Source organism: Dermacentor silvarum, chromosome 2 (assembly GCF_013339745.2).
Source record: "Dermacentor silvarum isolate Dsil-2018 chromosome 2, BIME_Dsil_1.4, whole genome shotgun sequence".
NCBI lineage: Eukaryota > Metazoa > Arthropoda > Arachnida > Ixodida > Ixodidae > Dermacentor > Dermacentor silvarum.
The window spans coordinates 209,210,989-209,355,167 of record NC_051155.1 but is presented as its reverse complement, the minus strand read 5'-3'; the positions used below and the strand labels follow the sequence as shown (position 1 = coordinate 209,355,167).

The 144,179-nt window shown below is 45.9% G+C and overlaps 3 protein-coding genes and 1 long non-coding RNA gene across 5 annotated transcripts in view; 2 read left to right on the top strand and 2 right to left on the bottom strand.

Annotated features, from left to right (window-relative positions):
- Positions 1 to 49,496: 49,496 nt before the first annotated feature.
- On the top strand, positions 49,497 to 72,118 carry LOC125943579 (uncharacterized). The gene is made up of 5 exons (XM_049663012.1): positions 49,497 to 49,638; positions 50,373 to 50,620; positions 55,590 to 55,912; positions 69,695 to 69,990; positions 71,856 to 72,118. Exons 1-5 carry the CDS (start codon positions 49,497 to 49,499, stop codon positions 72,116 to 72,118), a joined length of 1,272 nt encoding a protein of 423 aa, XP_049518969.1.
- Positions 72,119 to 77,979: 5,861 nt separating this feature from the next.
- LOC119442511 (chitotriosidase-1) lies at positions 77,980 to 119,448 on the top strand. Of its 2 annotated transcripts, XM_037707414.2 has the most exons (10): positions 77,980 to 78,115; positions 96,745 to 96,824; positions 105,895 to 106,046; positions 108,637 to 108,922; positions 109,690 to 109,801; positions 110,853 to 110,965; positions 113,460 to 113,589; positions 114,966 to 115,136; positions 116,620 to 116,739; positions 117,654 to 119,448. In XM_037707414.2, the coding sequence occupies exons 3-10, from the start codon at positions 105,956 to 105,958 to the stop codon at positions 117,816 to 117,818; spliced, it is 1,188 nt and encodes a 395-aa protein (XP_037563342.1). In that variant the 5' UTR covers positions 77,980 to 78,115; positions 96,745 to 96,824; positions 105,895 to 105,955; the 3' UTR covers positions 117,819 to 119,448. The 2 variants fall into 2 exon arrangements, with proteins under 2 accessions (XP_037563342.1, XP_049518169.1); XM_049662212.1 differs by lacking the exons at positions 77,980 to 78,115; positions 96,745 to 96,824 and having other exon boundaries at positions 105,357 to 106,046.
- Positions 119,449 to 133,866: 14,418 nt separating this feature from the next.
- Positions 133,867 to 139,846, bottom strand: LOC119442510 (uncharacterized). Its single transcript, XR_005190096.2, has 10 exons — positions 139,766 to 139,846; positions 139,271 to 139,342; positions 138,627 to 138,707; positions 138,392 to 138,432; positions 137,329 to 137,400; positions 137,022 to 137,108; positions 136,811 to 136,847; positions 136,568 to 136,615; positions 136,377 to 136,455; positions 133,867 to 134,154 (listed from the first exon to the last, which is right to left on the bottom strand). It is a non-coding gene; the product is annotated as an uncharacterized LOC119442510 (long non-coding RNA).
- A 3,133-nt stretch (positions 139,847 to 142,979) lies between these two features.
- The window catches only part of LOC119442509 (5-formyltetrahydrofolate cyclo-ligase), a 1,925-nt gene continuing 725 nt past the window's right edge, over positions 142,980 to 144,179 (bottom strand). The window contains exon 4 of the mRNA XM_037707412.2: positions 142,980 to 143,298. Within this exon, the coding sequence (XP_037563340.1) occupies positions 143,081 to 143,298 (218 nt within the window). The 3' untranslated portion in view covers positions 142,980 to 143,080. The remainder of the gene's footprint in view (positions 143,299 to 144,179) is intronic.

Genomic DNA, 144,179 nt, shown 5'->3' with positions numbered 1-144,179 from the left:
CTCTCTCTATTATTTTCTCAGAGACGTCCGGCTTCTAACGTCATCGAGTAAATGCGGCCAGAACGGTCATTTAGAAAATATCAAGTAAGGGCTCCGGTTCCCTCAGCAGAGTCCCCGGACAATCCCGCTAAACCTTAGACATCTATTACTACTCGTATTGGGTATATAGCTTTCGAAATACCGGATGCAATGTTAGCGCACAATGTTTCGCCACAGCTTACAAAAACAACACAGGTCGGGTACTATATATTACGCGCACGCGCTGTGCCTCAGACACTGCGCCTTGGGTAGGTAAATGTGCGTTAATTTTCACGTACGACTTGTGCACCATTTTCCCTTTTTAATTTCCCTATACCGACAAGTTAGTTGGACAAGAACTTGGCCGAGCATTCACTAAACGCATAACGTGATGAATATTCGAGGCGCCTGAATCTGCCTGAATAATTCAGGTTGTCTGCGAAACAGTCTTCGAACATCTCGATGCCTTCAAAACGAAGAAACGAATTGCGTCACACTCTGTTATTATCCTTTTCTTTTTCTTCGCCTTGCTCGCTTGCCTGGGCCCAATATACTGGCACCATTTCTGAGCGCGCTGTTAATATTACGGACGCGTGCATACGTGTCCTTGATAAAATTACGGTTAACTCGCTCTTCGGGGAAAAACCAGTATGCAGGCGTGCAGGTGTACGCAAAATGCCACTTTTCGCCACAGTTTTACGCGCGAGAGAAAGGATAAGACTGCATGCAGTTCGTAAAGCGATATGACCCTATAGGCGTCACACGACCAGTATATGTATAGGACCGCGCTATAGATGGGTATCTTTACGCGCCCGTTAAACTATACCGACGTGCTTGCCCAGTCGATATCTCTTATGCACTTTTCTCTTTGCGCAAGTGCGAAAGTGCTGGCCAGATTCTCTAGTCGAGGTCGTTAAAGCAGCCGCCTTGCGAGGTACGGGGTCGTAGCTGCATATCTATTGCTTTTCGCGGAGGTGAAACTGCCCCTCCTTGGAAAGCCCGGCTAAGAGCATATCACCTTTTCCCGAACTCTTATCTCCTGTATCTTCATTTTTTTGTTAGCTCTCGAATTGCCAGCAGTTTCACATGTAAGTGTTACGGGTCGGCTGTTCTTCTGAATAGCTCGGGGTATAGAGGAAAAGGCACGCAGGATGACAGAGGATACGAAGACACAGCGCTCTGTCTCCTCTGTCATTATACATCAAGTTATAGGCAGTACCAACTAACTCCACCAGGCTGTTGTACTGAGTTCATTTTATTCATTTATCAGTGTAGTAACTATCGCCTGACAACGCGTTTACAACGAACTTGAGTGGCGCTTCTACGTTACCGAGTTCACATGAGAAGATTTGCGCGTCCATATTTGAATCAATCTATCAGAGCGACACTACTTGATAGGGAAAATCAGGCTGGATATCGCTCCCTGTAAAATTACTATATAGTGCAGTTTTATCCGAGACGTTCAGTGCATTCGATGGTCCTTATGTAAGGCATTCAGCAAAAAATTCTGTTCTTTTTGCACTCAGCGCACGGCCGGCGAAGCAACCCCGCTTTTTGAACGTTGCACTCTCTGCTACAGCCTTTGAGCGATGTGCGAAATCGCGTGTGCGATACGCCGAGCGACCTTCCTCGGCATTGTATTGCTGCCCGTTTTCCGTGGCTGCGGTCAGTGCTGAAAGTTCTGTGCAGCAAAGCGTGACCTGAGGCAAAGCCATGCATGGTCCATTCGAAAGAGCGCGCACCGTGGTATACCACCAATGTTTCCTCGTGTCGGGGCGAGTGTCATAGCACATAACTAAAGAAGGTTGTAGCCCTCAAAATAGCCAAGCGTGCTAATATTCGGAGAATCGTGGTAACCAAAGAGTATATACAATAATGCTTACTTTAGAAATATTCTGACGAGTATCACCACATACAGCTCTGAGTTAGCACAGGGCCGGTGAAGCTATTCCAATTCCTCTGATAGCTGAACGAGAACTACGCACCGTAAATCGTTTCTCCTTATATATCCACTCACTTCGCCATACATACACGAAGCACGAGGAGAAAGTGAGCACAGTGTAGCCAGTCCGCGTCGTCCTGTATACCCGAAAAAAGTTAACGGAGTTAACGACCAACATCCGACAAAATATCAACAACCCGCGGTTGAAGGAAGAAAACAGTTGCTCCTGCGGTTGAATAAACATACACGACTTCTATTTTGAATAAGAACGCCATAACGGTAAAAACGCAACGAAAATTTGTTACCAAAACAGCCCAATTTTGATATGAACAGCCAAATGCTCTCACGACAATGACTATCACGCCACGGTTACTACGCATAGAAAAGGAGTTAAAGCCAAACTACCTATACTGTGCAACAGTAGATGGCGTGTTCGCAGACATTACTAGTCTTTGTTTATTACTGCCTATTATGCCGTTGGCGATACGCTATGTGTCTAAATCCTAAGTCCCTGTGGTTCTCTCAAGGAAATCGGTTATGCATTAATTCTTCGGTTACATCGAAGCTCTGCATTCCTTATTTCTGTTCTCGTACGGGAAAAATGGGAAAGGCCAGAATTTTTCACTGCGAATTATCAATTGAAAGAGAACGCCACCCTTGTTGCTTATCCTTATTAGCTACAGAGAGAAAGAGAACTAAACAATTTGTTCCATGCGTCCTTCTTCAATATCGTTTCCCAGTTGGCCACCTCGAAACCGCTCCTCCTAAGCATTCAGCCGGTTAGTAGTCTCATCAACACTCCCTGTCTATATATATATATATATATATATATATATATATATATATATATATATATATATATATATATATATATATATATATATATTGCAGCATTGTTTTAAGAGCTTCTTTTCAAATAGCACGCCCTTTCAACGTAGGCGCACGGGCGTTTCACCGCAATACGTGACGCAACACGATGCATGCGTTACGCTCTTTTAAACCATCGTGTTAAAACAACCGCTGCCCCAGTGTATGTAACAACTGCGCGTTGGGGACAACAGCGTGCCTTCGCACGTTGTTCGCGCTCGCAGCAACACTGCACCTAATTAACGGCGAAGCCGGCGTGCACGGACAATTCGAAAGCGGAACCGACCGCGAACCAACCGAGCGTGCAACAAGAGGCGGAGGAAATTTCGCACTTCGCGGGAGCCGCGCTCGCTCGCTCACCTGTGGCGTCACGCAATTACGTCACGTAGCGTTGCGCAGCCAGCGAAACGGAACGCTTCTACTTTTTTTTCTTTTCTCTCTCTCTCTCTCCCTTGAACTGCGTCGTGTGTGTTTGTCAACTGTAGTCTTGTGTGCACGCGCCCGCCCTGGCTGTCCGTCTCGCCTTTCACCCGTCGCCGAACTATGTACACATACAAAGGGAGAGTAGCGGCGGCCGAGTAAACTGGGCTAATGTGGACACTCTTGTACGCATAAGCGACTGCCTTTACTGCAACTCGGCAATTGGGTTTGTCCTGTCAGTCCCGTCGCTTCTGTTGTGCCGACAACAGGCCACCTTAATCGCCCTCAGTTTAATCTTCAATATACGGCGAAAAGAACAGAAAACGAAACTATGCACACTGCAACCACTGAAGATCAACCTCGCGCTACGGAATTTGTAGTCCGACCCGAGGACCATTGAGATATCACGCAACATTCTATAGCTTGGGAATTGGGGCGAAATTTTGTGCTGCATGCAGACTCTGCGTGTATTTGGGAAGGCACAGGAAGCAGTACTGTAGCATAATAAGACGCCGTGAGTATCGCAAATAAGGTACTTTTGTTGAGAAGATAGCGGTGTGGGCTGTGACCAGCCGCTGCACGCTATCGCGCTAAACGAGTGCAGAGACGAATCAATCTCTTAAATGTACTTCGTTTATCAGTACTAGTTATAAAGAGACGCTGAAGAGTGACACTATATTAGTTCAGAACTCGTTTAAAATATTCCTTCAAGAGCCAATACGCATTTATTTGGTGGTAAAGCGTTTATTATTTTGTGAGGAAACTCAAGGCCCAGACTTCAACCTTTCGAATTTCGCGCGCGAAGCGCTGCGCCAGTACAACAGCGTGTCGTCACGGATTTAGAACCATTTTCTTGTATTTGGGACGTCCTGAAAAAGTTGTTAAGTTGAGTGTGTTGGGCCTACGTAATGTATATTGTAATCCTTCTTTGTTGGTAAGCATTTAACTAGTGCCAGGCAGACGCTTCCAATGTCTATGACGTCACGGGGAGCTCTTGCGCAAACTTTAAGGTGACGTCACCAGCTAACTTTTTTTTTTCTGTATTATTATTGCTTACCAAGCCACCCGGTAAGGGTGACTACTATTGCTAATCTGTTAACCTAATTCAACACTCGAGCGTAACTTGACGTTCTCCTCTATTGGCCCTCTATACGCAGTCCTGTACAGTTGTTGGTGTTGCTGAAACAAATAGGAAATAAACGCGAACTGTGTTACGAGTTTACGAGTGAAACGCGAAATTATCCGAACCCACAGAGATAAAGCGAAGCTTTTCCACGCGAACGGGGAATTGAGAGCTCTTTCTTCTGTTCGGACCTTCTTTCTCGGTCTCGCCGTGATTTCCTCGCGAGATAAAATCTCTGCGCATATCGCGTTCACACATCGTGGCCCCTTTTCTGGGAAAGCTGTCACGACGCTTTGTGGATTTCCTCTGGGCGATGACTATCGAAAGTCTGTTGAATTTGATCTTCCGAAGGTTTCGCAGAAAGTACGCGGGAGAGAAAAATAAGCGGACTGTTGTAATACACGCCTCCCAGCCTGGTTCCGGTTACTTCCCATATCACGATGTTATACGCTGCATTCTGCGCAGTGTACTAGCACGTTATCCACGCAGGACGAGCTAGAAAACGTGCAGCGATAATTTGCAAACTGTCAGTGTGCTCAACAAAGTGTATCGGGGCTAATTAGCTTGCACGTTCAATTACGTTGGCTAGACGCGGGCATCATATATTCGACAGTTGGTTTGTCGAAGAAATGAAAAGCCAGGAGCTGATCGACGAGCGGGAAATTATAATGTGACTCCAATTAATTATGCTCGTTTCACTTGAGGACAACATTGACAAAGTTACTAAGTAATGAAGAATATGCATTATGAGAGCGCGCTGATAACTTCAAGTACCTCAGCAATATGTCATCGTGGATTACAGTCGCAGAATGGCTGGCAGAAAAAAAAATTGCTCTGATTATTGCGCTCACGTCATTCTGCTAGATGACGTGAGCGCCTCGTGGTCACATGTAAAACCAATGGCCATATAGGAACCGATAGCTTATCTGAGGCGTAGACAAGCCGACAGCTAAAAGAAAGCTGCTAGGAATAGGGACTGCTTTTTTAACGATGCTTAGCTCGATCTTACGATGCGCAAGCAATTAACTTGACTGACGATCATGCCAGCGAAACAATGTGATTGCCCATGCGTTATGAGACGCTGATTACAGTAACTCTAAGCAACATATGTTCTGGCGTATAGCCCTGGGGAGCATGCTTAAATGTTAATATTTAGGGTAATGTATACTATACCCTTGTCAGCAGGTTATGCAGAATTTAATTCTACATAGCTTGCTGCACATGAACCTCTTCAGTTTTCAACAAGTCTTTTCCTCGAAACTTTTGCGAAAAGCAAGGGCTATAGGTATATGGCTTTAAAAGAAAAAAAAACATTAACGATCAGAATCAGTTCCACAAAAATCGTGGCGTTGGGCAAACACCACTTCGGCCGAATGTCATCTCTTCGTACTATACATCAGGTGCCGAGTAACTAGGAAGTCTTCCTCTTCGTCCAAACTCTGCCACCGAGAGAACTGTGCCTGCAAAAATACGGTATCTTAAAGTACAACGGACGCCACAGTCCGAGAACGGTTTAGATTACGGCAGCGTAGCACGTCAAACCAAGCCAGGTAACTATAGGATATCCTCTCTGCAAGGCCAGTCACGACGAAATTAAAAACGACGAGCAACAACAAACTGACCTCAATGCAGCGCCGACCTGTCACCAGGCGTGATGAACCCATCACTCGCGACGGCCTGTAAATGATCTTTCCAAGACCGCTTCTTGTCAGCCTCTGTAGGTGTTGTCTTAATTGCGCAGATTTCAGGTTTCCAGCTACATTAACATCTTCGCGAGCGCCAAGTTCCTGTCATTTGAGGCGTATACACTACGAAAGCAAGGAGAAAAAAAAAAAGGTAGTCTTACAAATGAAACAACAAAGATATCACAGTAGTATCAGTGAGAAAGGGAAAATGCAGACGCAATTCCAGGTACCGGGCATAGAGCCGAAGAAACTGTTCATCGGGCGGGCACTTGAGCAAACATGCATCCCCTCCTTCTTTCGTATACGGTCCCCGACCTCTACGGTGTCGTCTGCTACAAGAGCCACTGCAGAAGACTCCGCGCAAATATGTACAAAATGGCGCGCCAAAAAGAATCAACGTGCCCGAAAAGAGCGGGCAGTTAAACAAGAAGAAGAATGAGAAGAAAAAGACGCCCTAGCTATCCCAGACGACGGCCGCCTCACTTCTCTCTTCGCAGTTATTCAAATCACGCGCGCCCACCTTCAGCGGCATGCAGTCAGACGGGCTAGTGCCCCAAGATGGCTGCCGCCCTCCCTACAGCCGTCTTGCTCAGAGCGAGCATGTACTCTCTTTCTCTCTCATCCGACCCGTCGCATTTTTCTACTGCACCACCCCCCTCGTAGAAGCGCTTGTTCATTTTTTTATACATACAGCACTGTTACGCTCCTTGACTGCTTGTGTTTTCCCGCGCTCTTATCTTTCAGTTGGTTGTTCTTTTTTTTTTTTTCATTCGTCTGTCACGTGATTATCTACAGAGTTCCTAATGCTTTAATGCCTCCTGCTCCTTTCTCATTTATTTAGCTTTATCGGCGCGGTTTCCCGCGCTAAGAGACAGAAGTGGGAAGGCTCTCGATTTTTACCCGGCTGTTCTGTCTTTTCTTTCTTTCTCTTTTAAACGCGTCTTTCGATTTGCGTGCAATCAGTTTGCCCAGGTACCCCCCATCAGTCGCTCTGTTAAGTCGTGGTGATTCTGCTGAGCGCCAGATAAATCGTTTGTTGGCGCACCGTGCGCGGGGAGAACAGTTTACCGGTCTCGGAGTCGAACAACGTATCCCTATAGACAGATTCGCAGCAGCCCTCCAATGAGCGCTCCGTACATCGTCCTTCGTTGCCTTGGCCAGTAGTACATTATTTTTTCCCCTCCGTTTTTAAACGCTCGCAACGCACGACGACTTTTAACCTGGGTCACCGTTAGGCATGCAAGAAGAGAATCACGTGAGCTTCCACGGTATGCACTCAAGACAGGCGACATTATCAATCTGTGAGTCGCGCGAGTTCTCGAAAATTCCCCTTGAAGCCTGGTGTACAGGGTAGTTGAACTCTTGTCATATCTCCTGCATTTGCGTTCTGTTAACTTTTCTTTTTCTTTCCCCCCTCCCCCCCCTTTTTTTTTTCATTCTAATTTTTTTGCTGCGGTGTGAAATAGTCAACGCTATAATTGTCATCAAGATGTTCATGTTATTTGCTTAATTGTCGGGATATGCTTGTCCAATAATTATCGTTCTGAGTATGACGCACAAAATATGCGCAGCGGGCTATGTGGGATGCCTTGAGTGAGGTTTCTAGGTCATCTTTCACCATATGGAGTTCATTGACGTACACACACAACCCCCCCCCCCCCCCCCCCATTCTTTATTCATTCCATCCATGTATTCAAGATTATCGTGGTAGTCTGCTGTCGATTTCGCGAACTACGCCAGATATTCTAGCAACTGCCTGGTGACAAATAATGAACCCAATATTTCCATATTTTAATCGTTGTTTTCATATCATCTTCGTAACAGAATTTGAGCGTAGCTTGTTTAAGTAGTCAGGTCAGTGCGCACCGATTTGTATGAAATGCACAGTAAGGTAAAATCTAATTATCCTGACTGATGATTAAAATGTTTTATTTAGGATCTCAAATCATTTACATACATGACAAGATTGCAAAATTTTGGAAATATTAGAATGTCGAATTAACGGCTGCATAACTGCACAGTAAAAGTGAATATCGCAGTTATGCGAACAGCTCCTAACGCAGTATTTAATCCGGAACGAGTTTGGGACATAATTTAACGTGGCTGGCACATTGTGAATGTAGCGGTTGTCCCCGCTCACGAAAGTGAGGGAGCTAGTGCTAGTAGGTCGCAATGCAAAATGCTTCTTTAGTCTGGTTTAAACTCTCTGCCAGTAGCATTTAAGAGAACACTGATTGTTATTTTTGTTCTAGAGTTTTAAATTTAAAAACTTGACGTTCCATCTTATTTCTTGAAATTCTACGGGCTTTGTTAAGTTTTTTGAAATAATGCAAATTATGAAAGGTCCACAGATACACAAAAATTGCGTGAGGCTGCCTGTCGCTACAACTTATCATTTGTATTTGCGTGTGTGTGTGTGTGCGTGCAGGATTTCATTCGAATCAGTTCAGCGGTCTTGTAATGAGAGTTTCTTTTTCATTTTTTGCGGTTTACGTGCCTCCTAACAGACGGGATCTTCGCCAAAGCTTTCTTGCGGATTAGTAACCATGTTGTCATGGAATAAATATAGTGTAGCTATGACACTCATGGCTCTAAAAGCCTGTTGATCACTACGCGAAACTGCACTTCTTGGCCTTTTTCCATAGCCGTCAGGCTGTCAGCGTGTCACTTTGTCTTGGTTGCAGATGTAAACGTCGTGTTACAGCTGATTAAATACACCGAAATAAACTTCCCTCAGATTAACAATCAGGTTATACATCGAGGTGTTGTACATGCTTGCGATGTTCCTTTTTGAAGTATTGAGTCCTGAGCTGTTCAAGCTACGCTAGAGTGAATACCTGTGTATTTTATCTACGAAGTTCCTGCATGCGTAAGCCTTTATGCTTACGATAAGCTCTCCGATCACTTCGCCCATTATTACTTTTCAATTTTTCTCGCGGTCTCGAAGCCTAAATTATTTCGAGGCGCTCACGACGAATTGCTGCAGCCTTTTTGGTTTCCCCGCTTTCTTCCAACGCCCCCGATCGCTCCAATGTCTGCGATAGATGAATAAATACAACACGTGCATCTAACGAAGCTGAACGTTACGCCAGCGAACTCATATAAACTTGGGAGTCTCACGAATGACACCTTGCGAAAAACATTTCTTCGAGGCGAAAAGCCGCGTACGTACGAAGCGCCCGTGTGGAAGATCTTGTGCAGACACGTGACTCGGCAGTTGTAGCGTAAGGTCGCTGAACAGGCTCAACTGAATGATCAGCAGCGCGCGCATGCGCGGAATGCTCTACAGAGCTTTCCTAATTGCGCGGCGTCTCCTAAATTTTCTGTCCGCGTGCTCATGACAATGAGTCGATGACGCTAGTCCCACATTTCGAGAAAACTTTGGTAACAAGTTCGAACATTTTAAAAATGCTTACCAATCTTCATAATTACTAAGCGTTATCATATCACTTGCGATAACCGTGTAATGTAGTCCCTACAACTTCGAAAAGAATATGTGTCGTCGGTACTTAACATTCCTCTCTCAATGTCCCGTTAAAACTGCCTTTTTGTTTGCTACGCACGCGTTTAGATAAATAAAAGATAAACGCGTCTGTGACGGCCACGTTCTCTGGCGTAGAGAAGGATGGGGGGAAACAATGAATACCAGCGACGACGTACAACTCGCGTTCCACAATGGCTTACGTACACCACCGCAGTGGGTGAACGCATTGTGCGGTGGGCATTGTGTGTCGGTATCCCGCGCCACGGGAAAGCCTACGCCATTGTCAGCGGTGAGGCAGCAGGTTGCGACAACTTACTACACATCTCACTCGACAAAGGTCTCTCTCCTGGGAAGAATATATATATATATATATATATATATATATATATATATATATATATATATATATATATATATATACAACGAAGATATGGCGGGGTTGAAGTAGCGAAAGAGGGGGCGTGGTCTGACGTCACGAATAGGTTGCACACGCGCATTGGTTCCGCTAGAGTAACTATACTATCAACGCAGGAGCGCGTAGCGTTGCCTCAACAAAACCAGCGCTGATGTTTGCACTGTACGAGAGTCCAAATAGGTAAACGTGAAACGGAAGCTCGTTACATGCAACGTGCACTTTGTAAATGTCAAGGCGTTAAAATTTTGTGGCTAGACGTTTGTACTGGTGATCTTCAGCTGCTGCACAAAGTACGAACTTAATTAACTTGCGTAACACGAGCGTTGCGAAGAAACACGAGATTTGTCCACAGCCTGCGCGAGCGGCCCTAAGGGTCCAGAAGTGTAAAGTTTCGCGTGCAAAGGTACCATGTAGTGCACTGGTCATGTTCCGGTAGTACATATTGAACACGACTATCATTATAGTTCATTTTTTTTAATCCCCTCGGCTCAATTCGTCCGCAAACATTTGTTCAGTGTATCCCTGGATTAAGCTTCACCTGCAAACAATGAATTACAGGGCTGGAAGCGACCTTGATAATCGCAATTAAAGTTTCGTTAGCGCTACATTGCTACTGTCTTATACATCCGAAAGTGAAAAGAAAAGCGTAGTTACCTGCGTATACGATGCGAAAAAGAGGTTTAATAATGACAGGTCGCGTGACAACGACTGCGAGCGGCCAGCTTTGTGGCTAGATGCAGCAAAAAGCGCGCATTTAAGTCTGAAAATGAAACAATGAAGCCTCGCGAAAAGTGCTTAACAAAGCTCATAGCGTCGTAGTGCGTACGCCGTACCACAAGAAACCAGTACACACACGGCCACAGCCGCGTACGTAACGCCGAATAACGACGTGCCGTGCTTCCTTACTTTTTTCTCGCGTCCCTCGAATGAAAGGACAACAACGAGCAAAAAAGAAAACGAAAGCCGAGGAGGAAGAGTCCAGAACGGCGACAACGTTTCTAATTAGGTGCATTGTTCTTCACGAGTGACCGCGTGCGTGGACCGACCTACCGTCCGAGCAGCGGCGGAGAGGAGATGCGCGTCGACGTGATTACCCCGAGAAACCTCCCGTGAAAAACAAAAATACAAAAAAGTCATGCGCCGAGGAAGCGACAACAGAGAGCGAGGGCCTTTGGCGGAAAATGAAAGCGCTAAACAATGCAGAAAACAAAAAAAGCCAAACGTAAACGCAACGGTAAAAGCAATGCAAGAAAAGAACCGACTAGCTGCTAAACGGAAGGATTGGGAGATCTTCCTAGCCACGCAACGTTGCTCTAAGAGCTAGCTGCTGCTGCTCCTACGAAGAGACCGCGTAGCAGGAAGCGACGAAGAAAGCTGCTGTGCCGGCAAAATAGTCACGACGGTAAAGAAGGAAACTAAAATAAAAAATAAATAAGAGAGCGAGACAATGGAACGTGACTTCCAGTAGCGGGCTAAAGTTTTCGCGGCTATTAAATGCCTTCGACAGGCCCTTTCCCTTCACCCCTCCCTTACCTCCCGAGCAGAAAAGTTTTTTTTTTTTTTTTTTTCTGATTCTAGAAACGCCACGTATTCTGCCTTCGACCATGTGGTAAGCCGAGCCGCGGACTCCTCTCCTGTTCCCATGCATGGCGGCATATTGCTTTCGGACGCACGCTTTTCGTGCATCGTTACGCAGACCTCCACCGCGTGTCCTTTTACTAATGCCGAGCCGAATCGAATTACACGCCTTCCTTTTTTTTTTTTTTTTCGTCTTTGCCTTTCTTTCATTCTACCTATCTCTCTCTCCCTCTTCTCTCTACTGTCACGGTATCATTACCGCGAAGAGCTCGCCTTCCGAGCCGCAAAATGTCCCTCGCTAGTAACGGCCGGAAAGAAAGAAATAAACAAGGACGTTTGCCGGAATTCGCGACAGCGAGTTTTGGTTGACTGCACTTGATACGCGCTATGAACGCTGCTATCGCGGACTAATGAGGCCTGAACCGGAAAATAATGCAAGTTGAAAGATACTGTTCAGACAACAGGCATGTACGCGTCCTCGGCTAGGACTTCAACGTGCTGGACATCGTTATTTGTAGAAATAAGAAACGAAAGAGGAACCGATTTCATCCTCATGTGAAATTGATCAGCGAAATCCCTCCATTACTTTTTTCTTCTCGTGTACTACATGCGCTGTTTGCGTTTAACCATAGGCAACGGTATAACCCACACGACTGAGAAGCGTTAGAACTTGGCGCAAAGTGGAGCATTCCAGGAGCGGTCAGCAGGCCTAAGCAGGAACCGTTTGCATAAATTATCTCCCGGAGTGCCCGCTAAGCCTAACTCAGATTCAGCGCGCCGTCGCCGCGACGATCTGGAATAGGGAAACACGAATTATGCACATATGCTGCGCGTGGTAAAGTGATCGCTCCTTGCTTTTCCTATGTCTACCAGGAAGGTACCATTGATCGGTCTTACAGCGCAAGCTGAGCGCAATCGCGTGAAGCCTTTGCCTTCCATTCAATTGCGCGCCTTTTTTCAGCGAAACCGTCTGGATCTAAGCTTTCGTTTTTCCCTGCAACCTACTTCGACATTCAGTGCCTCCGTATATACGATCGTTATACGGTCGCAGAGGGTTCCTTACATTCAATTCAGCATTACGTCGGTCGCTACGCACGTTCCGGCTGGCCACGTGGTCTCGACGACCTAACTATTCCCACGTACCCTTTCTCTCAGAGCACCGCCGTTTGTCCTGTCTGCACGTGCAAACGCGAGAATGCGTCTGTAAGCGCGCGTACTTGACAAGCTTGAGAAGACGTTAAGGCATCTTACCGACGGCCGGAGCTGGACGTCATCCATCGCACATGCGCGTAGCCAAAGTGAGCCGAAGTGACGTGCGAATGGAGGGGCGTTGTCCGCACGCGCCACCACGCGCCGCGGCTTCTGGCGATGGGAGCGGACTATACGCCGGCTTCGTGTGCACGTGCAGCGAGGGATTATCCCACCCCGGTGGGCCCTTCTTCCAAGAAGTTCGCTGCCCCTTCGTCGTGCGAGAAACGGGGAAGAGCTGTATAACAACGACTACAACGGCTTTCCCAAGCTTTCTCGTCTCTTTCTTTACACCCTCCCTAACTCGAGCGCGCGTTCAGGGGACGAGCAGGGCTGTAATGACTCACGACAGTTCGAAGCTGGGCGGATTCCGACAGCTTCCGTCTTCTTACGGGCAGAATGCGAGATCTCTTCCCCTGTCCAGTCGCGAACAACGCAGTGGCGTAGCTTTCAAAGAAGGCGAAGCTTTCCGGTGGACGGATCCGCGCCTGTTGTCTGCACGAGGTGTTATTCCACGCGTGATCATCTCAAACCAACTATCCCGAGAGCGCTACCTTACGAACTGAAGCGATCGAATTGCACGCGCGGTGCACTCATCGAGGAAACGTGGCTACTTCCGAGGTCCTGCTGCAAGGCGTTCCTCGGCGTCGCCTGTGGCATTCCTTGGAGATATCATACTACGTACCTAAATATAGGGGCACGTTATACTTACCTGCGTCGAAGCGGCTGTCTCCAAACGGGCGTAGGAGTAGCGCCGAGCGAGGAAGAAAAACGCCGGTGCACACGTTGTCCGTGGGAGGCGGCGGACTCCGCCGAACTGGCGACGTCGGCAAGGTCGCTCGTTGCAGCGGCGGCGGTTGCGGCAACGGCAGGGGGTGCCGTGCCACGTATTCGTGCCACGGAGCGGCGGGCATGGGAGGGGTCCCCCCGCTGATTAGTGCGGCCGAGGCACGCGGGGACGTAGCCGCCCGACGACTGCTTGCCGTAGCCTGCCGCCACACACGCTCCGCCGAGGCGCCCCTGCACCGACGGCGGCGGGGGGTGGGGAGGACACTGCCGCGCGAGAAACAATCTCCTCCGGGAGGGGCGGCAAAGAAAGCTCGCGGACGTAAGAAGGGGGGGAGGGAGAGAGAGTGTGCAGGTATACGCGAAAAGACGAGGGAGACGGAAAGAAGCCGGTACACCCTCGGGCTCCCCTGCGCGCCCGGCCCCGGCAGGTAGGCGAGCGGGGTGCACAGATCTGCGAACCGTGTAGCAAGATGCTCGCTGATCAAGTAAAGATATTAAAACAAAAAGGGAGCCGAGAGAGAGAGAGAGACGACGAGCCAAGTAAGAAGGCAGGAACAAAACGGCAAACTTGTTCGTACCTACCTCGCTTTCCCCCTCCCCATTCGAGTCACTAAGCCCCTCGCCAAGTCGGATTCCAGGAAATCTGGCTGCGGGCCGTCCCCCCAACCACCGCCGTCTTGTAGCACTTACCTTCCTGTGCCTACCTGCTTGCCTGCCTGCCTGCCTACCCGAACCGCCGATCTCTCTTGTGGGACCCTCGCTCCTCCGGGCGAGAGGAGAGGATTTCTGTACACCGCTCGGCTGCTGGCCTGCGTCTTCTTCTTCGCGTGTATACCCCCACCCCCTAGCTTTCCTCCTTGGGTGGACCTCCTCATCCTCGGCGCCGCCATCTTTCTCCGCTACTCGCCTCTCCTCCATTTCTGGTTCGTGGTTAAACCGGTCTTTGCCGTCTCGCCCTGGTACTACAACGGTTGCCGCTGCCGCTGCCGGAATGCCTTGACATTTTATGCTGCCCCTTTTTGCATTTTCTTCCACCCTCCACTTCTCCCCTGCAGCAAGAGCTCTTTTGCTTCGATTTGTGTCGTCTGCTTCTACTGCAGCTACCACTGAGAAAAAAAAAAAAAAAAAAAAAAAAAGAACGACAACTGCGCTTCGTGTGCCGCTGCTTCTGAGTGATTTGCTCTATGTAGCACCTCTTTGCCTTACCTCTGTTTGCTTTAAACCTGCGCGACTCGTAGACGTGTGTAGTTATTCTTCAAATCAGCCCCGTGGGCACGGCTTCCCTCGTCTGTCTGCCGTCTAGCCGCGGTTTTCGACGCTGCTCGTTTCAATTTTCTCGCGGACGCCCGTTTTTGTTGCGCCTATATTTGCCAGCCGTGGCGAAGCATGGGCGTGATACAAAGACGCAAAGTAACGCCCCAGTCCACTGAATCTTACGGTCAAGACGAGACCTGATCCTTTCCTTTTTTTCTTCTTTTGTATCACATTTATTGGTACATTGTGCCGCTTCTGCGTACGAAAGAATTCGATGAGGAACATTTGTTGCTACTCTTATTGGTCATGCTCTTATTTATAGTTCATTATACTCAAAGTTAGAAGCATCATACTATTTTAGATATTATCCATGCGATAGGGCACCATGAGGTGTGGCAGTCTACTGCCGAAATTATTTTCTTAAACGCGACGGCAACCCTTCTTTCCTTTCATTCAAGCAGGCTGCTCAAGGCACGTATTGAAATCCATAGCCGGCTTGGCCTTAAGGAACAAAAATAAATAAAAGACAGGTAGAACCGAGACTGAGACACGCTCTGAGGAAAATCCAGAGCGATCGAAACGTCCTTGACTTTGCAGTTTTCTTCTACTGTAACGGACAAGAAAGCTTAAAAAATAAGGGCGAAGCAGGTTTGCTCTCCTTCCAACGTTCTAGCGCAGCCATAACAACATCCATAAATTTCGTACTTGCGGATACCTTGCGAACATCCGATCTCGACCAATATCCTACTGAGGCCTCAGACGCGTTTTAATGGCATATTTGCGTATCAACTTTCGATACGTCAGAGATTTACTCGAGCGTGGTCAAAACGAATGTTCATGAATGACTCGTCGGAAAAGTATGCATTTTCGAGGGAAAGTGGGACTTGCAGAACGAACAGTCTTTCTTGCAGTGTTCATGGCGTCATTTTCGCGACGGGCGAAAATGGCAAGCGAGTGACTAGCGAAGTTATATATTAAGTTACTGCTGTACAAGAAGAGAACAAGTAAGATAAGTGGTGACTCTCTGGGCAGAGGGTAGCGCAGTTTCTTGTAATTTTAAGGCCAGAGCAGGATAAGTCAAAGGCCGACAACATTGTCGCAGTTATTTAAATAACGATGGTAACTCTACGATCCCTACCACCCGCAAACACGACCATGCGAAAGTAAGGCAAACCCCAAGCGTGCATCACCTTCTTTGGGAATGGTTCAGGACAATAGACAAGAATGTACAAGCACCGCTCCGTGATGACAACATCCGTCGATCGAGAACTGTGCTCAGCCGCGAGATAACGTTAAAGAAACACTAAACTTACTGTGAACTAAGCATAGCGAATGAACTCTCTCTTTAACATCAGCCCGAGTTCGGCCTATACTGATTGCCCTGCGTGAAAATACGTGCGCTTGATTGGCCGCGTGAGACCTGTACTAAGCACCCAATGCGCAGTTATTCATTCCTGCACCATGCATGTTTACATATGCAGGCTGTGACGTGTTCACTTCGTGTCCTCTTGAAATCCTATTCTCTCTGTGTTGTATACGTTCACTTCAGCGTGTGGAGTTGAGCTTACGGCCATTAATCTCAACTACCGGATTACGGCAACGATTACGTTAATCGTCTTATTCGTTAAGAACAGAACGACTCCGGCGCTATGGCATGGTCCTTGACGCACTGGACGCGAGAAAGGCGCCCTGCGCCGCTCGTGCACGACTCAAAACACGCGCGAGTGAGCGATGCGCGCGACAAAGCATGCTTGCACGTGTTCCGTTCCAACAGCCCGGGCACACGACCGCGGTGCGGCCTTCACGGAGTCGTTGTCAAGCAAATTAGCCCACAATTACCATAATGCGCGCGCGGTGCACCCGAGAAGTAAGCGAGGACCTTCGAATGCGCTTATCCCATTTCGTTATATGGAGCCTCCGACGCACGAATAACGTTCGCAGTCACTGTGTCGTCCTTGGCCCTGCGCCCGTTTGCCTGACCTGCGTATTGAAAACAAGAAAAGTAAAAAGGGGCAGCTTGATTGCGTCTATTTTGCCATTTAGTTGACTCACGGTATATGCCATAAAAATAGAGCAGAGAAAACAACTCACGATGGTTTACGTCCACGATGAACAGCCCACCGCACCATGCTCGACAAACTTGACAACTGTCCCTTTACGGAGAGCGGAATTCTTGGACGTTGGTCCGAGGAGATGTCAGCCCGAGTTGCTTTAAAAACGCTTGTGCATGTTTTCCAAAAGCACTGGGACTGTATGAAACACTATAATCGTTGTTAGATGCCTTCATCGCGTTTGTGCAGACAGGCTCTCATTGTATCTTCTCTCCTTCGCTGAACGTCTTTTCTACCCTCTGCCCTTCCGCCCAATACAGAGTAGCCGACAGGACAGTTACTCTGGTTATCCTCTCTGCCTTATATGTCCTCCTCCTCTTCTTCTTCTTCTTTTTCTTTTTTTTTAAGCGTAGCTTTGTTTGCCTCTTCCAACCACTTAGTGGCTGCTGGCGGCTGTATTGCCGAGCATACAAAAAGTTGCGCCACTGCCGGTGGCGCAGCTACCCACTGCCCAATTAGACAACTTGGGCAGTGGGTATGTTCAAGTGAGCAGAAGCCAGTTGGGTATGTGAACGTCCTTGGTCAATCCACCGAAAAGTGTGTGTACCACGTCGGTCCCCGAATAGACACCGGAACACGAGGCAAGAAGTGAAGAAGTCGGCAACAAAAAAGGGGGGAGAGAGATAGAGAAAAGGAGAGAGCGAGACAAGGAAAGGCAGGAAGGTTTACCAGGTGGATGTGCGGTTTGTTACCCTGCACGGGGGAGAGGAAATGAGGCATTAAAATGAGAAGGTGACGAGAGGGAAAGAGTTCACTCGCACCGTAGTATAGGAGTATGGTGTCCACAAGCGACTTTTGAGGTCCGTTGATTTAAGAAAAGTGATGAGAGCGCACGTATAGCTTTCTCGATTGATGAACAGAGAAGGAAAGAAGTCGGCAACAGAGAAGAGATTATAGCTGGAAAGGGTGAAAGATTGGGTTAAAGTGCAGCGCGATAACTGTCTTTCAACAGAGGACACCTCAACCGCGCTGCACACGGGGATGGGGACTGAAAGAAAAGAGAAGGGAAAGAGGTCGCAGGCGCAGGAGCGGAAGAAGCAGCCGCATCATCTAAGGCGCCGCAGGCGCGTGGGGTTCACGTCGCAAGCAGCCGAGAGTGGAGAAAAAAAAAGTGAAGGTAACGAAATGCGACCGCAGCGTGCGTTGAACGAAGAGTGTTGAGCTACAGAAAAATTAAAAATTCAGCCACAAAAAAAAAAAAAAAAAAAAAAAAAAAACTGAAGTAGTCGGCTGCAGAGAAGTGAACAAGTCGGCAACAAAAGGAGCAGCTCTCCTATATCGCATCTTTACGGGGTCAGCGCAAACTCCGGACTGACGGTGCAAGACAGGACTTGGCCCCTCGTCGTGTGTGCATTGTCAAGCGGTTGGTGATACTGAACATTACATACACTTAAGCACCCGGAATTTAAAGCAGAACGTAAGATATTAAATAGATGAATTCAAGCGCTAGACAACACCACACTCAAATTCAAGCGATATTTTGCTGCCGCGAGAGCATTGGATACTTAGGAGAGAGTTGTTTCGGCTCCTCCTAAAGTTCCTCCGTGATACAGCGTTGGGAAGTGAATGGTGAGCCGCGAGGTTCATCGTGGTTTGGAAAACGCGCAATATATTTGGCCCCGTGTCGACTTGTTTTTGAAATCTGGTGTTATTGGCTGGGCTGCTGCCGTATTGTGGTTGATAGGTGGCGTTCAGGCGGAGCAATAGTCGCAATTAACGTTTGCAGGGCTATAGCTCCATCTGCAGCAAGCAAACCCCCTCTCCTCCTCCTTCGCTTGTAGCCTATTCCGACATACGTGTGGAATCCTCCGATTTCTCCATCTGTCTCTCTCTTTTTCGTATACACAGTTAACTGTTATGGACGTTTTATACGTTTGTTGCGTTAGCGTAAGTATTATCAACTCCTGGTTGACAATTTAATTTAGCCAGTCTTGTGCAATCCATGTTTATGACAGTGGTAGCCGCAGGAACCCTGAACGGGCGACGTGTCGAGCTGTCGCCGTTGTTTCCACTGTCATCGTTGCCACGTCAGCTACCGCTGTTTTTGTGTGACTCGTTTGCCTTGATTTCAGTGATTTGGTTTGGTTTGGTCTCCTTCTAAGAATGACAGGCGTACCTACTAATAAGGATTTACCAAGAATCGGAAGGAATTATACACGCATTATCTTCTGTCTAGAATGCAAAGTGCACATTCCGTGCAACATATTAAAAGAAAAGCAAAATAAGCATGTACTAAGGATTTGGCAAATAAACCGCCATGAAACAAATAGAAATTATTGAACGCCTGAGCAAACATTCCTATATTATAGTGTCCAAGAAAGAAGGCTCCAAGAAAAAGGATATGAGGATTGAAAAAAATCAGTCCGGCTTTCGGCGAAATGGCACTTCGTGCCTCAGCAGCATTCTTCCTCTTTGAGTTTTCCTTTTTTTTCCCTTTAATTTCCTTTCTGTTTTCTTTTTTGTTTTTCGGTGGACACTTGCAAAGAAAATTTCACCTTTAAAATTTATTCCCGCTCCCAAATCCCCCGCACCCTATGATATCTACAGTGAAACGACGCCCCTTTCCACCCTCCGTTATTCGTGTATCCTTCGCATTATACAAACGGGTTAGGCGCGTATAGGCAGCAATTGTACTGCGGTCCTTTTGCTCTCTTTGTGGCCCTGTATAGTGAAATTACTGCCCGTTTTCAACGGTATAATGGCATTACACTGCATTAAAATCCACATCGACCTGTCCCATAATTGTCACGCCTACCTAGCCAGATCATTGCATGGTGTGGTCAAACACGCCGTGTCCCACGGCCTGTTCGAGGAGTCACGCCGTTGGGAAAGGACGAGCGACGATCTGGCAAACAAATTGCCAGCTCCTATTAGTGGCAATGCTATATATAGCAAATCAGTTTTGTTGTAGAGACACGGACTCGCAACAATATTTGATTCGGGAAAACTGCGACTTTTAATATTAGAGCGATTTAGAAATAGCAGGCTAAAGCGGCTCGCTGACACTAAATAGGACTTTAAAATCTGTAAAACAGAGTCGGCGGCACTGCGCATGAACAGAACCAGAATTCGGTCCACGTACCTTTTTGAACACGGAGCTAATAGCGCGTACGCTAATTTGGGCTGCGCTATTTCTAAAGCTCTCTATAATTCTTCTGGATGAACGTCCGTGCGTGCTGCCACATAGGCGTTGAAGTTTGCTCCGATTAAATTTACATTCGACTGCGCATGCGCCTATGTCTTTGAGGGCGTCCGTATCTGCGTGTGGTTATACAGCGACCTGCGTTTCTAATGTAACTATTTTAAAATAATATCTTTGGGCTTACCATTGTTTTGTTTTCGCTGTATTCATTTATCACCATTGCATTTTTTCGGTGCACATCGTTCAATGAAACACTTGGAATCTTTGCGTACCTGTTTAACAAAGAAAGAAGAAAGAAAGAAAGAAAGAAAGAAAGAAAGAAAGAAAGAAAGAAAGAAAGAAAGAAAGAAAGAAAGAAAGAAAGAAAGAAAGAAAGAAAGAAAGAAAGAAAGAAAGAAAGAAAGAAAGCCGTCATATACACGCCTCATCGCCGGAAGAAGGAACTGCTGAAGAGAGGCGTACTAAAGTTTCGCTGTCGGTAGTTAACGAAACGTCTTGACGAAGGAGGAGCAAGGAAGAAAGAAAGAATGGCAGGGAGCTTAACCAGAATAACGTCCGGTTGGCTACCCTACACCGGGGGAGTAGGAAAGGGGAACACAAAGATGACAGGGAGAGAAACAGGGCAAGGGAACGTATGTAGTGATTTATCGAACAACGCGGACCCCCAATAAAGTGCGATCTCGTCACGAAATTTTATCAAAAACAAAGTAGGCGTAAATCTTAAAAAAAAAAGAGGTATCTTAAGGTCATCAGCATAAAAGCACAGGCCGCCGTATGTGAGCACACAAAAACGGTAAGGTCACGTTAATTTATTGCTCATATGAGGGTGCTGAAACAGGACAAGCGTGCGGCCACGCGTGGTTCTCTGGAGGAAAGGGTCACGTCGCCGCGAAGAGCCAGGCCCAGGAACGCGGTGCAGCAGGATCGTTCTGCATGCATTCCGAAAGCTGCGGACGGCCGACCGATGCGAAGAACGGGACCCTTGCCGGGCGCTAAAACACCTCTCTCAAGCCCCGAGGCGCGCAGTCGTGTGGCACTGCTCCAACTTGTTCGAAAAGCGCCGAGATGTCCCGCCCTCAGCTAAGCGCGGGGAACATTGCTCGCCAGCGTGGCACCGCATACGTGGAGCCGGTCCCCCTCTCGCCGGACGACCGCGAGCAGGCACGACAGAGAAGCAGTTTCTTTTCGACAGAGAAGCTGCTGAGGCCTCCCGGACCTTGCTGACCGTGGCTGCGACCGTGCTAATATATATACAGGGTGTTTCAGCGAACCCTTTCAAAAATTTGTAAAGGTTGACTGTGGCAGATAGCACCATTCTATAGTTCATGAGCTGGTCTATAGTTGAAGAGACGGACATTACATGCGAAAAAAATTGAAATTCATAATCGACTAATTAATAAAAAATACACTAATTAAGTGTTTAACTAATTCCGTTATGGCCCGTATTGCAATTTAAAACAAATTCTAGCCGTGGAGTTCGCAAGGCGGATCCACTGGAAACGAATTCGCAGGATGACACCAGTTTCGAGATATTCATTTCCTGAAATTTGCCGAGAAATGCATTTTGCGTTCCAGTCACTTTCGTAACAAAACGTCGTTTTATGCATTGAAGCACAAAAGCCCATGATTTCTCTGCTAAAGCCGTGCTTTCTACCCTTGTTTGGTTCGTCAGCTCGGTCGCTTCCTCGACGAGTATAAACTGGGCCGGTTCGGTGGATAGTGCATTGGTGAACTGAGCCGCTCCCGGAGATGGCGTCACGAGAAAGTGGGCCGATCCCGGAGACTGTGTAATCCGCATTTGCTTGGGTCGCATGGCGGCGGGTTTCCGTGTATTGACCATTTGCTTGACAGACACGTAAATCGCTATCCTGCAATACGCGTTGCCGCTTTATAACACTTCATTAACCGCTTCAGGAAAGCTTCGCTTAACATAGACTCCGAAATGTGTCGTAGATCTGCATATTTTTTTTTCCTTTGTACCTTTCCCGTGGCTTCGCCCGGAGGTCTCCGAAACAGCCAGCTCTTAAATGGATAGCATTGTGAAGACGCGGGTTTCTTGTCTCTAGTTGCCCGCGATTGCGTGTATTTAACGTTGCAATTGCAGATCCGGCTTCTTGCCGCTTGAATGACCTCCATGTTGGTGAATGCGAACGCCCGTGAACGTTAAGTGGCCTATTTTGTGGTATAGCCGCTTAACAGTGTTACGCTGTCTTCGATCGTATAGCCTGCGGTATTAAGAATGTAAAACTCCCTACTGCTTTTATTATCCTTGCTTCTTTCATGTAGTCTATCGCAGCCTCCAATAAAACTACTTCACGCTTAATATAGATAGAACGAGAAGAGTAGGGGGATCCCGAGAGGTACAACCATACAAAGAAACAACCAATGAAACCAGAGAAAGCGTAGGGGAAGCTCATTGTCATGTTTAATTGAGCAAGGATTGCGCTGTGGCGAGTTGGAGTAACATAATTGGGATACAGCGTTGCAAAGGTAAAATAAATGCAACAAAACACGAACATATGGACGAGGAAATGCCTCTAACAACTCATTTGTTTCGTAAGAATACAGGGGAAGCGAAATCGTGTACAGGAACGCCCATTCGCAGAGAACTGCGCGCAGAAAATGAATATACAAAAAAAAAAAAGGCGCCGTGATATAAAAAGATGTATGACGGACTGAAGAACGGGAACAATAATGGACGAGTGTGACCTTATCATCTATCACTTCGCCTTGACTGCACTTTCGGAACCGCCTACGCTATATATTTGCTGGCTGCCCAGAATAGAAACTTGTCGGTAGAAAAGTAGAAATGATAAGGTAAAAGGGGAGATGGAAGTGGTCGAATCTATAACTTGCCGCAGGTGGGAGTCAAACCCGCATCCTACACATTACGCGTACGGTGCTTTACCAATTAAGCCACTGCGGCAGGCATCTTCTCGTCCGCTTTCTTGTGTATCTGTGTGCAGAGAGAGAGAGAGAGCGCGAGAGGGGAAAGGCAGGGAGGTTAACCAGAAGCGAGTTTCCGGTTTGCTATATAGGGGTTGGAAAGAATGCAAATAGAGAGAGAGAGAGAGAGCAAGAAATAATTCTGCAACATCGGCGCGACTCAACATCGCATCAGAAGGTCGTGCAAGCGCTCCTGCGCTTCCTGAAATCGACTGGCTTGTGTGAACGTCTGTGATCGGAATGCCTTTTCTGTTACCTATATACCTGTGTTTTTTTTTCGTTTTTATCCCCCTTTTTTGTGTATCTGTGTATGTGTACAAGATTAGAAGTGGGAGTGTTAGCCAGCGCCGCTTACGGCCAAGGTGGTGGATGATCCTTTCAACAGCAGACATCACGTAATACGTGAGCTTAGGAGCAAGCAACTGGCCCAGAGAGAGTCACAGGGATGCTATCTAAGTTTCAGCTTTACGTCTTTTTCCCGCTCGTTGCTGTGAGTAAAACGAACGTATTCCGACTTAACAGGTTGTTTGCAGAGGACGTTGTATTTTGCGCCATTTCGTAGTAGTATTTTAACTTGCTGTACAAGGTCGGGGGTCTTACATGTACTTAATATTTACGCCAGTATACGTCGACCACGAGATTGAGCAGTGCCTATTGTCACTTTCTCTTATTCTAGTCGTGCCAGTTGTGAATTTTATCTGCAACTACTCGTTTTATCCTTCCAGTCTTATTGCAGATATATACGTTATCGCTTTTGGTAAGCAACACGGCACGAAATAACAACGCCATTCCTTTAAATCTGTTTACGTTTCCTGTTTGCCACGCGCGACAATATCGCGGGGCTATGATCTCGAATTATTTGCCACTTAACGTTAGAACGGCGAGACATTTGAGCTGATGTAACCACTGAGACAACTCATGCAGTACTTTGACTATTTAAGTAAACGATCTTGCAGGTGAGTTTAAAATTTTTCGCTGTATTAAGGATAAGTGGCACGCCATTTCATTTCTTAGTCCCATTAAACTCGACAAGTCTCATTGTATACATTATGACAGGTAGGTCAGATAGCTTTAGGTCTCCACTTCAATGTTTATGTAACATATGAATCTGTGCCTTTCTCTACTATGCCTGTTAAATTTCGTTCAGTTTTCTTTACTGCGCCTGAGTTTTAAATGCAGTCTGGGTTCACAACTATAGCCTATTGGTCCAGTTAATGTGTACGTATTTCATAATATTGAAAGAAATAGAGGTGATTAGATTTTTACTTGCATTAAACATAATTGCCAGGCATGCACCGGAACTTCGAATTCCAGTTCGAGCTCTAAGCTTGTTTTACGAGTAGTGAGTATAGCTTCTAGAAGACAGGCGCGAAACATGACTTCAGAAGCTGGCGGCGATGCTTATATCGTTGGTGACAGGGCCTCATTGAACGATGAACAAGTCACTTCAGATTTCTCAACCTTTACTAAGCCACAGTGCGTGTATACTGTTACGTGCGCGTTACGCAAATTCTTTTGTTCATCTCGTGAGTTTTCTACTGACGACTTTTGACGCTATGGTTCGCCGTTCACGTCGGTTTCATCATTAAGTTACATTTATGCATATCGTATAATTACGTGTTATTACTCAATATAAGTGACTGCATAGTTACATTCTGACGTCGTGGCTGTCCCAGCCACCTTAACAAGCAACATCATGAAGGGACACACAGCACCCAAGTTGCGTCTCTAACACATCATGCTGAGAACACAAAAGTTCTCGATTACAATTAAAAGAAGCAACTGGAAAAAGAAGAGGAGAAGAAGGAGAAGAGTCAGTAAAGACGTGTACACTAATGTTTTTCAGCGGTGTTGTTTCATTTCGTCCCTGCGTAAACGTTATGCTGGTCGAAACAGTCCACATGCCCCAACCAGCCCATTAAAATACCGTGTTCACCGAAAGGAGTCGCTCTTAACGGTCCAAGTATGCATACGTAAACATAGTTGCGTCCCGACTTTGTAAAAGCGCAGCTATGTTCATCGGCGTTCCTCAATTCATTCTGTACCCGCTGGCCTCGTCGCATCAAAACCGCACCAAAAAGGCATCGCACTTTCGATTCTTTGTCGCAGGAACCTGCGTTCCAGCGCCCCGAACACAGGCAGCTCGGTAGAGACGCTACATGAGGGCGCGCGCTGCAAACGGAACCCCTTGGGCCTTCTTACGCGCAGGGAGTCCGCCGCACTGTTGGCAGGCCACGAACGTGGTGGCCACTTGGCAGGGAGTAGCGTTTGACCCGGAAGCACCTTTTCTTAACGACGTCGAAAATGAAATGACCGCCTCGCGGCTACAGCGGCGGCGGCGGCGGCGTCCGGGCGCGCGCGCGAGAGAGTGCGTGTGTGTATGAGCGATGGCTCGCCAAGGCGAGTAATGCCGCTGAACAGGGCGCCGTCGTCGCCCCCACCTCCCCACGGCTCGCGGCCAACCTTGAAAGGACGTCGTCGGCGGCTGCGACTCCTTCTACGCCTCCTCGAGGAAGCTGCATGGTGGATGGACCGAGGTGCTGCTGCCTGCAGCCGCTCGTGGCGCGTAAACAACTGGCGCCCATGAAAGGAGATGCGGGAGGAGACGGACGGCCATAAAGGGTGGCGGCGCTATTCAGCGGGCACATTATGGAGGGAGCGCTGAGAACGGGACGTACGCCGGTGTGTGCGTGCGTGCGTACTGTGTGCGTGTGCGTGTGTGTGTGCTTGCTTTCTTACTTGCGTGTGTCTGTACGTCCCTCTCTATGAAGTCAGTGTTTCCGTCAGTTTGTACACCTGTGTTCGGGCGAGCGTTTCCGTTTGCCTACAGGTGCGTCTGTCGGCCAGTCAGTGTCTGTTCTTGTGTATGACTGTGAGCAAATGCGCCGGCCGTTATGACCATGTGCGTCTGTCTGTGTCCGCGCAAGGCGACAGCAGTCTCGCGGTGCTTACAGCGGTAGAGGTGTGAGGCGAGCTTAAGGAAACAAGCAGTCAATGGAACGCTCTTCTGTTTCCCCCTTGGAATCGGCGGCGGCATTTATTTCGCCACTGTGCTTTGGTCCATACTTTGTTTCTTGTGTGTTCGAGGACGGCTGTTGCGTTTTAGGCGAGTGGTCGTCGCATGTGCGTGCGTTTGTTTGACGTAGAAGACGGTGCGCCTTGTATTTCCGTGACTCTGACTTCGACGAGTTTGACGTCCTCGAAGGAAACGTTGTAGTTGAATGAAATGCTCACGCTTCCGTGAGCAAGGAGGCGAGGAATCGCGCAAGGCTAACGTGGCTTCTTTGAACGCTTATGAACGTTTCTAATACGCGTTAAAGTTAGTTCCGGAATCGACAACTTCAGACGTTAGTGAACAATTGTTAGCAAATACAAAAGAGGATGCAAATGTTTGTTTCGGTGGGCCCCAGCCAGGCTTCCGCAGTTATTCGCATTTAGCCAACCGAAGAGATTGGAGTCTACAGTGGTAACCAGATTGCCAAGAGCCTCGTGTACCAGCAGCAGCTATGGGTATTCAAGCAGTTAGCGCGAACCTGTACAATTCTTCCAAAAGTTATCTGCGTCACAGAATGCGAAACGCGCATTCTCTGAAGTACGTGCGGTAAGTACGTCGCCCCTTTCTGAACACAAGCCGCCGAATCTGTCGACGCGATCGCTGCTGCATCTTATAACCGGGCATATGTGCGCTGCATATTTGCAGCAGTGGCAGCACTGCGCACGCCTAAATAGGCCTGTTCTCAGTTCAAACCGATTGCGTTATCTTAGCCGAAAGCTGACTCGCCGACCGTAAATCAGTCTGCAGAGCCTATACTTTTGCACCCGAGGTTATCCTCACTGCCGAGTAGGTGCTGTCGGCCACCGTAAGTATAAAACGTGCCTGCGTTGATATACACAAGCGCGCTCTATCCTTTCATTTGGGATATATCTCAACATTGTTCAGTCGCTGTTGGCAGGAGCTCCGTATAGAGGAAAGGTTTCATCGAAAATAAAACTGCGAAAAGAGAGAGAAAGAGACAGAAAGAAGCTGCCAATAAAGTCCTTCTTGAGCAAGCGCTTTCGCTATGGTACTTGTGCACGCATCAAGGCACCTATCTTCTTCCAACCCTTTTAAATTGCCTATACTGGACATGTATACCGGGCTCGTCTCGTCTGCCTTTTCTCTTTGTGTACCTTCCTCTTGTTGATCTGATCGGACGCGCATTTTGGGTTGACCGACTTTCTCGCGGAAGACGTTATCTCAGATGGCCCAGCGCGCAGCCGCCGAGGCGACGTATTTTCGTCGCGGAAACGTCCGCGTGCACGGGCGTGCATGCATTGCTATAGTCCCCCGTTTTCTTGTTTTCTCTTTAAGGTTGGGCTCGGCGGCGGCGGCGGTGGCGGCTTCTGTTCCTGCGGGGTGTGGATCCTCCCACTGGCGTCTAATGGTGGTAGAACGTGCGCCCAGAGATGGGGAATCCACAGTCCGCACCCTGCACAGCCGCGCTGCCGGTCCTCCTAAAACGGTGCAGCACGTTGCAAGTTGCCCAAACAAAAAATTGATACGGCGGCCCTCTTATAGGCTTGTACCTTCTGGTACTATATACTTCAAGGACCACATGCGAACAAAAGTCATTAGAAAGTCTATATTTCTTTGAATCTACATGCGGTCCATGTCTTTACGAAACGATCTTCTTAGAGTGCCCGTGGAGTCACTGGCCGAAAAAAGGTGCCTGGGTATAGGTGCATAGGTATCAATAGAAAACTTGCACAACATCCGAAGACGTTATACGCAATGTCTTGTTATTATTATTATTTTTTCTCTCGAAGATGGAGCATCAGCGAGTCAGTGACCAAAATCGCGACGCTGTTGTTCGCTCGTGGCACAGACGGAGGGCCACAAAACAGTAACTTAGAAGGGCGGTCTCTTGCCTTACCGTTTGCTTGATAGACTATTCGACACTGTGCTGAGACGACTTTGTAATGCGCTGAAGCATGTATACTTGAACAAACCGAATGAATCTTTCTTTCTTCTTTTGAATGCGTTAGGTTGGTTTACCATCGTAGTTCAATCCTACCCAATATGGCTACCGTGTCAGCCTTCAAAATAGGGCTGATGTGTACAGGTGTGCACAACTTGATTTGGAGAACGGTGCGTATGCATGGATGGAATCTTCATTCCAACAACCACCCTGGCCGCAATACATTAGACAATGAGGCAATGCCTGAAATCCACCTTAATGGGTTACGAAAGAAGTGCAGTGCGACCGCGGTCAGTGCTATATATTAGTACAAACTACACACTCTTACATCAGTTTGTTTCAGTTTAACAATGCTTTAAACGAAATTTTAGCCATAAGGCATTCGAAACTCATTTGACAGTATTCAGGATATCAACAGCGAGTTTCAAGATCGCCAACACGGCTATACACTGCCGTCATGGTGATCGGCCGAAGTTCTAGCAGTGGCCAACGAAAGCTTTAAATACTATATAGGAGAGCTAAGGCAGTGGAAGAAATCAAGAAGCATCGCTGGTTGAGTGCAGCCTTCTAAAAGCAGCTATATGACTCGTTGTCATTCTGCTTCATAGCCTACGCCATGCTGCACGGTTTTTTTTTTACGCGAGACAGAGCGCGAGGCGCGCGTTTAATGATGCATAGTAAAGAAAGAACCCGGAGGAGACGTCGTCGAGTATAAAAATGAAGGCGCACGAGACCAGCTCGGCGGTGCCAAGACGATCGGTCTTCGTCCGGCTTTAGCTTGTACGCACTAGCTGCGCTGGAATTATAATGCACGGCCGGATTATACGTTCGATCAGCGGCTACATGCCTCTAACGTGCGCGCACTTTTTAGCTGATTTGCGGGCGTTTCGGAACGGGCTTCGATCCTTTCGATTGCTCGAAGATCAACGTGCGCGAAAACGATTAGGTCGAGATGGAGGGCGCGGGCAGGTTTGCATGTGTCGATGGTATTTTGCATTGTTTCCGGGATTCGGAGGGAAAAAAAAAGATATTGCGGAGAGCCCTCTGATAAGTAGCAAATCGATTGCTATAGTACATAGTTATAGTGGAAGTATAGCGTGGACCTGTAACGAGCATAAGAAAAAGCAAATGAAACGTGGATGGATCGGGATTCAGGTTTGACAACTGTTTATGGTCTTAAAAGAACGCGTTGCTATATAGGCTAGTTTGATCATAATTGTTGGTTTGAACAAGCGCACTCTTAAAACGAGGACGAGCTTACAGGACCTATAGCTTATCAGCAACCCGTCTGTCAGGTTGAGCGGCAGTGAGCTAAATTTCCTCGAAACACTGTTAAGATTATAGGTGGTATTGCTAGGTTCGAGGATGACTGCAAATTTTTTTCTCCATTTATGCGCGGTGCCGTCCGCGAACCTTCCTTACTGTAAGGTGTCTGCTCTGATTAAGCTCTAGTTGCGAGTGCCGTCTGTCCTGTTTCTTTCTCGCTTTCTTCTTCCTCTTAAATGTGCTTGCTTAAACTTGCAAGATTGATAGTCGGCTTGACTAACCGCGCGTATTTTGCTACCTCTTTGTGACTATCACAATCATAATGAGGAATAGGTGATAACAACTTATTTTACTTCACTTCTGTGGCTTAATCTTCGGATGGTTTCTGTTGTGTCAGCGACACGAACGACGATTGCAATGGCGTGTGCCATGTGGCAGGCGCACATATATATTTTTTTCTTCTTCTTTTCTTTTTAAATTGATGTTACGCATTCTTGGCCGGGATAAGGCTGCGTTTCTATTCAATTCCTATTCGCGCTCTGTTATCGGTGCAGGAGCCTTCTCTGTCCATGCACGTTGTCACCCCGATCGGAAGACTGTGAACGGTGGACGATGAGAAAGATATAGAATCTACCAAATTTAATCCTAAATTATACCGGTCCTTCTTTCAATGTTCAACAGATTTCGTCCCTTCGAACAAGTAGACAGCTTTGTTGTTTTATACTTTACGTTTTTGGTGTTTTCATAAGTTTTCTTCCGGAAATCAGCTCACTTGGCGAAAATATTTCTGTTCATCATAGTTATACTTTACTGTTTACTTCCATCGGTATATATATCTAATCTTGGATGCAATTTCTTTGACTAGGAAGTTTTCCGTGATTTTTTTATTTTTTTCCATGCTTGAAGTTTATTGAAGCTTGAGTTCAGGCAGCTTTATCATTACAAGTCACGTAGTAGAAGGGGGCAGGATGATGTTCAGCCTGAATTTTTTCAGCTTCTTTATTTCCTTTTTTCTTTCTTTTTATTTCTTTCGTATATGCTGTAGCTGATTTACTTGGGAACCTTTTAGGCATGTAATTTTTCTCCTCTCCACGGGTTGAGTGACGGGATATTTGGTTAATTACAGAGAAAAAACAAAACAAAAGAACCGCGCTACCACACAGAACGATACCGTCTCTGCGGGCTGCTTCTTGTTTCATCCCGTCTTAGCACCTTTCTTTATTCGTTTTCTCGTGTTCGTTTTGAAGACGGATTCCACGATACAAAGTATTTAGTATCGTGTTCAAATGAACTCAACTGAATCCAAAGGAAGTCACTGAATATCCAATCCAAGTTGAGCTGTCATTATTCTAAATCCTATGTGCACGCGCGCGGCACTGCCAAAGCACCACGGGCACATGAAAATCGTGACTTGAGTTAAGCAAGCCTCTATGTTCATATACATATAGAGTAACGCCAAAGAGTTGGTCCGGATCGTCCACAGCTGAATGATATCTTTGGAGAGCGCTTTGCTCTCGTCATCTCGTGGCGTTACGCTTGAAAGAGTTAACTACCCATGGAAAGCAGAAAAAAAATTAAGAAGAAACACTTCTTTTGTTCGGAGTATAAGCGAAAAACGTAAGGAAGATGCCTTCGCGCATGTTTATTTTTCTTTACTTCCGCATTTCTAGGCCAGGTCTCTCGCACGCGTCGCTCTCACCGCAATGAAGAAATTCGCCCTGCTCACGATTTGCTGCTTGCGGAAAGAAACAAGAACTCGTGATTCGTCGTAGTGGGGCAACGCGTGGCACATCACATATCTGCCATTCAATCCTGGCTTTCGCCGCTCGACGAACGAGCTCGCCCATTCACATCGGAAGGCATTAGGGCCACGGCCACTCGCGTCCAGCATGCGGATGACATGGTTCGCCCTGTTCTTCGCGTGTGATCGCCATTACCGGTTGTAGCGGGGACAGGACAAACAGGCGTGCAAGCCGGAAAGCCGCCCGAGGAAAAGAACCTTTCCTCCTCGATCAGTAGCGAGCGGCCGGGCCAATTCACTTCTAATTTCCTTTTTTGTTATTCTCATCGAGCGAGAGCTAAGCGAAACAAACAAACATCGCATCCTGCACGTTAAGTACAGGTCGCATATCGAGTTAGGCAGCAAGCCGAGCACCATCTTCGATATGGCGACACCATAAAGCAACCGAACTCTGCGGCGATTGGCGGTATCGCTTAACGGCACGCTATTCGGACGAAGATGAGCGTTGGCTCGCTCGCTTACGAACGAGATAGAGTAAGATGGCTTTAATGGAAGCTGGAGAAATTAGTCTGTAGCTGCAGGTTTGACGTGCAGCATACGAATTGTTGAAGGATAACGTAATGGAGAATCAGAAGTGCCTTGGTTGCTCGCAATGTACACGCATATCCCGCAGTTCAAAGGACGAAGCGCTATACAATATATGCACTATTCCCTTCTATACGCAATTTTATTGCAGCCATCAGAGACTGTCTGTAACGTGAATAACGGCTGCAGATACAGGGAAAATGCGGGGTCTTCTTCGGAGCACGGCGCTGTCGCTATATTGGCGAAGCTATTTGCATATTTTTTATAGCAGTTGGTGCATAGGGTATACATTCAATACGATTTAGTGGAGGCAAACTTGGTTCCTGGGTTGCCATGTGCCATATTTAAGAAACAGCAACGCACCTGCCCTAATGGCCGACAACTAGCCGAACTAGTCGACGGGTGAAAAAAAGTAGCCACGAATGTAGCCAAGCTGAGGCAACTTTGTACACCACCAGATAGGCCGACACTCTACTCTAGCCAATGTATACTTGAGAGATGCCTCGACCTGATGACATGATATACTTTAATGTCCATGAAGACATATTAGGAAGTGTAGCTTAATGTATGCTATTGTTATAGTGCATAAACATGACTGCATATGAAATATCAAGTTATTAATGGTATTTGCGGTACTATATAGTACGATGTCTGAAAAATGATTTCAGAAGTATGCAAACCCGCCAAACCCGCCTGGCCCCGTCTGCAGGGACCACGGTAAATGATGACGATGATGATGACAATTTGATGAGTCAGGGCTCTTCAATCATGCCAGTCGGAAAATTTCTGATAGCTCCCGTGTTTCAAAATCCAGACACAGTATAATCGACGAATAGCGGAAAGAGGGGGCCGCGGTCTGCTGAACGTAGCATCATCTACGCTGGACAACAAAACTAAGCGTAACGTAGCACTTTCCGGGGCACCACGACAAGAAAAAGGAAAGTATGTTTACGAAAGCACCATCAGCATTATGGAACAGACGGTATTTTGCATCGCCAGTTTTCTGTCTTTTTTTCGTTACTATTGTTAACACTTTTTATCTGACATGAGCTGATGACGCATCGGAGCGAGGCTTCATTTTGTGGCCGCACAGTAACTACGCGTCCATCATCGCAGGTTGATACCACCACCGCATGACTGTTACTCGGCAGGAACCTGGTATTCGAAACAGAGTTTCGGAACTGGCAAGACCAGGAGAGAGAGAGAGAGAGAGAGAGAGAAATACTTTGTCGTTGTACTCCGCAAGGTGTCGATGGAGCTCAGAGTCTTACCTCCAGAGCTTTGCTGTTACCCCTCTTTGGAGGGGAGGAGTATATACAGGGGTGACATGATTGAAGAACTCTGATGCCGAGCAGGTTCGCTAGCAACTTGTCCCGGAAGGTCTGGGCGCATTCCTCGCTCCGCGGTAATGTGGCGGCGCACGAGATTCTCGGCGGCAATTAGTGGCACGTCGTTCGCTGTGCAGGGGAGGAGGGACGAAGACGACGACGTCGCCCGGTCACCCCGCTCGGCGGCGGACGAGGAAGAAGACGTAACGGAAACCTGTTTACCACCGGCGTGGATCGTCGCCGCGACCGAGAGTGCCGCAGGCGCTCTGCACGAGCGCGTAATGGGCGCAACGAGACGCATCGAAAGCAAATTGTCGAGCTACGCGTCGAGCTGGTGACCAACCAGCACGGATCCAAAAAGCAGCCGAGGCGAACGAGAACGGCAGTTTCTTCGCCACGTAACGACATCGCGCGCCCTTTTCAGCACTCTGTGAGATTGAGTTACGAGTTGGAGTTTACCGTATTTGCTCAAATATAGGCCGGCCTCGATTCTAGGCCAACCCCTGAAATTAAGGAGGTTGAAAAAAAAAAGAACACTTTCCGAAGAAAGCTACGCGAAATAATTATGCAGAGACCATCGACAATTATTGTCAATGTAAGCGAATAGAACGAACGAACGAACGAACGAACGAACGAACGAACGAACGAACGAACGAACGAACGAACGAACGAACGAACGAACGAACGAACGAACGAACGAACGAACGAACGAACGAACGAACGAACGAACGAACGAACGAACGAACGAACGAACGAACGAACGAACGAACGAACGAACGAACGAACGAACGAACGAACGAACGAACGAACGAACGAACGAACGAACGAACGAACGAACGAACGAACGAACGAACGAACGAACGAACGAACGAACGAACGAACGAACGTGCATTTTATTACGGTTTGTCGGCGCGTCGAAGCGGAAGCGGATAGGCTTCTGAAGTTGTCCCTAGCAACAACGCGATAGTTTGCGTCCTCCTTTGCCTGCGCCTGTATAACCTCCATTGGTAGGAAAATTCCCGCTTCCCTTTGTGACTTGCTAAAATCAGCAACACCTTTTCCCACCTCTAGTACCGACCTCTTTGCCGGTTAAAGCCATCCGCTGCGCAGCTCTGTTGAAAAGTTCGTTCCGTTGTTCCCGCCGTATTGTGGCCGCGCAGTGACGGTAAATGCCTTGTGGTATAGCGGCTAAACATTATCGTTGATTCTAAGCCAACCCCCGACTTGCGTGCATGATTGTAAAAAAAAAAAAAAATACCGAATCGGCTTGCGTTTGAAGAAATTCAGTATTGAACCAACATGGCACATGAAAAATGTACAGTGCGGTTCTCTTATGTGAAACACGCCAATGAGCAGCTGTCAAGCTGCTAAAGCTCTAGGTGCACGTGCCAGCTCAACCCCTGTCGATGCATTGCACAGGTATGTATGTGCAAGAAGGTGCCAGTGCCGCCAACAACAAGTCACCTGTTTCAAAACTGTGCCATTGTACACTTGTCAGAAGGGAAAAGTTCGAACATAGATCACAATCATTTGTTTCCTTTCAGAGTGGACCACAGTGATTCGATGGGAGGGGGGAAACTGCTTACACAAGCAGCTCTCCTAGCCACGTTACCCTATAATAACAAACAAAAAAGAAATACAGGCAGCAAAAAGCCAACAACACAGAAAAAAACGCACATGTAGTCTTTTACAATGCAGACAATAACCAAAACTATCATCCACATAATACAAAAACCACCTAGGTCTTCAGAAGGTGCAACATATAGTTATAGTAGACCTGCTTTACCCGAATTGATGTATGTTTTACGTACTATTTTGAAAGTTAGAGCCTGAATTCACACAAAAAAAAAGCTTTTACGCAAGAACTGTTTGTAAGAGCAGATGAAAGGCAATCGCGATCTTGGACATGTCATTAGCAAATGCGGCCAGTCAATGGTAAACAGCACTTACGATGCAAATCTTTTTGAATACCTGTCTGCAAACAGTCTGGTTGGCGAAGAGCATAGTAATTAAAAGACACATGCAGCGCCGACTATGGTAAAATTTGTCAAGAGGTATTGCGGCTCCTTCACGTGAGCCCTGCCAGCAATAATTATGAACAATGCTTCCGTGGCAGAGTCGACACGTCCTTCAACAAATTTTATCTGCGCCGGCGCTGTGCCTTTCTATAACTGTGATCACGTTACTCTTCTTGCGAACTGCCGCATGAAAAGGAGCGTCTGTCGCACCTCTATAGGATGCATGATATTGAAACGTATTGTGTGAGCCCCAAAACAATGATAGATACGACGGCGATGCATGCAGGACGACATGGGGACGATGACACGGCGATGGCAAAACATTTTTTAGCATTTCTTACACCTCAGTTCCTTTCTAATTGTTTCAGATGTTTCTTTTCTCTATTGTGATGGTTTCTAGCGCAGCACGCGTGTTTTATGGGGTGAACTACAAGGTTTGCCACGAAATTGCTGGGGGACCTATAACCACAAAAAGCTTCTGCGTTAGAAGAATCTTGCCCTAGATAACACAGAACTGTGATATAAAAGGGACTGTGGAGAACTGGATGAAGTGGGTGATGTCCGAGGTCCGCAGGTATTCATAAGACAAAAAACTTGGAGGACGCTTATAAGCTTCGCCTTTAAGAGCGGAACGCGACAGCATTCAAAGATCTCTGACTGCTTCTCACGCTTCCCTGCAACTGCATCTTGTGTAACCGTAATGTTAGCGGGGAAACGCTGGCGGCAACGCTATGCACCAACACGTCCAGTCCTACATTCTTGCTATGCACGAAGGCGAGATTTCTGGTGGAAAGGTGGCCTCTTGCGTGGGCCGATCCCGGAGAGGGTGCACAGCCGCGCCAATAAAATTACATCATTTTCAGGTTTCTGTTATTGTTTCGCGCTTTTTAAGATTTCAGTCTGAGAAGATTTAACATAAAAGGCATGCGCTGTCGGTGTTTTTTTTTTTTTTTCATGACATTTCTTTGTGGGCTGTCATTCTCCAAATTCCGAGGAATAACTTTGTCAAGAATGTAAGACGAGGTATGAGCAACTTTAGCGACAGAATGGTGTGGCAATAAAACCCGCATACACCGCATGTCATATAGCAAGACGTGGCATATACATATACCTAAATACAACTTTCTTTAGCGGACAACGCCTGCAGACACTGGACTTTATGCGACACGGGACCCTTAACGCTGTCGCGGTAAAACGCCATAACGGTTCTGTAGCAGCACGTGTGTTTGTGATACAGTGTACTTGATACAGAGCTTCGACCGCCACAAGTGGCGAACCGCTGTATAATCGTGACAGCCGGACTTATTAGTCGGGTTCCAGGGTCTCGGGGTATACAATGACGTTTCCCAAGGCCGAGGCTTTACCGAATGTGTTATTATCACCCCGGTTCGAAGCTACCGTTCGTGAGTACAGTTGGTGGCTCAACAAAGAGCAGAGCGCGTTATAGCCAGCGCCAAGAACTGCCCGCCAAGGTGTAGTGTATAAGATACGCATGCACGCCACGAACAAGGTGCTATTGTCCGCGCGCTTGCCGACAGACGTTGATCGTCAGGCTTGTTGAGATCATTGTCAAGCGACAAGACCGACCTGTCATGTTGTCGGAAGAAAATGCCTGCAGTCGGCAACAGAATCCGGCGACTCCATGGCAATAGCGGAGAGATCACTGTGAGAGTAAAGACGGACAAGCCTGCAATTTGGAGAGACGCCTGACTACAACTTTTTGTATGCACGCACAAATCACACGCCACGTCCGCGGTAATCATAAGGAAGTCGTTGCTGTCTAGAGTGCGAGACGACCTCTTTATATATGCAGAACGCTCGGTTGTAACAAACGTGTTGGGTGCGAGCCGTGTACGTTTAGTATACGCTTACAGCTTGATTTAATTACGTAGATTGCTCTGCGGCGTATGGCGATGGCTACAAATTAACCGATTGTGCTTCGGTGACCAGTTTCGATGTAGACCCAGTTGAGACTGGTACGAGTGGTGAGCGCTATCCGAGCCAACACCATAAAAGGTGCGTAAGCTTCTGCGAGAGCAGCTGGGCCCCGGCACAAGGGACAAGTCGCTACGAAGACCGGCTGCTAGTCTGAAGGCCATGGAGGTGTGGGCTATTCACATGTTCTAAATGAAATACAGGACGCAGGCCATACAGGGCCACACAGTACGACTTTCCTTCGTCCATCCGTTTGCGCACTGCTGACAATGGGCCATAAGTATGTCCGTCATGAAATTGCAGTATACCTACGCTCTGATCCACACGTGTTTATCAATGCGCGTGTCTAGCGGTTGATAACTTTTGACATCCACGTGGGCATTGATTCTGTAGGCTAGGCAGCGCAAAAAATGTCACAGTTCCGCCCTAAGGGCGAAGCAATGAATGCGATAACAACACAGCAATGGCATACGAAGTAAGGTGAGCGGCTTTGGTAGCAATATGAATTGTAGTAAACATGAGCTGATTAAGTAAGTAGGTGTGCTGCGGCGTAAGTAGACCGACATGAAGAGAGACTCGATGACCACGAGAAGGCGCGTGTGAAACGGTGGTGTTGATGAGATGCGCTTCCCGTGGGCAGCGCGCGTGCGAAGGGACACACCTGTAGCGCTGCACTGCCGATCCGGGCAGCATTACATGTGTAGCGTGCGTTGGAAAATGTGGCCCGACTATTACTAACTGAATGAACAAGCGTGGTGTGAGCGCGCACAAACAAACATGAATAGATCACGCTGAATGACTGCAGACAACGACTGTGAAAACGCTGGCAGCAAGCGCATACGCCGCAGCGGCGAAGGTACGTGCGACGGTCTATCGCTTCAACGGAAACTGAGCGGCGAATGCACGGCGCATAAAGGTCAGAGCCGTGTGGAGATAAGAGACGGTGCGGACGAGACGGTGCGGTTGTTGGCAGAGTATAAGTGCACCCCCCCCCCCCTCGCTCCTTCCGGCGCTGGCTTCCCGCTTCCTTGCTTGCGCGTGGGTGATTGAGTGCGTTCGCTCTCCGTGATAGCGCGCGTCCCCGCACGCTTCCGCTCGGGCATACGGCGCGCTGTGAAGGTTTTATCTATAGGGAACCTCACGGCGACGCCGACGGCGACGGCAGAAATCCGGTTGAAGTGTCCATATAATTGCTATCGCAATAAAAGACGGACACATCGCCTCAAGAATTGAATATCAATTCGCTCAGCAAACCATCCTTTCTGGAGCATTGATGGTTGCGGGAAGAGGGGTAACAAATAAGTGACTGGAGGATTGGGAATAGTCGCGTCTGCTTGACTATGTCCTGGTGAAAACGAACGAATTATCTAGACGGTTCGCACAGGGCACGGGAGAATCCACATTGCTGCATGCACTTTGAGAAAGGTGAGCTGTTCAACACCTTCCGGAGGTCTTTCACCGCTTGGGCCGAGTCAATGTAGGCAAATAGTTTTGATTTTCTTAATGGCAGTTGACAGGAGGCAGCTTAAGGTGGTAAACACGTCCTACATGGCCTGTATTTCAGTAAATAGCGGTGATGGCACGACAAAAACTGGGTAGCGGAATTTTTGCGGCGATTTTCGGAGAAAGATCTGTAAATGTATATACCACCTTGCCGACGTCATCAACGAAAGCCTGGAGTTGGCAACTGTATATATATATATATATATTGTCGTCGATTCGTCAGGCATTCGCCCCGATCCCGCTAAAGTTCGTGCAGTGCAGAATTTCCCTGAACCGACCTTGCCTTTCGAGACTCTTCTTTCGACCACACTCGACTCGCCGACGGAGTACGCTCGTGATGTTATAACCGCAGCGACCCAGGCACGCCAGATTGCCCGTCTTCGTCTCTCTGCTTCCCAAACACGTCAGAAGTGCCGTTACGATCAGTGCCACCGCGATGTCGAATACGAACCAGGTGATCTTGTGCTAGTTTGGTCTCCATCTCGACGTGTCGGCCTTTCGGAGAAACTCCTTTCGCGATACTACGGCCCTTATCGCATCCTTCCGCCAGGTGACGCCTGTCACATATGAAGTGTCTCCTCTGGATGCTACCGTGCCTTCACCTCTATCTGACGTCGTCCACGTCAGCCGCCTCAAACCGTTCCTTTCTGGAACCAGTGAGTCGCACCAGTAAGGTGCTTCTTCTGACGGGGGTAATGTCACAGTGCGTAAGGTGGAAAGAAGAAGACATGGTTGGTGCCCTGGGAGACGACAAAGAAGATTCTGGGTTTTCGCTTCTCTGCGTAGCCATTAAAACCCGTCTGTAAAACCAGTACGTTTCTTCCTTCCCGTAACATTATATATATATATATATATATATATATATATATATATATATATATATATATATATACCAGAGAAGCTTAAGGTCGACTAGCTGTTTGCATAGCTTTGGAGGTTTAACGTGTTATATGGCTGTCCAACGTAGGCTGCGTGTATGCCCACATAGTGATGGGAAATTCGAACAGCTGGGATAGCTGATATCTTGAGCCGCAGTGGCAACAAGCACCTCTGATAGACCATTTGGCCCAAATGGTTTGAGACACGCGTGCGTCCCCTTTATGTGTATAGACATAGGGATGAGGCGCGGTGGACGGGTGAGAGTTACATATGTCTGCGCGTCTTTGCAGGTCGTTAAACGTCGTATGTCGAACTCGAACTTGATAAAGAAGTTTTGGCTGCAACGCGATAAACATGGAGTCAGGAAATCTCGTTTGCGGCACCACTGGCCTTTGCAAAGGTACTCCTGACGAGATGCAGGAGCTGGATTCTATGGCCCTAGGTGAAGCCTAGCTAGAAGCCCCAATGCGGAGACCTAAAACGTAAACAGACTCCGCGTGCAGAACAGCAGGACCACGAAGCGTAAGACACTGCTCTACTATGCAGCTGACGGCAGCCCCACCGATTATTTACTGAGCTGAGGGCTGTTTTTCTGATGGGATCTCCAGTCCAACCACGTTGCACCAAGATACTATCACATTTAGGAAACGCTGAAGAGTGCGCCCCTGTACATCTGTGTAGGTAACCATGCAGATCAGTCATCAATGTAGGTAAAGTATGGCACCTCTATAGAGCCCATAAATTTTATGCGAGGGGAAGCGATGTTAGGTTGAACAATAACGAAGCCAGCAAAGTGTTGTTGTTGCCGCAAAACTTGGCTCGTGCCAACTAGGGGCATTGACCACACTGGAGGTACTGAAAAATTCACCCAACAAAAGACAGGGCCTTGTGGAACCCATCGACGAAATGAGAAGGGGCCGGCCCCTTACCTTGACGGGTACAAAGATGCCAACTTTAGCCAAAAAAAGCTCAGAGTGAGCTGAGATGGCTGGTGGCTTCATGCGTGCTGCCTTCCCGTGCGCCTAGTATTGAAGGTGGTGTTGCCAACCGTAAACCGTAGTTGCTCTACAGTAGGGCATTTTCGACCTCTGCGCTCCTTGGTATAGAGCCATAGGGCCGTCCGACAATTTTTCGATGAAATGTAGGGTATTTTGCTCTGCCCTGACATTCTTCAATGACCTCGGAAATAAATCCTGTGAAACTCAGAAAAAGAACAAATTATCGTATCAGTGAATCGTATCCGTTGAAACTAAGAATACGACGTTTAACCGATATACAGGGTGTCCCAACTATCATGCACAAAATTTTAAAAAATAGCAATTTCGTTACTCGAATAAAACTTCGCGCATATTGTTTCCAGTACAGCGGAGTAGCCGCCAGTAATTTTTTTCATTACGGAGATTTAATTAGGTAATTGTAATGAATTATGTAACTCGGGAAGTGCTGTCCTAATTATCAAAGTGTCAATAAGAAAATTGTAGAGCAACATGAAAAACTCCCGATACAGCTTTCTGTGTCTCAATACGTGTCACATTAAAGTGTTTTTCTGAGCGTGAACGGAGCCCGCAAATACACGCAAGATTGCCGCGGGACTGGCCGCTCGAAGCACTTTCGAGCACCGCAACTGGCGTGATGCATGCTTTCATAGTTCAAGTTCATATGTTTTGCTGTAAAGAGCAGCATAAAGTATTTCTGAAAATCTTCCAGTAATTTTTTTTGTTATTTTTTTCTTACTCCTTGTACGTATCAAAATTCGGTCGTTTGCTCGTTACGTGCGACAACCGGTAGTCCTTGACTGATGTACAGTCCCAACGGAAAAAGATTAGCACAAGTGACTGGTTCCCGGAGCGGCACATTTCATTTTCCACAGCAGGGGTGGCTGTCAGAAATCGTGTCGTGATTTTGCCACTCCGACCTCCAGTCACTTGAGCCTCATGTCGTGATTTTGCCGCTCCGGCCGTCAGTCATTTGCGCTGATATTTTTCCGTTGGGACTGTACACCCTGTTCCGGCGTCACGCTATTGGCTGGTCTCTTATATTACTTCCAGGCGACCCAGCGACGAATTCTAGATATCCAAAAGCGAGCGATCGAGTGACAAGAAAGTGCGATCTGCTCGCGCGACGGCCAGTTTCGTCGCTCGAAGCCGCCGTTCGTCGCTGTCACGCAAAAAATCGCTCTTATGGTGTTTGGGCTTTAAGAGGATGCTTTAGCTTTGAACCAACTCCAATTTATTTATGCCCAAATACGCGTAAAACACAAAAAATGCACTATTAGACCACCGAGGGACAGTTTCGAATGAACATGGTTGCACTTGAAATGAGAAATTGAAATTATACTGACTGTAGGAAGCGGAATCTTGGTTTATACCTCATAGTTTTTTTACAAAAATTGTCCTAAATCGGTAAGTTAGAAACTGAACCACAAAGTGTACAAATCCATAGCTCTATAACAAGTTCAGTAAACACCTTATGCTGGAGCATCTTAAGCGCACAAATGCGATGTATCGATTTTTAGCTTATCTCTGATGCAAATAGCCAGGCAGTGTCAAGATGGCGTGTCAGCCGGCGCCGCCATAATTATTACTTTCTTCAATGCGATTAGCATTGTTTGGGAACTTCACCCAGTTTTCGGTATGATTCTTTGACCGTTTGTCCTCGGCTAACCTCTATGACGCGAAGTTGACTCACTGAGTAGTCTATGGTCTTTTGGGCAGAGCGTCAAGCTGCGGAGGAGGGGTACACAGACGGGGAGGGGCAGCCCTGGCCCGTCCTTGCAGTGTTAGCGATGCGGCCACCACGGTGAATGATCTGGATGGGCAAGTTGACGCGGGATTGTTATCTTCCTGGTCATTTTTAAAACCAAACTTACTTAGTCTCTTCTCCCCACTCAGCGGGACCTGACTGCTGCTGTCTTGCCGAGTAGACACCAACTTGGGTCACTGGCTGTCACTGAGTTGAGTACGCCACTGAGTATCCAAACTGGGCATGTGCGTGTCCGAATTGACAATTTCGTCCACTGAGTATGCGCAGTAGGGCATGTGACTCTAGGTATGAGAGCATTCTTGGCCAATCACCCCAGAATTGATATGTGCCACCAGGTTAAAGGTGCCCGAATTCACAAGCAGAACAAGAGCCAAGAAATGATGAAGTGGGCTACAAAGGAGTGATGAAGTCGGCATCAAAAGCAGCCGAGTGTGGAGAAAGATGTAAAGGGAACAAAATGTGACCATAGCATGCATTGACAGAGAAGCGAAGCAGTCGGCTTCGAGCTTCAAGTAAAGTGAACAAAATCGCACCAGAGCATGAAGAGATCGAGGAGCGTTGAGCTACATAGTGAAGTCATTTCAGTGAACATCAGAAAGGAAGTGAAGTCATTTCAGTGAACATCAAAGAAACCTTCGCCTATAGCTGGTTTTTGAACCCTCTGAATTTTTGTTTCTTATATTTGATGGCGCTCTGTACCCATATAATGTAAGGAAAAAAGTACCAAAGTTTAATTTGTTCTCGTATCTAAAGTAGACTCAATTTAATTATTTCCTGATTAGTCCCGCGCCGTGTGGCATTGTGGTCTTGCTGGCTGGTTCGCCAAATACAACTGGAGTGTTGGAAGAGCAGTATCTGCAGTTATGCAGTACGCTTCAGCACCGACAAAGTTAGTACAACAGAAACCGGTATTGAAAAATACATCCATCGAAAAAAGCCTTTGAAAATAATCTGAAAAATGATATTCAAAGAAAAACACACAAAATTTTCTGGCTGAAATAAAAATCGAAAACGCAGAACCCTATAAGTTATGAGAGTGGCTTGTTGGGCTAATTAGTACATGGTTATACTAGGAGAATGCCAGCAAATTTAAAAGTAGAAAAATTGAGAAGCAGACATTCCTGTCGCTTTGTATATGTCTGCTTCTCGATTTTTTCTACTTAAAAGTTTGCTGGCATTCTCCTACTATAACCTATAAGTTATATTACTTGCCTTTGCAATTTCCTCCTGCCACCCGATTCTTATATAGTTTGGCTCCCTTAGCGATCTTCCGCCATAGCTTAGGAATAAAAAAAAAAAAGTTATGAGTCCGCGGCTTGAAATGAAGTTTTCACCGTCAAGAATCTAGTTTATCTATAACTAGCCTCTGCTCTTTTTGTACTGAACTAGACACTATTGAATATTTCTTTCTCTTTTGTCACCGCTTCTCCTGCCTCACACAATGTTTGTCACATTTCCGACTGGTAATCTGGGTATAGCACTTAAAACTCCAAACTTAGTGTCATTTGGTGCCTGTCAATTAGGCACAAGCCACGAGTCTATTAATACTTGCTCTGCGCAAGTTAGTTCAGACATTTATTTATTTATTTATTTATTTATTTATTTATTTATTTATTTATTTATTTATTTATTTATTTATTTATTTATTTATTTATTTATTTATTTATTTATTTATTTATTTATTTATTTATTTATTTATTTATTTATTTATTTATTTATTTATACCTCAAAGGCCCCGGTGTGGGGTATTACATGAGGGATTGGTGATCACTTCAGTGAAATGTGAACTCAATGGCAACCTTGAAATGTTGTGAATTGGAGTGGTGCACGGCGTCGGCGGAAAGGGCATTCCCCGGGCAGTCTTCACAAAAACGAAATGAAGGTGCGAGGTGGTCCGGGCAGGCGGAGGGTACACAGATTTTTCGTGACTTAATCGGCAAGACTGATGGTGCGCTGGAGTGATGGCTGAAGTGCTAGGAGCAGAATGATAAAATTTATGTTAAAGACAGAGCCTAAAAACATGACGCCTTATATCTAGATTGGAAATATTCGCTTTTAATTTTAACTGAGAGACACTATTGTGGTATGAATAATCAGAATAAATAAAACGGGCTGCACGATTTTGAACTGCTTCTAGAGTGTTAGAAAGGGCGGTTTGGTGCGGGTCCCAAACAGAGCATGCGTATTCTACCAGCGTAATCCTGAAGATTACGCTGCTAGGGAAACAACCGTGGTGTACTTTATTTCTTTTTTCTATTTCCGCGAATTAGCCCTCTCAAAAATACTGTTATGGTTCAGTTGTTGGTGTTGTCACCTTCAACTTATGGCACGTACTCACGAGGGTGGGATTGGCCATAATTCGCAATTGAACCATAAAATCAAGTCCTTGCTTCCTGTTAACTTATTGGTCAGTATTACCTATCTTTAAAAACCAATAATTTTAAATCCTTTTTATTTTTTATTTATATTTTTTTAGAAGTGGTCATGCCCATTATTTACGAAGATGCTAGATTATGAAAAAAATGTGATCCAATGTTAATAACGAGGAAACGGTGTTTAACATGGCAGTCTCCCTGTATAGCAATTACGTACTCATGCAAAATCTGACACACTTCCTTTCGGGCTCGGCCAAAGGTGCTTGCACCGAAATATCAAATATTAATCCCCGAGAGAGGAAGGCCCATACGCAATAGAGGTTGATCTAAGTAGGTCTTTCTTTCGGAATTATATTTTCGGCAATAGAGGAGGAAATAGTCCAGTAATTCTACATCCCCACATGGCGCACAAATGTTCGATGGTGCGAACACACATGCAACTTCTCATTCACAGATTTAATTGCGGTATTCGACATCGTAATAGGGTAATCGAAACTTTGCATTGCCGAGAGGGACCCGACCGGACATTCCAGGGCAAAGCTAGATGTCCGTTATCCGGTGCGGAAAGGAGGGGCTCATTTGTTCGACCTATAGGCGCTGTCTTCGAAATATTGTCACCGACAGCAGAGTAAACTAGGCTATACAGAAACCTGCTGGCCCACCAAGCGCTACCTCTGCCAAGCTGTCTGCAATCTCATTAAGTGCTAGTCCACAATGTCCAGGTATCCGCAAAAACTGAGTTTCATTAACATGAGGTGGAATGAAAAAATTAGCGTAGCTTGCACTGGAGGCGCAATGCTAAAGAGACAGCGGGGCTGATGGGCACCTATCTAGTCCTGGCTTTTAGGCTAGGCTAAGCACTACCAAGTCATCCCCAGCAATTTCCCAAAATTTATTGATTTTGATCGATTATCGATTAGATATTGATTGGCTATCGATTGGCTATCGATGGCTGACTAAGCTTAAGTAGTGTCAACCATGCTTATCGAGACTTAGCCAGGCTCAGCTTCGCTATTTCACAGGGGTATGTGCCATTGCGCTTGGACCCTTTCTGCACTACCACCAGTATCTGCCCACATTTTCTGTTTACGCGTCACGGACCTACGGCCGGCTTAAACAACTCAGCTGTTAAAAGTGTAGCGACCGGTACAGTAGTGAAGTATTTGTGCTCTCTAGCGACATAATAACTGACAGGCAGTCTGCGAGCAATATTATGTGTGACACATATTTGTATTTTCTAGCGACATAAGTAAGCACTGACAGACAATCTGCGAGCAATATTATGTGTTACACATTGTTTGGAATTTTGTATAGAATCAAGCAAATGGCCATAAATTCGGCCACATAGATTGGAGTATAATCTGGAAGACGGATAGTAAAGCGTCATGACAGTATTTCTGAGCAAATGCCTATCGCCGATTTATCATCTTTCTGTGATGCGACCGTGGACAATATACCTTGTGTGAGGGAACGTCTTCCAGATACTCATTCAAGACCCCTACTAGTGTCTGTTTGGCTATGAACTAAACATTCTTCGGAAAGACGTAATCAAGCTTATAAGTATTACATCCTTTTATTGAAGTGACACATTGAAGTGATTGTAGGCTAACGTTTACGTTTGCTAAAAGACTCTGCGTAAACACTACCTGAGGAAGCTTGTCTCCTGGCCACATAGAACAAAAAAATGGTGCCCGTTGTGTGACAAACACCGGGTAATTTGTCCCGGGAACATGTTCGTATGCTCCAATAAAAGTTTTCACTGTTAGCAGCTGAAATACCGACGTTAAATCTGGTATGCTTGCTTCTAGACACAGCACAGAGTTCGCAAGGTACTTAGGAGCTCCAAGACACTGACGCAGGGCCCGCCTCTGTATCATAAATTATAGTTACAACTTCTAATTTTGATAGCCAGATATCAAAACACAACCAAACTCAAGAATGGGTCTATAAGCACGCTAAATGTTAAGTAGAGTATCCCTACACATTCCAAGCTTCCTGTTGTTTTCTCGTCAACTGGCCAAGAGCAATTTCTCCTTTCCTCACAAAGTTCTTTATATGAACACGACAATTTAGGCCAAGGCCGTAAATGGCTCCCAGGTACCTTATAGTGTCTACCTGAGGAATCAGTTGATTCTGATACACAAGGGTTAAAGAAGCCGATTGGTTTTGTTAATGTTAAGGACCATGCGCAAATTATCCAGCAGGACCACAAGGAGATTTAAATACGCTTGTAACTTTTGGTAAATCATGTGAATATTTTTAGCGGGAGCAAATGCAATGTCATTTGCATACACAGACAGCGTGCCATCCTGCATAATTGGAACATCATGAAGTAGTATATTAAACAATAGTGGGGAAAGCACTGAACGCTGAGGTGCACATCTGGTCTGGGAGAACCACTCAGAATGATGATGTCATCGTTTTATCGCTGAACGCATGATATAAAAAAGTATAGGGAAATGATCACTGAAAGTCCTACTGTCCATGATGGCGCACTAACTTTAGCAGCTGCCAGAGTTAGGTCAATCACGGACCTTGAACCTCGGCGCATGAACGTTACAGCTCGTCTATTGCAGCAGCGAACATTTTTTGACGACAGCTATGACCACAGGAGTTCAGCACTCGTAATCTGAGCGATATGCCCATTTTATATGATGTGAATTAAAGTCCCCTGCAATCACAATGTCTGATTTTCTGAATAAACCATCAAAGTAGTATGTTCGACAGACGCTCGTCGGAAAGTAAACGTTTACTATGGTAGCAGGAGCACATTTGGGTCGAACTAAATCAATAGCCAACAGTTCACATACCGGATTCATGATTTCTTGATGTATAGCAACCCTGTGAAATATTTTTGAGGGCACATTAGTAATTAAAGCTCCGCCACGGCCATAAATTCGGTCACTCTGAAGACACGAAAATTACTATACAAGAAAGTTATTTGAAAAGTGTCAGCCAAGATTGTTGTAAAAGAACTATGTCTGTGTCATAGCTAAAAATAAAGCGTTGTAAGTCAGTTAAATAAGACAAAACAGAGCGTCAATTTTATTGGAGAATTTTCAACTCAGCCATGATTACTCTAAGACAGAAGAGGCAATAGCCTCTTTCAATCGATCAATCGGTTTCATGCGCGGAGAACCTTTCTTGCTTTGTTTCTGATAATGATAATGTTTGGTTGGTTGGTGAGAAATGAGAAGCCTTGCACTTCTAAGCCACATCCGCCATTTCCACATCAGTGCTAACATTTGTTGTAGACGTGCTAGCCATGCCATTTGTAGCTGGCATCATTCCGGGTGATTCACTCGAAACGTAGAATATATACGGGCGGTATGTCAGAAGTTAAGGAAGGTTGGGAAGGCGAGCCTATCTATAACTGTAGGAGATTCAGGAACACGCGCTTTGGCCGAAAGAACATGCGATAATGCATCAGAAAAGGTGGTCAGTAAGTGATCTAGCATGCCACTCAGTGCCCTTTCCACAGCTGCGAATACCGATGTAGCTATAGTGCCTTTTTATTCTTTCTAGAACATCACCAGATGGTCTTAATGCGTCAGCGTATGTATGTTTCCTGCGCTCTAAAAGTGCATATGCGTCTGCTCCGGAACACCTGTTGCGATGTGTAATTTCCAGTATTCTGGTCTCATCGGACCTTTTTAAACACTGTGGATCATCCGCTGCGTGAGCATTTTTCTTGGCAATGCCGAGGAGCAGACTTCTGATGCGCGATTTTCGCCGCTGTTGCGACAGCACGTCGCAGGCTCACAGGCTTTCCCGTTGTGTCCGAAACGACAACACTTCTTCCACGGGAGAGGGCGTGGTTCCAAATGGTCTACTGTATAGATAACAGGCCTTACCTTTAGCTCTGTAAGAAAGGATGTTCCAGCGTACGCGTCTATTATGGACTCTGTCGGCACTCGAGTGCCGTCAACCACCCTGTTGCAGCAGTACACCGAAACAATCCCAGCTTGAGCTTCCTGGAAGTCCTCGAGCTCTTCCTGGGGAGAGTAAGATGGGTCCACACCACGAACTATACCCTTTGTGCATGCCAGTTGCTCCGGGATGAAGGCCTTTACCGGTAACGAGCAAGTCGGACGAACAAGACAGGCCCGAGGACTTGCAGACAATTCCCCTTCTGCCAAACGATCTGACCTCCGAAATCTCAAGGTAATGGCTAGTAGCTGTACCCAACTCGTCCTTAATAACTTTAACATTCTTTATTTTGATGGCCTCTTCACCAATCGGTATGAACACCACGGGTATAATATGTAAGCCATTCCGAGTGAAACATTTCAGGGGGTAGCTTTGGACTGGCAAACTGGACTTCCGGCCCTCCCCCTGGGGAGAAAACAGACAAAACGACCCAAAACACAGAAAAAAGCTAAAAATCTAGCTAATGTACCGAAAAACCGTGCCAATCACCCACTCCCGGGAATAGCACCGGGCCCAACCAAGCGGTAAGCGTCGAACACTGTTTGGCGTTGCCTGAAGTTTCGCTTTTGATTCTTTACTTTTTACTCCTCTTTGTCTTTTGTTGGGTGCACTTTTCATTACCTCTATAGTGTGGTCAATCCCCCTCGTGGGTATGAGCCATTTTTGAGCCAACAACAACAGCAACAACAAGTGCTTTTGATCTTAGTCTCTCAGGGAGCCTCGGCTCTAGGTTTTAGCAGGATCCTTCTAAACTTTCCTGGTTGTATCCACAAAAATGCGTTTGACGCTGTGTGTAGTTTTATTTAAGCAACACAACGTTTACCATTCTAGTCTCTACTTTCCTCTTCCCCAACTTGGAAGTAATTCTTCTGAATGACTTCCAGTACAAGTTGTACAGTGGATGTTCTTCTTACTTTTTTTTTAATCTGATCACCCATTCATCTGATCTGACTTCTCAATTCCATGCTATTCTTTTGTTCCCAGCGTTATATATTTCCATTTCCTCGTTCCTACAATCATCTGTGCGTACAACCATTCGATTCCTGGCCACCCACATTGAGGGTGTATGCCATATGTAGATGTAGATGTAGAGCCTTGGAGTTACTGGCACATACCCGTTTTGATGGTTCAGCATCATCATCGTCGTTATCATCTTCATAATCATAACCCCTGGTCTGGCGGTCTTGCGGGTCATGGACCCTGACGCAGACCCACGAGGGGACACTTACCTCGCAGGTGTCGTTGCGGACGTGGGTGCGGCCCCATTCAGCAAGCTGCCCGTCAAAGGGATCGCCGTCAAGGACTTCGTACCCGTACATCTTGCAGGAAGCGCAGGTTTGACCCCTCAGCTACTTTGATTTCCTCTATACGTTATTGTGCTTGAAAGTTCCACAATAGACAAGCGAAGTGAGACGTTACCGACGCCGCATTATTGTCAAGTCGACCGTGTGCTGGTCTTCGCAGTGCCAGTAGCCGCGGCCAGTTGCGACAGCTCGTGACTTTGTACCCAGCCGAAATGTGCTTGATTGTAGTCTCACTCTGAGACTTGGGGCATGTAGATCACAGAACGCGATTTTGTAGTCATTACCATAGTTCCTCGATTATCGGCGGAACCAATTCCATCCACTGAAGTAGTCTGGCGTTGATTTGCATCAAAGTTATGCAGACAAGAAGGCCGCACGTCACTATACATGAAGGAACGGGTTGCTCCCTGTAACGCACGCACAGGCACACGCCCGCACACAAACACAGTTTCACAAACGCACGAGGCGAACCGAGATCATATGCTTCCTGCGGCTGCTTCCATTTTTCTTTCTGTTTCTTTTGAGATTTGGTTCTCTTTTTTCACACTATGCTGCAATTGTATTAATGACGCACCAACTTTCTCAGAAGCACCATAACTGTTTTCGAAGCTACAAAATTATAGTAGCTTATGAAATGACTTGGCCCGATCGGAGGTTGACGGCTAGCTTGTAACATCTACTCTCACTCGTAGACGTTAATGTTTTCATCGTCTCGCTGTTCGCAAAAGTCTATACGCGAGCGACTTCCCGATCTCTCTGCTCCAGGAGCAGTGAAGCCCATCGGTGCGCAGTGCTCGCTGGCCAAAGTGAAGAAGGCCTGTTACTTCGAACCCAACGTGCCCGATGTACCCGGCGTACGAGCGGCGATTCGGAGCAGCTCGCCGGAGCTCCGCCGGAGCCCGCGAGAAGACAACGACCGCTCCAGCTCGGTGCACACCCGGTACATGCAGTTCACCAGTGACGGCAGCCTCCTCACGGAGTCCAGCGCTTTCCGGGAGCAGCGCTCCCTTCAGGTATAGACTACAATCCCGTGAGTGCTTAAAAAATAAAAATTCCAGGGTTTTACGTGCCCAAAACCGCGATACGATTATGACGCACACCGTCGTGGGGGACTGCGGATTAATTTGACCACCTGGGGTTCCTTACCGTGCACCCAATGAACGAAACACGGACGCTTCGTGCATTTAGCCCCCAACCGAAAGGCAGGCCGCCGCGGCCGGGATTCGATCCCGTCCCCCTCGGGCTTAGCAGCACAACCCCAAAGCCGCTGTATTTGTACGCCTTCGCGTGTACGGGTGTTTTCCAATGGCGAATCACATTCTACACTCGTAGGACCAAATGTGTTCCGCTGACCCACACCCGCTGCTGCGGTTCAGTGGCTATGACGTTATGCTGCTGAGAACGAGGTCGCGGGTTCGATTACCACCTGCCGCGGCCGCATTGCGATTGAAGAGAAATGCAAGGAGACTCGCACGCACGTCAGGTGCACGTTTGAGAACCCCGAGTTGTCGAAATTATTTCGGGGCCAACCCTATACGGCGTCCCTCATAGCCAGTGTGTTTATTCAGGAAGTTAAACATGCTATGCGGAAAGCGTCAGTGAGATATTGAACACAAGAAGAAAATCGCCGCAAACGTGTGGATGGTCTCGATCGCTTAAAAAAACGTTACGTAGCCATGCGAATGTCCTGCACAGGTTCAGACTATATGTATTGCCTTTACGTGACTCGCTAGACTGTGATAGGTACAAAGTGCTTGAAAGAGTGGAGCACGTGCTTGTGGCTTGTCCCCAACATCAGTGTGAATGGCAGACACTGACCTCTTCGTTAGCGCAAATTAACAACAGGCCGGGCTTAAAGTCTCTCTTCGGTGGAGGGGGCGGGGGGGGGGGGGGGAGCGACCAGTTTAGCTCGCGCACACTCATATATATATATATATATATATATATATATATATATATATATATATATATATATGATATAATCAAAGAATAGAAGCACGTAGGAAAAATACAAGGATGCTAGTGACGTTCCAGTCGGGGTCAGGCCTCCGTCGGAGCGAAGGCCGGTACCCGGATCAAACGTCAGTAAAATCATGGTAAATATATACGCACGAGAATAAGGGAAACCGAAGAGCTCGAATCTTGTTAATCAAGACCATAAAAAGCCAACAGACAACGAAGCCATGAAGGCATAGATGAAATCAGCTGCTGTGACTGAACTATGAAGGAACGAAAAAGGGAAATGAATGTAGACGAGAGGATAACATAACCCACAACCCATAACCTCCGCATTACGCTAGCGCTGCGCTACCAATAGTGCTACGGCGACGGCTATCAATTTATATATAAAAAGGGAAGCACAAGATCAAAAGATTGCGACTACAGAGGAGGCAAAAATGACAAAAAGCACGTAGGGAAATAATTGCATTTTCGCTCGCAAGGCGAAGCAATGATTGCGATAGCAAACTACTAAACAGCTATAAGAAGTAAGGTTAGCAGTTTTATCGGCCGTATCAATTTCAGTAAACATTCGCTTACTAAACGAATTACCAACCATATCGATCGCGCTCACAAGCAAGCATTAACGCATCTTACTTGATGACCAAGGAAACTTGCTTTTGGGACGTTCACTTTTTGTTTACTTTATTGGCGCTGAAAAATCCAACTTCAATCAGTGTAATGAAGCCAACTTTCTCTAGAATTAAAAAATAGTATGGGTGTACCGCTAATAAACATATTAGTGAGCGTGTATTTCAGCCATTCATTTAATGCGCCGTTTCAATCAAACACTTTAAGAAAATTGGCATTTTGAAAACGTTCTTTCAAAAATAACTCGGGAGGTAAAGGGTTAAAGCTATGTTATAACTCAAACTAAATAAGTCTAACTGCAACATAGATCATTAGTTGCCTTGCTTTATTGACAACCTCAGGTACTACAAGAATATGTTTCATGGTTTCACACCTATTTACCTACAAAAGTGCACAAAATTCATGCGCCTTTGGTATAGCATAGCACTCATAATGCACGACTAAACCTATGAAAAATAACTAGTAACCTAAAGAAACCAAGGGGAAATTTCACTAATTCACGAGCAGATGGCTCATGAAACAGTATGCTGTGTCAAGAATCTTAGTCGAACAAGGGTGGTGACCGTCATGTGCAGTGCCTCAGGGAAATGCATGCAGGAGTACGATAATACCTGCTTTCCTGTTGTTCTTTTTTCATGCCACATCAACCGATTAATCGCGATTAAGTTATTAATCGAAAAATGGAGAGTTAGAATTGCCGCACAAGGCTTAGCATAGCACGAGGCATAGGTGCCGCAGTGCTACAGTTGATCTGCCGAGGAGGAGCCGAGCCCCTCCTTAAAAATGGACAGGGGGCCGGGCCCCCTGTCTTTAAGCACTGACAACAGGCCGTTGACTGGAAAAAAAGTGATCCTGGACCCTTGGTCGCGCTCATGTCAGCGTATAGTGAGTCATCAAGGCTTTTTTAGAATTTTTTTATTAACAGAGGTTTAGCTTCCATACTCTGTACAGATCCTGCGGACACGAACGGGCATAAAGTCACACCTTACTGTCGACCCTCATCATCTCTGTTCATACCCCTCAGTTCCTCATCATTCCTTTCCATCTGAGCAGAGTGGCAGGCTAGAGGACTATTACCTCAGGCCAATCTCTGTGCCTTTCCTCTAGAGATTCTCCTCTCTCTTAAACACGTTTATCATTTTTTTTCTGATCACTCCTTGAGCGGGAATAATTGCTTGTACTTTACAATTAACTCAATTATCGAAAGTTACTGTAGAACAGCCAACACTACCGTCTAGAGTGCTGAATCAGTACGTCGCGATGTAAAAAAAAAAAAAACAAGAAAAAAAAACAAGATTAGTGCATGCGTTGCTGCTCGTTTGAGACACGCGGTTTGTGAACAACAACATAATTGTAAGGATATTGCCTTCCTGCCAGGCAGATTGCCCAACTAATGGCGGCGTAGTCATTTTTGCAAACAGTGCTATACGCACTGTTTGCAAAAATGACTAAGCCGCTACGAGCACTGTCTGCCTGTCCTGTGACGTGGAAAATGTAGATGTGGCTCTCGTGGTGAAATCGCGAGGAAAAGACAAGCCCCGGACATGTGCAGCTAGCGCACTGGCTTCATCTGAAAGCTGACCCGTGCAGCCGTTAGTTGGGTAAATCTGCACTGCAGACAAGAGCATTTGCGACTTAGGCAAATCGTCTATGCAGCCCCGTACCTTGTAGCTTTACAGGCTGCTATGTTATTGCTCTTTATTTGCACTGCAACACAGCGCTCAATTGCTCTATACAGAAGTGTGGGCGTCTGTACTGCGCGATGAAGTATACGTTCACTTATCTTGGCCACGAGCAGAGCGAACGTACTTCGAAGAGAAGAGGAAACCGGTTTTATTGGTAGGGATTCATTATGCATTCACTGTATTCTTTGCCGCAATGTTAGTTGCATAATGGCCGTACAGTACCGGAATGTGATAGTGCGCGATACCTCTTAAAAATGGACTAATATATATGGGATAGCCAGTTATCTTCGTACTATATGCTTTCTAAGACGTTGGACACCCAGAGAAATTTGGGTCATCTCACAACTGCAAGATGTCTTACTAGTTATTTACTGTTACGAATACTACTAACAATAACTACTACAACTACTACAATATTAGTAATAATAAAAATAATAATAATTCGGACACATACCTGTAGTGCTGATACCATATTAAATTATGGGGTTTTACGTGCCAAAACCAGTTCTGATTATGAGGCACGCCGTAGTGGGGGACTCCGGAAATTTGGACCACCTGGGGTTCTTTAACGTGCACCTAAATCTAAGTACACGGGTGTTTTCGCATTTCGCCCCCATCGAAATGCGGCCGCCGTGGCCGGGATTCGATCCCGCGACCTCGTGCTCAGCAGCCCAACACCATAGCCACTGAGCAACCACGGCGGGTGCTGATACCATATATCTCGTCGTTTATAAAGTCAAGGACATTTAAAGACTCCGCCAATATTTCGACGCAGTTGCCTTACTGCAGGGGGCAAGCCCTTAGATATAGAAAACCGCTAATTGACGGTAGTGTCGCACGCATTCTAACTGTGCCATGTGCGTGTCCTGTGTGTCCTGATCATATTAAATATTACAGCTATAGGTACATACTCTTGGAACACAATTAGAGAATAAAAAATCGCAGTTTCGTCGGCAAGGCAAAGCATCGATTGCGAAGCAAATTAGTAGACAGCTATATGAAGTAGAGATAGTAGTTTTATCGGCCGTATAAAATTGTAAACATTTACTTACTAACTAAATTAACAAGCATGGTGTCACGCGCGCAGAAGCAAACATGAACACATCTCACCCTATGGCCATGCACACTCGCTGTCAAAACGCTGGAGTGAGGAAGCGCGGCGGCAGGCACGAGCGAATTGACCTTCGTGCTGCCTTTCGCTTCAACGCGTACTAAGCTGCGAGAACACAGCGCACACGAAGTTATCAGCACTCGGCGCACTCTGTTGCCATCGCAGATCGCTTTCAAGATAGGGCCCGCGCGGCCGCGCCATACGCAGCCGCTGCCGGAGTAGTATGCCCCTCCCTCCCTCCCTTCCTCCCCACCCCCCGGTTCCCTTGTGCATGATGTAAGACGGTGCGTAGCCTCCCCTCCTTCCACCTTTGCGTGCGCGAGATTGAGCCACCTTCGCCGACTCAATCTCGCACGCTTTCTCTCGCACATACAGTATACGGCGCGCGGCGACGATGTTATCGTACTTGGACTTTATAGGGAACATCACGGCGACACCAACGGCGGTAATGTGCCTGGAGTGTCCATATAATTGCTATCGCAATGATAACACGGCCGTTATACGCTCAGACATCGCGCGACGCAACGCCAGAGATACGTCTGCAATGCGTTTCATGTAGTTAGCCCTTTGCGCTCCTGTCCTATCACGTTTGTGCAGCGCCTGGCGGCACACGGCCCGTGTGGTCCTGGTCGCACCGTGCTGCGACGCACGAAGCTTCGCGCTCAGCGGTCGGCCATGTCAGAGCTCTGGAAGAAGCCCCGGCGCCAGCGGAGCCTCCTGGGCGGCGCGGGCGTGGATGCGCACGCGCGCTCCGAACCGCCGCCGCACTGCATGCTGCTGCCAGAAGGCGACGACGAGCTCGCGTCGGCCAACGACATGACGTTCGGGGCCCGGAGGAGCCGCTTCCTCCGCGAAGACATCCAGCCTTGCACCTCGTTTGTCGGCATCTCCTCGTCCACCGTCGACCACTACTGCTGCAGGTACATGTAAATGCATTCTATCATCCATTTACAAACAGAAAGACAGAATTCGAAGTTTTGTTGAAACCACGCAGGACTTACACTGTTTCGCGCAGTATCAGCGTCTAAAATCCATCGCAGCAGCGTGTGAACGAAGTGCCATTGACAACCGCGGCTTTCAAGGCCTACTTTTTCTTCTCTCTGTTTCTCACAATCTAGCGCCGTAATGCGCATTGCAACCAATGGCTAGAGAGGCGGTGATGCTCTTAGCGCTCGGAATTGGAAGACGTCCTGGTGTAGGAATTTGTTGAGGTGCATTTTTAGAGCGCAGCTCGGCGTCGGCGTAAGCGGCAGAACGAACGAGTGGAGCGCAGCGGAGGATGAAAGACGGTGATAGCGAAGACAGCGCGAGGAGGAAAGTGGAGGAGGAGAGTATGGCGAAAGGGTGAGGAGGAAAGCGACCGCACAAGGCGTGCTCTACGGTGGCGACCCGATACGAGATGGCGCCATAGTAGCCTGCGCCGTCACTCGGTCGCCGATGACATCATTAGCAAGGCATGCGGTGAGCGCGTCCACTGATACCATATATGGAAACAAAGCGCTGGCGTGGGCTTCGGACCCACTGGCAGCCACTACGCATGCGCTACTTTACCTGCGCGGCCGCCGCTAGAGAATGCGCTCTACGCGAGCCACGCGTTCCCGTGTTCGCGCTTTCTTTCTGAACAATGAGCGACGCAACCGGTGGAATTCAAAACACATAAAGAGCTGCGCTCAAATTTCGCATTAGCGAGTGTCGTAATCGTCAGTGAGTTTTTGAAATTGAAATTCCCAGGCTTCGATACCACCCAACGTGCCTTAATTCTCACCTTCACTCTTTATACTTGGCATGACGCGATGACAATTATAGCCGGTAGCTACGACGACGACGGCCTACGCAAACTATTGGCGACGTCGCGAATGCAGTTGTATGTGTCTCGAAAAACAGCTGTCACTGTAAAAAGAAAGTGAATTGCCTCTTTCCCCGGTACGTGCCACTCTACTTTCGGCGACGGTAATGCTCGACTAATGAAGGAAGGCGAAAGGATTAAGGGGCCAGCGACATGTCAAGGCACTACGCGGCCAACGTATCCACATACATGGTCATTACCGTCGATGATATCGACTACGTGGCTCAAAGCAAAGTCGTAGCTAATGTAGGTTTTTTCCTGGCACTAAACCACCTGAGAGAGAGAGAGAGAGAGAGAAGGAGGAGAGGCAGGGAGATTTAAAACAAAAACTACCGTCAAGTATTAAGGTTAGTTAGGGAACACCTGCATATCGTGGTCGGCGACTTTGTGACTGTGTATTCGGCTTTAGAGCAGACAGTCGCAGGTTTGATTCCCAGATGCGCGTTTTCATTTCGATGGCAGTGGGATGCAAAAAAAAAATAATTTAAAAAAAAACCTCTTGTTTTTTGAGCTTTGAATGCATGTTTAAAAGAATCTCGTTTGGGCAAAATGAATCCAGAGACGGCTTGAACAAAGTGCCTTTTGTAAATGAACTTGATATCTCTCTATCTCTCTCTCATTGCATTATCGTGGCCTTGTTACGTAAAACCCCATAGTTAAACAACCGCTTAAAGTTAATACGAGCAGGACGAAGTTCTGACATAGCGATGTTATGACCATGAACTAGCCTTTTCGATTTTTTAAAACTTGAGTGACTTACCTTAATGTTTATAAATTCCGAGGGCGTGAATCAAAATGATAACGTCGGGCTCCGGAAATATCTACTTAGCAGCACGCATTGTGGCGCAACAGCTTGTCGCAAGTTCAGAACATGCCTACTGCGAGCAGTTTGGTTTTGGCCTCCTGGAAGCGTGCTTCGCCATAGGTCGTCGAGCGGGACGAGAAAATGTCACTCGAGGACGCCGCTCAGCACGATTACGCTAACACAGATGGCCGCTTGCCGATTCTCTTAGCTATAGGTACAGGGTGCGGCGTTCTCGGATAAATCCGAAAAACTCTGCAAAACACTCGCCGGTAAAAAAGAATTGTAATTTAACCGAAAAACTCCGATTTTGAGGGCACGTGTATAGCCTTAAAATGAAGATGGCTATTGTTCCTCGGACTTGCCAATAAATTTCGCCGCGAACGCGAACACCGCATTGCATGACATAATCAGAAAAAAACCACACGCCAAAAAGCACAACAAACTGTGCTGGAGATACAAAAACCCAATCAAAAGTTTCCTTGCTAAGAAAATGTTCGTTTAGTGCCCGTAGATGGGGACGAAGAAGGCGTACACAGGCAGAGCGCTACTCGCCGCTCTACACTGTCCCCTTTGATGGCGCTCGACGCGCTTTCCTTTTTGGCAGAACACACCAGGAACACGCGCAGGCCTCTCCTGGATGAATGCTAGTAGAGAGCTTCTTTTTAACGGGGTGGTGAGCATCAAGTTCAAATATTGTGTTAATCTGCCAAATTGTGTAGCCATCGACTTAAGATACGCTCTCAAATGAAGCTATAGATTGAAAACAATGTAGAGCTTGCTGTAGGTTCAGCCTATGGTATAACGTTCTTTTTTTTTCACGTTTCTTCGTTGTACGCTTGACGTTGTTCATGAGGAAAAGCGACCAGACGTTGCTGGTTCCTTTAGGCAGTACTAGTACCACGCTGTAATTGACAAGTGAAACCGTACTGTCGAAAGTAGCATTGTCAGTGAACTGTAGTATAACAGCGATTCATTCTTGTCCTGGGTGAAAATTATAAACACCCAGCGAAAGGAGCGAGTTGCCCCGGACATCCGAGACTTGCTTGCTATTTATTTTTTGTCCTAGTTGTACCAGATAACAATGATATACCCCGACTTGCGGAAGACTTTTTGCAATACCAGGCATGTGATGTGAACAAAATTGTTGAGCCGATGGTGTTCTGTCACATGCATGCCCACAACTGGCCTCTCCTTTCACGTTGTGCGGTGCTTCTCCTAGACTTCCCAGTATCTAGTGCGAACGTCGAAAGGGCGCACTCTATGTTCCGTGTCTTGAACAAGAAGGAGCATGTCACAGTTGCGTATGCAAACATTGGACAGTATGCTTGTATATATTACAATTTGCCACCACCGACACTGCTTCTGGTACCAGTTGCTCGAAAGAGTGCGTTCTTGTATTAGAGAGCAGTTGCCTATATTTTGCAAGAAATAATTAAAACTCGTAAAACTCCGATTTTGGGGCATGTAACTATGTGTTAAATGGAAACGTACCGAACGACTCCGAACTTATTTAAAAGAATAAACTCCAATAAACACCCTTCAAATGTGGCCAAAAATAAACTCCCAAAATGCAGAATCCTAGTTATTGGGCGCGATATGATCCTGTACAACTAATAATCCTAATAGCCGTCATCAGTTACCTGTCCTCCTTATATAGAAGGGCATAACATGAATGGAGGTTGAAAGTTCCTATGTTCCCTGCTGGTTTCTTTTCTCGCTTTCTTTGTTCTTCTTGGAATGCGCTATTTGATTCGTATATAGAAATTAATAACACGAATGGAGGTTGAAGGCACTTATTTTCGCATGTTCATTAATCGTATTGTTTGTTTCTTTCCGCCTTATTGCTTCTTCTTGGAATGTGCTATTTGATTCGTTTCGGACCTAGTTGTTGAAAGGGCGATTTCAAATCTACGAATTATGTGTTTTCTGCATTGCTGATATCTATAAAATATGTTTATTGAGTTGGTGCGGATACTGACTGTTGTTTTTACAATAGCAGCACCCTCAAAACGACCGTAGTGAAATCGAGCCCACGAGAGCTGGTCCAAATCTCTGAATTGCTGAAACTTTTCAACGGGCAAAAAACAAGTGGCATTCGAAAGTATAACACTGGAAATATTGAATAAGCAGTAAATGAATGTAGAAACATGAAATCACAAAGGAGGCTTAGCACTAGCATGTGTATGTAGGTAAAAATAAGAAGGTCAATATTATACCAATTTCGACAATATTGTTACGAGGCATTGCGTATGAGCATGTCGTTAAAGGACCGCTTTGCTACGGGAAGGGAAGAAGACGGGACATGCCGTGTGAGATGCTGTCAGCCATTATGCGGTAGCAGCAGCCTGTAATTATTGTAATATATAAGCTTCCGTCTCTCCCGTGTACTCGTGAATCCCCGTGACAATATAAGAAAGGCAGCAAGCGAATTGTATAATGAACTGTATGGCACCCAGAACAGTGTCTTAGGCACTAACGCGTAGTTGAGGAGCACAAATGGGAGTCTCTTGCTTAACTATAAGGCTCAAATTAGAATAAGGCTGGAGGTCACGTGCAGGTAAATAGGTGCAGGAGAAAATGGAATAACAGTCAATGTCAGAAAATGTGGCGGGGGATGCTGTTCTTGAATGGGATGCTGTTCTTGAGAGGAGACACCCTTCTTTCCTTTCGCCTGTCTTTTCCTTGGTATGTTGTGTCTTTGTCGTTGCATCTTCTTGAACAGCGTGCCACCCTCCATACGCAACGCCACATAATTTCAACATAATATCAAAACATGAGAAAACCGACGTAAGAAACTGAAGTATTATAGATACATTAACTTGGTTTCGGTATTGTGCAAGAAATCATTAAGACAATGTTGAAGCGAGTGAGGGCAACATACTTGACTTCAATCAGCCAAGATAACAGGCTGCAGCTTTAGAAAGGTATATTCAACAATGGGTAATATACCCGCGTCATCAGTAAGGTAGATGAGAAGTCTGCGGAACATCACCAACCTCTATACATGGCCTTCATATGAATTCCAAACATTCGTTTGTTTTGGCACAGATACCAGCATTCATGAAAACCTTGCATGTCCAGGAGCAGCGAAATCATGTGTGATTTTTTTAGGAAATATATTTTTCTACTGGGAGTACCTAGGAAATATCTTATTCTAAAATTTGTGGATTTTCTACTGGGAGTACCTAGGAAATATCTTATTCTAAAGTTTGTGGATTTCAGTGTGGTTGCAAGCGCAAAAAGTGTGTGTGAGAGAGAGAGAGAAGCCAGAAAGCTGGGATTATCGGTGAGGAAATCAAATGATGGACAGAACGAAGAGACACGCTTTTTCGCAAATGCATTCGATGTTGCCCTTGCTCGTGATAAACGAAGGAAGCCTGACTAATACAGTTAAAGTATTGTAAGCTCAAAGAACATGCCTGCAACTCATTTTCGGCAGGAGTGAGTCTTGTACCCCAACGGAGTACATGTACGTTCAGTGTACGTTCATTGGGGAATACGAGAGCTTCAAAAAATTGTTTGGTAAAGAACAATTAGTTATTACCACATCAAACAACTGCCTGCACCCCTCTGATTTTAGAGTTCGCAGTTATTCTACGCTACGCAACATGTATTTACGTTTAGGAACAATTAAGGTTTTGCTAATTACGGTATGATGGTGGCAAGAAAGAGAGAGAAATGTAAAAATGAGCTGAGAAATGCAGGGAGCTTAATGGAAAGAGAGAATTCTGGTTTGCAATCCATAAACTAGGAAAAAGAAAGAATTGAGGGAAAGAATAGCCAAAAAATAAACCAAGTGCGGGGGAAAAAAAGTAGAGTGGGTGGGGAACACCTGTTAGTATCAAAGTCTCGCTAATAGGATACTCGAAGCTAGAAAGTTCATAGCGCATTTATCGACTTGTGGTGCAACGACCGCATAGGCCGGCAATTCATGATTGACTGCTCCAGAAGCGGCCGGTCGGGGAGACGTTCCAACGCAGGACCGCCTGTTTGTATTGTAGCGAGGACAGCGGCAAAGAACATATTCGATAGTTTCCTCGCTGTCGCAGTCGTCACAAGCAGCACCGCCAGCCATTTTGATGTGAAAATCAAGAAACGTTGTTAAAATTGCAGGACGCTTTCGGGCTCCGTTCGCATCACATTTTTCTTTATGAGTAGGCTTCACTGCAATACACAACGTCGGAAAGCCAGCTTACAAAGGCCAAGCTTACACTGATCCCCTAAAGTCGGCTTCACTTTTAAACACAAATGCATTGCTGGGAAGACATTTTTACAGGAGCAATTTAAGCCGTGTTATATCAAAATGTGAAGGCCCTATGACCTTTTTTTTTATTATTTTAATAATTAGTTGCTGTTGCCCCGAGGCGCGCGCCGTGTCCAAAATTTAGAAAGGCTCGGTTGTCAACATTTCCCTCAATGTTTTCTAGAACCAAAGTACAGCCAAACACCATCAGAATTGGAGGATGCTTCGCCTTTAAGAGTGGAACGCGATAGCATTCAAAGATCGCTGGCTGCTTATCAGGCTTTTTTCTCGTATATTCAAATTACAATGCGACGCTATCACGCCTGCAGGTTGTGGTTAAGTCGTACTTTACGATTTTTCTGACGGATTTTACTTTGAGAAATTCAATTTTTCTTCACTAACGCCTTGCGCCACGCGGAGGGCCAGTGTGGTCGGAGTGGTTCGGAATGATGTGGTTCGGCATGGTTATTTCCGCTAGACGCCGATACTTAACGCCGACGTCGCCGCCGACAACGGATTTTCTGTGACACGGGGCCCTTAACGCTCTCGCGTTAAGATCTGCTTCAAACCGCCGTCGGCTAAATACAGTTATCTCGGTTCGGGATCGGGGTCTAGGCGATGCAGGTGTGTGTACTGGAAAACGTGTGGGGCACGAAATGCGGTGCGTGGCAAAGTGACAAGACCTGCAGTACCCAGAGGTACGTATCTAAATTCTGTGACGACCGAAGAAATCAGCAAAAGCTCCACCCACAAAACCGCACTGTCCTTCCCCTCGCTCCAAAACATGTATAGTCCCCGAGAGATGTCCACAATGAAAAAGATTCGACTGCACCGTGAAGTCACGGAAGTGGGAGAACGTAATTTCCTGGCTCATCTACACAAATTATTTGAATTGCACAGACTATGGCGTTTCGAATGCGCACCTTTCCACAGGATAACTGTGTGATTTACGCGCCTTTCCGGTGCCCTGTGGTGCACGTGAGTTGCATTTTTATGCACGATACCAAGCGTTGAGAACTGTTGATCACGATAGCGGCACTTTGAGTCTCTTTCTCACCTCATCTCCCACTGCCGTAAGGTGGGGACGGCAAGCGATGGGGAAGTCACTGTCCTCGCACACTTCAGCTTGTCATAAAATGTTTTAGTTTGACGCGATCGTAGGAATCTTGCAGAAACAAACACTCATTTGGTGCACGCGGGAAAGCATTTGCGAATTTCCTGGTAACGCATTTCTCATTTCAGCTCGTCATGAGAGAAAAAGAAATCGAGGAATTTACAAAAAAAAATAAACAAATGCAAGCAGAAATGGATCATTTCAGTCTAGTAAAGTAGGCTTTTGTAATGTCTCAAGTTAATCTGTCGTGTCGAGTGTCCTACAGGGATGCTGTTGAACCGTTGTAAATTAGATGGAAGAAGGCGGCGAGTATAGAAGCTGTCTGCCACAGTGCCTACTCCAGACGCAACAATCCTTACGTCTCTCGTGCGTGTGTTTCGTAACCGCCATCCGCTTACGTGCTACTGTCAGGCTCCTCGGAATTGGAGGATGTGATCTGTCATTGCGCCTTCCACGATGACATGAGCGGTTGCGGCAAGAATTGCGTTGCATCAAACCCGATGGCAGAAAGTATACTTGAAGGCCGACTGGGCCTCAGGACTGGCGTATTTCTCTTTTAACGCATTTGCCGTTTTGCGAGCGAGATTATCTGAATTTTGTTTTGGATACAACAGACTGGCCGAGAACCCGGGCCGTAACCTTCAGTACTAATGTCGGGTCTAATTAATTATATCAATACTTATATCGTTGATTAAACTGTCACGCTGGTACACTGCTGACAAATGAATCGTACCTGCGCTCCAGAAGCGCTGACTGCGTATCAAATATGTATAAAGTTGCAATTCCAGAGAACGGGCTAATTATTCGGTGGTCTGGCAAGGTCGACTCGTTTCTTTCGCTAATAACCGGACGAGGAACGACAGCGACCCCAAAAGCGCAGCGCACAGTACTAAAAACAGCGCAATGGGCACGGACAACCTAGAAGACAGTGAACAACTCTTGCGTCGTGCAAAGGACAAGAAAAAAAATAAAATGCATATCTAACGTAGATGATGGAATCCACGTGAAACTAAACTTAAGTAAAGCGAATAAATGAATGCTTTAAAACTATAGTGGCGATCTGTACAATTTTTGTGTACTTTCATTCTATGCAACGTGTAATCTCATGGAATGTTTATCCACCACTAAGGTGACAACTGTATTGTAATGCAAATTTCATGTTTATGCACTGCATAGTTCTCACAACTATGCCGAAATGCGAACTCCAAATCGGGTGGATGCACAATGTGACACGTATACGCAGCGATGTCACAATGACGAAGGCGATGTGTGGTGCTTGTTGAGAAAAGAATGGTGATTACAGGCGTACTATGCACGGAAAAGTGTATGACACTTATCAAGCAACATTTACGGATTCTGTACCTCATGTGTCACAGTGGGACACGGCGCTTCCGGAGGATTGACCAAGAACGGACACACCCCCAGTATATAGCACATACCAAATGGCTAAATCAAGTAAATGAAATAAACCGTTTAGTGAAATTCAACATTCCACTAACAGGTCAGTGTGCTTTCCGGGTACTTTCACATAACCTTTGTATACATATCCACAAATATATCCGGTGAGATAGCGACCGGCCCAACAGCCAGGCAGCCAAGCCAAACCTGGGAAAGTTACCTAGGAAAGCTTCGCTTTAAAGAGGGCTACTTTTGTTGATCAGACCACTGCACAAACATACAATGCCCAAGTCTGTCTTCCTTCTTCTTGCCTTCTTTTCTTTGTCTTCATCTTACTACAGTCTGACTTAACTATCGTTTCTGTCTTTTGCGTTCTTTTTTTCATTATGGAACCTAAACTAACCAACTAGCCCTATATAGCTCAGAGACAGGTCAACAATAGGGGGAGGGGGGTTAGGTCGCCCTTCCCCCTGTTGTACCAGACACTTTCACTGACACAGGAAAAAGAAAAAAAAAAGAAATTTTGGTTACTTACGACAAGTAATACGTTTTTATTTCTTTCGTTTTTTAAATCTATTCGTATTGCCTTTTTAAGCGTGCACTGTTACTTTTCAGTCACCTATATGCTTAGATTCTTTCTAAGCCTTGAGCACCGTTCACCTGTGCATAGTTGAAGTACTTCTTGTTCGTCCTGTCTCCTTCGTCTCTGTACAAATTCATTTGCGCCCCTCTTCTAACTGTTCTCTTGGGCTCACCGTAATCGTTAATTCTTCTTTTAATGAACAATCGCAGCTTCCAACATTATTATTTTGTTCATATACTTCTACTCGACGCAGACGGGTTGTCAAGTATGGGCGATGCAATAATAATAAAACTTATATAGAAACACATACTTGGCTTCAAGGTTTTCTGATTGCGGTAGATAAAAGTTACATAATTTCAGAGCAAAAAAAGTCACACAAATGGTGCAGTGGTGGTGCACAACAACAACAAAAAAATTTCCTCTCCCCCACCACTTTCCGCGCCTTTGCTTCCATTAGACTGATCCACAAGTTCACTCCTGCCAGTGGCTCAAAAGCTCTACACACCTTACACCAGACCATCGTTTGTACCTGAACGTACCGACATGGAATAGCGCGCGCCATCTCGCCGTGAAAGTTAAAATGAGGAAACGCGGGGCCGCTTGCTGGAAGACTTGGCGCGTCGTCGCTTGAAGGAGCCACGCAGCGGCTTGGCTCAATGCCGGTAGCGTGCACTTCACTGTCCGGCACTGCTGCTGTTGTTTCTGCTTACTCCTTGCTTCGAAGCACGCGTTTTCTGTGGCTGACGTATCGCCGGTGCAATCATCCGCTCTTGGAGCGTTGGGTGCACTTTATAAGCAAGCGGTGCAGCGACTACGCCAGCATTGCTTCCATAACGGGAGAAGTCGCTCAGCTTGGATGAAAGCGCAACTGCGGGCTAAATGCTGTAAATGTATGCGCTAAACAGAAAAATAAGATCAGCTGCTTTAGTAAATTCTCCTTCTTCTACGATACCTAAAAACAAAGCAATAAAGGTTACTCTTACGGCGAAAGAAGGTTTGGGAAGCCAGAAAAGACGCAAGGACGCAACGCTGTTGGCGACACCGCTTTGAAGTTCCCGCTCTATCTGGCCGTGACGTCATGGGTTTTGACGGCGCTGGCTCGCGTCTTGTTCATTTTATTATCGGTAAAGAGAAGGACGTCATTCGTTTCTAAAGGAGTTAAAAACTGAACTTCAATAATTGGTAGGTAAACTGAACCCCGCACTAAGCACGAAGGATAACAGACAGACAAGCGCGCTGATTCACTTGTTTCTTGTAGCTTGGTAAGTTTCAAGAACTTTTACTGAGCCACTATACAACCCAAGTACGAGAAAGTACATTGAAATCTTTGACGTCACACTGGCCTACCGGTGCTGAGATTTAGGACCAAAATTAAATAAATGCAGCTTTGACCTTCATTTCCTTTTCTAACGTCAACCCTTTAACGCGAAAATAACGATTATACAGTTTTGAAAAAATACTTAATCAGTCTAAACTGATTATCTGTTTATCTTCAGTGTCCCTGTAATGTACTAAGCCGAGGAAAAGCATTGTATATTTTCTCTCTCTCTCTCTCTCTCTCTCTCTTTCGTTTTTCTTACACCCGCCACTGACTGCAGAAAAACTTCGGGAATTGTCACATGCAGACTGTGCGCCCATTCGCACGAAAGGATTCACCAGTCCTTCAAAACAGACACTGCGCAGTCACCAATGAAAAGTCAGTGCACGCGCTTCTGATACCTGAGAGTTACATTAACGAATTTATTTGGAACAAAGCTTCTCGAACTCTGAAAATAAATTAATGTTATACAAACGAGGACTGCTGGCAGACTTCATATCATGATAAAACGTCACTGTCAATCGCTAAACGGACATGGCAGAATAACTCGGAGAAATTAAACAATTGTACTGCAAGCAAGCAATGCTAAACACTCTTCTTCTGATATCCTGTGTGAATCCTCCGCGAGTCTCAACTTCCGGTGAAAGGCTGCGACGTGTACAGGAAAGTACTTCCCTTCGAAACAAAGATGACGAGCATTAGAATACGCATATTAATTCGCCGACTGGCGTTTGCTCGACGTTATAGAGGTACTTCGCGACATACTACAGCCAAGGTTTAAGTGCGACAATGCCCAGTGCGTTATTTTTCACTGCGAGTCAAGATTTAAGAAAGGGGAGGGGGTATCACGTTTGTTCCTTAAGTTCACGTAACATGCTGGCAATGCTATACTGTAATTTCTTTATTATCTGCGATCATTATAAACTGATAATTGGTTCATCGAGTTTAACGTCCCCAACCTACACACGGACTGCGAGAAACATCGTATTGATGGCTCCCGATCTATTTTGATGGCCAGTGGTTCTTTATTGGTCAACGAAACCTTGGTATATGAGCGTGTATTTAGTTAGCGCCGGCTGGAAAGTGGCGGCCGCGGTTGCGAATCGAACCTTAACGTTGTACTGAGCATCAGAGCGCCGCAGCCACAGAACAACCGTGGCGATTACTTTACGAACGGTTTGTCGGCACCTCTTGTTGAACTACTAACCCATCCTGTAAACTAACTAAAAAACTAACTAGCTAACTAACCAAATGTCTAACTAACTATAGCTTGCGGAAGTTTTTGGGAAGCTGTACTTAAAGAATCACCCTGACTTTCTGCCCTCAACCGGCCGCGGCGATTTAGTCACTCTGTCGTTCGCCTGCTCAGCACGAGGTTGTGGGTTCGATCGGCTGCGGTAGCGACCGACGGAGGGGGAATGCGAAAAATGCTCCTTTCCTTATTAATTTTTTTTATTTGAAGAATAATCTCTCAAAATTATTTCTGAACTTATCGCAATGCAAGTCGTGCAACTATAGCACAATATGACGAAGTTGGCGCCACGCCCATGTGTCCGTAATTTACTGCGGTTGCGTCTTAATTGTGTGTTGCCTCCAGCGAATCTTAAGCACCTGGCAGAAGTTTACTCCGGGAAAACCTTGTTTGTCTGTTGGAACTTGGAACTTCTGCAGTTGCCTGTTCGTCGTAGTCGAATGCAAATCAATTGATTAACTTTCGTTCCCACACATCTTTAGGCAATAAAATAAAGATGAAGAAAACGTGACGACAGAATCCCAGTAAACGTCGAACACGACCTCCTGATAACCGAAAGCCTTACGTTATCTCCCTCCCTTTATCTTTTATTTTTCATTTTCTTCCCTCCCCCAGCGCAGGGTACTAAGCTGAATATTGCGATCTGGTTAACTTCCCTACAATTCTTTATTCCTCTCTCTCTCTGCTCGCCCTGGATGTGGCGTCGTCTTGCAACGTCATCTGGGAACACAGACGTTCGCATTGAAAACTACTCTTAAAAGATCAAATGGCTACTAGCAGCCTGAGAAATCAGTACAAATTCAGCCCACAAATCCGCGTTGCACTTTCCCTTCGTGCCTCCAGGCACAAAAATATAGTTCTCGAAAGACAACAATTTTAATGCCGTTCGTCTTTTGCGTGAAGTCACGAAAATAGGCGAACGTAATTGGCTGACACATATATTACATTAATTTTCTTTGCATTGAACAGTGGTATAGATTTACCACATTACCCGCCGTGGTTGCTCAGTGTCGTTTTACAAAACGACTGACTGTCATGAAGATATATCAATGTGGGATGCTTTAGCACATATAAAACGAGTGTGATCTGACAAACTCCTGTTCAAGCTTGTAGCCAAGCTGGAAATAAAGAAAAAAAAGAAAGCCGTGGTTGCTCAGTGGCTATGGTGTTGGGCTGCTGAGCACGAGGTCGCGGGATCGAATCCTGGCCACGGCGGCCGCATTTCGATGGGGGCGAAATGTGAAAACACCCGTGTACTTAGATTTAGGTGCACGTTAAAGAACCCCCAGGTGGTCCAAATTTCCGGAGTCCCCCACTACGGCGTGCCTCATAATCCGATCGTGGTTTTGGCACGTAAACCCCCATAATTTAATTTTTAAAGATTTGCCAAATTCTTAGGTTCTCATGACATCACGGCTGAAAGGGTGAATTGGTTTCTGCTATCTCTATACTCGCGTACAACTTTCCATGGCAATCAAGGGAAAGCTACAGAGGCGGAGCTTCTGCACGTGCGTCCCTGCGCCAAGTATTCCGGCAGAGTGCTTATGGTTTCATGTAACAGATATATATAGTGAAACAGCGTAGCTTTCACGTGCGATGGTTTCGCATTGCCCAAACCTGGATAAGAAATGCAATAGAAATAAGTAAAATGTAACATTCAAATGGTCTATTTCGTCTTATTTAGCTGTTGCGAATAACTTCTTTGTGTTTTCTCTTCTTCAGTTTTTAAACTAACGCTGATGAAAATGTGGGGCTTCTTTCAGATGCGCTCATACTTCTGTACGTTCTTCCCCTAGCTGTAGCTAAAAATTATGGAGTTTTACCTGCCAAAACCACCTTTCGATTATGAGGCACGCCGTAGTGGGGGACTCCGGAATAATTTGGACCACCTGGGGTTCTTTAACGTTCATTTAAATCTAAGTACACGGGTGTTATCGCATTTCGCTCCCATCGAAATGCGGCCGCCATGACCGGGATTCGATCCCGCGACCTCGTGCTTAGCAGCCCAACAGCACAACCACTGAGCAACCACCGCGGGTGCCCCTGTAGCTTTCCCTTCATTGCCACACAAAGTTGTCCGCGAGCATAGGAGGGTGTTTCGCGCATCGATACAAGTGTTGATTGGGCGACAACCGCACCGCAGGGATCGCGATTCCAGCAGCCGCCTGCCTGGAGGCGCCGCCTCGCTTCGACGCCTGGAACGGCCGCCAGCGTCGTCCGAGAGCCGCGGCCGGTGCCAGCTGGACCGGCTTCGGCCCAGCGCGTGTCGCCAACAGAAGCGGCGCCGCGTGCGAGTGAGCTCGTCGTCGCGCACCGACGACTACGAGGACGACCTGCTTCTCGCCAGGCTCGAGGATCACGCCGCGTGCGCCAAGTTGTCCCTCTCCGAGCTCAGATGTCCCGCAGGAAAGCTGCGGACCAGCGACATGTTTGTCGGTGGTGCGTCTCTCACTCACGTGCGCGCTCGTCCAGCACTGTTTTTTTTTTTTTTTTTTTAAGTTCACGCAGAAGCGTGGAACTTCCCGACGTGGAGCTAGCGGAGAGATCCGGCCATATCCTTAGAGCGCTGGAGATTCGTAAAGATTTGCTTAGGAAAGGGCAATTCGTGATCTGCCAGTGGCTTGGCAGTATGGTCCCGGTTATAATCGCGATGAACAGGCCTCCACGTGCTGTGAAATCAGCAGTCGCCTTCAGGCTAGCAAAGCTTTTTAATCAAAAGTCTCTATGCTCGACAAGTTATGTGAAAGAGTTAAATCGCTATTATTTACGCACGCACACTTGAAGCCTGCTTTGGGCAGTGTTATATAATAAACAAGCTCCCACGACATTACGCATGCGATTGAAAATAATTTGCTTAAATTGACATCGGCAGAGCATATGTATTAGATTTTTAGTCTTTCAGACAAAATATATATATATTCATAAGACAAGGCACGTTGAAGGTCGTGCTAAAGGGTTATTCCTCAGATCTGTCAGTCACCCCTCCTTCTTTTTCGCGTACACATCACTGCATACGACGCATACGACAATGCAAGAAGCCCCACAAGATCGCAGTTTTCCCAGCTACTTCACAAGCTTTGTTCATGTACTGATGTCAAGGGTTTGACAGAAATGTCTGGCCGAGTAAACTCATATTGTGGATTTAAAATCTGAACACTGACCACACAACGACGAAATTGACGTTTTGGTACCTGTACGGGCACCCTGTTAGCATATACGGGGTGAAGATCGTCTTCCGTTCTGTTAAAGGTGTGTTCAGTGTAGCTCGAATGATGAGCGGCGATTCCAGATGAAGCCGTGATGGCAGAGTTTGGTCTGTTACCAAGAAGCTTGCGCCTTCCCAATCTATGGTGCGTCTATATTGGTCCAGATGCTTCCACGTGCTCCAGTAAGGCATTTCTTTGACATGCATCTGTTCTTTACCTCATTCTGGCTCCGTTTCAACGTCTGTTTAGATTTACGGTTTCACCGATATAGAGGGATTTGCAATCTGTACATGGTATATTGTACACGTAGAAGACAACGAAACTTGCATCATACCAATCTATGGACACACCATAGATTGCGACGGCGCGAACGTCTTGGAGACAGATCATTAACAGAATGAGCATCTTGGAGGCAAACCCTTAACTGAATGGATGACAATCCACCCAATCTCTCTCTCTCTCTCTCTCTCTCTCTCTCTCTATATATATATATATATATAGCCATATAGCCATTTCGTCGTAAATTCAAGAGTACTTAAGCTGTTTCAACGGTGAGGTTTCTGCGTTGTGCACAATGGGGGCACCGTAAAGTCAGTCGATGTGTGGTCGGTGACAAGATTTATAGTTGCCGTACGACGTGCCCACGTACAGCATCGGTTATAGCAGTTCATTACTGCACTAACGCAAAGAAAGCAACACTTTCACAAGGAGACACATAGGCACGGTGTAAGCGCGGACCTACCAATTGATATTATTGAAAAAAAAATGTACTTTCTACGTGGCTTCTTGTGTTGCGTCCCCCGTTTTGCTTATTTATTATTCATTTTTTTTCTATTTTTGCTTTTCATTAATGCAGCACATCCCTATGTACTACTATCCTGATCCAACTAGTCCTTCAAGATCTTATTCTCGAAAATACTGTATCGGTAGCTTCTTCTTTAGCGCGTTTATTAGTACACGAGAACGTCAAATCGAAATTTGTGCGCGAAGTCAAAGTAGAGCAACACTATCCTGCAGCAGCCCCAATTGTTGCCGTTGCGCTGATCACTCTGCACTTATATATAGCCCTCTGGTTTTCCTTGCACACGCCGGGCGCAGGGGGCCGACGCTGTCGTTCCACGGATTTGGTCGAAGTGGCGCGCAACGTGATCATCTGGGTGCTGGTGCTGAGCGGCACCGCTACCATCATGTTCGGCGCAGTGGGCATCATCGTGCTGCGCACAGGCTCGGTCATGTTCCTCAGCTCGGCCGTGGGCTCGGCGCTCACCACGGTCGGCGTCCTGATGGCCATCTACTGCACGGACGCCTCCTCGGACCGGGGGCTGCAGCGAATGATCAACCACAAGTACAACTATACATGAGGCCATGCAACGTGCCAAACTTTTTTTCGCGCGGAAGAGCGCGATGTTTACGCGCTTCACGTGAATGCTGACCAGAACGGATGTAAAATGAAACTCGAGGGACCTAGCTCGTCGCCGTATGTACGACGTTCCCCTAAATACGATAGAAAAAAATTCCTATACGACGCCGACGTTGCTTACACCATCAAACCCATGACATGTGACAACAGAGATGTAACAGTGGCAGAAGATTCGAACGAAAGCACTTAAACAGCGATATTGCGCTTACAAACGTGCAAATAATATTAGGTTAACAAACTACAGGCGGTAAAAAATGGCTATAAATGTGAATTTACATACTTATGAAAACACTCTCGCGGCCAAAGGGTAGGCAGTGGGCCACAAAAGCTTACGGGACACGAGATTTGCGAAAAAGCTGAATTCATACGGCGCCTGTGTACATAGCCTCAAATTCACAGTTTTGATCTGTAGTAGTCTTTGGGACCTATATACGTGGTGACCTACTATAGGGGTATCACACGGTACACTTTCGATCGCGATCGAGCACAATGGGAATCGAATTTCTTGATCGCGATTTGTTCGTTTGCAAGCTGCATAAGGGAGCCAATCATGGGTCGAGAAATTCGAGCCCGATCGATTGAGCTCGACAACGATCGAAAGTGCACCATGTGATACTTGTAATAAATTAGGAGCGCAACGATTTAACTAGAAACATTTGTCGTGGAAACCGTGTCCCGTAAACGTCTGTGTCTTTCTGTACACTCACACGTGATGGCAAAATGCACTACTCGTTCAAAATGGAGCGTTTCGAGAAAAGAGTCCGCCAGAGATGTCAGAACGGCAGCAGCGACTTACAGCTGCACACTCGGGTACTTCCGCTGTGCTCCTAAAACGCAAGTGAAAAACAAAGTTCAGAGCTTCTAGGATAGAACACGCATCACCTATTACGGTGGCTTTGATGTAGGGCTCTGTTTTTTTGCTCGTAAGGTCGCGCCTTTTTTTATGTTTGTCTGTTTGCATATTTCACACGGGTCACCAACGTTTGTTCGGTTTGTTTTGAGGGCAGCGCTCTCCGGGTGCTTCACATGCTTGCGATCTAGAACACCAGCTGCGTAACGTGAGTATGACGGACAGGATCTTGCCGGTTGAAGCACTCCGACAATAAATATTCGAGGAACCGCCTGCTCCATTACGACGCCCGTGGTTAAATTTTTTTGCTGACTGTGAATCACGCACACTTAAGGCTCTTCGCACGAGCGGAAAGAGTCCCTTCGCTCGCTTTCCAGCGGTATAGGGGGCGTTCATTTTTAAGTTTTACGGAATTTACGAATTGTAGCCGGGGAGCTTGTCAGGCCTATCCACTTGGAATGAATTTCCAGAATCATACCAGTTTGGAGATATGCGCCAGCAAACTCGCCGTAAAAATGCACTGTTGTTCCACTTACTTTTTTTACCAAAATGCTGTTTTATACATTGAAGCACAAACGTAACTGGAACGCCCATGTATTTCGTTCCACACTTTGGGAAGTAATATCTCGAAACTGGTGTCATCCTGGAAATTCATTTCAAGTGGATGCGTCTTGCAAACTCACCGGCTATAATTCGTAAATTGCACTATGTGTCGTAATGTAATTAACTAAGAAGTTCAATTTTTGTTAATTAGTTGAATGTGTTTTCGATTTCTCGTGCTACTAATGTCCGCCTCTTGAATAACCCAGCTCAACAATAAGAATTATGCTACCTGCCACAGGCGATTTCTAGAAATTCCGTAAAACTTAAAAAGGAACACCCTGTATATTACTACGTGAAACAGGTAGCTATACCGTTACCCCCTTTCCCTTCGCGCTTACGTCTTAAGGGCTTACGCACAAACACGCTGTGATAAACCATTGCGGTTCGCTGCTATGGCGGTGCAATAAGCAGCACAATGTAAAAAGAGCGACAGAATGTGTGTGTCATCAATGTCACTCCGTTGCTTGCCCTAACCAAGTCACGACTCCACTTAGCCCGGAGCTACTATATAAACAGCTGTGGGTTGCTATATAGCTTGTTTTCCTGAATGCGGTACATCGGGAGAAAACCGGGTAACCCGCTTTCTTTCGCCACGTTGAAGTTTCACGGTTCGCCTACTGGGGGAACGTATAAACGAAGAGAAGCACCTCTGCAGAACCTCTGCTGGAGTGAAGAAACGAAAGCTTAGGCCAACATACGCAAGAAGTACGCTACGAGGAGAACTGTCGAAACGAGCTAGGCTACGGATGAAGGAGCAGGGAGAAAAGAACCGCTAACAGATAAGAAGAAGACATCAACGAAGGTGGCAGAGAGGAGTACGGCAAACGAGCATGGCAACGAAGCAACTAAACCGACATGAAGACGCCGTACGAAGCACACGAAAGAGTTCGAGAGAGATGGAAGAGCACGGAGGGCCACAGGCACTAAGAGAAGGAATTAACACGAACGAAAAGGAGTATATAAGAAAAGACGACATCAGGGAGACTGTCGGTCAGCCATGCGCGAACATATAATGGAGAAAGGAACGATTCGAGAGGAGAGATCGCCGTGACGACGTGGAGAAATGAGTGACTAGAGAGTCTGAAGAGTGACTGAAGAGTGCTGGTCCGTATGTGTTCAAATGTACGAAATGTGGCTTAACGGTCTACTGTGTGGTTCTGAAAAGAGAAGCGCTAGAGATACTGTCAGTCCATCGCCATGGATCGAAAACGTGCACCGCAACGCGGTGGATATGCGGCCGGCGTGATAGCCTGGCATGTATAATCCAGGACTGCCCACAAGCTTAATCTATATACTCCCGCTACAATGAAAAAGCACAAGGATTGGTAAAAGTAGTATCAAAAAGTCGCAGTTTCGCCCGAAAGGCGAAGCATCAATTGCGATAGCAAATTTAGTACAGAGTTATACGGAGTAAGGATAATAGTTCTATCGGCTGCATAAACTTGGACACATTCGCTTACTAACTGAATTAACAAGCATGGTGTCAGCGCGCATAAGCAAACATGAATAGATCACACTCGCAGACCGCAGACAACAACTGTCAAAACGCTGGCGTGAGCAACTGCGGCAGCAGCAGCGAGCGAAGGTTAGTGTGGTCTATCGCTTCAACGGAAACTGAGTGGCGAAATCACAGCGCATACAAAGATAGGAGCCGTGGGAGATCGCTTTGAAGATACGGTGCGCGCGACAGCCGGCAGCCGCGCAAAGTACGCAGTTGCTGGCAGAGTAGAAGCCGCACCGCCTCCCTTCCGCGCTGCCTTTCCGCTTTCCTCCTTTCGCGTGGGAGATTGAGTCGCCAGTTCCCCTTGCGCCTGGTCGCAAGATGCGCATTTGGTGCCGCAGCTAAACGTCGCCTCCACTCCCTCCCTCCCTTCCTTCCTTCCCCCCACGGCTTTTCGCACGACGGAAAACATCGCATTTGCTCTCCGCCGTGCATTCGCTCTCCGTGAAAGCGCGCGTCCCTCGTGCGCTTTCACTCACGCATACAGCATATGGCGCGTGGCGACGATTTTATCGCCCTTGGACTTTATAGGGAACCTCACGGCTATGACGACGGCGACGCCGAGGGCAGAAATTCGCTTGGAGTGTCCCTATAATTGCTAACGCAATAAAAAAAAAGAATTGTAGATGATCACTCAAGGCTTGAGTGTCACCGAAAACAATGCTATAAATGACGCCATCGAGGAAGACGATTACGACGACAATGACGAGACCCGATGACAGCGCGACAACGGCGATACGGACGACGACATCTCAGATGTCGCGAAGCCGGGATGGAATCGTGGGTTGGTCCAAACAAAGTGTTGTTTTCCGGAGACCTTCCTTGCCATGGGGAAACATGATGATACCTACTACGGACGTCACCAAAGCTGGAGACGACACCCTTAATAGTTTGATTGCACTTGTTTGTCAGGTCCGAAGAAATAGTTCGAGCGTGAAATTGTTTTGTTGCAACAGATCAAGAAATTTGTTTCGCCCGACGCGAAGCAGTGACGCGATAGCTGGCGAAATATAGTTCGCTGTAATACTTAGGCTGTTTCGTGTGGTGTTAGTTAAAGTGAACATTTGCAGGTACGAGCCAGCGATCTCCTTTCGAGAAGTAAGAAAAAAAAAACGTGTGATTCGTATTCCTTTGTGTAAGTTGCGCCTCCCGGTGGTGAAGTGGAAAGGCTCGGCTTTTATTCCTCCTCTTAGCTATCCGGACTTAGCCACTGGTCTTTACTAAAACCGTGTTTGTACGGCTTTTCTCAAATTGATATTTGGAAGCCGAACGCTAGAAGAAGACTCACGAAGACGAGGCAAATGTGCTCAATCGTTGTTAATACATTTAGAAAAAGACAATTTAGGACAGCCGCCGCAACTGGGAAGGAGACGTGCTAGAACATGAGGCGCGGACGCCAGTTCTATCTAGTACGCAGATGTTGAGCGGGCGTTAGCCAATCACGGCAGCTGCTGTAGTGATCGCGCTCTCCAGTATCAGTATTATCCACTGCTGTAGTGGTGTAGATCCCTGTGACCCACCCTATGACATGTTCATGCTACTTGGCCTACATAGCCTTTGGCGCATTAGAATGTGTGACAGCCACGCTGTACCACCGTGACGCACTGGGTCGTTTTTTCGGGAATCTGCTGCCTACGCTCGTACTGTGTACGCTGCACTAGAAACAGCGCCGGACTGGATGCCTTTATTGGACGCTTGCGCATGCTTGCCTGATTTTTGAATGTGTGTTCAGTCAGCGTAAATTTCTGTAGCGCTTTGTTGTTTCTTGTGTTGCTTCTGCTCCCATGTAATAAAGAAAAAAAAACATAAAGTGGCTGAAATGTAGAATACTCGGTTGCCAATCTGTTGGTCGCACGTGCGAATTCTCGCGGCGCAGTGATAATTTTTATTTCTTGCTAATTTTCTCACAAAGTATTTTGGGATTCCAAGCGACGACACTGGAAGACATTAAAGCAACCAGGTGAGTAAGCCCACAACAGCTATCGCTGTAAAACTGAAAGACGTTTAAATCGTCCGTACGAACAGCTTCGTCACACTGCGCATTGACGGCAATAGAACGAGCTTATGAAACTGGAGATTCCCGACCGCAGAAATCTCCAGTGATTCGGCGTAGAGAATAGGGAGAATCAGGACGACACGAACAAAATAATTTTTACGCTCTAACGCTGTTTAACGCCCCATTGCTGTATAAATCCATGTTGTTTTTTTATTATTATTATTATTTTTTGCACGAGAGGGGAAGCAGGAAATTCTTGGGAGAGCAGGAAGAAGGGGACTCGGGAGGAAGCGAGAGCAAAATACGGTATACCGTGCTAGCTGCTACTATACAGCGGGTAATGGAATCAGCTTAGACTAATCTAGACAGTTATGAACGGATGAAACAATGTATATGCGTCTCTGGGAAGTGCGTGCCGCTACTAATTAATTTGCCCGCTGATCCGTACTCCGTTCCATTTCCTCTACACCCAAAAGGTGAAAGGAAATGCGAGGCGGCTATTATATTCCCGCGCGGGCGATGCCGACGTGCACGTGTAGGCAAAGGGGTGTACCGTCGCACGAAACGGCGAAAGCAACCAAACTGGAACCGCGCAACCGGGGACGGACTAACTATATAAAGACAGCAACAAACAGACACGGACAAGGAAGCGCGCACTTTCGGGTCCTACATATATATAGCCGCTTCGGGCCGCCATCGGTTGGCGGTGGCTCGCGGTTTCGAAGAGCGCGGCGGCTCCCTGTCACGGCTGGCGGGCCAACTAGATCAGCGGCTCGGCGCACGCCTGGTGGAACGAGCGCGCGCCAAGCTCGCGCCTGCTCGCGCCGCAGCTGTCGTTGCCGCTGGCGCGTTCAGCGCGCGCGCGCGCGGATGAAAGTGCAAAGCGCTCCGCGCGCGTTCGCCGCATGCGGAGGCGGTTTCGCCGTTGGACCTGCGGAGCTGCGTCGGTGAGACAAGTCGACGACGGCCGGCACCGTCTTCCAGGCATGTATGTACATAGATAGTTCGCGCAGGCGTCATCGCGCGGCCGCCATTTTTGGGTACTAGCTAGCACGTCGAGAAGCGGCGTAAGCGAGAAACGTGACTGCACGAGAGCGCGACAGGCCCGTCATGCATTGAACGACAGAGCGATAACAGTGATAAACCGGTGAAAAACAGTCGCCGTCAAAGAGCAACACAATGTGCCCGTGATAACAGGGTGCCCTGACGTCATCGTGGCCGCCGTGTCTGGGCACTATAGCACGGTGAGCTGCGTTCGTGTCGTCATAGGAAAACTATCTATATATACGAGATATACTGGAAAGAGCAGCGCACTACGTGCACAACCATCTATAGGGGAAACACCTCGCTGTTGTTCGAGCACTGATAACTGTTTAATCGGGCACGGAAGCACGCAGACCAATTTTTCATCGTTAGACGGGTATACCCATGCAAGTCCATTTCTTTAGATAAAATAAAAGACAGGTTGAAGTATCTGTTAGAACGTAGCGAGGGTGCTTGCCGATCAAGAGTTGTGCGTGCATGTGTATGTTTTGTGAGTGTGTACTTGCACCGTTTCATTGGTCACTCTTAGCCTTTACTAAATACTTTCGCCTTTATGCACATAACGTTCTTGCACGTATATAAATTCTACGCATTTGTGGAGTTAAGGGCATCCTATATTATTGCATACGAAAAACGGGTACCGAAAGGTAAGAGCAGCGTTTTGGAATTGATACGGTTTTCAGGAACCGAAATTAGTGTGTAAATACCGTTGGATCACGATAACAAATGTCGGTGTGACAAAGCAATGTATTTTTTTTCTGATGACTTACATTTTACTTTATTGCGCATCAAGATGTTAATGTGAAGCCCTCCCTTCCGCATAAAGTTGGATATTAACAAATATAGCCTCTAATAAACCGATTTAAACGGGACACCTTCATTGGAGAAGTTGAACATTTCAAGAAACGCTGCCTGGGTGTACTTTCATAAAGTCACTTCTACAATTCTTGCGGGCTCAAAAAAATATAAAAAAAAGAAAACGCGGATTTGTAAAAAGACGCCATTTCACTAGGCGCTTGGATACCGCGCAATCGTAGTCCTCAAAAAATGCTTAAAATCAAGACTGTATGTTGCGCACAGACCGTATACGTATGACAAGGCCGACAAAACGATGGTTGTAACGCCATGACCATAACCGTCGCATCGTCGGATGCATCGCCATCCGCCGCCACAGATATCCTTCTCGGCCTTTCCGCAGTCTGTTCGTAGCAAAAACGATAATGCCAGCTGATATACAGCCTCAAGAATCGCCAGGCGTTCTCAACCGCCGCAGCAGTCAGCTAAGGCATTGCGCTGCTGAGCACGAGATCGCGGGATCGAATCCCGGCCCCGGCGGCCGCATTTCGATGGAGGCGAAATGCAAAAATACCCGTGTGCTTGCGTTGCAGTGTACGTTAAAGAACCCCAGACGGTCGAAATTCATCCGGAGCCCTCCACTACGGCGTGTCTCATAATCAGAACTGGTTTTGGCACGTAAAACCCCAGAAAGAAGAACGCCAGGCGTTCACTATCGCTCTATCACCGCGGTCGCACCATTTCGGTAGACAAGCTATCTGGGAAATATTGCAGATCACGGCCGGCATTGCTCGAGGTCGCGGATTCAATATCGGCCACGACTGCTGCATTTAGACGGGGGTGCGAAGTGCAATAACGTCCGTGTACCGTGCATTCGGTCCACGTTTGAGAACCCCAGGTGGCCGAAATTAATCCGGAGTCCCCCACTACGACATGCCTCATAATCAGGTCGGGGTGTGTTGGCACGTAAAATTCTAGGATTTATTTCGTTATTTTAATTTAAAATAATCTTTGCATTGTCTCGATTCAACACCGTTAGCGGAGGCCTGTCCAAGTGGCTTGTGACCTTTTAATGCATTTTGTCTACGTGCAACAGCGATCATTATTCCCGTTGCGCGCCACACCACAAATCTGGCACACGTCTGGTACAGCGTGTGTCTGTGGTGTCTGGTTTCTTGCCTAGTCACGTGGTACTTTCTTAAAAATTTCACGTGCTCTTTTTTTTTTTTTTTTTTTTTTTAGGCCGGGAAAATAAAACCACAGTGTTCGTGGAAATAAATCGCCGGGATATTTCTCAATGCCCTCCAACGTTTGCATTGAATTAGCTAACCATGGTGACTCTTCAATTCATTGCGAAAAAATAGACCGAGTTTCTCGAGAGGACAGTTAGCACTAATGCGTCGGTCACATTCGCGCAGCACACAGCAGTTTTCTTTAATTCCTCGTACTCAAGTTAGACGAAACATTCGGGGTGGCATTTTGAGCCAATCAAAGAGACCTGTAGCAGCCATGTGGGTCTGCTCCGAGCGAATTAGGGTTGAGAAGATGGCGAATTCGACAATATGGCACAATTTCTCAATGTCCAGAAATGCATCCCCGGTATATGGGCAAACATGCAGCGGCGCACGGTTTCCCATACGATGCAACCACGCAACCCCAAGGGTTCAAAATTAATCAGAAGGCCCCCTCTACGGCGTGCCTCATAATCATGTCGGGGTTTTGACACGTAAAAACCACATAACTTTTTTTTTTTAGGATTTCATAGTGAGACGTGCTATTACCACGCGCTTAATGTCGCAAGTCGCCATCTTGGGAAAAAAGACGATTTGAATTGCTATCCCAAAGTTTACGAAAAAAAAAAAAGAGGAAGGAATGAGAGGAGAAACAGCTTTATTGTAAGTCTTGTGAGTTGGTGGGACGGACTAAAGGTCCCGCCTAGGTGACGGCCAGGAGTTCTTGACTCCTGGCGCCATCATCGGCCCGCTGGACATCCCAGAGTTGATCCTAGAGGGCGGAGCTGAGCAACGCGCTCTCCCAGCGCGCACGGAGGCTTTCGCTAGAAGCTGCGTCCCCGTTACCATTACTTATCCCTCGACATTCCCAAAACTTATGTTCCAGAGTGACTCTGGATTCGCATTTCTTACATTTGTCCATTTGGCATATATCCGGGTATACAATGTGCGAGAGTGCAGGATTCGGATACGTTCTAGTTTGTAACTACCGCCATTCGACAAACTGTTTGTTGTTCAATTTTGGGTGAGGTGGCGGGAATATGCCCCTCTGTAATCTGTAGTGTTTTGTGATGCCATCGTTATATTCCATTCCCATTATATATTCTCATTCCCACTCATCTTTCTCGCCGTCGCGTCTGGAGGATGCCAGGGCGTTGCCCACGACCACGGCTCGGTCCGTAAGCCCTCGAGCCGCGTCGTGTGCCGCCCTGTTATTGCTGTCCTCCGGTAAGGTGAGGGTGTGAACGGGTGTCCATGTTATGTATATCTTTCTTTTGCGTGCTTGGCTTCCTTCAAGTATATATAGGATTCGTAGTGGTTCCGGGGAGATCAGGTCGTTGGCAAAGTTCCTTATTGCCGTCTGGGAATCGCTGACCATCACGGCTGCTTAAGTTCAGGCTACTGCGAGCGCTATGCCTATCTCTAGGTAGAAATCGATTCCGGTTGCGTTTGTTGTGAGCATGAACCATGTAAATCAACCATGTAATGAAGAGCTATATTTCACTTTTGGCGCAGTCGGATATGTAGATTGAACTTGTGTTCGACAGAACAGCGGATAGATGGGCAGCAGTGAAGTCGCACAAGTACGACGGCGAAGAGACAGTGAATCTTGAAGAAAGATGGACTTCGTCGCGGCTACTTGCACTCATCGTCCGGAACACACACCTGACGGAGGCGACACTGATTGAGAAAGGTGTTGTGGACATCTACTTCTCCTTGTGAGTTCCAAACAATTGTTCTCAAGATACCCGCAGAAACATTCCGAAGAGATTGTTCAAAACACAATGGCTGCCTTGAAGTCAGAAATACAGCAGCAGCTGCAGGCCACGCAGTGGGAGCGTCAACGAGTAATCAAACTTGCTTGTATCACGTTTAAATGCCAAAATACATCCGCTGAACTTGTTGTGCCGGATAACTTTGACGGCACCTCAGGTTAAGCAAATGTGTGGATATACAGTTCTACGAGTATACAAGCCCGATAAATCAGTCGACGTCATCAGTGAACCTGAGGCGGTTTATTCATTTTTTTTTTTTTTGTCAGGAATTGAGAAAAAAACGGCTCGTCTTGCGAATCCTCAGTCGAGCGAATTATCCACGGAAAAAGTGGGGATAGCCACTTTTAACGAAAATCTAGTTCAGTGATGGGCTGCAGCTGTGGCTTTCCAACAAGAAAGAGGGAACTGCTTGACCTCCTTTTTTTTTTTTCGAGTAAACAAGATTTCAGTATATCTCTGATTCAGACTTTGCCAGAATCTACACTCGCGCCGCTGATATACATGGCTTGAGTCGAGCACCGCGAAGAGAACTGCAACATGTCGCGGACGACTTTCAACACCCTGCACTTGAACAAGTGACCACGCACTGCAGGGAAGCCTATCAAGCAGAACCAGAAGGTATTTACTGTGACATTACTTCTTCCGAAGACTTTCAAACCACGTATATTGTTAGGTCCAATATTCTGTCTACTCCGGTGGTGGTGCCACGGGAAAAAGGTGGAGACTGTACTCGACACTGAAGCCTCGATGAGCATGGTGCACCTCGACCTTGTTGCGAGTTACGTTCAGAAATGAAAGGCGATGACTGTTCACAGCTACGACCTAAAATGCAGAATCCTGAAAGAGTAGACGATAATTAAGGTCCAGTTTGACTGACACAGTTTTGAAAGGGAAGCTCGTGTCATGAACAATGTTGATTTGACCTTCGTCCTCTCACATCCCTAGCGTCTTAAAATGATTACAGCTTGGCATGATTAAATGACCGTGGCATGATAAAAGGACGTGTAATCATGAAATGACTGCTTTCTCGCGCTCCTGATAATACAACACCCCTTCGGAATTTCTTTAGTACGGAGGACACAGGAATGGAATTCCAGTAACTATATAGCCTGCATCGAAACGTACCTGCCTGCTGCGGCTGTCTTTTAGAATGCCTTTCGAGCTTTGTTGCACGACAGTTGTCCGAAAGAAGGTGTACACTGTTTCCCACGACAAGAAGCTATAGCTGAAATGTTAATTACAGCTATTAGGTGCTAGTATTATGAGTTGATCTACGTCGACCTTTGCCTTCCCGATCACTATCGTGTCAGGAGAAGACGGTTCGTTTCGCCTGTGCACAGTCTATTAGACGGATAAATACCTAAATTGATTTGCTATTCTTTTTAATGCCAAAAATCAGCGCCATATCAAATGAAACTGGAAGATCTCACTTTCTCTTAAAAATAGACCTTCGTAAGTGGCAAGTGCAACTACAAGAAGAATAAAACAGTACACCACGTTCGCGACACCATTTGACGTGTACGAATATAACCATTTGCCATTCGGTTCGAAAAAAATCTGGATAATTGTTCCAGAAGATGATGAATAGTGTGCTCTTTGCTGAGTGATTTCCTTGGAAAGTTTTGCAATATTGCCATTCGCGATATAATAATTTATTCTCGCACAAGAGAGTACCGCTAGAAACACTTCGCGTGTGTCTTGGAAGCCTGGAGCAAGTCGAAATTGAAAATGAACAGCAGAAAACGTTAGTTTTACCGGAAGCAGGTTGTTTTTCTGGTGAAAGTATTCGATGGTGAGACCGTAACTAACGTGGCCACTCTTGAAACCATACGATGTTCATTCTCTTGGAATCTTCCTCGGGCTCGCTTGTCACTTCCTCACGTTTATGATAGATTACGCTGCGAAGAGCCGATCTTTCACCTTGCTTTCTGGAGCAATGAATGTCAGGAAGTCCATCAGCACTTAGTCCGGGCCATCTCTTCAGAACCAGTTCTTGTGCTACCGACTTCAGCAAACCATTTGAATTATGCACGGATTTTTCACACTATGGAACTGGGACTGTCCCCTACCAACTGGGCCTATGCGCTCTAAAATATAAAGGAGTCATGGTATGGTAAGTGCAACGCCTACTCCAAAGAAAGCGTGTTTGCTCTTCTCGAACTCTTTTGTGACAGTAGAGTAAGAGATAACAGGGAATTTGCTACAAGTATTCTATGGCACGCGTAAGTATTCTATCACACATCTCAACTTCACAACCCTGAGACAGAGCAAATTTGATCTGCAGTGAAGCGCCTGGAAAATCTGTTGGTTACTGTCACTGCTCCGTTGGGCAGAGGAAAATGATATATTATTCCTGTCCTTTTGGGAAGAAAAAATGCGTCAAGAGAAGCAAGAAATTGTCGTCAGGAACGTTTTCTAGATTGACGGCTGATTAAAAACGCTGCGCTCTCGGTTATCCTGACACCGATAATGCGAGCAGCAAAGACGACAGTTAAATGTGATTGGTTTTTATTCATGCACGTTCTCGAAGGCGCAGCAACACTACACGACTGCCGAGAAAGAGACACTGGTGCGAAATTAAATCCTTGGGCTTTAGGTGCCAGACCCACGATCTCATTACGAGGCACGCCGTTGTGGTGAACGCCGGATTAATTCTGACCACCTAGGGTTAGTTAACAAGCACCCAAAGGCACGGTACACGGGCGTTTTCTGCATTTCAACCCCATCGAAATGCGGCCGGCCGGGATTCAAACCCGCGCTCTCGGCTTAGTAGAGCAACGCCTTCGCCACTACACCCCCAAAGCGGGTGTTGTTGTTGTCTTCTTCTATAGCTTATATTTGCAAGCATCGCAATGCACCGTGTGTTTTTTCGTTGTGAAAGCCGCGGACTCCCTTTTTTTCCGAGTTCAAATGCTGACTATACACACCCTTACAGCATGTCAAGCTCCGTGTACGCGTCGCACAACCAAAATTGTTTTCGATCCCGTCTCCTGGAGCGGCGCGAAAGCGTGCTGCACACCAACCTTGACCCACGCGTTGAACCTTAAGGTTTTCGTGCGCTGCATGCGTAGGCAGCAATTGCTCGGTGCATATGATAGGCGTTCTTTTTTTTTCTGAAACCCGCCGTGGTTGCTCAGTGGCTATGGTGTTGGGCTGCTGAACACGAGGTCGCGGGATCGAATCCCGGCCACGGCGGCCGTATTTCGATGGGGGCGAAATGCGAAAACACCCGTGTACTTAGATTTAGGTGCACGTTAAAGAACCCCAGGTGGTCTAAATTGCTGGAGTCCCCCACTACGGCGTGCCTCATAATCATATCGTGGTTTTGGCACGTAAAACCCCATAATTTTTTTTCTGAACCACGTTGATAAGTGTGCAGACGTTCAGAACAGCTCATTGTTTCATTCTCTACAACGCTGCTAAAGATAACACAATAACCGTCTACACGTTAAAGGATATTTTAATTTGTTTTAAAAAATACGGCTACTATTATACTGTTGCCGAAAACTATTTTCAGCTTCGGAGCGCACTGCGTCGTCTTCGACATGCTATAGCTTCGCATCATTTCGCCACGTGGTATAGCGATGGGCGCTGGCCAGCAGGCAGGAAGGCAGATAACAAAGCACATATAGAAGGAAACTGTATATACTGGCGCAAACTTGTGCCCTCCTAACCAAAAATGCAGTCGGCGTCAGAAGATTGCGGACCGCGATATCTAAAGAGAGCTGAATATTTCCGCAGCCAGGGCTTCGGATTTATTGCCTTTACTATACTGCATGTGAACGACTTAGTGTTGTACGCATAGCTACGGTCACAAATTGCTTGTAAGTTCAACATTTCCTCAGATCCCTCGGTTATAAAACTTTTGACGCCAGCTTACAACTCGGTGACGATAATATTAATGCAAGAGGCACGTTCGGGGCTGGTCGTGGACTCAAATTACGTAGCTGTCACGTTGTCGCCCATTTATAGGTCGTCGCTGTATATTCAAGATTGCCTTGAGATATCAGCGCAAGTTCGAGAACGGGCTGGAAGAATCGGTACGCTCCTAGAGGTCTAAGATTAGTAGTTTTTGAGACAAAACCAAATATGAATCGAATAGCGCCAGATGTGAATCGAATTGAATATTTCATATTTTTCGAATAGTTTACAATTACTCCAAGAGCCTTCTCGCCGTTAGTGCCAAACAATTTTCAGCACATTTCAAGGTTTCTGTAATTACACTGCGCACTATAAAGCATATTTTATTAAAATCAGAAAGGGAGCTTTAGGAACAGTTAACTAAACAGGCTGTTAACAAAGTCAGGGTTCTTCGGAGCTTTCGCGGTCGTACATTGTCGTATAGTGTTGCGAAAGGCAACCTTGATAGCGAATAATTCTCTTTGTATACGTACCTTCACGTACAGATCGGAAATTCGTGCTGTCTGTGGACAATGGCAGAGCGAAGAAAGAAATCGGTTTTTTCTCTATAGTTCGAATGGTCGCGGCAGATGGTGCAACCATCGTATAAATTATGCTGCAATGAAAAGTAATCATACTTATTTCGATAAACGGACGCAGCTGCTGCATCCATAAATAGTGCCAAACAATACCTACTTCCGGATGGCCCGTCTAAAAAAAAAAAAAAACATTTTATTTGCGAGTGATTGTGTTTATAGACCATTTTCGCGGAGCAGTTTGCTCTATGACGAACGAGATGGCGCTTTCGGCGGCACGCCTCACGTGGCCTCAGAGAAAGCTAGCGCACGAATACGAAACCATTATCAGCTTCTGCCTTACTGCTGTGCGATCATCTGTCGGAAATGCAACTGGGTGTTCGCTAACGCATTGTGTCCTTTTCATGCTGCAAAATGTGGAACGGAAGAGGGATGACGTGTACAGCAGCTGGCTCCAAAAATTGTGACTGGTGTATTAATTGGAAGTGCAATTAATGGATATGTGTGGCCAAGTTCACGAACCGCTGCTGCACAAGGACTGTCTGTGTTGCCGGCGCTTCGTGACGCACGGCCTTCCTCGACGATAAAAAAAAATTCACTCATCCGCCAGCGCTTGTACCGCTAGCCTCCAGAGAAAGGACTTATACCCGGAAAGTCGGCAAGAGTGAGTACCAGTTCGTTACACAGTAACAAGCGGAGCAGCGCCGCTTTCCTTGCATAGCACGTTTCTCGCACGTTATCTACACACATCCACACTAACTCACACGCAAGCTTACGCCCACTATATCGTTTAACGTTTAAGGAATAAGTGAATGGGCGTACTTTTGAATCGATGTGCCGAAGCATGGGTGACGGCGACTACATACACAGCAACCGAATATTCGAAGCTGAACGTTTCGTGGCGGTCCACAGGGTAAGCGAGTGACTAGCGATAATACGTTTTAGCTGCAAGCTATTACAAAGTACAGAACATCTCTGTTCCAAGCCTTGTGCGCAGCAAGAACAAATCTATCGCAACAGAGCACATCCGCAAGAAATTAGGCAGGAAATAAACAATCAGGTAGTGACCGCACCGAGGAATGTTACTGAGTCAGAAACATGGTAAGCCGCTGCTTCAAAGTGTTTTCCAAATAAATACTGAAGAGAAAAACACGCTTATCCTGATCCACTTCATAAGCAGAACGTTAGGACAGCTTGGAATACATTTCTAGGACAGCTTGGAATACAAGCACCGCAAACGCTGCTCGAGCCGTTTGGTCGTTGATTATTTGTGATTTTGCGATGTGTGATTGCTCTGTGTTTGCTGGTTTATTGCGGTGACACATAAACAAACCCGGGACCCTTCACAGAAAAATATGCTGAAGACAATCATTTGAGAAGTAAACGAATGTAATACCGTCTTAAGTAGTAACCCAGGACAAAACAAAACAACCGATAAGTTGGGTTCAATCAAAAGCAAATTTTATAGACGTCCTTACGCTGTTTCGGACTGTATATATAACGCTAATGATCTGAAAAATACAGTTAATGAGCTGCTGAGCAGTTAATGAGTGGGCGAATGAGTGGGCTACAATGCCAGCAGAAGGGACCACCTAATTATACAGGACGTCAAGGAGTCAAAAGATAACGGCCCTAGGAATGTTCCGTCAGCATATTAAAGAACACTCTGAGGCTTCCTAGTGTCTCCGTAAAACGCGTTCATTGACTTGGGAAGCCAAATGCGAGGAAATGCTATCCTGTAATTTTCAAGCTAGCTAGATATAACTTGCAAGAGGTAAGGCATAATACTGAAAAATTGCAGCAACATTAGGGGAATCTCGGAGTATTGCTACAATTCTTACGCAGCATAAGACTAGCATCAATACTTCAAATATTTTGCTTTGTTGGCGAATAGCATCATCGTACCAATATCGACATAATCCTTGATCATCCCTATTTCTTTCCCTTTCCCTATTTCGTGCAGAGTGGCAGGTTGCATCGCACAATCTCGGGTCGACCTCTCTGCCTTTCTATAAATAAATGTTACTGCTAATCTCTCAAGATTTTTCATTTTGCGTCAGGATTATACTGAAGAAATATTCGGTGAGCACGATGTATATACAGGGCAGAGATATGGGAAGAGAGGTTGCTCTCGATAGTTAACTATTCAGGTGGGACGATACACGCTATATGAAGAAGCCATTAAACCCTTAATGACATAAGCGTTCCAACGTTTACGATAGCACAATTCAAACAGATAACGCAGTGTCGCTGACGACGCTACATGCTACCTTGAACTCGTTTTTCTGTCGTTGGCGTCAATCAGAGAAGCATTGTGCATAAATTGGACGATCTTGAGCGCTTTATTTCATATAACCCGGACATAACTGTTTGTCCTGAGACATGACTTCACGTCAACATTTACCGATGCCATTTCGATGCATATTACGTTACATTACGATGTCTATTTCGCATTGACCGGTCCGTCACGATCAGAGTTCGAGGGGCGGTGGAGTGGCGATGCTCACAAAGTAGGGCACTGATTACTCAATACATCACAATACCGACGTAGAAATGTTGCGAACCCATCCGTCTGTGCAAATATTATGTTCTTATCGTAGCACTTTACAGGCCGCCAAATAGCGACCTTGCGGTTCTGGAGGCATTTCCCGATTTCGGGACGTCTATAAACTGCAACACTAAATCCGACACGGTCTACATTGTACGTGTCCGAAGGAAAACGTTAAGAAAGAGAGGAACCTCTTAACCGAAATGCGGAGAATTCTGCCGGCGTATATGTAGGCGCCTATATGCTACTGCGCGTAGGGAAGGTCATGGGGGTAAGAAAGTCCCTAGGAGGAGGAGGGAGGTAAAAGTGAAAAAAAAAAAGGCAAGGTGTATTATTATTGTATGTTCAGACAAGACAGAGGTGATATAATCAGATAAGACGCAGGTGCTCGTGTTGATGTAGTCAGGTTATAGAGCTTGTCAATTAAGCCAATGTCTTGAAGGAAAAAAAGAAAATCTAAAGCTTGACGTTGCTTTGAAGAAGAAGGCATAAGACCTTGTATGCTTCCTATATACAGGGCGTCCCAACTATCATGCACCAAGATTTAAAAAAAAATAGCAATTACGTTACTCGAAAAAAACCTTCTGCATATTGTTTCCAGCAGACTGGATTAGCTGACAATACTTTTTTGTTACTGAGATTTAATTAGGTAATTGTAATTAATTATCTAACTCGAGAACTACTGTCCTAATTATTAAAGTGTCAATGTCCTAATTATCAAAGCCCGCGAATACATGCAAAGGGCCTCGAGCAGCCAGTTGCGCGGCAATATTTCGTGTATTCGCGGGCTTCTTTCACGCTCGGAAAAACACTTTTATGCAGCACGTATTGAGCAACAGAAAGCTGTATCGGGAGTTTTTCATGTTGCTCTGAAATAATCTCATTGGCACTTTGACAATTAAGACAGTACTTCTCGAGTTAGATAATTACATTATATCTACCTAATTAAATCTCAGTAACGAAAAAATTACTGGTGTCTATTCCACTGTATTGGATACAATATGCACTAGGTTTATATGCCTGTTAAGAAATCATTTAAAACATTGCACTCCTAAATATAAGCTATTCACGAGCACATAAACAGTTACATGGTTTTATAGAGGGTAGACGTCGTTTGGGATCCGCACGTTAATTCCGACATGATCTACACTGAAAGTGTCAAGAGGAAGCGTTAAGATTCAATGCAACGCTTATGACGTGCATCTTAACCTTACAGAAAGAAGTAGTATTCACAGCCTTGAATCACGCCGGAAGCCGCACCACCTTTAAAAATGCTTTTATATAGAAACAGCAAATGAAATTCGGCAGCTGTGTCGTTTAACAAACGAGGTTGAAACATGGCAAGACAAAAACGATAACGAAGGCCATACCATTTTTGTATTTTCTATCCCAGCCAAATCATGAATGCTGGAACGCGCTTCCACATGAAGTCGCTGAGCTTTATTCAGTCGATACATTCATATCTGCCGTACAGTTTTATCGGTGATGTTCATTCAACTAGGAGTGCCTTCTATCGCACCTGCACAAAAAACTTCAACTCAGAGTGGGACTTCTTGTAGTCTCTTTATCTTTAATTTAATGCGTAGGCATCTTCTGGCGATTACCCCGGAGAAACCGTGTCTGTCCCGTAACGCCTTGTAACTGGGAAATACGTGTGCAATTGGTCACGCTAAGACATTTATTCGTTTTAATAGTGTAACTACATGTAGATAAGTGGTAGCTTTAGAACCGACAAAAAAGAACTGGTTGATTCCTCTTTCATATGAATCGGTAGAACACGCAAGTGAAACGTGCCTTCACAGAAGCTGCTGCATGTTTGCTTCGTGAACTCACAGTCTGCTGCCGAGAAAGGTGCACGATTTGCGGGTCAGCGGCCGTGTTGCAAGTTTGCTTGGCGAGCGACATCCTGTTGATGAGCGGCGTCCTGCTGCCGAGCCGCTTCGCCGAAGGTACGAGCGTTTTGGTCCGGATTCGTAGTGTCTTGGGCAGCCAGTTGAGTTGCGAAGCGCACAGCTTCAGGAATGCGAGTGGCGGAGTTCGCAGTGTGCGCCGCGATCGCGCGAAGGCGTTCTGCTTCACGCTGGCGTGTCTCTCGCCGGACCAAAGCGAGATTCGCCCGTCGACGTCGTCGCCTTTCTGCGCCGCTTAGAGCAGCAGTTTTCTTAGTTGGCGCCATCGCAAGCGAAGCAGTAGGCGGCGTGTAAGCACTGCTGGTGCAGCTGCGCACTCCGTAGGCGACGAGGCATCACAGGCTAATCGGACGCGAAAGACAAACGATGTGCGAAAACTGTGTCGTCACCTCAACATAACCGCTCTAGTGTCACGATGCAGTACTTCGCTTCACCGCTCCTGTGCATGGCGGCGCCATCCCTGTTAAGGGAGAGTATATTTTAGGCGTTCGTGCTGACGTCACATCCATTGCAGGAAGTTTATGGTGGACCCCGGCATAAAACACTTTCGTGTTAAAAGAAATACTGGTCACTGTCGCCTCTACTTGACCAAAGTATAAAATGATAAGCATAACTGATTGGTAAATGTGGGTTGGCAAAAAAAAAACGCGTAGTGGTAGCTGTTAGGCTCAGATTATACTATCGCCTTGAACGTCCCGTTCAAGATGTGCCTAACTAGTTCTTGCAATGGCGCCAATGAAACGTAAGCTTGGTGAAACGGGGAAGCGACGTAGCAACGCTGAACGACAAAGGAAATATCGTAGTCGGCAGAAGGAACAACCAGAACAGCGACAGGAACTAGGAGAAAATCAACAGCAAGAGGAGGAAAGGAGGTGTCCAGAAGCGGATCGGAAACAACGTTATATAGGGCGACGCTCGACAACAAAAAAAAAAAAAAAGAAAGAAAACTGGTCACGCATAGGCGTATTTACTGTGTGTGTGTGGAGGGGGGGGGGGGAGGGGGGAGGAAGGGGGGCTCCACTGTCAGATATTTAAAACCCAAAATTAGCTTACTATATTTAACCTAAGGGCGAGGGATTCTAAAGTATTATAATCAGCCACGCGCAACAATGGCGTGACTTGTTGGATTATCAAATGCCGGAACTATTGCATCTATATATGGGGTGATTATTTTTAAGTTCTATAGAATTTTAAAAAAATATCACCTGTGGCAGATAGCATAGTTCTTGTCCTGTAACTGGATTATTCGAAGAGGTGGACATTACAACACTAGAAATCGAAACACATATCTAACTAATTAACAGAAATTCACTAATGAACATTTTAATTAATTACTTTACGGCCCATACTGCAATTAAGAATTATATCCTGTGATTTTGCAAGACGTATCCACTTAAAGTGAATTTCCCGAATGACAACAGTTTCGAGATATTATTATTGCGATAGCAATTATATGGACACTTCAACCGGATTTCTGCCGTCGGCGTCGCCGTCACCGTGAGGTTCCGTATAGATAAAATCTTCGCTGCGCGCCGTATGCCCGAGCGGAAGCGTGCGGGGGCGCACGCTATCACGGAGAGCGAACGCACTCAATCTCCCACGCGCAAGCAAGGAAGCGGGAAGCCAGCGCCGGAGGGAGCGGGGGGGGGGGGGGGGGGCGCACTTCTACTCTGCCAACAACCGCGCTCGTCGCTCGCCCGCACCGTCTCTTATCTCCACACGGCTCTGATCTTTCTATGCGCTGTGCATTCGCCGCTCAGTTTCCGTTGAAGCGATAGACCGCACGTACCTTCGCCCGCTGCGGCGTATGCGCTTGCTGCCAGCGTTTTGAGAGTCGCTGTCTGCAGTCAGTCAGTGTGATCTATTCATGTTCGTTTGTGCGCGCTCACACCACGCTTGTTCATTCAGTTAGTAATAGTCGGGCCACATTTTCCAACGCACGCTACACATGCAATGCTGCCCGGATCGGCAGTGCAGCGCTACAGGTGTGTCCCTTCGCACGCGCTGCCCACGGGAAGCGCTTCTCATCAACACCACCGTTTCACACGCGCCTTCTCGTGGTCATCGAGTCTCTCTTCATGTCGGTCTACTTACGCCGCAGCACACCTGCTTACTTAATCAGCTCATGTTTACTACAATTCATATTGCTACCAAAGCCGCTCACCTTACTTCGTATGACATTGCTGTGTTGCTATCGCATTCATTGCTTCGCCCTTAGGGCGAAACTGACATTTTTTACCAAAGTGGGGAACGATATACGTGGGTATTCCAGTTAATTTTGTGATTCAATTCATAAAAGAGCGTTTCTGGAATTCTTTTTTTTTTCTTTTCCTTCATTTTTTTTGGGGGGGGGGAGGGGGGGGGGGGAGGGGTTAATGCGTGATACGTATTTTGGGTTCACCTGCATGATGTCATCAGTGAACTAAACGTGGCAGTTCCTTTATGTTTGGCGACATTAAGGACGAGGTAATGGGTTATGTGTATGCAAAATTCAAAGTGAATGGGTAATTGAGGCCGTGGTAATAAATTACGCGTGTGTGTGCTCTAGAGCGTTATGAGTGTGTCTAACGAGCAGGGCAGAATGTAGCCCGTTGCCTTGACAGAACTACAAGAGCCACCAAGATAAAATTTAGCGAAAATAGGTGGAACGCTATGAAAATCTTCGCGCGAAGATAAATGAACTGGATCAGTAGATTATGTAAAAAAATGTCTTCGTCAAGTTATAGAACGTGTGATATGACCGCTATCAGCTATGCTTCCCATTATCCCGACATAGCTGTAGGTTACAGCATGTTTATATTTCGTTGAAATGGAGTGTTGGTCACGGTAAGCGCCATGTCTGACGAAATGTTTACGTTCCCGGTCCAGTTAGAATCGTTGCGAACCCTCGTTTTTTTTTTCTCCTATTTTCATGCGTCATAAGACGTTCGTAGCTGGTTTCTGCGAGATCCTCAGCGAACTAATCAAGTCACCTTGGTTATATTTCGCGAAAGTAAGGCGCACGTTATGGGTAACTTCTAGGCTAAGTTTAAAGTAAGAGGGAAAATTATGAAATTTTGCAGTGAATTAGGCATGCAAGCGATCCGGAGCTTTATCAATGTGGTTTACGAACAAAGCAAAATTTATCTCCCTGCTCTGGGAAAAATGGGCAGGAAACCGACATCAAATCTAGCAAAGATTCGGGGGAGGCTTGGTTAATGTTCTGGTGAAGTAAAATGTATGTTCATAAACTACTGCCTTTCAAAAATTCCTAACAATAAGTGCTCGAAAGCGTTGCATGCGGGCAAGGTTTCAAAATGGAACCGTCGTATACGAATGTAATTACAGGAAACTAAAACTATATTTCAACTGCTCGAAAGAAACAGCGTCGCTGGAAATTGGTTTAATTCTGCAAGGGCGCAAACGTCTTCTGACGTTTTTTTTTTTTTCTTTTTTTTTTTTTTTCTTGTGAATATTGTAAGTCTCTGTTGTTGAATGTACTGTGCTGTGTATAGCCTCGTTAATACTAGTGCCTTGACTAGCGATAAATTTGTGCTGTAGGCTTATACACAAATAGTATTATTTGTTGAAATATTAGAACTGTAGCAAATGTCTATTTCTATGTACGCTGTACTACTGCTACTGTGCTGGGTCAGTGTCTTCTGTTAGGCACTAATTTGTCATTGTTTCGCCTTTTGTCATTGTATCATCCTGAGATTTGATATAATTTCAAGGAATGTATTCAAATAATATTTCACTCTACCGTGCATTACCATATGTGATTGAAAATCACGTATACGGCTGCTAATTATAAAATAGCCTGACAGATGCATTTACAGGTTTCTTCTCGTAATACAATAGTAATTGTCAATACATATATATATATATATATATATATATATATATATATATATATATATATATACGTAAGCTCGTAAGTAAAAGCGAAATAACAGCCGAGCCAAGAAATGCTTGCGCATTATTAGACAATTGTCTGAATTCCTGAAGCATTTTTTCTTCTTCTTTCTGGGGCACTGTTCTGCCACAAGTACTTTTCCAGTTATTGTGCACTTGCGGCATTGTTCAGGGAAACAGACCTCTCGAGTGACGCGCATTTTATACAGAGCAGGTCATTTTAGATTTTCCTTTTTTTTTTCTTTTGCACTTTCCAACAGTATTTGACACGTGTGTGTTTTTAATAAATTTTAGGCCGCTAAGTTTCTTTTTCGTTCATGCTGTCGGCATCAATATTGTATATTTTATCCTGTTTTCATCTAGTGTACGCACACCTGCCATGATTTCCAAAAGGCAGCTGGCAGTGCCTAATAAAATAAAATAAATAACTACGAATACAGCACAGAGCTTACGAAAACAAAAATCACAACGAAAGTGTTCCAGGAGGCGCCCGTTCTCATGAAGAAAGGATCGCCATATTGCTGACGTATATTCGCGTCTTAATACGGGAATTTTTCCAACTTTAGATTATAGTGGGGTACTATAATACACGACGCAGAAATACCCCAAGATCATCTCAAGCACTCATTTTGGCACTTGTTGATGATGTTCCTTAAATAATGGCACGTCAAGTAGCGACCATATGGTGACGTTTATTTCCAAGCCGAAGTGCAGAAATGCTGCCTAGTCGATTAGATATATCTTATCAGATCCACCAAATTCTTCCCTCCCCCCCCCCCCTCTGCCCCCACCCCCGAAAGAAAAGGAAAGGCAAAAAAAAGAGAAAAGAATAGGACAGGCAGTTTTCGGTATCCGAAAGATGCAAATCATGCGAACGACGAGCCGACAGTGCTAAAGCCACGGTATCTCGCGTTTACCGCGACAGAGCATGAGCGCGTGCCACTGATAAAGGCCGAACAGAAAAACTATGCGGAAAATTGTTGCTATCACCCGTGCCTTAGGTCAAGGACTGCAGTATCTGTTGCCTCGTTTCCTCTGTGGCTTCCTTCTTTGTTTCCGTATTTATTCCTTCTTTCTGTTCCGAGCATCAACGGACCACAAAGCGATGCTGTTGGAGACAGACTGGAATTTATGGTCTAATCTCAAACCTTGACCCTGCACTTGCAGAGGGGAAAGCACAACACGCCATTTATTTGCGTTCGTTCTGAAGGCAGGCGAAAGTGCACGCCTATCCGATGGAAGAATGGCTGACCACGCTGCGCTTATTTCTGTTGTTTCGGTGAGTGCTTAGCCCGGGAGGAGAGGAGGGGGCTGGAGATATGGGGGAGGGAGACACCAATTTATGCGGATGACCAATTTTCGCGGCACTTGTGGCGGGTCTTTGACCGCTCATAGGTAGTTTGGTCACCTCTTCGCCGGAACGCCGTGAAAGCACGTTCTTAGTGGTCGCACTTTTCTTTGCCTGCGGTGCCGACGGAGCAACCTACACGGTTGAAATGCGTGAAAATTTCTCGCAAATCCTTTAAAACCCTGCGGTGTAAAAACAAACAATTTATTTAGAGTGACTGGTTTCCACGCCACGGCGACCTTCAGCCTGATGTTCATTTTTGTTGCTGTTGACGGTTTTGTGGTTGTTCTATAACCGCACTTTAGTCGACGCCGCTTTCAACGAATACCCGCAGCAACGAATACCGCAGCAGCAAATACCCTCATACATAAACGTAGCGATACATCTGTTCTCCACGAGGCCAAGAAAAAAAATGTAAAGCGACTCACATAGTGCGCGCGTTCATTGTCCTGGAGCAGGATGTCAGGCGAACAGCCCGGTTAATATCTCCAGTATAGCATTAAAGCACGTTTCTCTCTCTCTCTCTCTCTCTCTCTCTCTCTCTCGCATTGTCCTATGCAACATGTGAGCGCATGCGCAATAGTTGTGAGTGATCCGTGTTTCCCTTAAAATATGTGAACGCATGTATTTTGCAGGTTAGCGTTTCGAGTCAGTGTACGTCATACATCGCACCAAACGAGTCGACGCCACGGCAACGGGCTGCATCAGCTATTGCGTGAGTTCTACCTTGAGTGTGTCAAAGCGCGAGTCAATTGACTTAACATTTCACGTGATCACAAAAGCGAACATGCGCCTCAGAGCGCGGTATTTATTATTATTATTATTATTAAAGGAAGTTACCTAATATAACTTGAGGTGATTAATAGAGCTAAATGTTCTTGCTTCTTTCAACATTGTTATTCTTATTAATACAGGTTATTTTGTTGTTATTTTTCTGCGTTTCATGTCGCTCAAAACAGTAGAATACTTCTTTTCTTGCGTGCGCTTTCTTTTTTCCAGATGATAACATTTTCCAGTAATTGTCCTCGCGCAATTCTTTTCTTTGCTGCATTAATTGTCAAAAAAGGCTACAATTTGGATGTTTAAATGTCGCTGAAATTTTTTCTTTGTTTTATTTCTAAAAAGTTTTCAATTCCTCATACTCATGTTCTCCGTGAAAGATGTTTACCAGTTCGCATTTTTCTTTTTTTTTTCTTTTTTTTTTTACTTTGTGTAGGCACATACGAGTACATACTGGCTTGACGCTTCCTTCCAGCCAACGAAATAGTCATCCACCACCTCACGAAAGTTGTCCATCGTGCTTTAACCATATCAATTCTCTCTCTTTCTCTCTTAAGATAATTTGCTAATATTCACTAGTTAGGCTTTAGTTAGCAGATTCAAAGCGCATATTGCAGTTGGCCAACCTAAGCTGGTCAGATTACATATCCACTTACTAAGAATTCCGAGACTGGTACCAGTTCCGATGTAGTCATCCCTATATTGTCGTTGTTGTTGCCTCAAAACATGACTCGTACCCACAGGGGGGATTGGCCACACTAGGTTGATTGAAAAGTGCGTCTAACAAAATACCAAGAGGTGGTAAAGGCAAACATTCAAAACGAAGCATTAGGCAACTAAATGCTAACAGAAATATTAGGAGGGCCCATGCACAAATTTAGCATAAAATGAAAATAAAGTGTCCCATGCATGGTCGGTATACCCTAGCAGCGAAACCTTTCTGACGCTTCAATGAACTTGTGTACAGCAGTAATCATCGACCCAGGGTTTATGCCTAATCGACAGTTCCCCAACGTACAAAATGTGTGGTGTAGTAAGCGCTAACCCCAGCTTACTAGATGGAAATACGAGGAACATTCTGCGGAGGAAGGAGAAGTGGCGGCAAGAAAGAAAGAAATGGTCGCCCATATTTGCGGCCAATTACGTTGGCAATAAACCTAATCCCTCTGAGTGCTTTCTTCGCACTATGGATACGGGCTATGTAGAATATCAACTATGTAGAGCAATAAGAATTACATTATTGTATTTCTTTATGTCGAAACTGGAGGCAAAGCCGGGATCCTCTACTAAGTGGAATGGCCTGGACTCAACAATTTGAACGCACACACTAAGATAACTAATTAAGATAGTGAAAATTGCTTCATAAAATTAAGCAACATTTCTTCGAATGAACATTTTCTGCCTTAACCCTGATCGATGGCAATGGGGAAATGTCCTGACTCAATCGCCAGTACTCAGCTATCGTTGGAAGCTCGCCGAATGATTTCTCCATATTAACGCGGAAAGCATTATCGAAGTCTGCTAGGAGATCTGCGTCAGAGCGAAGCGTTGTCTGCACTCTTGCGAGCGGCTGCAGCCCATTTACGACTAATAAACTGGTTTCGAGGTCGTGGCACTTTCGTTCTGTAACTGCAAGTTAACAGTACGCTTCTAAAAGCACAGTTTTTTTTTTATGTGACAGCATTCTACAGGACAGAAACCGGCATTCGTTGGTAATGTTGACGCAAAGCTCCCGGCGAGCCGATACCGGAAGCAGTGTAATCAAAGGTGTGAGTTGCCCGATCCTGATATCAGCATGCAGGAACACAGATGGCGCGCTCACACACTTGTACGGACCAAGTCTGTAGATAGTAAAAACTTGTATAATATATATTTCCTTTTGCGTCTTAGCTTTCCCAACCACTGAAACGCTATTGAAGAGGGGGGCGCAACTACACTGTTTTCAGTGTATCTGCAGATCGCCGCCAGTGCCTATGGGAACTAAATTGGCATGCTCACGCATATCCTATCATTAACACACTGCCCTATGTACTCTTTGCCACAAGGTAAATCGCCTGTGGCAGGTAACCTATTTTTATTCCTACAGCAGGATTACTCAAGAGAGGTGCACATTACTTTCACGAGAAATCGAAACAAATATTCATCTAATTAAAATATCTCTAATTACTTCTTATTTATTTATTTATTTATTTATTTATTTATTTATTTATTTATTTATTTATTTATTTATTTATTTACGGCCCATATTGCAATTTACGAATCGTAGCCTGTGACTTTGCAAGGTGTACCCACTTTGGATGAATTTTCAAAATGACATTCACTTTTTGGGATACGTATGCGCCATCACCAAAGAAAGAAACCAGAAGAAAAGTCAAACAAACGTAAAAAAATGATCTGTTCTTCCGCATTGGATATGTGGGTACGAGCCAGCATGAAAGCACTACGAATAGTGAGAGTGTGCCGAAGGGAAGGAAAAGATGAAAGAGAAAATGCGCGTTCATAAGTGCAGAGCTTTCGAGAAGGAAGGAAGGAAAGAAGAGAAGGAAGGAAGGAAGAGAAGGAAGGAAGGAAGGAAGGAAGGAAGGAAGGAAGACCAAGTGGTCGGGGAAAGCTGCATGTCCGGCGCGCGGATCACACCCCGTATCGTGTAGCGTATAATGATAGACGCGCTTTCGATTACGCTTTGCACCTCAACCAACGACCACATGCGCGCGTGGCTAAGGCCGCTCGGCATAGCACGGTCCGTCGGCTATTTGGTGTGCCCGCGGTCGGCACACTAGTATGTATATTCTAGGCACTATACGACGCCTCGATGCCAGCATTCGAAGGGAGCTGGCATCAAGAAGCACTACCAACGCCACCTAGGTGGCGTTCACCGTACTCAGCACAGCGGAGCGTGGCCTCCGCAATTAGCTCTGAAAATGTTTCTGAAGTTGATCGCGGAGGCTGCAGACGCCGGGCTGATTTGACTCGGTGACGATCAGTTACGTGCTTTGTCGCGCGTTGTATTAGTGTGTCAGTTACGTGCAGCGTTGCAGCGTCGGCTCATGGTCATCCGTTGAGTGTGATGGAGGAGGCCACCAGCGTCAGCGTGGTATCAACGCCTTTTAGCCACAAAACACCAATAGACATTATATATCATGAATAAACATTACACTATTCTGGAGCAGGTGTTCTATACCGAGAGGATTTGGATTATGCATCAATCTCACCGTAAAAAAATGCTCTGTTCTTCCGCATTGGATATGTGGGTATGAGCCAGGGACAAGAAATAAAGAAGGAAGGAAGGAAAGAAAGACAGAAAGGAAGGAAGGAAGAGTAGGTGCGGGGAAAGCTGCACCGGCGCCGCATCACGCGACGCGCGCGACCAATCAAGGTCGTTTGGTGTGTCGCGGGGAGGGAAAGGGAAGGAAAGGGGGTTGACGCGTGCTCCACCGGGCTTCCCTCGCCTCAGATCAGTTTCGGCGCCCGGATGGGAAGGCCGCGCGTGGTACGTTCCGCCGAGGAGCAGGCTGAGTTTGAGCAACGGCGCCGCAAGCTCGCTCGGGAAAGGGCTCGTCGTCGACGTGCGGATTCTAGCGTGTGAGCTTCCGAAGCCCAGATGAAACCCCGAGTTGCAGGAGTGCGATGTTGAGGCCAAACGTCAGCGAAGAGCCGCCTATACCCGAGTTAAGGGCAAACGAAGCGAAACGCCCGCGACAGCGTCGTCATGCCTCAAGCTTCGTTTACCGCCATTTCCTCGACAGCGGAAGGGCTCTGAATTTTAGGGGCGAAGCTCCTTAGGGTCGAGCCTTGTCCGCCATCGCGCCGTTGTAGCCACGCTAGTACTCGCCGCTCCCGCTAGAGGCGTAGCTGTGCTCTCTTTCTCTCTCGGTCCCGACGTGCGCTCTCTCTCTCTCGTTCGTAGCTAGGGGCTCTGCGGTGCACAAGGGCGTAGGGTGCCTCGATGCCCAGCGCCGCTTTCAGGGTGCCACGCTTTTCGGCGCCATCTTGGTTCTTTCCAATACGGAGGCGCTGGGCATGTGGCGGCTGCAGATTAACCATTGGGCAGAAAGAAAGGGCGCCGGGCGTGCTAAGGGTGGTACCGACGCGATTTAAACGCAGATTTTCAGCTTTACCATCTGATAAACAGTTTGCTTGCATAGAGCGCTCGTTTCAAAAGAGGTTGTCCGACACTTTTCGCGTCTATCGGAACCTGAAGGTAGCACGATTTGTTTGCGAGGTTCCCTCCTTTTTTATTTACTCATTTCACTGGTAAACGGCCCGCAAATAGTACTGGAATTCTACACTTGATGAAATGTTAATTTTGAAGCTCTTTTAATAGTAATCTTGCTTCTTAGGGTTTTCCCGTCATATTTATGAAACTGGGATAAAAATTAGGAGACGTCGCGTGAGTAGGCCTGCAGCAGTTCAGGTGCCTGTTGACGAATAAAAAGGCATTTAGAACAGTTTTCAACACTCAAACACAATTTATTTAGAAAAGTAAGCACTAATTATTTCACTTTATAAGCTCTCAGCGAGGTTATCTGGTTAAAATGTGGTTGCCCTACTGCACGCTCGTAGTCGTAGCTACTACAGTCTTGCTAGCATAACACTCAGTTGCCTTTTCAGTAGTTTTAAGCCATCTCAGATACATGCGGAGATGTGTAGACGCAAATCGCTCAAGAAGTTTTCCAATCACATCTTCGTGCTGATAACATGGGTTTTCTGGCAAGGTTACATTCTTTCCAATAATTTCCTTCAGTGCTTTCAATGATTTTTCTCAGACAGCTCAGATCTTGAGCTTCAGCAAAAGACTTGAGAACACCCTCACATTAAAAAACAAATCCATAAGTTGGCTGCTTGCACAAATTAAAATTTGCCGCCTTGGACATATTCATTTAGTTGAGCAAGGTGGTGTTCCTGTCCAGGTTCTTCAGCCGCTAGCATGCACACAGAGTTCCACAGAGCGGATAATCGGCTTTAACAAAAAGCCTGCCAAGTGGGCGAACACATCCTCCCCAAGAGAAGAAACTTCCTCTAAGTCGAGAATGAAGTCGCTTCTCTCATCACTCTCTTCCGACTGAGGGATGTTTTGTGCTTAATTTTCGCTGAAAAAAATCGACCAGGTAGGTACCCTCATCGATCGCGCATCCAGGAAACGAGTTTGCAAGTGCCCCAATACTTCTAGCTACAAAAAAAGGTCAATTCACAAACGCCTAGAATAAACCTACGCCGTTGCAACAAGTCAAACACGGCGATCACACCATACTGCAGCCCTATTATCACTAGAAAAGGCACGCCAACATATACGAGCAAAATGAAAATGATTACAAAGGGACATTATCCTTAACAAAATCATGATCCTCACTCGCATATTTTCTTTGTGTCCGTCGGTACCCAGGTGTCACGTTTTACTAGCGCTGCCCTTTTCTTCCTTCGTTCAACGTCACGGGGGTCACAAAATACCCGCGGCTCTTTCGCAGTCGATCCAGTGCACAGAGCGACAAAGCAGCCCGTCATGTTTCGTTAACAAGCATGAACATCACAAGAGACTACACAAAACACCAGCTCTCGCACCACAACGCCACAAAGAAAGCAAATGGAGCGCGCGTCCGTTCAGCTGGCGCGAAAGAACCAACATGGCGCCGAAAAGCCAGATTGGCGGCGCGGGGCGGTTCAAAGGCTGCCCCCACCCTGCAAGCGGCGCTGGCATCGAGGCGCCCTACAAGGGCGTTCATTCCCGACGCGCGCTCTCTTTCTCTCTCGTTCCCGACGCTCTCTCTCTCTCTCTCTCTCTCTCTCTCGTCTGTAGCTAGGGGCGCTGCGGTGCACAAGAGCGTTCGTTCCTGACGCGCGCTCTCTTTCTCTCTTCCGTAGCTCTGGTTTACCCGAATGATCCCCCGGTGCTTCGCCCACTCATCATTCACGTCGTGGATATGCGGTGATTTTTTTAACAAAACACTCTTTTATGCATTGAAGCCCAAAAGTAACTGGAACGCCCATGTATTTTGTCTCCCACATTGGAAAATAATATCTCGAAACTGGTGTAATCTTGGAGATTCAATTCATGTGAATACGTCTCGCACACTCACCGGCTACAATTCGTAAACTGCAATATGTGCCATAAGGTAATTCATCAAGAAGTTAATTAGAGAATTTTTATTAACTAGTTGAACATGTGTTTCTCTTTCTCGTGCTAGTAATGTCCGCCTCTTCGAATAATCCAGCTCAAGGACAACAATTGTGGTACTTGCGACAGACGATTTCTTAAAATTCCGGAAAACTTAAAATTTGGAGAACGCTTAAGCTCCGGGTCCCGATAGTACGGGTCCCGATAGCGTACGCATCGCATCGTTCGTATACGGCAAGTAGGCTTCATTCACTGCAACACTGAACGTGGGAAAGCCAGCTTACAAAGACCAAGCTTACACCGATCCTCTTAAAGTCGGCTTCACTATTAAACAGAAATGCATTGCCGGAAAGACGTTTTCCCAGGGCAATATAAGTGGTCTTATATTAAAATGTGAAGGCTCTAGCACCTTTTTTAAAATTATTTTATTAATTGTTTGCTATTGCCCCGACGCGCGCAGATCTGGTAGAAATGCTGGAAAGGGGGTTGCTGCTTGAGTTTCCTCGTAGCAGAATTAGGTTTTCTCGTACATTCAAATTACAATCCGACGCCGATTGGTAAACAATCCGACGGCGAATCCGACGCCGAATGGTAAAGTCGTACTTTACCATTTTTCTGACCGATTTCACTGAGAAATTCAATTTTTGTTCACCAAAAGCTTGCACCACGTGGAGGGCCGGTGCGGTCAATGTGGTTGGATGATTTTCTCCGCCACCCGAGATCACGCGCCGGTTGCCGACACCGGATTTTCTGTGACACGGGTCCCTAAACGCTATCGCGTTAAAATAATCACCCCGCGTATAGATGATGCATCTTAGGCAGAATTTAATAGATAATAAAATCGTGAGGAGCATGTGGGCAGCGTCACTGTATCAAGGTCCTAAGGGATGTAGATCGTAAAGTCGGAATAGTTCATGGATGACCATGGGAGGTGCAAGAAGTTCATGTGAATGCCGACGGATGATCATCGAATGACATGAAGTCATATTGCTATGACGTTGCAGTCACTCAGGACCTGCGAGATGCTTTTATTTTGGGGGTGAGGGTATAAAGAAATCAGATTTAATTGATTGGCATAAAGCCGGCTAATGGCGCAAATACCTGGACAAGGCTTTTATTCGAAAACTAAGACCATTGTTCAGCGAACACTTTGACAATTTATTAAGGTTGCCTGTGGCAGATAGCCCAATTCTAGTTAATGAGCTGCTCTACTTTGCGGAGAAATGCATTGGCGTTCCAGTTAATTTTGAGCGTCAATGCATGAGTGACGTTTCAATAGATTCAAAACCTTAACGTTTTGTTAAGAACTTAACTGGAACGCCAACGCATTTCTCCGCAAAGTTCATGAATTAATATCTCGAAACTGGTGTCATCCCGAGAATTCGTTCCAAGTGGATCCGCTTTGCGAACTCCACGGCTACAATTTGTAAATTGCAATATGGGCCCATCAGGTAATTTTTAAAAAACTTAATTAGTGAATTTTTGTTAATTGGTCGATTATGCATTTCAATTTTTTGTGCAAGCTATGTCCGCCTCTTCGAGTAGACCAGCTCATTAACTAGAATTGGGCTATCTGCCACAGGCAACCTTAAATAAATTTTGAAAGTGTTCGCTGAAACACCCTGTATAACGAAAACAAACTGTATAAACGCACCAACTCATTGCAATGCTTGCAAAATGCGCGACATTCGTCTCTGAAAATCCAACGTCACTGGTGAATGCACAATGTGTCTATAATACCTGCCGTAAGTTAAAGCTCCTTTGGTTAAAGCTTAAATATTTTGTTTGTATTGCTTCGTTTCTCACACGTGCGGTTTTTCGTTTTGGTCCTACGCTTGACGCAGACCTAAAAGTCACTGTGGGTGCCAAGTTTAAGCACGATAATAACATAGAAAGTCTGCGACAGTTTAAATGCGTTCATCGGCGAAAATTCCGCAACATGCTTCGATAATTCCGTTGGATCGCTCTGGCACACTAAGTATGTCGTGGCTTTACACATATTTCAGTGGCACAATTGTTTCGGTGGCCACTCCGAACATGCCAATCAGAAAAGATGTGGGAGTTAATCAAGACGCGCACTCTAGAAATCAGCTAATATCGCGCTTCATATCACGGCAAGCAAGAATAGGGCGCACGGTTGCGGCAATACATTTTAAGTGCACTCTCCCCCCTAATTGCGTCTGGCAACCCGCGTCCGCCGTGCTGGCGGCGTACCTGGGCGGTGGCGGGCACGCACACATACGCATGCGCACACACTATACGCACACAGAGACGCACGTTTACCGAGCGCAGTGCAAATCTCGCGAGACGCCGCTATACGTATATAGTTTCGCGGTCAGTTTGTCTTCGCGCAGCCGCTCCACTATTTGCCCCTTGATCACGTAATGCGTCTTCGCGCAATTTCGCCCGATCTGCCGGCGAATGCGTCATTTCTCCACAGCGCAGACGGCGGCGCGACCCCGAACAACCAACCCCTTTTGCGAGAAGGAACGAAGAAAGCATCGGCCGCTCGTTGACAGCCAGCCGTCATTCCTCGTCTGCCTTTCTTTTCTCTCTCATTTTTTTTTTATATTTATACGTAACCACTTGTATGCCGGCATCGCGGCCTCCGATGCTGCGAGACCTATTACTCCCGTTCCTTCGACGAGGGCTTCCCACCTGCGACTGCTGCCGCGCACACGTGGTGCCTGCACTGCCTTCTCTCGCGTTTTCGTCGCATTCTTGCCGGGACGATGGCTGACTGGCGGTTCCGCGTCTCGACGTTTTCTTTTCGCCGTCCAACAACCTGTCGCTCTCTCCGTATCTTCTGTCGTCGCCACTGGACGCTCCCCGCGCGTAAGTGCTGCAGCGGGCAAACAGAGGGCCGCCCCGTCTTCTATTTCCATCTCCGCAGCCTCGCTTCGCCCGCCGCCGAGACCGTGAGAGGCGGCTGCCGGCCTGGCGCGTCGCACATCATGAAGCTACTACCGGCACCACTGGCGCCCCCGACGGCCCTGCATTGGGCTCTGGCCGCCGTGTGGACCTGCTGTCTCTGGCATCTAGCACGTAAGTCTGTCCGGCAGAGGCTATATTCTGACCGTACGTTTTGCGATGGGGTGGGAGAGCTGCCATCTTGACCCTTTGGTTATTAGAAAACTGCCTCGTCACTGCAGCTCTCTTCGTCGCTAACTTTAAGCCCGCGTCTGTGCGGCACCGACAGGAGATGTGATTGCTTCCGTACTTACAGCCACATGTACGGTCTTTGACCAACATTATACTCATCCATAAGAAGGGAGATGTTAAAGAATTGAAGAATTATAGACCCGTTAGCTTGATTTCAGTATTGTATAAAATGTTCACCAAGATAATTTCCAACAGAATCAGGGCAACACTTGACTTCAGCCAACCGAGAGAACAGGCTGGCTTCAGAAAGGGATATTCTACGAAGGATCACATCCATGTCATCAATCGGGTAATCGAGATATCTGCGAAATACAATCAACATCTCTATATGGCTTTCATTGTTTATGAAAAAAGGCATTTGATTCAGTATAGATACCAACAGTCATAGAGGCACTGCGTAATCAAGGAGTACAGGAGGCATACGTGAATATCTTGGCAAATATTTACAAGGATTCCACACCTACCTTGTTTCTCCACAAGAAAAGTGGAAAGTTACCTATCAAGAAAGGAGTCAGGCAAGGAGACACAATCTCTCCAATGTTATTCACTGCATGCTTGCAAGAAGTATTCAAGCTCTTAGACTGGGAATGCTTAGGAGTGAGGATCAACGGCCAATATCTCAGCAACCTTCGGTTTGCAGATTACATTGTCCTATTCAGCAACAATGGGGACGAATTACCACAAATGATTGAGGACCTTAACCGAGAAAGTGTAAGAGTAGGGTTGAAGACTAATATGCAGAAGACAAAGATAATGTTCAACAGCCTGGCAAGGGAACAAGTACGTTTATCTAGGTCAATTACTCACAGGGGGACCTGGTCATGAGAAGGAAATTTACAGAAGAATAAAATTGGGTTGGAATGCATATGGCAGGTATCGCCAAATCCTGACTGAAAGCTTACCACTGTCGTTGAAAAGACGTGTGTACAATCATTGCATTGTACCGGTGTTAACATATGGGGCCGAAACTTTGAGGTTAACAAAGAAGCTCGAACCAAGAGGAAGGGGGAAGACAACAGCAGGACCCTCTGAAGCGGGGCGCCTCGCTGAGAGATGACAAGCCGCCCTCCTCAGCGAGGCACCCGAGGACCAGGAGTGGGCCGTCCAGCGGGCCAGAGGCCATTGCCGAGGATCTCGGAAGATTTTTCTCCGGCGATGGACCCCTGGCAACCTAGCCCCGGGCACCAACAGCCATAACCGTTGGACAAATAAAGTTTATTCCTATCCTATCCTCGAGAACAAGTTAGGGACCACACAAAGAGCGGTGGAACGAAACGTGTTAGGCCTAACATTAAGAGACAGGAAGAGAGTGGTGTGGATCAGAGAGCAAACGGGGATAGCCGATATTCTAACTGACATTAAGAGAAAAAAATCGAGCTGGGTAGGCCATGTAATGCGTAGGATGGATAACCGGTGAACCATTCGAGGTACAGAATGGATACCAAGAAAAGGGAAGCGCAGTCGAGGACGACAGAAAACTAGGTAGGTTGATGAAGTTAGGAAATTTGCAGGCACAAGTTGGAATCAGCTAGCGCAAGAATTGGAGATCGCAGGGATAGGCCTTCGTCCTGCAGCGGACATAAATATAGGCTGATGATGATCATGATGATGATGGTGGTGGTGGTGGTGGTGGTGGCGGTGGCGGTGGTGGTGATGATGATGATGATGATGTACGGTCTTTGACAAATAGATTCAAAGCCATTCTGCTGGTGACGTTATTTGTCGCCGCCGGGAACTGTGGTAGGACTCCTGCTGCACGACTGATGCCTCTAAGCTCAATATAGCAAAGAGCACTGCCCCTCTAACCCTTGGGGTTTTGAAGCCGCGAAAGTTCTGGGGTGGTACAGCCAGATGCACCGTAGACACGACAGGTCCGGTCACGCATGCAGGGACTTCGAGAACATTTTACGAAGGCTGTACGCGTCAACAGGATCCCAGATGACCCCATATATATGTTGCGTTAAGACCCAAGTGGAACTAGATGCTCTGGATGAAAAGCCAAGAGAAAGTAATCAAAATTGATAAAATGACTTCAACGCTTCCCAAAAGCTTTCGGGCTTCTCCTATGCCCTAACTACACGCGTCTGTTGCCTGTATGGTGTCTGCATACTGCTGGTATGTACCTCTCTTGGCCCACGGCCTGAAGTTCCGAGAAAGGCACAGCGAGTACTGTCCAAAGATATGTCATTGCAGGCCCTCTTGGTGGCTTCAGAACGACCTCCGAGGACGGTGGGACCACGCAGCACACTTATTTCGCTCTCTCTTTGTACATCAATGATAATCATTTTGGTAAAGTGCAATCAAGCGCAGTTGTTCTTAAAACTATGACTTGTGCGAGCCTAAGGATAGTGTCAACTCTATCATCTTCTTTGTAGGACTGCAAATGTCATCGCGAGAGTTTGTTCCAACTCACGAGCGTTTCAACCAAGGCTCCAAGCACTAAAGAGGCCTCGGCTTGGTCGATGTCTCGCAGGATCGTTCCAACAGGTTTGCTACCTAGTAGCGCCGGTCAACTCGTCTGATGCGCTGCCTATCGCATCGGTTGACGTGCGCCTGTGCAGCCATGTGATCATGGGCTTCGGCACCGTCGAAGAAGACGGCAGCGTGAACCTGGACGCACTTGGTGGCCCCCAGACATTGGCCTCCCTGGCCACTCTGCGAAAGCGTCGACCGGACCTCAAGCTCATGATCTCCGTAGGAGGGGGAGGGGGCGACGGCAACTTCAGGACCATGGTGTCCGGCGCCGACAGCAGGTGGAGGTAACGTATTGACCTAATATGGGTGACGTACTTTTCCGAGCTCGCTGTGACGAACCCCTGAATAAAACGGAAGAAAACAGGGGGAGCTTTGTGTTCGAAATTTTGAGCCTATATAATTGCGTTCGCACAGATTTAGAAAAGCAGAAGGAGCGAGGAAGTTCAAGATGTAGCCTGCAAGATCTAGCCTGCAGATCTAACCCTGTCTAGCCTGTAGAAGCATTAAACTTCGTGTAGTAATACTGCGTCACGAACACTGCATGCAGTTGTAACTTTCTTTAGAGCATGGAGCTGAAAAATACTGAGGATAAAGTTAGAGCTTTGAGCAGTTTATTTATTTATTTATTTATTTATTTATTTATTTATTTATTTATTATTTATTTATTTATTTATTTATTTATTGAGTGAGTGAGTGAGTGAGTGAGTGAGTGAGTGAGTGAGTGAGTGAGTGAGTGAGTGAGTGAGTGAGTGAGTGAGTGAGTGAGTGAGTGAGTGAGTGAGTGAGTGAGTGAGTGAGTGAGTGAGTGAGTGAGTGAGTGAGTGAGTGAGTGAGTGAGTGAGTGAGTGAGTGAGTGAGTGAGTGAGTGAGTGAGTGAGTGAGTGAGTGAGTGAGTGAGTGAGTGAGTGAGTGAGTGAGTGAGTGAGTGAGTGAGTGAGTGAGTGAGTGAGTGAGTGAGTGAGTGAGTGAGTGGAGTTTTAAGCTACCTGTCGATAGCCGTAATTTAGAGGAACCCTTTGAAAACCACATTGCGGTTCCACGCACTCCTCAGGTTCATCGCCTCAGCGGTATCAGCGTTGCGAGCGGCCCGCTTGGACGGACTCGACATCGACTGGGAGTTCCCCAAGTTGATGGATGCCCGTCGCTTCGCGCGCCTGCTCAAGGTGCGCCTCGTACAGAGTCCGCATGGCCGCCAAGGTGGCATAACCAGCTGCATCGCGCGGCAGTCTTGGCGACCATCACTCGAACCGAGTATCGTCGTATCACAGGCTCATGGCGTGTCATAGACGGCTACCTAGCTCACCGTTGTGGCAGCAATATGCCGACGTTATTCTAAGACGGTGTGCTGCAGGCGCGAACGACCGAAAATGGCTTGTTCGCTGCTCGCATAATTTTTGTAATGCGAGGTCATGTTCCACTACCTGACAGAATCAGTTTTAATCGACTTTCAAAAATGTTCGCGGTGGTGCGGCCTCAACAGTCCTTGCAGCTTAAGTCTGCCAGAATTCAGCTTGTGTAATCTCTACAAATCTTATATACTGTGAACTGCAGTGCTTACTTGATTTATTACTAGATTGCCTTGTATTGCGTTCTTTTCTTTACGCTTTGCCTTTCCTTAGTTATCTGCAACAAGATATTATGTTATTTCCTTTTATTATATTACAGCGAAGCTGTTAGTCTCTTGGTGGTCGACGTTTATCATGTCCTGTCCGCGAACAGAAATTATCATCACGAGCAATGGCTGATACCCTCCTAAGTATGCAATAAATGCAATGGCTCAACCCCCCCGTAATGCAGAGGCTGCAAACACTCGGAAAAGTGAAGCGAACAGTGCATTCGTTCATTGAAATCACCCATACAACACACAGAACAGCATACGTTCCAACAAAGAACAAGCTCAAAGCAAGCATCCGAACCATCAATAAAGCATTGCATGCCCCCCCTCAGCAGTTGTAGTCGTGGTTTTGCAACAGCTTCGCATGGACATACACTTTCGCAGGACCGGGATGGTCGCCATATTATGGCCACACCGAACCTTTACATTAACCGAATAAAAATATACACACGCACATTACAGCAGAATTCTCCGCGATTTAAGATTGAGCAAATTGTCTGGCACGAACGATCAGCCTCTTCAGGGTCCGTATAGTGTTTTGGAGGTTCATCTCGGGCACCAAACATTTATACCGTACCCGATGTCGTGCTCATGCCCAGGCGGCGTCCGTGGAATTCAAGAAGGACGCCCAGTGGCCGCTACTCCTGTCCGTTGCGGTGCCTGCCCAAAGCTTGCTCGTCATCGGTGCCTACGACGTCCAGGCGATGGCCAGGTAAGCGTGATGAGACGGGTTTTGAAGTTCGCAGTTTATTTACAGTTTTTACAGTACACGAGAAGTCACGATCACCATGGCACCGGTGCTCAACGTAAAGCATCGTGTACGCGTGACTGGGCTCCTACGGCGCCACGAGCACATCAAACATACAGCTCACACGAAAATAACGACAAATATAGTGTTATATATAAGAACAATTTCAGCCGGAAAATATTAGTCAATAAAAAAACGTACAACAAAAATAGGAAAACAAGAGGCAATATGTCCAAAAGAAACAAAAAAAAAATGAAGCAATTAAGCATAGCTACTTATCTGAAGAGTACAATTTCGACTTTTTTTTTCTGAAAATGGAAAGAAATGAACGTTGTTCTATTAAAATTCAAAATAAATCGGACTCACCATTCAACAAATTAGGAATTTGCAAATGTAATAATTCACCTTTTCTTTATAATTTGTTAAAACTTTAATTATAAAATTCACAGAGTAGGGGTTTAGCGGTTGATCGTCAACAGCAAGAAAAAAATATCTTCCAGTCAAGACTGTCTTGTGAGTAAATTTCCACAGCGATATTATATATCCCGAGGCCATTGCGTGCAGGTGGTGTATAGTCTATGCATGCGTGCGTCCGATGAGATTACGTCAGGTCCCTTGCTTCTAGACTGCGAGATGGCCAAAGAAATCCCGCACTAACGAATATATTGTAGAAGCAAAGGCATTAATCGTGTGATTATGCACGTTGCAATACAAGCTGATATGCAAATTATGGTATGAGAAACCGTCACGGGACGACAATGACAATTCAGTTGGCATGAAAGATAGAAGCCCGTTAAGGGGAAGTGCGGTTTTCTCTTAGCAATGTTTGCCAAGCCACAGACGCCCTATACATCGTGGCTCTAAAGTATTTATTGATAAATTAATATATATATGTGTAGCGAGATACATAGCATGCAAAGCCCTTAATTATTGATATACTTCGTGACTGAAGCAATAGCACTGCGGTATAGCCACGTTGGTATGCGCGTAACAAACCGGGTTGTCAAATCACTGCCGTTAAAGTGTTTCATTTCTGAATGACTGATTTGTTTCATGCAAGGTCCCAAAGTAACACACGCCGTGTGGGGTTCATTGAAGTCCATTTAATTATAAGTACAGCTGCATTGTTTTATTGTTTGCCCCTTTGGAATGCAGCCGCCATGGCCGGGTCCGAACACGTGTGTAAAAGGGCGACAAATAAAATGCCGTGTGACCTCGTTTTACAATTTCTTTATATTGCATAGCAATATTAAACTGATATTGTAATGAAATGAGAAAACATTAAACTTCAAACCCCGCTCAAATTCTGTGCTTAATGTAGCTCCAATCCTGCTCAAATTCTGCGCTTGTGTAGTTCAAATCCAGCGCTAATGCAGCTCCACTAACGTGAAACCTGGGAAGTGCAAAGCAGTGATGCGCCGGTGTTTCCTTGTGCTATTCTTGCACAAGTGAGGAGGAATCGAGCGCTTGTGGGGTGGTGGCGCCCTCTCTTGCGCTGCTCTGGTACCAGACTGGTGTTTCGGAAGCGATTTTCATGAGTTCTGCTAATTCCTGCATATACCTGGCTCATACCTGCATATCTGATGCGGGTATGCGCCACACGTGATTTTATTATCGTTAATCGTGACGTAACTGACGAGCATATGATGTTATTGATGTAATGACCTATCAGTCATGTTGGTCATACATTTGTACCCTTCCGTGCCAATTTTGGTATATACCAAGTGAACGAGACGCGATTTTTCGGCAGATCTTGTTTTTTTGGCGTGACCACGACGACATGACATCACATTAGACGCCGATAGCCCGGGCCCCTAAAGTGTTTCGCACTTACTAGTTAATTAACTGTCCGGATACGATCATCGCGGTTGCCTTCCGAAAGGGGAGTCAATGTGGCAACGCAGCTGTACTTATAATTAAAGGAGCTTCAATCATATATATATATATATATATATATATATATATATATATATATATATATATATATATATATGTGCACAGAGCGTGCGGCTCCTGCATTTCACCCACTACAGCCCACAACATATAAATGCCCTGTAATGCCTAATGTATCATATATGCTACTATGAGTTTGATACCTCACAATTATAGTTTAGTAACGGGAAACTACATACGGATATTCTATAGTAGCGTTTTCGATACACTGGGATGACATTACAGTGGCGGATACTTTAGCACACTACTTACTAATTAATTACTATACTAATTAGGGTTTAACTCAAATAAGATTTTATTGGTTCTTTGTTTCTGCAAAAATGCACTCTCCGATGGCCAGAAATAAACATGAATGTGTTTTTCTAAGTTCTCTTGATATGGAACTGTGTTCGGGCATTGCAGAGGATCAACGTGTTTTCCTCTCGCTCCTTTGAAGTAGGGTATGGTTACGACCACGGCAACGCATCGTCCCTTCAACGCCCTTTTCCAACGCGCACACTCGCAGGTCCGTGGACTTTGTAAACCTGATGACGTATGACTTGAACATCTACAACTGGTATACGCCATGGGTGCGCCACAACAGTCCCCTGCTGTCCAGCGCCAATGACCCGCCATACTTCAATACGCTCAATGTGGTCGGTACCTGTCTCCATTCTTTCTTGCAGTGGTGTTACGTTCTTTCGCATTTCGCTCGCCCTTTGTGCAGTGGCCCTAAAAAGGAGAGGGAGGAAAACCTTTAAAAAAAGGCTGATTTGCTAACTTTCACTTTCAATAATCTCGTACGGAAAAACATATTCTTTAGTGGTACTCTCACATGATATGAATATTCGTGCGTGCGTGCGTGCGTGCGTGCGTGCGTGCGTGCGTGCGTGCGTGCGTGCGTGCGTGCGTGCGTGCGTGCGTGCGTGCGTGCGTGCGTGCGTGCGTGCGTGCGTGCATCATACACGCGCGCGTGCGTGTGATAGAGAGAGATCACTGCACTGGCTCGGTCGTACCCGAAAGCAAATGCACGGTTCAGCAAGGTTTGACCCGGCCCCTTGCCGGACTTGAGCCTAGGAGCTTCTGGCTGGTGCCGGGCTTTAATCTGGCCCGTAATAGGCCCTGTTATAACATTTGTAACTTCGCAAGACTTCGAGTGCGCGAGTGTGAGTGGACGTATGTATACAAGTGTGTGCCGGGGAGTGTTAATGGAAGTGACTACGAACGCGTGTGAATGTTGGTGAGATCTCAGTGGGCGTTAGTACGAAGATACGTGAGTGCCGACGAGTTGCCTAGCGCAAAGTGCCTGGAATGCGGCAAACGGATGCTTCGCATATGAATCTGCGGTTCTAGGGCGCTCGGCACCGCTCACAATCACGGACTTGAGAAGGCGCGCTTCGCCACACTAACAGTACTAGTGCGGTGAAGGCCACTCTTCACTCAGGGCGGCAGTCGTATGGACGCGGCAAGAACATGCGCAGCAGTAGAGCAGCGCTTACGCAGCGCGCTTAATTTTCCCGTGTACGAATTTGATCGCGTCCATCGCATCGTTGGTCGTGGGAAAAACATGCTGCGTTGCGGCAATAATCCAATATACGCATGAATTGGGAACACTGAACTATAACTTGCTTCGCATCATGTCCTGCACGCGGCGTACCCTTAGTGATCTCCCGTCTACTTCAATAGTGGATTAACATTCATGCGCATGTGGAAGATCCACTTCCTTTCTATTTCTGTATTTTGAGCTCAATGCCTCTGTATGTCCGTATGTAAGATAGTTACCGAGCATGCCTTACTGGTTACTGAATTGTACGTTGTTGCCTGCCTGACATACCATGCGGCCACTCCATCAGGCTGTGTAAGAATGACGAATGCCATCAACATTGCACAATATGTGCGTTCTGTAAATAGGCGTTGAACTGAGTTGAATTGAATCGACAGTGCGCCTTACGTTAGGACGCCTTGCTATACCTTAGTGCAGTACGAGAGTCGTGTCCCACCTTGTGGTGGTGTGTGCGGCTAATCCACGCAGGAGTCAAGCGCCAAGCTGTGGGCAACCTTGGGCATGCCAAAGTCCAAGATCATGGTGGGCATTCCGACCTATGGACTGTCGTGGGTGTTGCGCGATCCCGACCGCTGGCAGGTCGGCTCGCTGGCCTCCGGTCGGGACCAATACGGCGGCGGATTTGTCAGTTACACTCAGGTACATGTCTCTGAGTGTGTCATTCGAAATGCACCTAGGCTATATTGAAGTGGGCTCGGCCCTTGTCAGAGGAAAGTTGTCATCTGCCAATTCCATTTTCTCTTTTAAATTTATTAGGAATCGGATCATTATCGCGAATTTAACCCTGATCAGTAAATATTGTTTTTAAATTGTTTATTTTTCGCCATGCCTTATTTGGATTATTGTTGTCTAGCATTATTGCCTTCTTAAAACTGAATAACCCTTTTTTCTTTCTCATTCATTTGCTTATTTCTATCTTTCTTTTTTTATGGTTTTGTCCCAACCTTCCTGAAGTGCCCCTTCCGTTGACAGTTTCCAGCCTGCTCCTTGCTTTCTGTTTCTCTCTTCAGTGTCTGTATATGTTTTCAAGTCAAATAATAATAATAATAATAATAATAATAATAATAATAATAATAATAATAATAATAATAATAATAATAATAATAATAATAATAATAATACCCCTAGTGCCGTGCGACGCTTGGCAATGCAATATGTGCAGGCTAGAACGAGGCAGGCGCCCCCAACTAGTCTCGTTCTCACTGGTACAGCACCAGCCAATCAGCGGTGGCCGAAATAGACAGTCCACTCGGCGGATACCTACAGAATACCCCCCCCCCTCCCCCTGATGCCGCAGTCGTCAGTAATTAACGACCACACGTCGGATATAGAGAGCGGATCCGACAGCAACCTGCACGTTCGCACTTGTGAAATTATGGAACTGAATGCATGCGTCCGCAGTTTCAGAATACGCCCTTACGGTCCACATCTCTTTAAATTCCCTTCTTCTTTCTCCTTCCATGTCCACTTTCTTCTCTCACCTCGACGCATCCTGAAAGGCGCTCTTTCTGACTGACCACCTCGCCTTCCTCCGCCAATCTGGCCTTGTTTTCTACTTGGCACGCCCGATATACTTGTGGTAAGAAGCACTATAGGATGGGATACGTGGGCTAGGTGGTATACTGCAATCTCAGAAAAACCTCGGCCGCAGGCACGACGAGACACGAAGAAGGTGCCACCAACACAGGTGCTCAACACAAGCGCTTGTGTTGCACGTCGCCTTCTTCGTGTCCCATCGTTCTTGCCCCCCTATAGGTTCTTCTGAGAATGTGGTAAACTCATTAGCTCGTTTGGTATTATATCTGTACTCCCGAAACCGCTTGCGCGTGTCTTTATAAAAGCATTTTGGCAAAAGCAGCAGTTTTGAGTTGCCGCACCGTGTATAAAATTAATGGTAGTGGAGGTCGCTGATAGAGGCCTTCTTCCTTGAGTGACCACTAATGATCATGATGCGGGTGATAAGTGTCAAAAGCATCCCGCAGTAGTCGCTCTTTGTGATTCCATAACTTACTGTGTGGCAACTTGCTTTCAATTGCGGGAAACTACGGTAAACTTTGTGCAAGCGGCCTCTGTGCTCGCTATCTCACGACATATATGACCATATGCCTAATACGCCCGACAGGTGTGCGCGTTGCTGGAAAACGGCGCTCAGCGGGAGTACGACGCCGAAGCCATGGTGCCTTTCCTGCACAAAGGAAAACTGTGGGTCAGCTACGACGACCAACAGAGTGTCGCGCTCAAGGTTGGTTTTACCAAACAAACGTTACACATGCGATTGACTTACTGACTTGACTTACTGAATGTTTAACGCCATAAAGCGACACCGACTGGTACCGGAGACACCGTGTATAGACGATTGCTAGGAATATTGTCTTTTCTCTTTTGATCACCTGGGGTTTTTTAGTATGCACCTAAATACAGATACATGAACTTTCTCGTTCTGCCCCTATCAGTATCCGGCCTTCGGCGGTCGGGAATTAAACCTGGAAGCTCGTGAGTGTAATATCAATTACAGCTTTAAAAAGCTAACTGAGCAATTACAGTAGTGAAAGCTATTACATTCCCCTTAGTTTCCATTTCTATTTTCATAAGCTTTCTACGATAAAGTAAAATGGGTATAATGAGCTTCCCCGGCATTTTCGACGCGCTGTACCGTCGTTCAAAGTTTTTGTGGGAGATTTTCAGCGGCACCCTCGTAAAAAGACATCGTCCGCGTAGCGCTGAAAACTCGTTCTCGATGCAGAGCCACCGACCCGCCATACTTCAACACGCTCAACGTGGTCGGTACCTGTCTTCCTTCTTTCTTGCAACGGTTACGTTCTCTCGCACTTCCCTTGCTCTCTGTGCAGCGGCCCTAAAAAAAGAAGAAGGAGGAAGACCCTAGGAAAAAAGGGCTCATTTGCGTATAACTTAACTTCCAATTCAATAATCTCACAGCCTCGCTAGCCCCGCGTTCAGCAGTTTGCGGTTCACCACGACATCGGCATGTCGCGTGCTGTTCACTAATTTCTCGCTTAGTGCCCTGTGCCTTCTTCGCCAGTTTCCATAATACAGTGACCAACTACGAAGAAGGCCGGGAAAGTAGTTGTATCAACATTTATATCGATACTGCGAGCACACTCCGTAGCAATTAATACGTCTTCTAATATATCTCAGGCGTCGTGGACCGAGCGCAGCGGCTACGGAGGCACCATGACGTTCAGCCTCAACTCTGACGACTGGGCCGGTGCCTGTGGCGACGGACCCTTCCCGCTGCAGAGGAGCATCGTGGGCGCGGTCTCCGAGGAGCAGCCAATGGTGGACCGCGTGGCTAAACCTTGATAAGGAGCCTTCAACGAAGCCCAGACCGCGTCACCACGTCACATAGCGCGAAAGCGTGCCACACGCAGAAAAGCATGAGTGTGCCGCCGAACGTGTCCGGGGATTCGTACAGCATCTTCCGCCCGACCGCCCTCCGACACGTACCACGCGCTATCCACAATAGAGAGCGTGCGTTCTAGCCCACCAGCTATAAAGCTGTCCTTAATTCGCTTCTGCGCCGATCGAACAGCACGCTATCACGCGTGTTCAGGAAAGGGCAGTTATGGAAAAGGTCGCAGACCTGACGAGCTAGTGGCTGCCATTGGCGTTTCAGTTTTATCCCTTCGTTCCCGTAAGACATGCGAACCGGAAATTGTGTATTAGTGTGGCAGCAAGCACTCGCTACGACGAAATCGCTTTCTTGTATATATCACTATACAAGCTTCTTCTTTTTTTTTTTTCGCTGCAGGATCATTCCAATGCCCTATAGTAATGAATTAGGATTGGTAAAAGAGGTAACAGCAGGAATAGAGGTGGGCGCGTGTCGTGCAGTGACCTTTCCACTTCATCTACAGAACAAAAAAAGCGGTGTGAAAATGAGAGGAACTTTTTTTATGTTCTGATCTCTCAAAGTTTGAAGCGTCGGAAGAGCAGAGAGAACCTCTCCGCGAGGACCAGCAACAGCTCCGGTCTTGAGCGCTGTGGCCTGCGCACTTTTGGTACAAACTTTACGAGTAGCACTATTCGCGTTAGCTGAATAAAACAGGCATATCTAACAATTTCATTGATATAGGGGATCGATTAGCTATAGTTTAGAGGACCACGGTGTGAACCGTATACTTCCGTACATATATTCCGCGAAGAACCGAACAATTGAGTGCTTTCAGGATACAAAAAGATTCTTTCCTGCAAGGCCACGAAATGAGAAAGCTTTTGTTATGCCGCGCCCATACTTAACCGCTGTGCTCTATTGCTCATGTTAAGACTACGAACTTCCTCTCGACATTGAAATATGCGGAAGGCAAAATAAGAATATAGCGCGAGTTGGCTCTACATCCTTAAAGCGCTTTTTTCCCCTCGTTTTTTAATCTTCTTTTTTTTCCCCCCACCAGTGTCTCACCTTTCGCATCAAGACGTAAAGACGGGGCGACAGTCCATAAATGATCAAGTCACCTTTCATTAGCCAAGTGTGTGTGCCAGCCTTGACGAGTATTATTTCCCGAAAACTACTTGAATTACTTCGAACGATGACTTGTCGCAGCAGCTTGCCACGTATGCACGCGCACAAACCAACGACTTTGACGTTGACCTTCCCATTTCCTTTACCCTCGGTTTCCCGCAGCAAATGAATAGCCATGGAAGAGCAGAGCTGTGACTAAGCTCACTCGCACGCTCGTTCATACCTCGATCATCACAACCTTATCCATCATATCTTATGTGCAAGTTGAAATTGTCATGTAAACGGTCGGCTTAAATTCCTGTATATATGCTTCGTTGCTAGAGCGCATCATGCACGTTACAAACGTTGATCTCGTAACAAGCGTTCCTGACGAGAAGACAGCGCAAGTCTTCGAAGTTTGCAATTGTATATTTGCAATATGATGCATACCCTTGAACGTCATTTTCCGCTATTTTATTAGTCATCTTTTTTTTTTTTCGAAGTCTCCTTTTTACAGTGACTTTTTGTCATTAAATCTATCTTTGAAAAAACTTCCTCTGTGTCCGTGTGAACCAAAAATAAACGTTATTCAATTTCCACACACTGTGGGAGTCGATGTTATGCGAACCATTTAACTTGCAGGTCTAACTGGCTATTCAGCATCTTTTGGATTTCTGCAAAGCGTTACCAGATGGGCCAATAGATGGACGATAGTATAGTATATGACGGCGACGAGCGGTGACAGTGTAACATGTACTGTTACATGTACATGTACACGTGTAACACGTGTACACGTGTACACGTTACATGTACACGTGGCAGTGTAACATGTACTGTTACACTGCCACGTGTAACAGTATGTTTTTCTTTTCTTTACTCATTCTGAGTTGCGTTAATGTCAAGGATACGTCTGAAAGTGCTAACTGCCACTGGACAAGGACTGGGGAAAGTGGGCTGATCCCGCAGGCGGGCGGTGAAGTGTGACACGGCGTCTCAAAGAGATATAGCTGCGACGAGGGAAGGACGGGCGAAACTGGCGTAGTGTCGCTTTTATAAGCAGCGATATGCAACGCGACGCACGCGAAGGACAGTGACGGTTATTCACGCGTTTCCTTCCTGCTACTGTATCCCAACGGGAATTGCAACGTGACGCACGCTCCAGAAGTCTTTAAAGGGGTAGTTGGCGTTAGCACGAGAGAAGTATACCTGCGTGTGTGGCGTAATACATGGGTCGATCGTCGCGCTGTTCTGCTGGCAGACCCTGGTTCGAATCCCGCCATCAGACGAGTAACTTACCTCCGTAACGCAAAGTGACTAACAAGAGGCAACCAGTGCTTCGCATCAAAACAGATCACGACATCAGCATTTCCACACGGACGTCGCATCACAGACTCGCTCAATCGTGCGAGCAGCCGTAGCATTGCCCTTCACGGCAATCAGTACCGTCAGAAGGGAGGAGGTCGACTCCATCTCAGACTTCTGGATGACTGCCACTGTAATTACTCGACCTGAGTGGCCGGCTATGTGTTCCCGCTTCCGCCAACCCTATAAGTGTCCCCGGCTTTCTCCAGCACTCAGTAACTATACAGAGACAGACTGCCCTGACTATATCCCACCTCTGACGGCAATGCATCTTTCAAAAAAGAAGAAGAGCTTGGAAGGACTCTTTTTGTCCCTTGTAACTCGGATATGATACAATATGTTTCAAAGAGGAGGGGGGCAAAGTAAGCAAGTGTTACAGCCGTGGAGCAGCCGTAGCTTCAAAGAAGTGTGCTCGTCTCGCACCGTGGAGGACGGAGTTCGATTCCCACCCAGACCGAAATTTACCGAATTTTATTTTCAAAGCCACTAATTTACTCCGTTTACAGTAACCTCCCTGAGAAATTTGACGTCAATCCGAGCATTTTTAGACGTGTTATTACTCTTTGTGACGTCAGCTATTTTTCTTCATGGCGCAGTTTCGCCAAGGCCACTGCGACGTCACTGCCAAGGACACCGCCAACATAGACACCTAAGGCTTTCGCCTTAAAAAGAAACAGAAGACTCAAGTGACATTTTGAATCATTTAAATCGATTACTGCGAACAGCAGTCTCAAGTTCGCAATAAGAACGTATAGACTATATATCAACAGAGTTCGCTGTTGGGCTAGCTGGTACATGGTACAAGGTAGCGAAGCTACCTGGTACCATGTACCTGGCAGCGAAGCTTACCTGCTAGCGAAGCTTCCATAGAAGCCCATACGTTCAAAACATGGCGGTTCATCGGCGGTTCATGGGGCTTAGCGCCATCTCTGTGAGGAGGGAACACTTTAGGTGGAAGAAAAAAATAATGTGACGTCATATCCGTTAAAAACAGAAGTGACGTCATTTTGTTCTCAAAAGCGCGAAATTTGTTTTGGAGGACTGCCATTACATCTGTATATTCAAATGCCCCGCCATTCGACTTGATAGGCATTCCCATCTTTCAGCGCGGAAAGCGATGCAGGAAAATGTCAGCCGTACGGGTGTCGAAATCGCATCTTTGCACAGAACATACTTTCCAAGGTCGATTCACATAGGTCGCGAAGCTTCGGGCGAAAAGCGGTTCAGAACGAATTGTCACCGACATCAGCAAGGGTGGTTATGGGAGCAGCGATTGAAGCGCGACTATGTTTGGAGGGAACAAACATTGCGAAAGAAAAAGCGTTTTATAAATAAAGAGAGACACAGTTAGATTCATTCAACGAAAAAAAAGTCCCTAATCAATTTTATATGCGCATGGCGAGGAAAGAAGAGACAATTTGGTTTTACTTGACCATTATCAATAAATACCTTTTTTCAGCGCCCACCGTAAGAGCGCCCACCGATAGCGGCGGGCGTTCACGCCGCTATCACTTGCAATGCAATGCAGCTCTTGAAGTGTGCAGAAAGGCGCGCTCGTAAAGTTCACCTGTTACAATACGCCCCCCTCACATGTTGTGTTGTTTTGCTTGCCGACGTTTAACTAAATTTGGTGACGCGGGTAGTTTCATTCTTTCTTAACCTGTTCAGGCAAAAGCAGTAAGCTGAGACCGCCAGATAATTGTTTAATTTAGTTGTTTTCGTGCGATAGCGCTGGCCGACGAGCTTCACGTCCGACGAAAGGACGAGCACTCTACGGCCAAAGCGTTCGTCGGCCTCAATGAAAGTATGTTCTGTGCACGGATGCGATTTCGACACCCGTACGGCTGACCTTTTCCTGCATCGCTTTCCGCGCTGAAAGCTCGGAACGCCCATGAAGTCGTATGGCGGGGCATTTGAATATACAGCTCTAATGGCAGGCCTCCGAAAACAAATTTCGCGCCTTTGAGAACAAAATGACGTCACTTCTGTTTTTAACGGATATAACGTCACATTATTTTTTTTTCCGCCGGAAGTGTTCCCTCCTCACATAGATGGCGCTAAGCCCCATGAACCGCCGATGAACCGCCATGTTTTGAACGTATGGGCTTCTATGGAAGCTTCGCTACCAGGTATATCTACCTTGTACTTTCTTTGGAGGCCGACGGACGCTTTGGGCGTAGAGTGCTCGTCCTTTCGTCGGACGCCAAGCCCGTCGGCCAGCGCTGTCCCACGAAAACAACTAAATTAAACAATTATCTGGCGGTCACAACTCACTGCATGCTTTTGACTGAACAGGTTAAGAAACAACGAAACTACCCGCATCACTAAATTTATGCAAACGTCGACAAGCAAAGCAACACATGTGAGGGGGGCGTATTGTTACAGGTGAACTTTACGAGCGCGCCTGTCTGCCCACTTCAAGAGCTGCATTCCATTGCAAGTGATAGCGACGTCTACGCCCGCCGCTATCACTGGGCGCTCTTACGGTGGACTCTGAAAGAAGGTATTTATTGATAATGATCAAGTAAAATAGAGTTGTCTCTGCTTTTCTCGCCATGCGTATATAAAATTGATTAGGAATTTTATTTTCGTTGAATGAATCTAACTGTGTCTCTCTTTAATTATAAAGCGCTTTTTTCGTTCGCAATGTTTGTTCCCTCTAAACATAGTCGCGCTTCAATCGCTGCTCCCATAACCATCCTTGCTGATGTCGGTGACAATTCGTTCTGAACCGCTTTTCGCCCGAAGCTTCGCGACCTATGTGGACAGGCCTTGCATAGTATTTAGAAAGAAAAAAAAAAAGCGCACACGGGACAAAGGCAAGTACGTTTGTTTCCATTGTTTTCGTTCTAAATGCGAAGACTGTATCAGCATACCCAATGGAAATAAAATACCGTGGCCTAATCTTGGCCAGAAGTGTCGTGGCCATCCAATAAAGGATTGGTTGAGTCAATTAAGCTTCGCAATATGTAGCTATAGATCCGAGCTTGGGAACTGACATCGGTGTCACGTCGGCAAATTTCCGGGTTGTCTGCGTCGTCCCATGATCTACTATTGCCTTGCATGGCCTGAAGTAAATTCTTGGATGGCTCTATCTGTCCGGCGATTTACCCGAAATCAATTTCATTTTATTAGGCATTAAGGCAGCGTGGGTACGCACACCACGATACATTGACGTGAGACGTCTTTAAAATCGGTCAAAGGGGGTCGTTTGCTGAAATCGCATGTAACTAAAGCATGATTAGTATTACCGCTTGTATTTTTGTAACCATACTAATCCCACACCTTACTTTGGTATCGGTGTGTAGAGGGGAAAAAAGCCATTATTCGATCATTGTCCTGTCGCGTGCGGAGATGGCGTTATTATTGCCCTATATATTTGCAACCGTACTACTCACGCGTATTACTTTATTGTCGTTGTGTTGAAGGAAAGAAGCCATTGCTAGATCACGCATGTATCGCATGCGCGGATGGCACCGTTATCGCACCGCGCATGTCGCAATCGGAGCTAAATTTAGGCCCTCAGGCGGCGTTCACAGATGTGTAGCTCGGCGGTATACGTTGGTCCATCCGAGCAGGAATGGTCGTCGTGTTTGAGAGATCGCACTGTGCCTTAGTAGGTGAAATTCATAAAACTGGTGCTATTTGTTGCGAACATTTCAAACTTCCTCGGCTTTGGCGCACCTGCGTTCAACACGTACCTATAGGGACCAGAAATAGCGTGAGGACACTCGGCCAGCAAGACAGATGGGTATTCAACCGCTTTGACCACGGCGGAACGTGTCCGTCTTTATAGGGATAGATAGATAAACTTTATTACAAAGATAGAGTTTTATATTGCCCCGAAGGGGCATCGCTAATGGTTGGGGCCCTAGTCCAGGGCTCCGCTGGCTCTTGCCATCTTCTCTGATCTCTGGGTCAGGTTGAGCTGGTCGTCGAGGGCCGTGCTGGACAGCAGTGCCTCCCATTGCTTCCTCGTGGTGTTCGTGTCGTGGTGTTCTATGTTGTGTAGCGCAAGCATAGGTAAGCGCGGGAGCCAACCATCGACTCGGGTGCCACCAGCAAGGTGTACATTTCATTACCCTAGTGTCCAAACGCCCTGTGCAACACAAACAGGCCCACTGCAAATGGGGAGCGAGCACGATTGCAGAATTAGACCGTAAGACCCCCTCCAGCTGTGACATAAGCTAGGCATGTAAGCTTTCTAATGCGTGAATAATTGAAAGTTGTGTATTTAGTTGCGTCATTTTTGTAGCCTACAGTGCCCATACACCCTCTGCAGCAAGCACAAACAGTTTCATGTACCCCACTGCGGCTGCGCCCCTGATACATCTTGACCGATTTCTTACGTTTCTAGCGTGGCACATTTATACCGCGGACAATGTTTGCTGTGTGTGTGTGCGTGTGCGTGCACGCGTGCGTGCGTGTGTGTGTGTGTGCGTGCGCGCGCACACGCGCGCACAGACACACACACACACACACATTCATGTATGCATCGCATAATTTTAGCAAGTATGTATATCTCCTACTTCTCGAATCGCCACAGTTCCCCGATGGTGCGGTGTGACGAATCAAGGTTTTCTACGCAAATTTAAAATATTAACACAGGATATTGTATACACTTGAGAGCTGCTGAGCTGTTTATAATTAAAATATTACGAAGAAGATACTTCTGATAGCTGAAGTTTTGACCCATTATTTCGTATACTATGGTGGCAGCACGTACGTCGGCCGTATAACGATCGCGACACAGCGTTATTCTAACTTCGCATACCAGTCGACCTGTTAGGACGTTGTACTAGGGCCTTACTGCGTTCTTGCACCCATGGTTCTTGATGAATTCTGTACCAGCATACTTGGCTATATCAAACGGGGCCCGCATATATATTGCCGACATACGAATGGCCGACATAATCGACAGCCAACTCTTTCCCAGCGTTCTGCTAGTCGTAGGCCATCTTTCATCATGTTCTGTCCCGATCCAACGGAATTTCGTCATCCATACTCTCTATTTCATGAAGGTTAGAAACTGCGAAGGTTCTCAGCCACCTGCTCTGCCAAGAATCATTGCCGCTTTGGCAAATACAAATTTTAAGTTCCTGTGAACAATCGCCCTCTTTAAGGATCCCGGCAGTATCAACAAAAGTTCCAACTAGTTCAAAGGCCTGCCCGTGGCACTTGTTGAACATCACCTGCATACATACAATAAACTTAGCCGGCTAGTCGGCCCTGCCAACAAGCAGGGCTGACAGCTTGACGATTAATGGGTTTTAATGGCGCAAGGGCCAGTTCTGGCCAAAGAACGCCAAACACATGGTACAATTAATGAGTTAACAATGGCACATGGAGACAAGGATGTAACGTGGCATGTTATCCGGGGCCTAAAATCAGTCATTGTATAAGTGCGGGAAATATACATTTACTAAAAATGTGGTAATGACAACTGAGGTGTGCTACGACCATAAAATATATGTTGCGAAGTGATCATAAGATAAAAATGTAAGAATGTGCGAAAATCACTAATACCTCACCCGGCCGAGCCCTTCAGCGCAGGCCCGGGAAGCATGTCCCATTGGAGCACCAACGTTCTCCGGATGTCCGAAACGGGACATTCGAGCGTCCCTAGGACATACGTAAATATCCTGGGGGATCATTTTTGGATGTCCGTGGGATCGTCCCATTCACCCGAATTGATGGTCCTAGAAACGTCCCGTGAACGTCCAAATGGAATATTGGGACGTCCGCAGCTAGGATGTTTAAAAATGGATAATTCTTATTGCATCATCCCGAGGACACTTCGGGGACATTTCGTGTTAGAAATCGTCCAAAGGACGTTTGTGGGACATTTGTTTGGGGATTTATGACATGCACAGGACGTTCATATGAATCATAAATTAACGTAATAGGGACATTCCTCAGAATGTACCCTAGCAATGCAGTAGGCCTGCTGCATTTACCCACATACCCCTAACAATGTAAGCTATATGTGCACAGTGGTTAGCTGCACTGTGCACGTAATTCCCTGCTACGGTAAACATACATTGCATACAACTTGATAAAGATGCATTAAATCAAAACATTATGGGTAAACTATAATCAGTCAGGACGTGCAAGCTATACTTTATTGTGCTAACAGGAGCAAAGCTACAGAACTAAGTTCTGCAGGCTGCTGAATCATTTGACAATCTCGTTAAAAATAAAACATTTATTTCAATAAAACGGCTGCAGGAAGATCATAACTTCAACTCTCAAATGCACACAGCACTTTTCAGTAAAGCACATCAATGCAAAGAAATAAAGACTCAATAATTTGATTATACAAGCTCCGCCATTAGAGATTTTGACGCACCATGGTCAGTAAAAGTGTGCAGCAATTAAAAAGTTTACAAACGCACTCTGGCTAGCAAGATAATTAAAGAACTCGCGGTGAGGCCAGTACGGAAGTTATTATGAATGAGACTTGCTGTGAGCTCACTTCGGTGGTCGCAGGCACATCAACACAAAAAGTGCTGAAACGTTCAGATAGGTTAGCCACTAAGGAAGTTACTATAGAGCATTTCAGCAGGCCGTCTTTAGTACACACTAACACAAATAATACTAAAGATGTCACAACTACATAAAGCGCTAACGAAGTTAATTGAGACTAATTCAGCGGTCACAGACACAAACAGCTGCTGTATGGTCGCCCATTCATAGCGCAAATGCGCTTTGCATCCATGAAAATTCTGATAAAGGTCACCAGAGCAAACACTGACACTTTCAAGTAGTGATGAGACAATTTCAGTTGAACAATATTTTGCAGATGTACCAGTGCACTGAACCAGTGTCGCACCAACGGGAGGGGGGGGGGGGGGGGGGGGTCGGTGGTTGTAAACCCCCCCCCCCCCCTGAGGCCGAGTTAACCCACCCTTTTGTATAACCCCTTTTCTTTCCTTGCGCCTTTGAGTACTGCAACTAAGATGTAAGAGGCGTAATCGTCTGCCCGAAAGGCAAAGTACTGATTGCGATAGCAAATCACCAGACAGCTATAATAAGTAAATTAAGCAGCTGTATGTGTTGTCGCCATTGTATAATTATAGTAAACATTCGCTTACTCATTAAATTAACAGCATTGGTGTCGTGCGAAAAGGCACACATGAACACATCTCACTCAATGGCAGGAGAAACTCGCTGTCGGAACGCTGGCGTGATGAAGCGAGGCAGCAGCGACAAGCGATCGCTTCTTGTTGCTTACAGCTACAACGCGTTTAGAGAGCTTGCAGACCTTCTGCATTAGGCTGCGCGGGAACAGCGCTCATGAAGCCAAGGCCACCACGGCGCATGTACCCTGCGTACGCAGCATCAGCGGAAGTTCTCCTGGAATGTCCCTATGTTTGCTATCGCAATAATAATAAAAAAAATCAGGCGAATGTAGACTATAGCTTCACTAAGAACACAAAGATAATATGGGGATGCAACAGTCTCGTAATTCGAAACAGACAGTGTTGTATGAATTTCATTTTGTACAGCACGTCGCGCACGCATGTCAGAACATCATCATCAGCAGCCTATATTTATGTCCACTGCAGGACGAAGGCCTCTCCCTGCGGTTCCCAATTACCCCTGTCTTGCCCTAGCTGATTCCAACTTGCGCTTTCAAGTTTTCTAACTTAATCACCCCACCTAGTTTTCTGACGTCCTCGACTGCGCTTCCCTTCTCTTGGTATCCATTCTGTAACTCTAATGGTCCACCGGTTATCAATACTACGCATTACATGGCTTGACCAGCTCCATTTTTTCTCTTAATGCCAGTTAGAATATCGGCTATCCCCGTTTGCTCTCTGATCTACACCGCTCTCTTCCTGTCTCCTAATGTTAGGCCTAACACGTTTCGTTCCATCGCTCTTTGTGCGGTCCCTAACTTGTTCTCTAGGTGCTTTGTTAACATCCAAGTTTCTGCCCCATATGTGAGCACCGGTACAATGCAATGATTGTGCATTTTTCTTTTCAATGACAGTGGTAAGCTACCAGTCAGGATGTGGCAATGCCTTCCGTATGCACTCCAACCCAGAACACATGCTGGCCCAAATGATATCTCAAATGCGAGAGGAAAGAAAACTGAAGCAGCGCGGTTGGCCAACCACCGTGTGTGAAAGGTGCTGCGATTGAGATACAAATGCCTATACAAATGAAACAAATGGAAAATGATACATTTTTCTTCAACTGCGAGGCTTTTCTTTCGAGGAACCCGTATTGGTTTCCTATGTAGCAATTGCTAGGATTGGGTGGATGTCTCATTTTCCATTTAATTACTTCTCCACCTAGCGGGTTTCCACTGAACTATTACGTCAAACACTTGCCTTTGCTTCGAGCGTTGACAAACTCAACTTCGCCTTGCCATTTGCGAGCCGCCTGCATGGTTAGCTCAGGTGGTAGAGCGGCTGCCCGAAAGGGTCCCAGGTTCGAGTCCCGGACCAGGACGAATTTTTCTTAAACTGCGAGGCTTTTCCTTCGAGGAACCCGTGGTTTCCTTCATGGAGGGAAGGAAAAATATAGGAGGGAGCATTACGTCACGTAGTCAGCCTTGGTAAGCGAACGCTTCGTGTGGCCAGCGGTGGTGGCCCAACACGTGACCTCTTGCGTCGAGATTAACGATGTTAACCTCCAAGTTTCTGCCCCATATGTTAGCACTGGTAGAATGCAATGATTGTACACTTTTCTTTTCAACGACAGTGGTAAGCTCCCAGTCAGGATTTGGCAATGCCGGCCATATGCACTCCAACCCAATTTTATTCTTCTGTGAATTTCTTTCTCGTGATCGGGGTCCCCTGTGAGTAATTGACCTAGATAAACGTACTCCTTTACAGACTCTAGAGGCTGACTGGCGATCCTGAATTCTTGTTCCCTTGCCAGGCAATTGAACATTATCTTTGTCTTCTGCATATTCATCTTCAACCCAATTCTTACACTTTCTCTATTAAGGTCCTCAATCATTTGCTCTAATTCGTCTCCATTGTTGCTGAATAGGACAATGTCATCTGCAAACCGAAGGTTGCCGAGATATTCGCCGTTGATCCTCACTCCTAAGCATTCCCAGTCTAAGAGCTTGAATACTTCTTCTAAGCATGCAGTGAATAGCATTGAAGAGATTGTGTCTCCTTGCCTGACCCCTTTCTTGATAGGTAACTTTCTACGAGTGAGTACCACTCGTTAAAAAATGACAAACGGAGTAGCGCCGCTTCCTGTAATAGTAAGTTTCACGCACGTTATCTATACACATCTGTCCAAATGGCAGGAAAACTTACGCCCACTCTATCGCCGACGTATCAAGAATAAGCGAATGGACGCACAGTTGAATATATGCGCACTGTATACACACAATAAATGACGGACTACACCTATGGCGCACCAATGGTCGAAGCTGAATGTTTCGTGACGGTCCACAAGAGTAAGCAAGTTACTAGCTGTAATATATATTTGCTACAAGGTATTACAATGTACAAAACAGCTACGTTTCAAGCCTTGTGCGCAGCAAGAACAAATCTATCGGATTCGGAACTGAGCACACCCGCGAGTGATTAGGCAGAAAATAATCAGATAGTGGCCGCACCGAGGAACTTCACTGAGTCAGAAACTGACAAGCCACTGCTTCAAAATATTTGCCGAATAAAGAACAAAGAGCAAAACACACTAATCCTGACTGAATTCATAATCGGAAAGCTTGGAATGCATATTTAGCCCCGCTTTTAGAAGAAGCACCATATACACTGCTTGCGCCGTTTGGACATAGCTTAATCAGCTCCGAAAGCGCTTTTGCATTTTCTCTGAAGCTGTGATCAAAGCTTCGTGTCGTCCACCTAGTCACCGTCTACGATATCTCCGAAAACTCTAAGCCGCGCCGGCGTCATACACTTCCATTGTAAACAAGGAGGCAACGGAGGCAGTTGAGGCAAGCAATGGACGCGTCACCACGTGATCAAATATGGCAGCGCCCACGGGATCGCCGCGAAAAGAGTCAATATCAGCTCGAAACCAGCAAAGCAGAGCATGCAGCTTATATGAAAAACGTAAAGGCCATGAAATGAATAAGTTGAGGACAAATATTTCGATGAACCTTTGTCATTCAATAACCTTGTTTACATTTTTCTACATATGCAACGGCTAGGAAGAAACCTCAATGACGCTATCACTCGTTGCAATCGATTGCGCAGGAGCAGCTGTAACTCGTCGTGTATTGTAATTACACCGAGATAATACTCGCAGCAGTGAGTACAAATAAAAAGTGGGAGTTCTGCAAAATATGTTAGAAATGCGAAGATAGAATGGAATATACAAATGCGAAGATACAACTCGCTAAAGGGCAAAAAAAGAGTCGCTGGAAACAAAGTTCACTGCTTGTATACACAAAACCTCGCAATAAGATATTTAAATATACGTATGACTCTCCAATAATAGGCCGTTTACATTCTTCTGTTTTCTCATATTTTACTTTGCCTGCCCTGGTCCAGCTGATCAATCACGTTGGGCACGCTTCCTGAAAATGTTTGGAGAAAAGTATCAGCTGCTAGCTGACAGTCCCGGTGATATTTAGTATTTTCGTGTGTGTGGAAGATTGCGAGCGCGTGCTTCCATTTCTGGAACGGCTTGGACAGGAGGGCTCCAGTGCGCGCATGTTGGCCCAAGATTATAAGAACATTAACCCCATAAAGTTTTAGAATTGAAAATATTTTAAAGCATGCCTTTGGAAATGTCAGCGCAACTTTCGCGTCAAAAGTTTATGAGAACTTTATACTCATAAAGTTTCGTAATTGAAATCCATGCGCTCCGTATATTCCGCGGCCGCTGCGAGATGCCTGCGAGATGCCGCTCGCTATCGAAAAGCCGTTGAAAGTTAGTGCTTGGATGGGGCTCCTTGCGTTACGTGACTTCAGGTGCAAGGATGCTGTCACGAAATCCAGCCCGAGTTCGCAATGTTCGTGCCGAAATGTCTTTTCGAGCGTGAAAAAGACATTGTAGACAAAATCCAGAATGATTGCCGGCGTCGGTGTTAGTTTTGGTCGGCGGTGCAAGCCAGCACGAAAATATTTCGGGGGGGGGGGGGGGGGGGGCTGATGCCCCATCACCCCCCCCCCCCCCCCGGCTACGCGCCTGCTTACTTCCCCCTCAGTTACAGACCACATTGTGTATGACGCCAGTAATGTCCCGCACAGGGTTTGCCGGGTTTGCAAAGAGTTTGATATCACTGCTGTCCTCGCGACAATGTGCTTCGCGAGCGGCGGGCGGATTAGTGCTATCCGGCGACTACACCCTCGATGTCTCCGCCGACAATTGGACAGTGACTGTTTAAAAAAAAGAAAGAAAAAGAAACGCGCCGTCATTTGGCTATGATAGCGCGGTTTACTCCTGCGCGGCGATTTTGTAGCGATGCATTCCGCTCGATTCTATATGCCGGCTGATGATATAACTAGGGCTCCATGTTTTAAGTCCGATAAACACTCGCCGGTGAAATTTTTGACAATTCGGATTTATCCGATAAACTCCGATTTTAACGGCCAATATGACCCTGTTCTGTTCTATATCGAAAGGGTATGTTCGAAGCAGTCATTGATACATCGGCCGGTTTGGTCGATATAAACTTTACCTCTAGTCAACAGTATCTCGTAGGCCACACCCACCGCACATTTAACAAAGGGCTTGTCGCGCACGGAGCGAGAGACGTATGACCGCTCAACGATCGACTGTCGCAGATCTTCATGGATACTACGCTGAAAAGTGCAGACAGACAGTTGAGAGGAACCTTTTCGATGCACTCCAGTACACTCCAGGTATAGTGTTAAAATTGTGAATCTAAATGTGAAGCACGAGTTTCCCCGCGCGTGTGAAACCTATGCGCCCATATTTAAGTTAGTGTTTCTTGAAAATGACATGAGCGACAGCGGAAAAGGCATCGCTACAAAATCGCGGACCCGTTGCCAAAGGTTGAAGATTCGGTGCATGCATTAATTGTACTTAACAATGGTAGAGATACGGACTGACCAGATCGTAGGCAAGCGTACGTGCGCGCAGGACCGCGTTGACAAACTTCGGCTTTATTTTTGGACGATCCCCTTTCCGGGATGCTTTCACGACATTTCGACTTGACACGTCGACGGATGATCGCGTTCCTGGCACACTACCGAGAATGCCGTCGCTCGTAGACGCTGCCGCTAGTGACGCGAAATCCCGCGAAAGTGAACGTATCCCCGAAAGTGGTCATCCGAGAATAAGGTACTTTTTTTAGCCACTGGCGGAATAAATTCAGTTCTTTTCTGGCGAATTTGGATATTTCCGACTCCCAATTACTTGGACATTTAGGCGGACCCCATCGAGCCCTAATTATCGGTCGCCGACGTATAATAATGTGCAGTTCGATTTAAGAAGCCGCTTTAGTCATGCGCGCTATGCAAGTCTGCGGGCCACTGCGGCCACACACGTAATGCGCAGTCGCCGATGTTGGGGCACTTCGGCGCAAGATCGTGTATTTTTATCAGGATGGCGCAGAAGCGCGAGCAATGATAGTCATATCAAAATATGCACGATTTCGTAAGAAATGAGTATGCAGATTTTCACTTTTAGATTGTGAGGTCTGCGTGTGCACTTCATCGTCATATTTTACATACTCATCACCACAGCGTCTCGCTCGCTGAAATAAAAGGGAGAAGAAAGCTGTGCTTTCTGGCATGTGAAATAGAAAAAAAAAAAAGAGGGTTCTTACAAAACCACCAAGAAATTTTTTGAAATAAATGAACATTCAGGAAAGCTTTGAAATCTCCCAATGTGCAGCTACTATCTTCCCTTGCTTTTGTCTATTTTTGGGCCTCCATTGCCATTGTTGGCATCCCTTCAGAAGGCTCATTGTCTTCAGTTGCCCTATGCAAAATCGCATCATTGAAGCACTTTAGTGCAAGACAATTGACAGAATGTGAAGATTAAAATGTTCTTCCAGTGCAGAGCTTGACTCCAGAATACTACAGCCACCCTTAACATTACAGTTTCAATGCACTTCCTTAATCATGCCCATATGTTGGGAACTGTGGGTTTCGTTTATTTATTCCGGGCAAACTTTCCATCCCCTTTGCACTCATCTGAACTTCACCATCCTGAAGCTACTAGTATGAGAAAACTCAAGCATATAAACAAAAGCAATATCTTGTTCCTCCTATGGGCAAGAAGCCTGCAGTGTAGGTAAAGTGTTTCAAACATTGTGCACCTTCTCTGCGAGAGCTTCTGTTCCCTTTTCTGGAAACATGCCAATAAACCCTTTACGTGTTTAAATTTAATGCTAAAAAGAAAACCCCACTGTTCAGACATTTGTATTTCAGCACTTTCATCAACACAGGATGAGGTCCGGTGTTGTTTCGAAGCAACACAGGACCAATTTGTTTCGAGAAATGTTACCTGATGAACTGCACATCTAAGCAAAGATTCGAACATTTCTGAAAAAATAGGGTAAGAAAAGGGTATTCAACTTTGCCTTATACCTTAAAGTGCAATTAAGACACACAATTAAAAATTATTGAATGTACAATTAGCATCTTTTATTTACATCTTTGGCAACAATGATAATTCAATCATAACCATAAACTTCAAGCTTGCAAAAAGCATCTCTGAGTGTCTCGTACACACGAGTCTTAGACATGCCAATGAGTTGAGCCATGCCACGGATGGTCTGCGTTGGATATGTCTCCAAGGCTCCGACCACCTTCTGGACACGCCACCTCTCCCGATGACTAGGAAACACTTCCATGCACTGTTCGTCAGTGAGCCGCCGATATGCCCGTATAAATTGGGCCCGATGTACCTTTGAGAACCGCCACACTGCATAAGGAAAGAATGAGCCTGAGTCTAGCTTACCTCATCTTTCAATATGTGAGCACGCATTTTTTAGCACTTATCTGGAGACAATTTCTGTGAACCTTTCTTTGGTAACTGTTTCAACATTATCAGCAAAGGCGATAAACTATTGTCATTTGCTGTTTTTAGCAGCGTAATAGGGCCCAGTAGCATAATGAGCTACGAGAACGAGGTGGTGGCACCATCATGAGCTATACACAGCCATCTTGCATAGTGGCAAAAAATATTGGTGAATGTGCTTAAAAGGTTTCTCTTGACTGGCATAAATTTATTTGCCCAACTGTCCTTGCTCATATGATTACCAAATCCCTACCAGCCAAATAGTGTTTACATACTACAAAACTAAATATTACAAAATTTCCGAGCAAAATTTTGAACTTTCTTTTCTTACCAGCGTTTTGTGTGTGCTAATCGCATTGACTGACTTTCTTTGATATAACTTGTACAGAAAATGTATTTTTTCACTCTAAGCCAAAAAAGCATATATGAAGAAAAACTAATAGAGCAGAAGACATTAGAGAGTTTTAGAATACGGGCCCCAAAGAGCTTTGCGGGTGTTAGCGTTAGGACATGCAGGAGTGAAGTTTTAGAATAGGGCTTTGCGTTTGCAAATAGCGTCAAAAACTATTATAAATATTAAAATAAACTATACCATTTTATGATAAGATTAATTTTGACTTTCGTGGTTTGCGTTTAATTACAATTGAGAGATTATTCTATTAGCAGCAAGCGATTTCTTGCGCTTAATTTTGAGTAACCAACTTTACGTGCCTTCACCAGCCAAGCTAATCCATGTTAGGCTTACAAGCCATGAAATCGACAATCGCTTTCAGAATCAGCGGCACCTAATAAATCAATCTTTATACACGCATTAGTTGAGAGAAAGCAATAACCACAGTCACTTCTCTTAGCTTATGAACTTCACGCGTTATCACGAATCGAGCCGTTTGATACTTGGAGAGCCGTTGCTTCGATAGGTGCCGCCATGTTTGTTGACACAAAGCTTCTGGGGCTCCCGTTAAATCAGTGAAACAGTGTGCACAACGCAAAACCCAAACGCAGTTTGCATCTCACGCATACGCAGTGGTGTCGACACTATTTCTTTGGGGTCCCTATTATGAAACTCTCCAATTTCTAAAGCAATTTTGGGCAAATAACTTTCAGTATGAGCGAACTGGCTAAAGATGCACAAGTAAAAGGCTAGAAAGGAACTGTTAAGTAGGGGGAAAAAAAGCCACTTTCTATCAGCATTAAGTCACTTTAAGTAACACTGAGAATGGGCAGTGGAAGTGCATTACAATTTATGCGGGACGAGCATATATTTGTCTGCTACAATCAAAACATTTACATTACAGCAGCAAGGATCTTCTGCATTTGCGTGCCAATGCTTACCATGTTAATTTGTGCAGACAATGTCACTCAGATTAAATTAGAAATACACAACTCCAAAGGCCTCCAGCAACCAAATGCAAACAAGAAATGCAATAGAAGAATATCTACAGTTTCATTCTCTAACAGAGACATCAAGTCTGAGAAGCCACAAGTGTAAATTTAGCGAACAAGCACAATACTTATGAGGAAACTTAGCAGAATGCACAGCACCTACCACCAGTTAACACTAACAGTATTAAGCGTGCAAACAGAGCCGAGACAAAGGCACAGCCAAGTGCAAATAAGCGAAAGACCACTTTTCAAATCACTATGGCCACTGTCGCAAAGTGCAAAAAGAGAATTCATTTCACGGCCTGCAAACAAAACACCAAGACTTAAGTGCACAAACGAGAGTGATATAAATGATACAGTTGCAGTACATTCTGGCACAAATTGGCTAAGAATGTGCAAAGAATATTGCCAAGAAAACTAATTATGCCATGAAAAAGAAAAATGCTTTGCAAGTCAATTTTGCAAGCAACACCACAACGAGAACCTAGTACACAAAAGCACACTGCAGTTGTATAAATGGCTGTACCGTAGATGCCACAATGCCATATCCTAATCTAGCAGTACAATAGAAAGCTTGCACCGGCAAGACCACCAGCACGACAAACATTCACTTTGACCTAAAGTGCTAAAAATCCAGCTACACTGTGAAAGCTAATAATGGTGCTTCAGAACAGAATCCACCAAGGCACATGCAAGCCATCTACAAGTGCTTAATAACAAGTGCATTAAATGCAAACACACACACTATCTGCAGATACAGGATCTTCAGTGGTGACTTCCATGGCACTGCTTAGTTCGTGTAGATGTGCTGGAGCAAAAATGCTGAAAGGAATAAAAAAAAATAAATAAAAAAAAACTTGATGAAACTGTGTTGGTTTACTTTGACAAAAAAAAAAAAAAAAAGGAGCAAGCGTAAGTGGTCGAAGGATCTCACCGACAGGCGTCCACACATTTTGCGGCATGGTCAACTGCCACCAAATCCCTGAAATGTACCAAACCTATCAGAACCCTTCTGGTAGTGCCCTTCCTTAGAAAGCCCAAGCATTGCAAAAAATCAGTGGCTGAATAATCAACTCATTTCTTATCAGTGTTGGATCTCAGTATTTTTCATCACCTACAACCCATTTTAGCAATCAATTTAGATCTACTGAGATCAAAAGAGGAATTCTGCACTCACCCGATTGGAAAGGGTGGTCACACTTCCACACACCATGCTGAAAGCAAAAGACAAAGGTTTTTAATATGCACAGAAGCATCTCAATCCTACACTCTCAATGTAAACAAAATCAGCTAACTTTAGTTCTCCTCAAGTACACTTCAGTGTTGGATTGCTCTACTGATCATCACAGTACACCTTTTGCACAAGATTTCAGAGTGCTAGCACTTACCTAGAGGTTGGTAGGGATGCTTTATGGTGACTGTAAGGAATCATGGTCACTGGCAAGCCGGTCCGTTTCTTGTGTCAAGAGTGGCCCCTATGTGAAAGAACAAAAGAGGTAAGTTTAGCATTACAGTCCATTAAGTCTTGCTATCAACAGCCAAGCAAGCATTTATCAGAAAAGTTGATATTCACCAGAGCACTTCTGAGTTGGATCTCATATTTTTCATCATTTGAGTATGCACTATAATACAAGTCGGATGCATTCCGCAAACTAACTAGAGTACAAGTGAAAATAGCATGACTACAGTACTCACATTCGATTCACGGATACCATTGTTGAGAATTGTAGCCAAGAGTATTCACACCATAAACAAATCACGTCATGCCTGGAAAAAAGAAAAGCGAATTTGTTCAAACGCCACTATCTGCACCTTAAGAATGAGCTTATATACACTTGTCCAACATAACCAAGCACCATGTAGACACTAAAGGGAGGAAATGTATGCTTTCACCTCGCGTTTCGCAGCACGCCCCAAACATGTCATGAAAATGAATTCTGTAAGCAAGCTGTGTAGCCATTCTTCATGACGGTAAAGACGACACAGGGAGGTTATATACATGCACAAACCCGAGTATGGTATGATAAAACTTTATTAAGGTCCCTCGAAATGCGCGTCAGCACGTAGCGGGCCGCTCCCATGTTGGTACAGAAAGGCCGAGCCTCTCTGCTGCATCGTGGACCCGATGAACAGCCCATAGCTGTGCTTCCAAGATCGGGGCTGCTTAGGGCAGCCTCCCATTTGGACGACGTGACACCGTCGCCGCAATACCGATAAAATCAATATGCACAAAATAAGATTAAAAAAATTAATTATGGGGTTTTACGCGCCAAAACCACAATCTGATATGAGGCACGCCGTAGTGGGGGACTCCAGAAATTTGGACCACCTGGGGTTCTTTACTGTGCACTTAAATCTAAGCACATGGGTGTTTTCGCATTTCGCCACAAAATAAGATGCGAATGAATATAACTACTACAATAAGCTAGACAAAAAAATACTAATATCCACAGGAAGAGTGCACTATTAAGAGCAGAAAAGCGATCTAGTTTACTTCCTCTTGCTACCTAAGATATCAAATGCTCAAGGATTTGCATCACTCCCAATTAAAGCTATCAAATCCCTGAAATGTATCAAATCTATCAGAACCCTTCTGGAAGTACCCTTCCTTACAAAGCCCAAGCATCGCAAAAAATCAGTGGCTGAATAATCAACTCATTTCTTATCAGTGTTGGATCTCTGTATTTTTCATCACCTACAACCCATTTTAACAATACATTCTGATCTACTAAGATTAAAAGACTAATTCTGCACTCACCAGCATGGAAACGGTAGTCGGTCACATTTGCACACATTATGCTGAAAGCAAAAAAAAAAAAAAAAAAAAAAACCTAAGGTTTGCAAAACACAGTACTACTTCAATCTTACACTGTCAATAAAAGCAAAATCAGCAAAATTTAGTCCTCCTCAAGTACACTTCGGTGTTGGATTGCTCAACTAATCATCACAGTAAATACACTACTTGCACAAGATGACAGAGCGCTAGCACTTACCTAAGGGTGATGCTTGGTGACTATTGTCAGGAAACATGGTCACTGGCAAGCCTGATCTGTTCACTGTGACAGTAGTGGCCTCTGTGTGAAAGAGAACGAAAGGGCGTGTCTAAACGCAGTCCAAGAAGTCCGCAGTCCTACAGCCAAAGCAACCACTTATCAGAAAGTTGATATTCACCAATGCACTTCTGTGTTGGATCTCAGATTTTTCATCAATCGAGTGTACGCAATAATACAACTCGGACGCTTATGCCAAGTTAAGCCCGTTTCACATGGTGCGAATTTGCAGTGCGTTTTTCGCAGCTGCGATGTCCGTACATGCGAAATTCGCAATCCCGTTTCACATGACATGGATCTACGGCAGCTGCGTTTTTCGCATACTCGTTAAGCATTCTGACTGGCGATGACATATGAGCGAGCCGAGACTATTGGTCGTCTGTTTCCACCGCTACAGTGGCTACCACCGCATCTGCGTTTTTCGCAGAGAACTTCAGCACGCCGAACATCGAAAAAACGCACGCACGAAGGGTCCAGCGGCCTATTTCCCGCAGCTGCGAATTCGCACGAATTCGCAGACAAGATCGCAACATGTGAAACGGGCTGCGCTAGTGTGATAGGCGAAAATACCGCAATACAGCACTCACATTCGATTCACGGATGGCATTATCCAGAATTCCGACTGCAAGGATTGACACCATGAACAAATCACGTCACGCCTGGGAAAAAAAAAAAAACAGATATATATACTTGTTCAAACTCAATATGTGCACGTTAAGCATGAGGTCTACACTCGTCCTAAGTAACCAGGCACCGTGTCCATACCAAATACAGAAAATGTATGCGTTCCCCTTGCTTTGCGCAACCCGCCCCAAACATGTCATGAATATGCATTATGTAAGCAAGCTTTGTAGTTATTTTTCGTGGCAGTAAATACAGTTATATACATGCGCCAACCTGAGCGATGCTGATAAAATCAATATGCACATGATAAAATGTGGATGAATATGAACAACACAATAGGTCAGGAGAAAAATATTGACATCTGCAGAAAGAGTACAGTATTAAGAGTAGTAAACCAGTCACGCTGGTATTCTGCTGTAACCTAATTTATCAGATGAGTGCGGATTTGCATCACTTACCGACAAATACATCCCGGGCTGCAGCCGCAGTAGTCCATTTAAACATGGCGACATCAGCAGCAATGATGATGACGTTGACACTGGGCTTGCCCAAAAACTCTCGATCCACGCGCCACCGCCGTCCAGGCAGCCGGGGAATGCGCTGCACTGTAAAGTACTATAATTATAAGAAAACTTATTGCAAATTATTTAAAAATCACGGTTATCGCGACGTTACTTTGACGCCGGCAACCGTGTAGTGCAGAAAAGCAAAACCTTCAAGATTGCTTTCAGTAAAGATGGCTGCCATGACGTCCAAGCTAGGAGGAAACAAATTTTATGCGTGTGTTACCATGGCGGAAGAAAGTTTTTCTCCATGCATGGTACCATCGTACCGTCACAGAACTCCTACAACCAAGGTGCCGTGTCTTCGAAAAAATGCTTCGAGGTGACGGGCTGTTCGATCCTTGCGTGTACAGTTTTTTTTCCTTCCTCCATGGTGCACAGCGTGTTCCGTTTGTCAAAGAACAACCGATTCCGCTTCATCCACGCGGTAGCACGGCCTCCGAAATTGTGGGGCAACGCGCTGTTGAACAACGCGCTAAAGAAGGCTGTGTACGTGCTTGTACTGATTGAAAACAAAGCACACGTGATTCAATTGACAGGTAATCTAGTTTTCAATTAAACCATCCTGGCCTTACTTTATTTCTTTAAAAGGTACGGCCTAGCTGTCTAGAGGAGCGTCTCTCTTGGCGTGGCACATTCTCCAATTATTTTCTGGCATCCACTTGCACTAACTTTTACAATATGTCACTTGGCAAAGTTATGTCAGTGGATACCGCGAGCACGATTAGTAAAATTAGAAAGAAAAATGTTATATATATATATATATATATATATATATATATATATATATATATATATATATATATATATATATATATATAAAAAGTCATGTACATGACCTCAACACCATGTATTCTGATACCCTGTACCTCTGCCCGAACAGAAAGAAAAATTATCCAGATCCATCGAACATGTTGGGATCAATGTGAAGCGAAGCTTTAGCGAAGCAGTTAATTAATAACAGCAATGCATACAGATTTGCTTACTTTCATCTTATGCAACAAGTAATCTCATGAAATGTTTTTGATGACCCACCACAAAGGTAACAGCTTTATTGTGATGCAATGTTAATATTTATTTACTGCACTGTTCACAAGCTATGCCAAAACACAAACTCCCAACTCACGCAGATACTCACAACATCATACTCACAAAGGTATGATGCTTGTTGAGGAAAGAATAGTGTAGGATATTATGAAACTTATCAAGCAACATTTGGGCATAGAGGTGGGCGCATATAAATTTTTTCGAATGCGAATCAGATATCGGTATCACTAGGTACAACACCTATGCTGAATAGTGCAAAAAGGACACCTAACTGTCAGTGACACAGGATCAGCAAGTGTCATTAAAAAAAACTGCACGAATAGCCTCTCAACATTTTTAGAGCCTGGCTTCAAACAAGCTCTCCAAGAAAGAATTGCTGCTGTATGAGTAACTTTTCAAAAACGTTTTAAAAACACGGTTTCCGAAAAAAGGAATACAAGTTGTACAAAAAGAACAAAAGCTGCTGAAGGACTTCTGCACTGTAAACAAAAGAAAAATGGCTCAATGTCCAGAAGACATGACTGGTTGTTGCGTAAAACATTAAAATGCTACATAGCTATGCTGCCGAAAATACTAAATGACAGACTACAAGCAAGAATCACAGGTTGTGACATTGCAAAATCAAAACAAAGCTTGCACTACCCACTTTGTTTCTGCATTGCTTCAAAAGCTTTTGCTGTTGTCACAATTAGAGACACTTTGTTAATCAGCTGGAGAACAGAAACTAGGCTGAAACAGTCGGTTGTCACAATATTTTTGTTTAGTTTTGAGTATTAAAAACTACCGAATAGTTGATTTTTGAATACAAATTGAATACTGCACACTAAATATTCATATGCTTATTTCAAACTGTGAGGCATATCCATTCTGAAGGATTGGCCAAGAACAGGCATATTTGCAGTGGAACTTACCAAATGGCTAAAAAAAAATCAAGTCACTGAATTCATGAAATATAATTAACCATTTTATTAACAAATTGGTGTACTTTAGGGATATCTGTGAGCCGAGATGAAATGTTCAGGTTTTATGTAGGTATTATAGTGGGAAATGCCTACTACGGAGGAGTGGCCAGGACCGGGCATACTAGTTGCTAAATAACAAAATAAATAAAGTTAGTACAGGAATCCTCCTTAACTAGAATTCACCCTTCCATTAACAGATCAGTGTACTTTACAGATGCCTGTGAATAGACATTATATTTCAGGTTTTATGTAGGACATTAATATAATAATAATGTAATTATTATCCGCATGCTTGGTTAGTATACAAAGGTTGTATACTTCGCTGTACACTTCGCTGGTAATTTCACATCATCTTCGCATATATATCCGCCAAGATAGTGACCAAAGTAGGCTGCGATTTAAAAATAATAAGAATAATAATTCCTTAATTTCATTACTTTCAAAGCTGGCATCATGCATAAATATTTACATGTCATTAATGGCATATGCAAATGGTCGTTTCAGTGTGCTTCAGTAGCACTATGAAATGTCAGACAGCAGCTAAGACTCATTGTGGGTGTCAAAAGGCTCTAATGATAAAAATGGAGCCATATCATTACTAATAGTCCCACTTATTCTCGCAATGCAACTTTATAAAGTGGTTTTATATTACTTTCATAGAACCACCACAGTGCTTCGAAATGAAGAGGCAAAGGCGCCATAAGTTTCATGATAATAACATGCCTAAATATCACATGAACACTTTCACATAACCATAATTGTTTATTACTATTCAGAAATGTTTGAATATTATTGAAATTTAATGTTATAACAAATTTTTTTTTAAATAGTGTCGGTTCTTCATAGTCAGCACAGTAGGCTTAAAGGGCAGGGAAGTTCCAATACATTTGGTGAGAATTTGCTACAATACAAATATTTTAACCTGTACAAGAGCATTCTAGCCACCTTCCTGTACTTCCATTAGCACTAACTGAAAATTATGAATATATGCTTTGCTTGGTGATATACTGTTCCTCCAAAAAAGATGTTAAACACCTGCCCCAATCAGTCAGGTCTACATCAAGTTGCATACACATTTTGAAGAACTGTATATATAAGAATTTAATAAAATATATCCGTTTTATTACCCGTTACATGTCAATGACAGTGGCAGTAGTAGAATAAATGCGACATCACAAAGCTGGTGGAGCCTTGGCATCGATCAGGCATGAAGAACCTCATCAACAATCATGTCATGGTCATCTAATGGTATGCTTGGCACAATTTGTTGGCAGAAGCAGAGACCTAGAGTGTAAGGCCTTTGAGATTGCGCTTTGAGGCAGCGACTGTAGTAGATATCGTAGTATCCTTTTCCATGGCCCAGACGGGCACCCTGTGGTGTGAAGGCTACAGCAGGTACCACGAGAAGGTCAATACCACCTGTATTTAAAAAAAAAAAAAGAAGCACAGCATAGTTGTAATGCTCAATCAAGCTTTTATTTTGAGTCACGTAATGTTATCGGAGAAAAAGTGCAACGAGCTAACAAAAATGTGATTACTTCCCCATTCCTTTAAGTAGTTAAAGTGACCATATTTTGAGTGGCCACTTCAGCACAACCTAGCTCTTTTCTCTTTTTCGTTCAAGCTTGTCACAAACACAGGCCGATGAAAATGGGTCACCACTTCCTTGAATGCAATGCACCGGATATACAAGAGTCATACACTACATATGCACTAGATACAAGAGTCAATACACTAGATATACAAAAGCATAATGCACTAGATATACAAGAGTCCTGAACGAATGAAGTCCAAGTGCCCGATGTCTGCCCCATTATGAAACGCGCTGACGCGCGGAAAGAAACATACGATTAGCCAGCGCCTCCTCCACACCCCTCTCCCTGTAATATGCATGTATGAAAAGCAGTGTTTTGCCCCATTAACACACGGTCAACGACACACCAAACATGCTATATGATTTAATTGTTGGTGACTACGCATTCCTCTCCTTGCATGGTTATTGTTAGTCTCATTGTCTCTTCTTTTCTTCTTCTTTGCCTCTACGTGCAACGGTTTTGCATTGTTCCTCCGCTCAGGAGCTTCTGAAGGTTCCATATATTTACGAAATTTACATGTATTATTTTAGACGGAGTGCGCAGTTGCCACTTCGAGGTTCAAACACAAAATACGTATTTGCTAACAGTGATATGGTGTTTACACACGCGACAATCAACCGCGTAAGCAGGGCGAAGCTGTAAATGTTACACCTGTGCATCAATTATTAAGACGAAAAATCAAGTGGCAATGTCTGTAACATATCT

Coding starts and splice junctions, on each gene's coding strand:
- LOC125943579 (XM_049663012.1), top strand. CDS start 49,497: ATGGACCCTGACGCAGACCCACGAGGGGACACTTACCTCGCAGGTGTC. Junction 49,639..50,372: donor ACATCTTGCAGGAAGCGCAG/GTTTGACCCCTC, acceptor TCTCTGCTCCAG/GAGCAGTGAAGCCCATCGGT. Junction 55,913..69,694: donor GTCGACCACTACTGCTGCAG/GTACATGTAAAT, acceptor ACCGCACCGCAG/GGATCGCGATTCCAGCAGCC.
- LOC119442511 (XM_049662212.1), top strand. CDS start 105,734: ATGGCTGACTGGCGGTTCCGCGTCTCGACGTTTTCTTTTCGCCGTCCA. Junction 108,923..109,689: donor GGCGCCGACAGCAGGTGGAG/GTAACGTATTGA, acceptor CGCACTCCTCAG/GTTCATCGCCTCAGCGGTAT. Junction 110,966..113,459: donor GACGTCCAGGCGATGGCCAG/GTAAGCGTGATG, acceptor GCACACTCGCAG/GTCCGTGGACTTTGTAAACC.